Here is a 144,179-nt window from a genome sequence, read left to right as displayed (position 1 = left end):
TATGAGCTATATATCTGTTTGATTTCAATACAGGAAGCATACAATTCTATTGTTTAACAAGGTTATACAAATTAGGTCTTCAACAATGATCTAAACACTTATATTTTTAGTCTGCTAGATATTCAGCAATACTATAATAACATTTCTGATGAAGGTAGGTTTGGACAGCTGTTTTAAATGTTGGAATATGTTTGATTGTTTTTATATCAGTTAGTAGTTTGTTGTACAGTTTGTTCCCTGCTTGGAGTGGTCCATTTTGTTTTAGTTTTGTATTCGAATGTTGGACATATATGTCCTGGTTTCTTCTTGTATTGTGGCAGTGAACACTCTGGTTTTTAAGTACAAGCTGATTTTTATCATCTAGCATTTTCTTAATGAAAATTATTGCTTGCAAAATGTATAAACAAGGTAGTGGAAGTATTTTTAGTTTTTTGAACAAAGTCTTGCACGAGGTTCTGGGACCTGCATTTACCATAGCTCGTACAATTCTCTTTTGGGCTATGAAACAACTTTTGCTAGCACCCCAGAGGATTGTGTCGTAGCGGAGAAGAGATTCTGCTTTGGCAAAGTAGACATTTTTTACTGTTTCCTTTGATGTGCAACCTGAGAGAATTTTTATGCAATAATAGATAGTGTTCATTTTATTTGTTATGTACTTTGTGTGTTCAACCCATTTCAGATCTTGCTGAATCCATATTCCAAGGAACTTTTATTAGCTGATGATACTAGTTTAATAGTTAGTGATATGAAGCAGTCGTTGCACAGTACTGTGGACCATGTCCTACAAGATATAAAAAAAATGGTTTAGTGCTAACAAGCTAACACTGAATGAAAAAAAAAAAACACTGATTATGTGCAATATGGAAAAATAAGTGAACAGGACGACCTAAGAGGGCGAACAACTTGAAAGAGTACAGTGTGCAAATTTCCTGGCTATGCACATTGATGAGAAGATTAATTGGAAGGACCATGTGGTGAACTTAGCACTAAAACTAAATTCAGCATGTTTTGTGCTTAGAATAATTTCAAGAGTTTGTAGTAATGACTGTACCAGATTAGTATATTTTGGCTATTTTCAGTCCATTGCATCCTATGGGATAGTATTCTGGGGAAAAACAAATTGTCGTCTAAATGAGATTTTCAAATTACAAAAACGTGCTATTCGGATAATGACCCACAGCCCACCTCAAACACATTGTAGGCCCATTTTTAAAGCATTGAAAATTTTAACAATTCCATCATTATACATACTGAAATGTCTGTTGGTGATCAAAAGAAATCAGGACAAAATGAAAACCAATACAGACTTCCATAATTACGATACACAGCAATGTAAAGATCTCCACATACAAGCTGTAACAAGGACCCAAAGCCAGAAACATGTATGTAATCAAGGCATCAAACTTTTTAATGCACTACCAAAACATATCAAAGAGTTGGAAAATGAGGATAAATTTAAAACTGTTCTAAAGAACCACCTGTTTGACAAATGCTATTACAGCATAAGTGAATATCTCTGCGCAACTGTATAAAATATATGTTTAAGTTAATGTAACAAATGAAATCACATCAGTACATAATAAATTATGTTATAAAAACACTTATTAGTTGTATATTGTATTAAACATAAGGTAGATCAATATGAATTCAGCACAGATACAAATTTTGTAAAGATATTATATAGTTGTTAAAATGTACCCTGACAAATCCTATATCACAAATGCGATGATTGGGATGATGATAAATAAATAAATAAATAATTTAAATGTTGAGTAAATCTTGTATATTGGGTTCTACAAACTCCCTTTCAGTGCAACAAGCTGAGATCAGGCAACATATTAATAGGTCCTTGCACAACAGCACATGGTACCAACAGGCTCCATAAAGCCGTGTGTAAAAAATGTGATTTTTCAGGGCGTCATATGTTGGATACAGTTGATCACAGAGATAACGAGTCCAGTGTTTTGGATAGCCCTTGGCGTAACGATAGTATGTATACCTGTTGGAAGAATGGGCGTACTGTAGTTATCCTACACTACAAGGTCAGAATCTGAACATTACACACGTCCTCCCACCCAGGGAAACAGCAAATCAGTTGGTTCTTTTGAAATAGATGTGGTCTAGAGTGGATCTTAGGTGGCTTATAAAAGCACCATTTGTTCATGGACAGTGTCTGACAAAAAAAAACGGGATTTTTGGGTATCAAAAGTACCACGTGCAATGATGGCCACTTCTGTAATTTCTATTTATGGGAAATTGTTGAAAGTTTTACCATATGTTCTTAATACGATATTCCCAAAGATCTTTGAAACTTTTTTCATTGTGCTTATCCGTTACCGAGATCCAAACATTCAAATTTATCAAATGTATGCACATAAAATATGTATGTAATACCTGGTCTGAGGCATAAACATAGATTTAACTGACATTGTGAACACATGGCAAGTGTTCTGGGGTCGTCAGAAGGGGTCTGAGATCACCAAACTATTTCACCAGTAAAACTTTGGCGCACTCTCTCTTCTTGTGTCTGTTTCATGCTTAAATGTGCTGACTTGCCATGGAAATTATTCAATGGTGGCATAAGCACCTTACAAAAAATTACTTTGTCATATACGATTCTTCGTAAAAGGGCTGCCCAGAAAGTAATATACCACATTTTTTTCTTCAATGATTCTTCATTGAACATAATGAGAATTGCACACACAAAAGAATAGTGTTTTATCTACACACCCTGTTTTTCCATGCAATCTCCAATGCAAAACAAGGGTGTGTATGCCCTGTCGGTACCAATCCCTGTCCTGGTGGCGGAGACAGTGCTTGTGTGAATCACCTGCTCATCATCCTCGGAATGTATTCCATGAATGGCACCTTTTAATCTGTTCTCACAAATCACAACATCAACTCGCTGCAACATGTCAGGTGTGACAGCCGTAGTTGGTATCCCCAGCCACTGCAAATCGTGGAGCTCCACCCACTTGCGTTATCTAGGCACGTTCTCGTGTTTCGGTAACTGTTGTTAAACATCGATTAGAATGGACAGGGACTGTGATTGCTGTGTTCGGATGAGGGCTGACTTGGCATCCCTTCGCTCACAGCTGCAATCGGCGCTGACTTCGGTCGCACAGCTTGAGGCTGTTGCCAATGGGCACCACTGTGGGGAGCCGGACTCGGGTATCACGGGGATGTCAACATCGTCCCGTCTGTCCCCAGATCGGTCTGCCGCTGTGGTTGCCCCGGTTGCTGCCCGCAGTGGGGCTGAGCCCTCGCCTGTGGTTGATTGGGAGGTCGTTCCAAGGCGTGGCAGGCAGCGAAAGGCGTCCCCGGAGGCTGATCAGAAAGCCTCCCCGGTGCGTCTGACAAACCAGTTTCAGGCACTGTCTCTGGCTGAGCCAGATGCAGCTGCTTGCCCTGTTTCAGAGGATCATTCTCACAGTCTGTACAAATTAGGAAAAAAACAGAGAGTGAACAGATTTATATGTTTATACTATAGTAAATTTGTACATGTTTTCCAATTTACATACATACTTTACATAATATGAGCTATATATCTGTTTGATTTCAATACAGGAAGCATACAATTCTATTGTTTAACAAGGTTATACAAATTAGGTCTTCAACAATGATCTAAACACTTATATTTTTAGTCTGCTAGATATTCAGCAATACTATAATAACATTTCTGATGAAGGTAGGTTTGGACAGCTGTTTTAAATGTTGGAATATGTTTGATTGTTTTTATATCAGTTAGTAGTTTGTTGTACAGTTTGTTCCCTGCTTGGAGTGGTCCATTTTGTTTTAGTTTTGTATTCGAATGTTGGACATATATGTCCTGGTTTCTTCTTGTATTGTGGCAGTGAACACTCTGGTTTTTAAGTACAAGCTGATTTTTATCATCTAGCATTTTCTTAATGAAAATTATTGCTTGCAAAATGTATAAACAAGGTAGTGGAAGTATTTTTAGTTTTTTGAACAAAGTCTTGCACGAGGTTCTGGGACCTGCATTTACCATAGCTCGTACAATTCTCTTTTGGGCTATGAAACAACTTTTGCTAGCACCCCAGAGGATTGTGTCGTAGCGGAGAAGAGATTCTGCTTTGGCAAAGTAGACATTTTTTACTGTTTCCTTTGATGTGCAACCTGAGAGAATTTTTATGCAATAATAGATAGTGTTCATTTTATTTGTTATGTACTTTGTGTGTTCAACCCATTTCAGATCTTGCTGAATCCATATTCCAAGGAACTTTTATTAGCTGATGATACTAGTTTAATAGTTAGTGATATGAAGCAGTCGTTGCACAGTACTGTGGACCATGTCCTACAAGATATAAAAAAAATGGTTTAGTGCTAACAAGCTAACACTGAATGAAAAAAAAAAAACACTGATTATGTGCAATATGGAAAAATAAGTGAACAGGACGACCTAAGAGGGCGAACAACTTGAAAGAGTACAGTGTGCAAATTTCCTGGCTATGCACATTGATGAGAAGATTAATTGGAAGGACCATGTGGTGAACTTAGCACTAAAACTAAATTCAGCATGTTTTGTGCTTAGAATAATTTCAAGAGTTTGTAGTAATGACTGTACCAGATTAGTATATTTTGGCTATTTTCAGTCCATTGCATCCTATGGGATAGTATTCTGGGGAAAAACAAATTGTCGTCTAAATGAGATTTTCAAATTACAAAAACGTGCTATTCGGATAATGACCCACAGCCCACCTCAAACACATTGTAGGCCCATTTTTAAAGCATTGAAAATTTTAACAATTCCATCATTATACATACTGAAATGTCTGTTGGTGATCAAAAGAAATCAGGACAAAATGAAAACCAATACAGACTTCCATAATTACGATACACAGCAATGTAAAGATCTCCACATACAAGCTGTAACAAGGACCCAAAGCCAGAAACATGTATGTAATCAAGGCATCAAACTTTTTAATGCACTACCAAAACATATCAAAGAGTTGGAAAATGAGGATAAATTTAAAACTGTTCTAAAGAACCACCTGTTTGACAAATGCTATTACAGCATAAGTGAATATCTCTGCGCAACTGTATAAAATATATGTTTAAGTTAATGTAACAAATGAAATCACATCAGTACATAATAAATTATGTTATAAAAACACTTATTAGTTGTATATTGTATTAAACATAAGGTAGATCAATATGAATTCAGCACAGATACAAATTTTGTAAAGATATTATATAGTTGTTAAAATGTACCCTGACAAATCCTATATCACAAATGCGATGATTGGGATGATGATAAATAAATAAATAAATAATTTAAATGTTGAGTAAATCTTGTATATTGGGTTCTACAAACTCCCTTTCAGTGCAACAAGCTGAGATCAGGCAACATATTAATAGGTCCTTGCACAACAGCACATGGTACCAACAGGCTCCATAAAGCCGTGTGTAAAAAATGTGATTTTTCAGGGCGTCATATGTTGGATACAGTTGATCACAGAGATAACGAGTCCAGTGTTTTGGATAGCCCTTGGCGTAACGATAGTATGTATACCTGTTGGAAGAATGGGCGTACTGTAGTTATCCTACACTACAAGGTCAGAATCTGAACATTACACACGTCCTCCCACCCAGGGAAACAGCAAATCAGTTGGTTCTTTTGAAATAGATGTGGTCTAGAGTGGATCTTAGGTGGCTTATAAAAGCACCATTTGTTCATGGACAGTGTCTGACAAAAAAAAACGGGATTTTTGGGTATCAAAAGTACCACGTGCAATGATGGCCACTTCTGTAATTTCTATTTATGGGAAATTGTTGAAAGTTTTACCATATGTTCTTAATACGATATTCCCAAAGATCTTTGAAACTTTTTTCATTGTGCTTATCCGTTACCGAGATCCAAACATTCAAATTTATCAAATGTATGCACATAAAATATGTATGTAATACCTGGTCTGAGGCATAAACATAGATTTAACTGACATTGTGAACACATGGCAAGTGTTCTGGGGTCGTCAGAAGGGGTCTGAGATCACCAAACTATTTCACCAGTAAAACTTTGGCGCACTCTCTCTTCTTGTGTCTGTTTCATGCTTAAATGTGCTGACTTGCCATGGAAATTATTCAATGGTGGCATAAGCACCTTACAAAAAATTACTTTGTCATATACGATTCTTCGTAAAAGGGCTGCCCAGAAAGTAATATACCACATTTTTTTCTTCAATGATTCTTCATTGAACATAATGAGAATTACACACACAAAAGAATAGTGTTTTATCTACACACCCTGTTTTTCCATGCAATCTCCAATGCAAAACAAGGGTGTGTATGCCCTGTCGGTACCAATCCCTGTCCTGGTGGCGGAGACAGTGCTTGTGTGAATCACCTGCTCATCATCCTCGGAATGTATTCCATGAATGGCACCTTTTAATCTGTTCTCACAAATCACAACATCAACTCGCTGCAACATGTCAGGTGTGACAGCCGTAGTTGGTATCCCCAGCCACTGCAAATCGTGGAGCTCCACCCACTTGCGTTATCTAGGCACGTTCTCGTGTTTCGGTAACTGTTGTTAAACATCGATTAGAATGGACAGGGACTGTGATTGCTGTGTTCGGATGAGGGCTGACTTGGCATCCCTTCGCTCACAGCTGCAATCGGCGCTGACTTCGGTCGCACAGCTTGAGGCTGTTGCCAATGGGCACCACTGTGGGGAGCCGGACTCGGGTATCACGGGGATGTCAACATCGTCCCGTCTGTCCCCAGATCGGTCTGCCGCTGTGGTTGCCCCGGTTGCTGCCCGCAGTGGGGCTGAGCCCTCGCCTGTGGTTGATTGGGAGGTCGTTCCAAGGCGTGGCAGGCAGCGAAAGGCGTCCCCGGAGGCTGATCAGAAAGCCTCCCCGGTGCGTCTGACAAACCAGTTTCAGGCACTGTCTCTGGCTGAGCCAGATGCAGCTGCTTGCCCTGTTTCAGAGGATCATTCTCAGCCTTCAAGGTCCGGGCAATCGCAGAGGGTGGGCTTACTGGTAGTTGGGAGCTCCAATGTTAGGCGCGTAATGGGGCCCCTTAGGGATACGGCGGCTAAGGAGAGGAAGAAATCCAGTGTGCACTCCGTGTGCATTCCGGGAGGAGTCATTCCTGATGTGGAAAGGGTCCTTCCGGATGCCATGAAGAGCACAGGGTGCAGCCAGCTGCAGGTGGTGGCACATGTCGGCACTAATGACGTGTGTCGCTTTGGATCTGAGGAAATTCTCTCTGGATTCCAGCAGCTATCTGTTTTGGTGAAGGCTGCCGGTCTTGCTTACGAGATGAAGGCAGAGCTCACCATCTGCAGCATCGTTGACAGAACCGACTGCGGACCTTTGGTGCAGAGCCGGGTGGAGGGTCTGAATCAGAGGCTCAGACGGTTTTGTGACCGTATTGGCTGCAGATTCCTTGACTTGCGCCATAGGGTGGTGGGGTTTCGGGTTCCGCTGAATAGGTCAGGAGTTCACTACACTCAGCTGGCGGCTACACGGGTAGTGGAGGCTTTGTGGCATGGACTGGGCGGTTTTTTAGATTAGAAGGCCTCGGGAAAGTGCGGGATGGGCTGCAATGTCAAAGGGTGCTTGGCAATTACAGGACGTGCTTGGATCAAGGAACAGTCGGAATTATAGTTGTAAATTGTTGTAGTTGCGCTGGAAAAGTCCCTGAGCTTCAAGCGCTAATAGAAAGCACAGAAGCTGATATCGTTATAGGTACAGAAAGCTGGCTAAAGCCTGAAATAAGTTCTGCAGAAATTTTTACGAAGTCTCAGACCGTGTTCAGGAAAGATAGATTAGGCAGAATTGGTGCTGGAGTGTTTGTGTCTGTCACATACCCTCGGTATGTTGGCAAAAATACTTGTTCAAAACCGGTGGTAGGCAGAAAACGTCTTCCGAGATTGTCCTAAATGCTTTCTCCGAAAATTATTTCGAGCAGTTAGTCCACGAACCCACGCGAATTGTAAATGTTTGCGAAAACACACTTGACCTCTTGGCCACAAACAATCCAGAGCTGATAGAGAGCATCATGACTGATACAGGGATTAGTGATCACAAGGTCATTGTAGCTAGGCTCAATACCATTTCTTCCAAATCCATTAGAAACAAACGCAAAATAATTTTATTTAAAAAAGCGGATAAAGTGCCACTAGAAGCCTTCCTAAAAGACAATTTCCATTCCTTCCGAACTGACTATGCGAATGTAGATGAGATGTGGCTCAAATTCAAAGATATAGTAGCAACAGCAATTGAGATATTCATACCTCATAAATTGGTAAGAGATGGAACGGATCCCCCGTGGTACACAAAAAAGGTCCGAATGCTGTTGCAGAGGCAACGGAAAAAGCATGCGAAGTTCAGAAGAACGCGAAATCACGAAGATGGGCTAAAATTTACAGAGGCGCGAAATTTGGCACGTACTTCGATGCGAGATGCCTTTAATAGGTTCCACAACGAAACATTGTCTCGAAATTTGGTAGAAAATCCGAAGAAATTCTGGTCGTATGTAAAGTACACAAGCGGCAAGACGCAGTCAATACCTTCGCTGCGCAGTGCCGATGGTACTGTTATCGACGACTGTGCCGCTAAAGCGGAGTTATTGAACGCAGTTTTCCGAAATTCCTTCACCAGGGAAGACGAATGGAATATTCCAGAATTTGAAACATGAACATCTGCTAGCATGAGTTTCTTAGAAGTAGATACCTTAGGGGTTGCGAAGCAACTCAAATCGCTTGATACGGGCAAGTCTTCAGGTCCAGATTGTATACCGATTAGGTTCCTTTCAGATTACACCGATACTATAGCTCCCTACTTAGCACTCATATACAACCGCTCGCTCACCGATAGATCTGTACCTACAGATTGGAAAATTGCGCAGGTCGCACCAGTGTTCAAAAAGGGTAGTAGGAGTAATCCATTTAACTACAGACCTATATCATTGACGTCAGTTTGCAGTAGGGTTTTGGAGCATATACTGTATTCAAACATTATGAATCACCTCGAAGGGAACGATCTATTGACACGTAATCAACATGGCTTCAGAAAACATCGCTCTTGTGCAACGCAGCTAGCTCTTTATTCGCACGAAGTAATGGCCGCTATCGACAAGGGATCTCAAGTTGATTCCGTATTTCTAGATTTCCGGAAAGCTTTTGACACCGTTCCTCACAAGCGACTTCTAATCAAGCTGCGGAGCTATGGGGTATCATCTCAGTTGTGCGACTGGATTCGTGATTTCCTGTCAGGAAGGTCGCAGTTCGTAGTAATAGACGGCAAATCATCGAGTAAAACTGAAGTGATATCAGGTGTTCCCCAGGGAAGCGTCCTGGGACCTCTACTGTTCCTGATCTATATAAATGACCTGGGTGACAATCTGAGCAGTTCTCTTAGACTGTTCGCAGATGATGATGTAATTTACCGTCTAGTAAGACCAGTATCAGACCAGTATCAGTTGCAAAGCGATTTAGAAAAGATTGCTGTATGGTGTGTCAGGTGACAGTTGACGCTAAATAACGAAAAGTGTGAGATGATCCACATGAGTTCCAAAAGAAATCCGTTGGAATTCGATTACTCGATAAATAGTACAATTCTCAAGGCTGTCAATTCAACTAAGTACCTGGGTGTTAAAATTACGAACAACTTCAGTTGGAAGGACCACATAGATAATATTGTCGGGAAGGCGAGCCAAAGGTTGCGTTTCATTGGCAGGACACTCAGAAGATGCAACAAGTCCACTAAAAAGACAGCTTACACTACACTCGTTCGTCCTCTGTTAGAATATTGCTGCGCGGTGTGGGATCCTTACCAGGTGGGATTGACGGAGGACATCGAAAGGGTGCAAAAAAGGACAGCTCGTTTTGTATTATCGCGTTATAGGGGAGAGAGTGTGGCAGATATGATACACGAGTTGGGATGGAAGTCATTACAGCATAGACGTTTTTCGTCGCGGCGAGACCTTTTTACGAAATTTCAGTCACCAACTTTCTCTTCCGAATGCGAAAATATTTTGTTGAGCCCATCCTACATAGGTAGGAATGATCATCAAAATAAAATAAGAGAAATCAGAGCTCGAACAGAAAGGTTCAGGTGTTCGTTTTTCCTGCTCGCTGTTCGGGAGTGGAATAGTAGAGAGATAGTATGATTGTGGTTCGATGAACCCTCTGCTAAGCACTTAAATGTGAATTGCAGAGTAGTCATGTAGATGTAGAACTGTCTTCTGATGACCTCACCCTCCATGCCCCATGACTAACTGTACTTCTTTCAACAGCAGATGTTCCATAGACTTTGCACAAGCATTGTGAATATCCCCCACAGTTTCTTTCTGTGCAGTGAGGAATTCAATGATGGCACATTGCTTGTAACATACATCATCCACAGACGCCATTTTGAAACTGTGCTGCAGCTACCATATCTGTTGGAAGTGGCGGAAACTGAACATCCTCACTCAGGAGACTTTAAATAATACATACATAACATTTCACATTCGTTGCATAGTTTTCGGCTGAGAAAAAAATGTGGAGCATTACTTTCCGGGCAGCCCTAGTACTTGCAAAGCGAACACCACCTCTTTGGTATACTGTAGGTGCAGCCTAAAAATGTTCTCCATTTAAATGAAAAGTAGTATAAAATGAACTTGCGTATGAGAGATGATTTTGTGTTAACCTTATATTGTGTGTGCTTATTTTTGTCAAAGTATGTAAATATACTGTCAAAACTTTACTGAGCTACAGAATTTGTTTTATATAAGCAGCACACCTTACTGTAATAGGGAAAATTGGGAACCAACTGAACAATGTTCCTATTGGAGCATAAAAAAGGCGAGTGCGCTCCTCTTTAAAAGACTGACAGAAAAGTGGGGAATCAGCTGCATGAAACTTCATTCCGCCTTCCTCACCAAAAATTTTGGCATGCATGTATATTCGTGCTTTTTTGTGCTGAAAGAGAGAGGCAGAGTGACAGTGACAGTGGAAGAGAGAGGAGACAGTGCCAGTGAGAGCAGAAGAGAGAGGAGACAATGGAAACAAAAAACAGAGATGAGTGGAGACCATACATGGGTCTGGGTTGGGGGAGGATGCATGAACCATCCGGGGGCATGAACCACCTCACCCTCACACCCTCCCAGATCTACGAACTTGAACACAAAAGAAATCTGCCCCCTTTCCCCCATACACTGTACACACGTGAAGTTTCCCAGTCCAGGGATCACAACCCTGAGCAAACCATCCCCAATAACATATGCAGAGAGGAGATGATGGCAGCGGAAGAGAAAGACAGCAAACTGAAAGAAAGAGACAATGGCAGTGGGAGAAAGAAAAAGATTGGGACAAAGACAATGGCAGTAGCACAGAGAGACAGTGAAAGTGGTGGTGGGGGGGGGGGGGGGGGAGGGGAGGATTTAAAATATTCTATATTAAATGAATGTGAATATGTTCACATGAACCAACATTTTTGGTAAGGACAGTTGAATAAGGATTGAGGCAGCTGGTTTCCCAGTGTTCTGTCATAGTCTTTTAAAGAGGAGCATATTCACCTTTTTTGTGCTCCAACAGGTGCACTTTTCAGCTGGTTTTTATTTAAATGTTAGCAATATTTTTGTGTTCTTTAAGCTGCATTGAAGCTTCTTATAAAATATCCATCTACATGTTTCAGGATTTTTGTTGCTTTCCTTAAGTTGTGTACATATGGTACTCATCTTTATCTCTGGTGCTGTAATTACATACATGCTCCTTCAGCAAAGCTGAACACAATTGTTTCCTAGATGTACAGTACAGGTACAGTCATTCTTTATAATTCTTTACATTCGTTTCTGCAGCACTACCTTGGTGACAGATTTCCGATTTTCAGTACACCTAAAGCTGTCCTTTATTGTTTCAGTAACTGCCTCATACTGGTATACATATTGAATATGCTCATAAATAAAACTATAATACTTTTTAGTATTATATCACTGTTGACAGTTTATATCATTTTATGGAGAAGAAATATATTTTTTGTCAGGTTTGAACATATTTTATTTATATAAATATCCCTGCCAAATAAATGTTCACAACGAGCACAAGAAACCTGCTACAATGAACTTTAAAAATACTGGAGTCCCCTAGTTTAATACTGAAATCATCTGCCTAGAAATAAAATGGCCGTAAGGCTTTTTTTGACCAGGAGACCACAGTTAGGGTTGTTGAAATGCCTAATGCAAGGGTTTTTTTTTTTACGCCACTTTATCAACTTGTGCATCAATGATGATAAAATGATGATGAGGACAACACAACATCCAGTCCTCAATCACCCATATGGGAATTGAACCAGAGCCTCCACCACGACAGTCAGCCTCGCTGGCAACTCAGCTATGAAGGTGCCATACTTGCTTGTATTTCCATGGCTGTTGTCTTACTTTCATTACTGTAAAAGTTGTTCTCACCAAAATATTTGTTTCCTCTTTCCATTTTCACAAACAACTTAATTTCCAAATCTGTTGCTGATTTAGTAGTTAGTACTATAGATGTGTCTTCAGGATACATGTTCAAATCCTCATTTACGGATTCTTGCATCCCGTTTATGCAAAGAATAAAAACTGATGGTCCCCATGCTAGAGCTTGGGATAACACATGGCTTTTAACCTCTTTGAGAGTTTAGTACACATTTTCTAATCGTTTGCCAGTGTTGGATTTTATCTCTATACATTGTTACCTATTATTAATAAATAATTTTATAATATTTATTACTTTCCCCTCTTATACCATAGTGTTGCAGTTTTTCTGACAGAAGTTTGTGACATATGACATCAAAAGCTCTATAGAGATCAAGGAATAAATTACAGACTTGTTGCTGATGTTCCAGTGCTTTGATTACAAATGCTGTGAAGTCTACTACTGCTGCCTTTGTGGATTGACCTTCATGAAAACCTTAGTTTGAACCATTTATGGTTATGTTGTGTTTATATATTAAACTTGCTATTCTATCCTTTATGACCATCTCTATATTTTGAGGTAGTACAGATGCAATACTAAAAGTCTGCGACTACCAGGATATCTTTTGTGAACAGCCTTGTGTATGGGAACTATGTTGCTCCTTTTTAGGCAATAGCATATTGCACTTTTTGAGGTAAAACATTAAAGTTGGAATCAGCTGTTCATCAGATACTGTGTTGTGTTCTTGCATCTGTGGCTACATTCTTGATAATCTCATGGAAACCAAAATAATGATTATATACTGTTAAGAGTTTTTCTTCTTGTAGGATGCTACCATAAAAAGCCCATTCTTAATATGATAGGTGCTCTTGGCCTCAGATCCATTTCCCAGTTGGTGTCTGTTTTTCTTAGGGTATGGTTCTTGTTGCTCCTTCGGTAGTAGTTGTTGTTGTTCCCTGGGTAACGTTTGGCGGAAAGTTTCTTGACCTGGGTGTCACGTACAGTCTCGGTGTTGATTTACGGTCATTACACTTTTAGTTCACACACTTTGTGTTTCTTATTTAATTATTTGCATGTTCCACAGGTCATAATCATGACCTCTCACTGTGAAGTAGGATCAGTCAGCTATAAATTTGTAGTACACTTTTTCAGCAAAAAATATGGTGATTATGATGGGAAGGGGGGAGAGGCGTAGTATATTCTTAGATTTCTCATTTAACACTGGTTATTGAAATTTTTGTAAGTCGGCTTATGTACGATAGTTTATGTTCAAATGGTTCGAATGGCTCTGAGCACTATGGGACTTAACTTCTGAGGTCATCAGTCCCCTAGAACTTAGAACTACTTAAACCTAACTAACCTAAGGACATCACACACTCCCATGCCCGAGACAGGATTTGAACCTGCGACCGTTGTGGATAGCTTATGTCTCTCTTCAAGTATTTGCAAGTAAAGATTTTGCAGCATTTCCATGAAACTCTCCTTGGAGTCAGACTAACCTGTGTGTTATTGCCATACTTTGTGTATGTTCAATATCCACTGTTATGGTTTCAGCATTATTCTGTAGTATAGTTGGTAAAAGAAAATCCCTGACAGTTGCAGCGCACTTTGTGTGGCTGCTTCGCACATCAACATCAACCAATCACACAACACAATCTGTATACATTTCTGTGGCAATGTTTTAGTTTTGCCACAGCTCTGTAGATGGCTTTGTTTTACCTGGAGTCTTTAGTGCTTTGCACTTGAAAGTGGGCAACAGCACTTCCTGCTTTCAGGGGTCTTCTTTCTCCAGCTCTGCTATAGGATGGCCCTCATTTGTGTTTTGTTGCAGTTTACCAGAATCCCACCTGCGTTACTTACAGCTGACCCTGTGTAATCATTCCATATTTTAGTCATAGGATACATGGTTCTATGAAATGAACAGTTTTACTTTTTTGTGCATTCGAAGCAAGCTGACAATCTCTGCAGCAATTAGAAATCTAATCTAGATCTGAAACTATATGTGCAGCTTTTTTCAGATAGTAGTTTATTTTAGGAAACTACATTTTCTGCAAAAAATCTGAGGTTATTATTAATATTGTCTGCCAGGATATATAGTCTGAAAAGCAAGGGGGCTAACACAAATCTGAGGTTATTATTAATATTGTCTGCCAGGATATATAGTCTGAAAAGCAAGGGGGCCAACACACTTCCCAGCAGTATGCTTCAAGTCATTTCTTTCTACATCTGCAGATGACTGTATATCCAATATAACATGCTGCATCTCCCTACCCAGAAATCGTTAGTCCAGTAACAAATTTCATTTGAAACCCAATATGATGACACACAAAACTTTGGTTGGAACTGAGTCACATACTTTTTAAAACTCAAGAAATACTGAGCCATTGTAGTGTTTCGAGAATTTCTGTATAAATTCTAGAACCACTTGGCCTTCTACTGTCTCGAATAGATGTTATTTTAAATGTAAGTGTGAGAGAGCCTGTCTACTGCGTGTCACCTGTCTGTGCATGCAGGTCTGAAGTGTGTAGCGAGAAGACAGTAGACACGGCAGTTGAACGGCACTGACAAGTACTTGTCAGTGATGCCAAGAAAGTTGTAATGGAAGGGCACAGCAGCCCTAAGGAACTTCTGTGTTATTCAGTGCTGTTTTATAGCTTTGAGTTTTGTAGTGACAGAGAAAAAAACCAGTTGAGTTGAAAGAAGATTTTTAGTAACTTTTAACTCAGATGTGTTAGAGGCAAGACTTGTTCAGGGTTTCCATGGTTGTAGAATCAACTATGTGTCTAATGTGAGAAGACATGGATGACTTGCAAGAAGTCTAGTGTTTTATGTGAGAAATGATAATCTTGTTCTTCATGGAAGTTGAAATACACCAACAGTGAACTAAACGTATTCTTCAAGTATCTACTTATTTCGTTGTCGTCTTCAGTCCTGAGACTGGTTTGATGCAGCTCTCCATGCTACTCTATCCTGTGCAAGCTTCTTCATCTCCCAGTACCTACTGCAAACTACATCCTTCTGAATCTGCTTAGTGTATTCATCTCTTGGTCTCCCTCTACGATTTTTACCCTCCACGCTGCCCTCCAATACTAAATTGGTGATCCCTTGATGCCTCAGAACATGTCCTACCAACCGATCCCTTCTTCTGGTCAAGTTGTGCCACAAACTTCTCTTCTCCCCAATCCTATTCCATACTTCCACATTAGTTACGTGATCTACCCATCTAATCTCCAGCATTCTTCTGTAGCACCACATTTCGAAAGCTTCTATTCTCCTCTTGTCCAAACTATTTATCGTCCATGTTTCACTTCCATACATGGCTACACTCCAAACAAATACTTTCAGAAACGACTTCCTGATACATAAATCTATATTCGATGTTAACAAATTTCTCTTCTTCAGAAACGCTTTTCTTGCCATTGCCAATCTACATTTTATATCCTCTCTACTTCGACCATCATCAGTTATTTTACTTCCTAAATAGCAAAAATCCTTTACTACTTTAAGTGTCTCATTTCCTAATCTAATTCCCTCAGCATCACCCGATTTAATTAGACTACATTCCATTATCCTTATTTTGCTTTTGTTGATGTTCATCTTATATCCTCCTTTCAAGACATTGTCCATTCCGTTCAACTGCTCTTCCAAGTCCTTTGCCGTCTCTGACAGAATTACAATGTCATCGACGAACCTCCTCAAAGTTTTTACTTCTTCTCCATGAATTTTAATACCTACTCTGAATTTTTCTTTTGTTTCCTTTACTGCTTGCTCAATATACAGATTGAATAACATCGGGGAGAGGCTACAACCCTGTCTCACTCCTTCCCCAACCACTGCTTCCCTTTCATGCCCCTCGACTATTATGACTGCCATCTGGTTTCTGTACAAATTGTAAATAGCCTTTTGCTGCCTGTACTTTATCCCTGCCACCTTCAGAATTTGAAAGAGAGTATTCCAGTCAACATTGTCAAACGCTTTCTCCAAGTCTACAAATGCTAGAAACGTAGGTTTGCCTTTTCTTAATCTTTCATCTAAAATAAGTCGTAAGGGCAGTATTGCATCACGTGTTCCAACATTTCTACAGAATCCAAACTGATCCTCCCAGAGGTCCACATCTTCCAGTTTTTCCATTCGTCTGTAAAGAATTCGCTTTAATATTTTGCAGCTGTGACTTATTAAACTGATAGTTCGGTAATTTTCACATCTGTCAGCACCTGCTTTCTTTGGGATTGGAATTATTATATTCTTCTTGAAGTCTGAGGGTATTTCGCCTGTCATACATCTTGCTCACCAGCTGGTAGAGTTTTGTCATGACTGGCTCTCCCAAGGCCGTCAGTAGTTCTAATGGAAAGTTGTCTACTCCGGGGGCCTTGTTTCGACTCAGGTCTTTCAATACTCTGTCAAACTCTTCACGCAGTATCGTATTTCCCATTTCATCTTCATCTACATCCTCTTCCATTTCCATAATATTGTCCTCAAGTACATCGCCCTTGTATAGACCCTCTATATACTCCTTCCACTTTTCTGCTTTCCCTTCTTTGCTTAGAACTGGGTTTCCATCTGAGCTCTTGATGTCCATACAAGTGGTTGTCTTATCTCCAAAGGTCTCTTTAATTTTCCTGTAGGCAGTATCCATCTTACCCCTAGTGAGATAAGCCTCTACATCCTTACATTTGTCCTCTAGCCATCCCTGCTTAGCCATTTTGCACTTCCTGTCGATCTCATTTTGACGGTTGTATTCCTTTTTGCCTGCTTCATTTACTGCATTTTTATATTTTCTCCTTTCATCAATTAAATTCAATATTTCCTCTGTTACCCAGGATTTCTACTAGCCTTTATCTTTTTACCTACATAATCCTCTACTGCCTTCACTACTTCATCCCTCAAAGCTACCCATTCTTCTTCTACTGTATTTCTTTCCCCCATTTCTGTCAATTGCTCCCTTATGCTCTCCCTGAAACTCTGCTGTGTCTGTGTATGTGCGGATGGATATGTGTGTGTTTGCGAGTGTACACCTGTCCTTTATTCCCCCTAAGGGAAGTCTTCCCGCTCCCGGGATTGGAATGACTCCTTACCCTCTCCCTTAAAACCTACATCCTTTTGTCTTTCCCTCTCCTTCCCTCTTTCCGGAAAAAGCAACCGTCGGTTGCGAAAGCTAGAAATTCTGTGTGTGTGTTTTATTTATTGTGCCTATCTACCGGCGCTTTCCCGCTTGGTAAGTCTTGGAATCTTTGTTTTTAATATTAAAAACAAGGATTCCAAGACTTACCATGCAGGAAAGCGCCGGCAGACAGGCACATGAACAAAACACACAAACACACACACAGAATTACTAGCTTTCGCAACCGATGGTTGCTTCTTCAGGAAGGAGAGGGAAAGACGAAAGGATGTGGGTTTTAAGGGAGAGGGTAAGGAGTCATTCCAATCCCGGGAGCGGAAAGACTTCCCTAAGGGGAAAAAAAAGGACAGGTGTACACTCGCGCGCACACACACACACACACACACACACACACACACACACATATTCATCCGCACATACACAGACACAAGCAGACATATTTAAAGGCAAAGAGTATATATATATAAAACAGAAAGAAACTTCCACATGGGAAAAATATATTAAAAAGAAAGATTCCAAGACTTACCAAGCGGGAAAGCGCCGGCAGACAGGCACATGAACAAAACACACAAACACACACACAGAATTACGAGCTTTCGCAACTGGCAGTTGCTTCGTCAGGAAGGAAGGAAGGAGAGGGAAAAATGAAAGGGTGTGGGTTTTAAGGGAGAGGGTAAGGAGTCATTCCAATCCCGGGAGCGGAAAGACTTACCTTAGGGGGGAAGAAAGGATAGGTATATACTCGCGCGCGCACACACACACACACACACACACACACACACACACACACACACACACACACACACATATCCATCCATACAAACCACCAGGCCTCAATCTCCGCTAATTTCAAGTTGCCGCCACTCATACCTCACCTGCCTTTCAACAACATCTTTGCCTCCACACTTCCGCCTCGACTTACATCAATGCCCTTACTCTTTGCCTTTAAATATGTCTGCTTGTGTCTGTGTATGTATGGATGGATGTGTGTGTGTGTGTGTGTGTGTGTGTGTGTGTGTGTGTGTGTGTGTGTGTGTGTGTGTGTGTGTGTGTGTGTGTGTGTGCGCGCGCGCGAGTATATACCTATCCTTTTTTCCCCCTAAGGTAAGTCTTTCTGCTCCCGGGATTGGAATGACTCCTTACCCTCTCCCTTAAAACCCACATCCTTTCATCTTTCCTTTTCCTTCCCTCTTTCCTGACGAAGCAGCTGCCGGTTGCGAAAGCTCAAATTCTGTGTGTGTGTTTGTGTTTGTGCGTTTTATTCATTGTGCCTATCTACAGGCACTTTCCCACTTGGTAAGTCTTGCCAGGGAAGAAGATCGTCTGTGCCTATCAAGTAAGTCTACACATGCAAAAGAAGTAAGAAGGGTGCAATCCAACTTCACACATTCTTGTCGTCAAAAACATTAGAATGTGGTGACCGGTGTGAAAGTACCGAAGGAAAAAAGGAATTTCGAGACAAAAACGAGAGAAAAACTGTCAAGTGTTGCCATAGCAACTGAGCATAACAAGACAAAAGAACCATTTCATGGAATTGGATTCTGCCTAAATAACCGATGGAGAAAATTTGTAAATATTAAGTGAAAAAGCGACAACAAGAAAAACCAGGGAGAATATCTCAACATATTAGACTAAGAAGAGATACGCCTAGAACGATATGACTAAGATGATGTGATGTGAGGAGTATACAGTTCTCACACATCGTGGGTACGCTGACGCGCAAACCGGCATCTGTCACCGCCGGCCCCAGTTTCTATTCATTGGTGTTGATTACACATATGCTCAATGATGGAGCCCAAATTCTACGCTGGGTGAGTGTAAAACAAAACTTTATTGTATTAATACAATGTGGTATAAGCCATTGAATGAACATTATTAGTGTAGTTATTATACTTAATTTTTAGATGCTCGCAAGGGCTAAAGCTTGTTAAATTATAGATCAGGCACAGCAATTTGGAGAAACTTCAGAACCAGGCATGGCTATGAAAATTAGTAAAGAAGGGCCAGACTGGTCTGAGTTAGTAAATCCAATCAAAGCTCAAAATGCTACTTTAAGAAAGGAAGTAAGTGTGACTTTAAGTGAAGAATAGACACCCAGAGTCTTATGTTAGACTTAGTAAATGCCCAATTAAATGATAAGATAGTGAAACCTCGAATAGTCAAGCCACCAATCTAGGTTTACTAAGTGCCAAGGTTGGTGCACAGATTAGAGGATTTAGTAATCTATGTGAAGGCATAGATGCTTTAAAGACTGAATTTGACACTCTAAAAGGTGAAGCTGAAAATTTGAAATTAGATTTAAAGAAGGAACTAACTAATTCTTTAAGCATTCATGTAAATCAAATGTTTGCTGAATTAAACCAAAAACAGACTAATAATTTTCAGAATTTGACAAAAAAGTTAGATTTGAATATTGAGGAGAAGTATAATAGTGTAGAATTAGAGATTAATGAAAAGTTAGGATCATTGGAGGATGTATGTAATGCTCAGGTTAATGCTGTAAAGCAAGGATGGCATATTTTGAAAGAGAGTGTTGATAAGCATGACAAATTAATGCCTGTCATTAAGTTGCAAATTACAGATGTAAGTACATGAGTAGACAGTGTAAAAAGAAGCTTCAAAGAGAAGATAGCAAGCTCTGAGATATCATACATGTAAGTAGTCTGGATGCGCAGGTAGAGGAAATTATAGATCGGAAAGTCACTGAGAGAATAACATTCAGGAATGCATCACCTATTGCTTCTTCCAAACTTACTGATAGCAGGAATGGCATAGAGAAACTCTGGAGAGAAGCCAAACTTCTCCAGGAACAAGTAGAAAAATGAGGAACTTCACCTAACCTGGTAATGACTAGTGAAGTGGTGATTGTTTTACAATGGGAAAAAGTCAAAAGAAATGTAAAGAGAAGTATTGGTCTGCACTTGCTCAAGTGAAGTTAATATCTGATCCATTGGATGCGGGTGGAGTTATATCCCCCAGGAACATTAACATTCTCAGTTAACGGGCGGAGTGACAGCTGTCGGGTCCCAAGTTGTTCTCAGTGTTTTTCCTATAATAGTTTTTATGCACTGAATTCCTTCAAAATCTTAAGCTACTCTACCATCCCACACTCAAAGATACTGGGCAGTGGAGGGGGGGGGGGGGGGGGGGGGGAGAACATTGTACTAAATACCATTTGTGATTACATCATCGTCAATGATACCTGGCTGTGGGATTCCTTGTTCCATTCAGTCAGACTACTAACAATCTCTGACTCCCTATAAAATCTCATACTTCTGCATATGTGTTTCTGGTACTACTATTATGTACCCTGCAAGAGCACACATGAGGTAGGGATTTGCACAGTCCCCAATTCGGACTTGTCCTGACTTTGCTCGGCTGCACCATGAGGCGGAAACTTGTACACATGTTGTCTCCGATCTCCGTCATTTGGCACAGCCTTGGGACAAGATATATTAAGTGCGCCTAGTCAGCTCTTATCTCCCTCGGTTTTGACCGGTGTTAATTAGGCAATATTTTTGCTTGGAACTCGGTTTCGACCAGTGTGGTATCCTTGTATAATTAAGTCATATTTTTGCATGGAATGATCTTTGTACATAATCTCTTCACCAGTTTCTTTGCAAACCTGTGTGTAGAGGTCTTGGTACAATCAACGTCATCAATTTTGTATGTATTATTGATATAAGGTGTCATTACAATGACTCCAACACTGGTTTTCTGGAAAGATCCTTTCATTGTGATGTTTAAAGCTTTCCCGGCGTAGTGATTGTTCCATAAAAACACGGTAGAACTCCCGTATATCAATAACATCCTGTCACGATATTTCGGCGCAGAGTCTTCTGGCCATCTTCTGGTGAGTGCCACTGTAGTAGTACTGTCGAGTACGGGCTGAGCTCACCTATTTAAAGCCTTATTGAGGTGACATTGCGCATGCGCTGCTCAGCGTGTGCTCGCGCCCTCCACTGTGAAAGCCTGGTGTATCGGTATCAGGTCGATTTCCATCTTTATGCAGATAACTACGTCGACTACGAAGTTTCTGTATAACAGGATTCCAGGCATAGTTTAGCCGATAACCGCTATCTCGATTGATGAGAGTCTTGTTGTCAGACAATCTTATTTCCACAGATTCATTGATAATGGAGCTCCAAAAGTTTGATGTATGGGCCAAAATTTTTGTGTCGTGGTAATTCATGGAATGGTCTGTGGAAATACAATGTTCGGCGATTGTGGACTTGGTGGGTTGGAGAAGGTGAGTATGCCGTTGGTGTTCCACAATGCGTTCCTGCACAGTTCACGTTGTTTGCCCTATATATGATTTGCTGCATTCACACGGAATTTTGTAAACACCTAGTTTACACAGGCCCAGGTCGTCTTTAACGGATCCCACCAGTGATGAAATTTTGGAAGGAGGGCGAAAGATGACTCTCACTTGATACTTTCTCAAGTGTGCCTGATTCTTCATCACGTGCCTTTTCCATAGGGTTGCTAAGATTTCCTTCGGGGACATCAAGGGTGAAGGTGGGGATGTCCATTCTGTAGGAGACAATTTAACAACAAATCTCCTCCGGTATCTCTCTCAAGTATCTATGAGATAGGGATCCTCTGGGGAAGGGGGTTGGGAAAGGTTTCCTGTCTTTGGGGCTATTTTCTTTCTCTTCTTCGTTCTTAGCATCATTTCTATTTATTTCCTTTCTTACTTCTCATTTGAGGACCTATCTATTTATTTCCCTCTTTCCATATTCATCTACTTCTATCGCAGAAGTCCTTCTTGGTTTCCAATAATCTACATCTTATCTTCAGATAAGAAGGCTGAAGAATCAGACTACACGAACACACATCCGCATACACACAGAATTATATTTATACACAAACATAAAATTACAGACTAGAAGCCTGTCGCGTTGTGAGAACCACCAGGTATTGTCCGGGAAAGATATGTGTACACAGGGAAACATGTACACATATGTATATGTATATAATAAATATGGAAGTTCTATAGTTCTACATTGCCTATATGAACTATTGCATGTATATATGTACAAAAATTGAGACGATTTCACATTGAGCGAGTATACATAGGAAGGAGGCATGAGTAATTAAAGAGCACGCAAGCAAGATTGGAGTTAATCGTGATGCTTATTTAAGAAAAGTCAGTGTAGCAAATACTCTGATACATTGATGAATAGTAGGATAGTGAGAGTTGAACTGTAGGTAGACATAGTATATACTAAGGGTATGAGAGTTGAGAAGTAGAGGGCGATTCCAGGGAGTAATTGACGTATTGCAAAAGTGAATGTGAAGTGTAAAATAGATTTGTAGCTTTACCAGGAAATACTTAATTATAGTATACATGGAAATGTATACTAGGGTAATGAATCATAGGACCTACTCAGAAAGGATAAGGAGGGATCTACCCGGCATTTGCTAAGTATAAAGGGCAGGCGTGTTGTTGTTGTAGTCTTCAGTCCTGAGACTGGTTTGATGCAGCTCTCCATGCTACTCTATCTTGTGCAAGCTTCTTCATCTCCCAGTACCTACTGCAACCTACATCCTTCTGAATCTGCTTAGTGTAGTCATCTCTTGGTCTCCCTCTACGATTTTTACCCTCCACACTGCCCTCTAATACTAAATTGGTGATCCCTTGATGCCTCAGAACATGTCCTACCAACCGATCCCTTCTTCTGGTCAAGTCGTGCCTCAAACTTCTCTTCTCTCCAATCCTATTCAATACTTCCTCATTAGTTATGTGATCTACCCATCTAATCTTTAGCATTCTTCTGTAGCACCACATTTCGAATGCTTCTATTCTCTTCTTGCTCAAAATAGTTATTGTCCATGTTTCACTTCCATACATGGCTACACTTCATACAAATACTTTCAGAAATGACTTCCTGACACTTAAATCTATACTCGATGTTAACAAATTTCTCTTCTTCAGAAACGCTTTTCTTGCCATTGCCAGTCTACATTTTATATCCTCTCTACTTCGACCATCATCAGTTATTTTGCTCCCCAAATAGCAAAACTCCTTTACTACTTTAAGTGTCTCATTTCCTAATCTAATTCCCTCAGCATCACCCAACTTTATTCGACTACATTCCATTATCCTCGTTTTGCATTTGTTGATGTTCATCTTATATCCTCCTTTCAAGACACTATCCATTCCATTCAACTGCTCTTCCAAGTCCTTTGCCGTCTCTGACAGAATTACGATGTCATCGGCGAACCTCAACATTTTAATTTCTTCTCCATGGATTTTAATACCTACTCTGAATTTTTCTTTTGTATCCTTCACTGCTTGCTCAATATACAGATTGAATAACATTGGGGAGAGACTACAACCCTGTCTCACTCCCTTCCCAACCACTGCTTCCCTTTCATGTCCCTCGACTCTTATAACTGCCATCTGGTTTCTGTACAAATTGTAAATACCCTTTCGCTCCCTGTATTTTACCCCTGCTACCTTCAGAATTTGAAAGAGAGTATTCCAATCAACATTGTCAAAACCTTTCCCTAAGTCTACAAATGCTAGAAACGTAGGTTTGCCCTTCCTTAATCTAGCTTCTAAGATAAGTCGTAGGGACAGTATTGCCTCACGTGTTCCAACATTTCTACGGAATCCAAACTGATCTTCCCCGAGGTCGGCTTCTACTAGTTTTTCCATTCGTCTGTAAAGAATTTGCGTTAGTATTTTGCAGCTGTGACTTATTAAACTGGTGGTTCGGTAATTATCACATCTGTCAACACCTACTTTCTTTGGGATTGGAATTATTATATTCTTCTTGAAGTCTGAGGGTATTTCGCCTGTCTCATACATCTTGCTCACCAGATGGTAGAGTTTTGTCAGGACTGGCTCTCCCAAGGCCGTCAGTAGTTCCAATGGAATGTTGTCTACTTCAGGGGCCTTGTTTCGACTCAGGTCTTTCAATGCTCTGTCAAACTCTTCACGCAGCACCGTATCTCCCATTTCATCTTCTTCTACATCCTCTTCCATTTCCATAATATTGTCCTCAAGTACATTGCCCTTGTATAGACCCTCTATATACTCCTTCCACTATTCTGCTTTCCCTTCTTTGCTTAGAACTGGGTTTCCATCTGAGCTCTTGATGTTCATACAAGTGGTTGTCTTATCTCCAAAGGTCTCTTTAATTTTCCTGTAGGCAGTATCTATCTTACCCCTAGTGAGATAAGCCTCTACATCCTTACATTTGTCCTCTAGCCATCCCTGCTTAGCCATTTTGCACTTCCTGTCGATCTCATTTTTGAGACGTTTGTATTCCTTTTTGCCTGCTTCATTTACTGCATTTTTATATTTTCTCCTTTCATCAATTAAATTCAATATTTCTTCTGTTACCCAGGATTTCTACTAGCCTTTATCTTTTTACCTACTTAATCCTCTGCTGCCTTCACTACTTCATCCCTCAAAGCTACCCATTCTTCTTCTACTGTATTTCTTTCCCCCATTCCTGTCAATTGCTCCCTTATGCTCTCCCTGAAACTCTGTACAATCTCTGGTTCTTTCAGTTTATCCAGGTCCCATCTCCTTAAATTCCCACCTTTTTGCAGTTTCTTTAGTTTTAATCTACAACTCATAACCAATAGATTGTGGTCAGAGTCCACATCTGCCCCTGGAAATGTCTTACAATTTGAAACCTGGTTCCTAAATCTCTGTCTTACAATTATATAATCTATCTGAAACCTGTCAGTATCTCCAGGCTTCTTCCATGAATACAGCCTTCTTTTATGATTCTTGAACCAAGTGTTAGCTATGATTAAGTTATGCTCTGTGCAAAATTCTGCCAGGCGGCTTCCTCTTTCATTTCTTTGCCCCAGTCTATATTCACCTACTACGTTTCCTTCTCTCCCTTTTCCTACTACCGAATTCCAGTCACCCATGACTATTAAATTTTTGTCACCCTTCACTATCTGAATAATTTCTTTAATTTCATCATACATTTCTTCAATTTCTTCGTCATCTGCAGAGCTAGTTGGCATATAAACTTGTACTACTGTAGTAGGTGTGGGCTTCGTATCTATCTTGGCCACAATAATGCGTTCACTATGCTGTTTGTAGTAGCTTACCTGCATTCCTATTTTCCTATTCATTATTAAACCTACTCCTGCATTACCCCTATTTGATTTTGTGTTTATAACCCTGTAGTCACCTGACCAAAAGTCTTGTTCCTCCTGCCACCACACTTCACTAATTCCCACTATATCTAACTTTAACCTATCCATTTCCCTTTTAAAATTTTCTAACCTACCTGCCCGATTAAGGGATCTGACATTCCACGCTCTGATCCGTAGAATGCCAATTTTCTTTCTCCTGATAACGACATCCTCTTGAGTAGTCCCCGCCCGGAGATCCGAATGGGGGACTATTTTACCTCCGGAATACTTTACCCAAGAGGACGCCATCATCATTTAATCATACAGTAAAGTTGCATGCCCTCAGGAAAGGGCAGGCGTATCTACATGGAAATAGGACAAACTGTGGCTTGAGAAATAGGGATGCTGTATAAAGGGGCTACCAGAACAGAAAGAGGAAGTGCTCTCAAAGGTCAACCCATATGCAAGGTATAGGTACTGATCCTAGGAGAAGGGGACAGTATCGTGACAGAAGTAACATATTTTATAGAGATTATTCTGGTAAGTTTGAATTCTATGCACAACGAACATTATTATGTTTTATGTAGGTTTACGAGTGTCAAAAGGAACACTTTCATGTTCCCCAGAGTTCCTCCAAACTACAATAGAACAGAAAATAAATTAATCGTGTGTCATGAATACCTGGAGTTTACGATTAGGAGGGGGAAAAAAAGATGTGAAAAAGGTATATATTTGAGGTGCAACAATAAAGTAATGAGAGTTATTGCGGGGGGGGGGGGGGGGGGGGGGGGGGGGGAATGTTGCCTACCGTTTTAGTCAAGTTTAATGTTGTCTCCTTCAAAGTAGTTCCCTTATGATTGCAAACACTTTTTCCAGCATGTCTGCCATTGATGGTAACATTTCTGGAATTCATCTTCTGTAATATCCTCCAAGACCATCGTCACAGCTTTTTGGACGTCTTGTGTTGTTTGAAAATGGTGTCCCTTGACTGCCGTTTTGTTCCTTGGAAATAGAAAATGTCGCACGGAGCGATATCTGGTGAATAAGGTGGCTGTGGTAGTACTGAAATTTGTTTTGAGGTTAAAAATTGCTGTACTGACAGAGCAGTATGGGATGGCGCATTATTGTGATGCAGAATCCAATTATTATTAGACAAACCCTTTCTCGATTGATGTTCAGTTCTTCTGCAACCATTTTCATGGATAATCTTCGATCAGATTGTACGAGTTCATGTACCCTGGCCAAGTTGATGTCCGTCGGTGAGGTGGTCGTCCACTGTGGTTCTCATCTTCAACATTCATTCTGCCTTCACTAAACATTTTATGCCAACAAAAAACTTGTGCTCTTGACATACCCTCATCTCCAAAATCCTTCTGAAGCCAACCATAAATTGTCTTCACAGTTTCGCCCAACTTAACGCAAAAAGAAGTGGCATATCGTTGTGCAATATTATGCGGTTCCATTTCCATGACGAGAGACACAAACACATGTTAACTTATTACAGCACAACTCACAACTGAGCAGTTGCATCGATGTGCCGCTTGGACTAGAAGCAGTTTATAGACCAAGGTCAAAGATATTGTGCCTGCACAAACCGGCAGGATTGCCACATCTTGCAAAGAAAATCAGTCTCATTACTTTATTGTTGAACCTCGTAAACCTGTTGTGATAAACCTTTTGCATTTCCTTTATGTTTTCATCTTCTTTAAAGGCAAAGAGAGAAGATGAAGCTGTAGGCCATCATAGAGCCTATGCCTACCGTCATGTATTTTTTGACTTTCAGTTGTTAAAAAACAGAGGATTTTTTTTCTGGTACCAGTAGGAGGAAGGAAGGATTCACACTCAGCTAGTGAACGAGTGAGAAGCACACCATTTTTAGCGAGTAATTGTAGACCGCATTTTGGGGTTGCTATGAATAAATGAGGAGTATGTATTTCATATGTGCACCATTTAGAAAAATACAGTATTGTTTTGTTAACAGAAAGGTCGTGTGAGTTATTATTTCAAATAGTACAATAATTACAAGAACTGAAGTGCACCTGTGTACTTTGGAAAATTACAAAGATCCGATAAGCTTAATGGGAACACGGTCAAGACTTCAAAGGTGAACACGGCGACCAAACGTAGCATTATAAAGAATGGTAAGCACAAATCTACAGCGGAGAAAGAAACTACTTCGCCCTGCAAAATAATATGAACTAATACAAACTTATTTCCAGGCATAGCTCAGCTTATTGTGCTTTTCATTCATGCCGAAAAATTAATCTCATTAATTCAATACATTTTAAAAAGCCACGCATTTCAACATTTTATTGTCATATATTCAATTATTTTATTATATTATACTATGCAATAAATGTATACTTTTAAAATGTGAATTGATATTATGTGTGATATTAATGTACGAGGTGCATTCAAGTTCTAAGGCCTCTGATTTTTTTTCTTCGGACTGGAAAGAGATAGAAACATACGCATTGTTTTAAAATGAGGCCGCATTCATTGTCAATACGTCCCAGAGATGGCAGCACCGTATGGCAGATGGAATGTTACCGCCATCGGCGAGAATGAGAACTGTTTTGAATACTTAAAATGGCGATGTTTTCCTTACTTGAAGAGCGTGCAATCATTCGTTTTCTGAATTTGCGTGGTGTGAAACCAATTGAAATTCATCGACAGTTGAAGGAGACATGTGGTGATGGAGTTATGGATGTGTCGAAAGTGCGTTCATGGGTGCGACAGTTTAATGAAGGCAGAACATCGTGTGACAACAAACCGAAACAACATCAGGCTCGCACAAGCCGGTCTGACGACATGATCGAGAAAGCGGAGAGAATTGTTTTGGGGGATCGCTGAATGACTGTTGAACAGATCGCCTCCAGAGTTGGCATTTCTGTGGGTTCTGTGCACACAATCCTGCACGACGACCTGAAAATGCGAAAAGTGTCATCCAGGTGGGTGCCACTAATGCTGACGGACGACCACATGGCTGCCCGTGTGGCATGTTGCCAAGCAATGTTGACGCGCAACGACAGCATGAATGGGACTTTCTTTTCGTCGGTTGTGAAAATGGATGAGACATGGATGGCATTTTTCAATCCAGAAACAAAGCGCCAGTCAGCTCAATGGAAGCACACAGATTCACCGCCACCAAAAAAATTTTGGGTAACTGCCAGTGCTGAAAAAATGATGGTGTCCATGTTCTGGGACAGCGAGGGCGTAATCCTTACCCATTGCATTCCAAAGACCACTACGGTAAAAGGTGCATCCTACGAAAATGTTTTGAAGAACAAATTCCTTCTTGCACTGCAACAAAAACGTCCGGGAAGGGCTGCGTGTGTGCTGTTTCACCAAGACATTGCACCTGCACATCGAGCTAACGTTACGCAACAGTTTCTTCGTGATAACAATTTTGAAGTGATTCCTCATGCTCCCTACTCACCTGACCTGGCTCCTAGTGACTTTTGGCTTTTTCCAACAATGAAAGACACTCTCCGTTGCTGCACATTCACCAGCCGTGCTGCTATTGCCTCAGAGATTTTCCAGTGGTCAAAACAGACTCCTAAAGAAGCCTTCGCCACTGCCATGGAATCATGGCATCAGCGTTGTGAAAAATGTGTACGTCTGCAGGGCGATTACGTCGAGAAGTAACGCCAGTTTCATCGACTTCGGGTGAGTAGTTAATTAGAAAAAAAATCAGAGGCCTTAGAACTTGAATTCACCTCTTACATAATGATTATGTATGAAGTATCATATGTTCGAACTGAGGAGCGGGATATGTAGTGTTTCGAGAATTTTCGCATAGATACTAGAACCACTCAGCCTTTTACCGTCTCGAACACGTGATATTTTAAATATAAGTTTGAGAGAGCCTATCTACTGCACGTCACCTGTCGGTGTGTGCTGGTCTGAAATGTGTTGTGAGAAGACTGTAGACACGGCGGTCGAACGGCACCAACAAGTACTTGTCAGTCGCGACAAGGAAGTTGTAATGAAAGAACATGGCAGCCCCAAAGAACTTCTGTGTTATTCGGTGCTGTTTTATAACTTTTACTTTTGTAGTGACGAAAAAACAGTTGAGTTGAAAAAAAGATTTTTAGTAACTTTTAATACAGACGTGCTAGAGGCAAGACTTGTTCACAATTTCCATGCTTGTAGAATCAACTATGTGGTAAATATATCTTAATTTGTGTCTAATGTGAGAAGACATCGGTGACTTACAAGAAGTCTAGTGTTCATGTGAGAAATGATCATTTTGTTCTTTATGGAAGTTGAAATACACCGACAGTGAACTAAAAGTATTCTTCGAGTACCTACTTATTTCACAAGTAGAGAGAGAGAGAAAAAGAGAGAGAGAGAGAGAGAGAGAGAGAGAGTCATATATATTCCTTTAACTAGCATCATTCTTTGGAAAAGAAGTTTTGGAGACTGATGCAGCCGGCTATCCAGAGAAGAAGATCAGCTGTGCATATTAAGTAAGTCTACGTAAAAGAAGTTAGAAGGTTGCAATCCAACTTCACACATTCTTGTCATCAAGAACTTTAGACCATCTGAGTTCCTTGATCTGTGGTTATTATGATGATGGTTTCTTCCAACTATGTGAAAAGATTTTTGTTTATGGATTTATGGTATATAATGGATAAAAGAGAGCTTACTCAGTTGTCCAATATAATAGGGATTGCATTATATCCTGGTAACTTGTTCAGTTTTAATGATTTGTGCTGTTTCTCAATGCCACTAATGCTAATTTCTGTTTCACTCGCCTGTGCAAAGAGCAAGAATTAAATTGGGGCCATACTCATGGACCCTCCTCTGCAGAGGAAAATGGAGTTCAGTATTTCTCCTTTTGCTCTGCTGCTTACAGTTTCAGTTTCTCTGTCATCCATTAGTATCAGAGACAATGACATTTATGTAAGACAGACATTCTTTGGGTTTTGTGCACAGGTAGGAACTCTCCATGCAATATATGTTGTGGTCTTATAACTGTCCTGGTCTCAGCCTCAGCTAGTCCCTGTCTTTCACCACTTATCCCCTTCTCTCTCCCACTCCAGCACTACACAGCACAAACTAGTCTTTTTTTCCTCCTCTACTTCTTTCCTCCCCCCCCCCTCCCCAAAAACAAATCTTGCGACTGCATCTAGGAGCCCTACCAAATCTCCACCACATCCCTGCATGCTCCCACAAGCAGCTCTACACCTTCCCCACCTCTCTTGCTGTCTCTCCGCATTCCTGCCCCAGCGTCTTCCTTACACCCATCACCCACAGATTGCTTCTCCTATCAGGCACACTTGCTGTGTGCAGTCTGGCTTCAGAGACAGTGGTCGTGGACGTGTCGGTTGTGCTTGCGTAAGTATGTGTGTTTTATGTTTTGTTCTTGCTACTCAATATCTGCTCTACATGGCAACTGGCAGTCTGTTCTTTTCATAAAATTGTCATTATTCTTGATTTTCCGTTATTATGATTTGTGCCGCCCAGAACCATTTCATTATTGATACATTTATTAATGGATCTTACTTTTGCATACTTCCAGTCTTTTAGGGAATATGTCTTCACTCATCCGCTGGTTACAAAGAAAAATGGAAGGTACTGTCCAGTCAGCAAACAATTTCAATACCTTCAAATAACTTATGGGAATGCAGCCAGGTGACAGTCTTGACAACCCCTGATATTTTGGTAGCAGTTATGGGGTGTTCACTTGCCAAAATTTCAATGGTTTTTGAAGACATTAACCACATGCATTCCCATATGTTATATGAACATTTGATACATTGGGAAAAACTCAAGTTTTTCAGTACTTTGTTTGAAATACACTCATAGCCAGGGGAGTTACTATTTTTCAGTGACAATTTTTGTGATCTATTGGATAGTTGAGATGAAACAATGGATGCCTGCTAACAGAATATGCAATGCCTATGAGAAAAACGTGTTACTGTTCTGGTTCTGATGGTCCATATTTGTTCTTGTGTTTAAAGCTGCTACGAGGAAGAATTCACTTAGCTCAGTGTCCAATGATGTGAACCCAACATCATGTGTGTCACAGCTACTGTTGTAATCTTAGAGTTGTGTATTATTTAGTTATTTATTCAATTCATTATATCTTTTTTAATGCATCAAACTGTTTTACATTGTCCTTGGAATTTTTCTTTTTAATGTGTGGTGCATGGTTTTTGCTTTTTAGATGACACTCTGAGTGATGTTGCAGAGTTACTTTGTACGGAGCATAGCAAGATTATTTGACCTCAAATGTTAGCTGTACTGTTTGTAATGTATCTATCTATAACCTATTACTGTGTGTGTTTTGTTGACTGGAATGTGAATGTAGGGTTTTATTATTTTATTTTATTTAATATATATTTTGTTTTTATTTTTAATTTGATTTTGATTTCACTGCAAAGATATGCAAAGGCACGTATCATTCTTAGATTTTACTGACACAAAAGTCTAGCATGGAATCCTATACAATTATTGAAATTACTTAGACGAATTCATGCTCAAAAACAGTTAATCATTATAGGCCATATACATACATAAAAAAGTACTTCATCATTTTCAATACATAAGGACCTACGTATTATTTAATTATGTTTTAGTGACATAAATCATCCGAATAAATCATTAAGTACGTTGAAAATGCCTGTTTCCTACAGATCACAAATGAAAGAAATAACATCGCCGAGCTCCAGCGTCAGCTGTGGAAAGAACAGGATAATAGTTATGATAATTTGAAATTGCTGCTTAATGGTGGCCAATTGTTGCCGTCCAGCAATGTTCAGCTTGCTGCCGGCGCAGCGTCTGAAATTCTATTGAAAACGATGGGACAAGCAAACGGGATAGGTGGTGCAGGTTACAGTTAAAATTAACAACAGAAATACATTAGACATATATTGGAGCTCACTGCTCAAATAATAAAATATGTACACACCTTATGTAGATTGTCCACAATGGTGCCCTATCCGAACAAAGCAAAGCAAGATAGTGTCCAGTGCATTTTGTTTCACCCTGATACCCTAAAAGAACAAAGATGATAATAATAATACTTATGTTACTCGCATTATTTCTTGACTTTCAGTAGAGTTTCTTTTACATATGACAAATATAGTTGCTAAATATTGTGGAAAAATATTTAATCATTGGTAGTTCACCCAATCTGGGGCATGGGACGTCATATGTTACATGCCATTTAGACAAATGACAGTTCCCACTCACTATTTATGATAAGGAAAGATGATCGTGATAAAATAGTAAAGTAGCATTAGGTAGGAAATAAGTCGTAATATGCATGGTGTTTTGTTTCATGTTTGTGCAGAATTAAACAGAGAGGCATGCGGTTCGTGTAACTGGCAAGGCATGACGGCGAGCAAATGTTTTCATCTGTTGTGGGTGAGGCCTTTTATGTTTTTCTATCATGGCTGAGTGGTGTCTTGACTGTCAAGGAGTGGACACCCTCTCCAAGAATGTAAACAGCAACGAACAAAGGCAACTCTAAAATGAAATGTGACTTACGTACGAACTGCTGCATGTCGACTCTTTGAGGAAGGTGTTATATTTGAATTAAATTGTATCTGCTCCAAGTTACAAAGTAATTGTGATCTGTACACCAACTGAAAAAAAAGAAGATAGTCAATGATGAAATGTTGATGCCATTTCATAATTAGAGTAGATATTGTTTTTCCTTCCTTTTCCTGCAAAGAGGAAGATTTCAAGCCTTTACAGAGCTTATGCACAGTTCTACAAGATGCTGCTTTGCAGGACCTCTATGTAAAGAAGATTATTAACAGTGACTGAGTTACATTGAAAGTAAATTAATATATGATACATCAAGTGACAGATCAAAATGAGTGTTCACACTCAGCTCCAAACATACAGGAAGACAGTCAAAAACACTTCATTTTGGCTCCCAGTGATCAGGACTCAGAGCATTGGTGAAAAGGAAGAAGATAAAGAATGGGTAAATTTCCAAGATTTTGAAGCTTAATAAGTGACACATAACGGTGTTGCCAAGAGCAACAAGAAACAAACAGACTAAACGCATATACATGGATGTCCAAAGCTATTTACAGAATAATATGAAGGAAGTGAACTGATATATTCTGGACAAGTAATAAAATTTGAAGACTTTTTCGGTGGGTTCGGAGATGATATTGAATCATGTCAACTGTAGTGATACAGTTGTAGCTGAGTAATGCTTTGCGGGTGTTGCGGTACGCCACATTGCAGTTTTTGAATCACTGCTTTCGTGACATATGCTGCACGAGGTGGTACAACACATCACAATGTGTCACATCGTACACACTGTTGCATCTGCTAATCAACCGGATGGTGTAGATTGACGGAAAGGGCGTGCTGTTGAAATTCTAATCTGTAAAACATCTTATGGAGACAGTCTGACAGTGTTTTTATGTTATTAGGTTAGTGGAAACTGTGCGAGGCGACAATTTACATAACTGAGTAGAAAGTAAACAAAAGAAAAGGGTGTATTTGCATTATATGCCAGTGCTCACACAAGAGCATAGCGGCAGTGGCTGTGGACTGGCTACAAGCCATGATGCAGCAAATTAAAGATGTAAGCACTGAGTTAGAGCCCACTAGGGAAACTTAAGTTAACAAATTTAGAAAATACTTTGACAAAGTTACGGAAGTAGTTGAAATAGATAACCAAAGCAATTTAGCTACAGAGGAAGTCAAAGAGCAGTTTCAAGAATTTTATGGCAAGATTAATGATGCCGATCAGTTTTGCTGTTAAAGAATTCGAACAGGTTAAGTATCAAATCTCAAAGACAAATGTATTACAGTGTTAGAAAAATGCAAAGAATTCGGGGAAATAATTAGAACAACCAGGCTTTACTGTATCTAATTTGAAGGGATGGTTACAGGAATTTGTAAGTCATATAGTGCAAGAGAAAGTAGAATTAACAAACATAAGCACTCATTCTAAGGAAGACATTGCAGAACAACAAAAGGAATTAGGACAGATGTGCAGGACTTACTGTTCTACTAAACATACTACATAGGCAAAACTAGTTCCATAATTTCAGATAAAACTAAATGAACTACTGCATATATCAATGGGATTGTGGTAGAGATTATGAATAAGACATTTATTAGGAGAACCATTGTTGAAAATGTTTACCTGGTCATTATCACCAGAGACTGTCAGAAAAACTTCAAGAGAGGATGCAGGAGAATCTGCATACACCGACACAGAAAAGAATCAAGACTCTTAATGATGAAGATATTTCATCTAGCTTTCAAATATACAATCTGGAATTAGTGCATAATTTTTGTCATTGCTCAAACTTAAAGGAGAAGACAAATAATTCTTTTCCTCATTACAGGGGACTCGGACAATTGATATTTTTAAAAACATCTGGAATCCAATATATCAATATTTGAAAACATATCAATATTGGCTCTTGATATGACAAAAAAAAAGTGTCGCTATATTGACAGAAAAAAATATATAGATAAAGATATCGGCAGCACATTGTAAATATACCGCTGGTTTTAGAGCTGTTTATTTAAGTACTAGCAGCCTGCTTATCCCCTTTAGTGCAAGAATTGAAAGGAAAATGATGCACATTCACACTTTTTGATAACCACTTTGCTAATAGTGGTAACTGCATGTAAGTGGCACAATAAGAAGTATCCAGTGGGTCCATCTTTCAGTTTTGTCACATATCGGATTTGTCCAGAACACTTCTACATCTACATCTACATGACTACCCTGCAATTCACATTTAAGTGCTTGGCAGAGGGTTCATCGAACCACAATCATACTATCTCTCTACTATTCCACTCCCGAACAGCGAGCGGGAAAAACGAACACCCATACCTTTCTGTTCGAGCTCTGATTTCTCTTATTTTATTTTGATGATCATTCCTACCTATGTAGGTTGGGCTCAACAAAATATTTTCGCATTCGGAAGAGAAAGTTGGTGACTGAAATTTCGTAAAAAGGTCTCGCCGCGATGAAAAACGTCTATGCTGTAATGACTTCCATCCCAACTCGTGTATCATATCTGCCACACTCTCTCCCCTATAACGTGATAATACAGAACGAGCTGCCCTTTTTTGCACCCATTCGATGTCCTCCGTCAATCCCACCTGGTAAGGATCCCACACCGCGCAGCAATATTCTAACAGAGGATGAACGAGTGTAGTGTAAGCTGTCTCTTTAGTGGCCTTGTTGCATCTTCTAAGTGTCCTGCCAATGAAACGCAACCTTTGGCTCGCCTTCCCGACAATATTATCTATGTGGTCCTTCCAACTGAAGTTGTTTGTAATTTTAACACCCAGGTACTTAGTTGAATTGACAGCCTTGAGAATTGTACTATTTATCAAGTAAAGGATTGGAAAAGGGCACAGGTCATCCCCGTTCTCAAGAAGGGACGTCGAACAGATGTGCAGAACTATAGACCTATATCTCTAACGTCGATCAGTTGTAGAATTTTGGAACACGTATTATGTTCGAGTATAATGTCTTTTCTGGAGACTAGAAATCTACTCTGTAGGAATCAGCATGGGTTTCGAAAAAGACGATCGTGTGAAACCCAGCTCGCGCTATTCGTCCACGAGACTCAGAGGGCCTTAGACACGGGTTCACAGGTAGATGCCGTGTTTCTTGACTTCCGCAAGGCGTTTGACACAGTTCCCCATAGTCGTTTAATGAACAAAGTAAGAGCATATGGACTATCAGATCAATTGTGTGATTGGATTGAGGAGTTCCTAGATAACAGAACGCAGCACGTCATTCTCAATGGAGAGAAGTCTTCCGAAGTAAGAGTGATTTCAGGTGTGCCGCAGGGGAGTGTCATAGGACCGTTGCTATTCACAATATACATAAATGACCTGGTGGATGACATCGGAAGTTCACTGAGGCTTTTTGCAGATGATGCTGTGGTGTATCGAGAGGTTGCAACAATGGAAAATTGTACTGAAATGCAGGAGGATCTGCAGCGAATTGACGCATGGTGCACGGAATGGCAATTGAATCTCAATGTAGCGAAGTGTAATGTGATGCGAATACATAGAAAGATAGGTCCCTTATCATTTAGCTACAAAATAGCAAGTCAGCAACTGGAAGCAGTTAATTCCATAAATTATCTGGGAGTACGCATTAGGAGTGATTTAAAATGGAATGATCATATAAAGTTGATCGTCGGTAAAGCAGATGCCAGACTGAGATTCATTGGAAGAATCCTAAGGAAATGCAATCCGACAACAAAGGAAGTAGGTTACAGTACGCTTGTTCGCCCAATGCTTGAATACTGCTCAGCAGTGTGGGATCCGCACCAGGTAGGGTTGATAGAAGAGATAGAGAAGATCCAACGGAGAGCAGCGCGCTTCGTTACAGGATCATTTAGTAATTGCGAAAGCGTTACGGAGATGATAGATAAACTCCAGTGGAAGACTCTGCTCCGCCACACACCGTCAGGTGGCTTGCGGAGTACGGATGTAGATGTAGATGTAGATGTAAACGAATTCCAACGGATTTCTTTTGGAACTCATGTGGATCATCTCACACTTTTCGTTATTTAGCGTCAACTGCCACCTGACACACCATACATCAATCTTTTCTAAATCGCTTTGCAACTGATACTGGTCTTCGGATGACCTTACTAGACGGTAAATTACAGCATCATCTGCGAACAGTCTAAGAGAACTGCTCAGATTGTCACCCAGGTCATTTATATAGATCAGGAACAGTAGAGGTCCCAGGACGCTTCCCTGGGGAACACCTGATATCACTTCAGTTTTACTCGATGATTTGCCGTCTATTACTACGAACTGCGACCTTCCTGACAGGAAATCACGAATCCAGTCGCACAACTGAGACGATACCCCATAGCTCTGCAGCTTGATTAGAAGTCGCTTGTGAGGAACGGTGTCAAAAGCTTTCCGGAAATCTAGAAATACGGAATCAACTTGAGATCCCCTGTCGATAGCGGCCATTACTTCGTGGGAATAAAGAGCTAGCTGCGTTGCACAAGAGCGATGTTTTCTGAAGCCATGTTGATTACGTGTCAATAGATCGTTCCCTTCGAGGTGATTCATAATGTTTGAATACAGTATATGCTCCAAAACCCTACTGCAAACCGACGTCAATGATATAGGTCTGTAGTTAAATGGATTACTCCTACTATCCTTCTTGAACACTGGTGCGACCTGCGCAATTTTCCAATCTGTAGGTACAGATCTATCGGTGAGTGAGCGGTTGTATATGAGTGCTAAGTAGGGAGCTATAGTATCAGTGTAATCTGAAAGGAACCTAATCGGTATACAATCTGGACCTGAAGACTTGCCCGTATCAAGCGATTTGAGTTGCTTCGCAACCCCTAAGGTATCTACTTCTAAGAAACTCATGCTAGCAGATGTTCGTGTTTCAAATTCTGGAATATTCCATTCGTCTTCCCTGGTGAAGGAATTTCGCAAAGCTGCGTTCAATAACTCCGCTTTAGCGGCACAGTCGTCAATAACAGTACCATCGGCACTGCGCAGCGAAGGTATTGACTGCGTCTTGCCGCTTGTGCACTTTACATACGACCAGAATTTTTTCGGATTTTCTACCAAATTTCGAGACAATGTTTCATTGTGGAACCTATTAAAGGCATCTCGCATCGAAGTACGTGCCAAATTTCGCGCCTCTGTAAATTTTAGCCCATCTTCGTGATTTCGCGTTCTTCTGAACTTCGCATGCTTTTTCCGTTGCCTCTGCAACAGCGTTCGGACCTGTTTTGTGTACCACGGGGGATCCGTTCCATCTCTTACCAATTTATGAGGTATGAATATCTCAATTGCTGTTGCTACTATATCTTTGAATTTGAGCCACATCTCGTCTACATTCGCATAGTCAGTTCGGAAGGAATGGAAGTTGTCTTTTAGGAAGGCTTCTAGTGGCACTTTATCCGCTTTTTTAAATAAAATTATTTTGCATTTGTTTCTGATGGATTTGGAAGAAATGTTATTGAGCCTAGCTACAATGACCTTGTGATCACTAATCCCTGTATCAGTCATGATGCTCTCTATCAGCTCTGGATTGTTTGTGGCTAAGAGGTCAAGTGTGTTTTCGCAACCATTTACAATTCGCGTGGGTTCGTGGACTAACTGCTCGAAATAATTTTCGGAGAAAGCATTTAGGACAATCTCGGAAGACGTTTTCTGCCTACCACCGGTTTTGAACAAGTATTTTTGCCAACATACCGAGGGTAGGTTGAAGTCCCCACCAACTATAACCGTATGAGTTGGGTATTTATTTGTTACGAGAGTCAAACTTTCTCTGAACTGTTCCGCAACTGTATCATCGGAGTCTGGGGGTCGGTAGAAGGAGCCAATTATTAACTTAATTCGGCTGTTAAGTATAACCTCCACCCACACCAATTCGCACGGAGTATCTACTTCGACTTCACTACAAGTTAAACCACTACTGACAGACACAAACACTCCACCACCAATTCTGCCTAATCTATCTTTCCTGAACACCGTCTGAGACTTCGTAAAAATTTCTGCAGAACTTATTTCAGGCTTTAGCCAGCTTTCTGTACCTATAACGATATCAGCTTCTGTGCTTTCTATTAGCGCTTGAAGCTCAGGGACTTTTCCAGCGCAACTACAACAATTTACAACTATAATTCCGACTGTTCCTTGATCCAAGCACGTCCTGTAATTGCCAAGCACCCTTTGACATTGCAGCCCATCCCGCACTTTCCCGAGGCCTTCTAACCTAAAAAAACCGCCCAGTCCACGCCACACAGCCTCCGCTACCCGTGTAGCCGCCAGCTGAGTGTAGTGAACTCCTGACCTATTCAGCGGAACCCGAAACCCCACCACCCTATGGCGCAAGTCAAGGAATCTGCAGCCAATACGGTCGCAAAACCATCTGAGCCTCTGATTCAGACCCTCCTCCGGGCTCCGCACCAAAGGTCCGCAGTCGGTTCTGTCAACGATGCTGCAGATGGTGAGCTCTGCCTTCATCTCGTAAGCAAGACCGGCAGCCTTCACCAAATCACATAGCCGCTGGAATCCAGAGAGAATTTCCTCAGATCCAAAGCGACACACATCATTAGTGCCGACATGTGCCACCACCTGCAGCTGGCTGCACCCTGTGCTCTTCATGGCATCCGGAAGGACCCTTTCCACATCAGGAATGACTCCTCCCGGAATGCACACAGAGTGCACACTGGATTTCTTCCCCTCCTTAGCCGCCGTATCCCTAAGGGGCCCCATTACGTGCCTAACATTGGAGCTCCCAACTACCAGTAAGCCCACCCTCTGCGATTTCCCAGACCTTGAAGGCTGAGAATGATCCTCTGAAACAGGGCAGGCAGCTGCATCTGGCTCAGCCAGAGACAGTGCCTGAAACCGGTTTGTCACACGCACCGGGGAGGCTTTCTGATCAGCCTCCGGGGACGCCTTTTGCTGCCTGCCACGCCTTGGAACGACCTCCCAATCAACCACAGGCGAGGGCTCAGCCCCACTGCGGGCAGCAACCGGGGCAACCACAGCGGCAGACCGATCTGGGGACAGACGGGACGAGGTTGACATCCCCGTGATACCCAAGTCCGGCTCCCCACAATGGTGCCCACTGGCAACAGCCTAAAGCTGCGCGACCGAAGTCAGCGCCGATTGCAGCTGTGGGCGAAGGGATGCCAAGTCAGCCCTCATCCGAACACAGCAATCGCAGTCCCTGTCCATTCTAATCGATGTTGAACAACAGTTACTGAAACACGAGTCCGTGCCTAGATAACGCAAGCGAAACACGCAAAGAATGTATCAACTAACCTGTAAAAATGCCTAACGACTGCACTACAATCTGCTGAATTTACGATTACAGTAACTAAAACTCGAAATTGCACCTACTATACGAAACTCACACGCAATTTAAATAAGAATCTACGAAGTAAACACTAAAGCGCGATGCTACAACTGTCAAATACTATAATACACCTGAAATATATGAATTAAACAATGCAAGTACCCAAAAACACGCAAAGAAATTAATTAAGCTATCTAACAAACAAGTAAGCTAGGGTTATACGACTTGCTGCTGCAGCTGCTTATCCAACGGCGGCAGGGAGCACACTGACTGACCAACCGACACTGGCCGTTCACAACAAAAACAGAAGACAGACGACTACGCGAATTTACACTATTCAGGTACTAAGGCGCGATGCTACAACCCTCAAATACTATAATACTTCATGTTGACTTCCCCTCTTTTCATTTTTGCCACCTCCAGTGACCTAGCAGTTCTGGTATCAACATAGCATTTTGAAGCTAAACATTCAGTTTTATCAATACCACTGAGTTTCCTCTCACACATCTCTGCCCACCACAAAGACCTGTCTTGTCATTCAGATTTATGTTCATTATTTTCAGCAACTGTTTTTGAAGAATGCCAGTGTGAAGAAATAGCACACTAGTTGCATTGAAAATTGTTTTTTAACTCAACAGGTGTGCTATTTCTTCACATTGGAAATCTTGTTATTCCATTCGCACTGTCACCCTCTATTACAATCAGACTTCTTTTGTGCCACCTATGCTTGCTTCACACATTCAAAGAGGAAGATTTGATGTGATGAAAGCTCAAGAAGTACTAAGAATCCTTCACACAGTTAAAGTAAAATTATGTTCTACTAGTGTTTCAAAAGAACAGCTTCAGATGTTTACTGAAAGTTGTGAAAAAATATAATATAAAATAAAAATATCAGCACACAGTGTTGCCATTTTGATGTTGATATACCAGGAGAAAAGAATATCGATATATTGATATTTTATGAACAGCCCTACAAGGGACCATTCAGAGTGCAAAACATACCACATCTGAAACCAGTATATTTGGTAGACACTGACACAGGACAAAATAAAGGATTGTACCATATATATATATATATATATGCTTAAAAGAGTCAAGGCCCCAAGAGAGTTCATGCACGTTGTGAATTTGCTGGATTGATAACCATTGGTTGCCCCAGTTAAATTGTTTTGTATTTCTCCTTTTAGTTTTCCCTGAGACAGTTTCTTTATTCTTCAACTATGCTGTTATCTTTTCATAAAGTAATACCCTCTACTATCATTTCTTCTGTAAAAAATACCTGTACGAAAACAAAAGGAAACTGAGCTTGAAATGAAAATTGTCACGTAGACCCCTACATCTACAATAGCCAGATGCATAGTGCCTAGTGCTTGTTTTGTGATTATGGAACCACAATGTTAAGATAACAGGAAATCAATTAGTCCATAAATTTAACTTTACTATTAACTAAATTTATCATGAATATATGACAGTTAAAATTTCCACATCATTTATTTAATTGCATGTTACCACATACATGTAGTACACGAAAAACTAAGAATAAGAACGAATTTAGTTAGTTCTATTCTCTTGTGATAGTATTAGGAGTTGGAGGAATATATAGCACTATGAAACATATAGAAAACTGAAATAGCAATGACAATGTGCTTTTCAATAAACTTTGAATGTTGCAAATGACTATTTCAGAATTATGAGGAAAATGTAATCAGTTTTATACATTTTTTAAAGCTGAATAAAGAATATAGTAGTATGGTTGGGTTTATATGTATGAGGTATCACCTTGTTAAAGTATTGACAGACAGACAGATAGACCAACTTAACAATTATAGTGTCAATTTGACGACTTATGTGAAAATACTTCCCTTTCTCTTGCATTTCCTAGGGGTTTATTAGGTTCAATTTTAGGGTTTCTGTGCTGGGGAAACTGTGACAAAGCCACTCTCTAGGAAATGCTGAACACCTTCCTCCTCCAGCACCTCAGTGAGGTACCTTGGCAGATAGGGTACTTGGGGGTGAGGGGTGGTAAAGGAACTATCTATGAGGTACTGCTTCCTTTTCTTCTTCGATCCTAACATGCCTGTCTCCTTTCCTTGTCAGTTCCCTTTTATTCCTTTTCTCTCAGGAGTACGATAACCATCCTAGTGCACGGTCTCTTCTCTTTACAGTCCACATAATTGAAGTTACAATCCAGAACAGTAGGATTTGAACTGGAGAATATTTCACATATGGCGATGACAACAGTGGAATATTGATTAGGTGATACACATTTGTCCAGGGTTGCCACAAGCTCTGGAAATCAGGGAATTCAAAATGTGTCAGGAAAAAAACACTGGAAAAATTTTTCTGTTGTAGATGCAACCATTTTTCTTACTGAGAAGTCATGCATCATTGCTGGCTAGGTGCAGCTGATTACTACTCCCTCATTCTTACTGCTTCTCTCCTTCATACGACTCCCCTCAGCTTGCAGTCAGTGCTGCCACCTCTTCTTGCTTTTAACCTGGCAGTTGCTAACGAGAATCAGGGAGCATGAGGGGTGGTTTGTCTGTATCTGATTCTCAGAGATATTGATGCACGGCCAGAGACGGCAGTCATGAGTGCATGAGATGTGTCTGAGCGATTGTGCAAATGTGTGTGTGTTCTCATTTTCTGACAAAGGCTCTGGCAGAAAATTTAGTTGTGAGAGTGTGGTTGTCTTTTCTGCGTGTCTGTCTGTGGCTCAGCAATCACCTTTACAGTGATTTGTTACCTATTCACATTAGTACTGACCGTCCGCGGCTCGTGGTCTTGCGGTAGCATTCTCGCTTCCCGCGCATCGGGTCCCGGGTTCGATTCCCGTCGGGGTCAGGAACTTTCTCTGCCTCGAGATGACTGGGTGTTGTGCGTCTTTCATCCTCATTCACTCGCAAGTCACCATAGTTACATTAAAGAACTTGTGAAGTGGCGGCCGAACTGCCCCGCGAGGGGTCTCCTGGCCACCAATGCCATAAGCTCATTATTATTAGTATTGACCCTTTGAATATTTGCGCAAGCTATCTGTTGCATGGATTGATCACCACGGTCTCGTTTCATCAATATGGTGTCTGTGACATGTGAATAGCTAGCCACACATACCAGTCTCAGGACTGAAGACCACAACAACGACAACAACATGTGGCCAAAACCGCAGGCCATTTCTGCAGGTATCTCTAATGGATCAGGCCTGCCGATATGAAGCCCATCGTTTCCCACTAATGTGCAGGTCCTGCCCATCAGATCTAGCCTCACCAATCTGCCTGCAGGCCAGGACTCTGTGTGTGGTACAATGCGGTGGATTTTCATGGTTTGTCCTTGGACTGAGGACAGAGGTGCTCCTCAGCAAGCCAGGGGCCACAGGTGATAGATTCCTAACCGCAATTATATTGTACAGTGTGCCGTTTTATAGACATTTTATTTATTGTATTACATTTTGGCACTTTGAAAGTAGTTTCTACCGGGTGATCTGAAAGTCAGTATAAATTTGAAAACTGAATAAATCATGGAATAATGTAGATAGAGAGGTACAAACTGACACACATGCTTGGAATGACATGGTGTTTCATTATAAACAAAAAAATACAAAAGTTCACAACATGTCCGGCAGATGGCGCTTCATCTGATCAGAATAGCAATAATTAGCATAACAAAGTAAGAAAAGCAAAGATGATGTTCTTTACAGAAATGCTCAATATGTCCACCATCATTCCTCAACAATAGCTGTAGTCGGGGAATAATGTTGTGAACAGCACTGTGAAGCATGTCCGGAGGACTGTGAAGCATGTCCGGAGGTATGGTGAGGCATTGGCGTCGGATGTTGTCTTTCAGCATCCCTAGAGATGTCAGTCGATCACGATACACTTGCGACTTTAGGTAATCCCAAAGCCAATAATCGCACGGGCTGAGGTCTGGGGACTTGGGAGGCCAAGCATGACAAAAGTGGTCGGCTGAGCACATGTACTCATATATTTCTCGAAAGAAAAATCACACAGTATCTGTAAAATAATAGACGTAACACAGTGGGTAATAACTGACAATGATGAACATAGTAGAACCAACATTTTATTGGCAGTCACCTATAGTTTCAGTTTACACAACTCTTCGCTGCCTTATACACTTCTTTCAAGAGGCCTACTTTTTTCTGAGGTATTTCTGAAATCAGTGAAGGTATTTTAAATCTCTTGCAACTCGAAGGAAATGCTTATTTTTGTCATCAAATGTGTTTCATTTAATTGAAATTAAACAACAGTGGTCTTAATGAAACACACATACCATTTGGCTTGCTTTCTCCATCTAAAAACAGTTCATTACAAAAGATGTTTATAATAGTACTTAAGATTTTTGCTCACAAGTGGGAGAAATACAGAAGTCCTTACTTTTTTTTGTCAGCTAATGTCATTACATACCCTTTAGATCTCAGAATTTGTCAGGGAAAAATGCTAAACCTTGACTGGAAATTAGGGAAATATTAGGGAATTTCACTTGGGAAAACTCGTGGCAACCCTGTAGTCACACCACGTGTTGCAAGGGAGGACAGTCCATGGAGGAAGTAGAAGGCTAGGAAATATTGATGGTGCGCTAACATACGTAACAGAACAAGACATAGCATGAAGAGTTAATAAGCTAACAAGATTGTATGTTAACTTACCTTCAACAAGAAGTATGTTATGCAGGGTAGGAGTTAGAAGGTTCACGATGAAGGATTTCATAGAACAGAAGATGAGGTGCTAATGTTCTCCTAGTATACTGGAAATAAGTAAACTGAAAATACTCAAATAGTCAAGTGTTGTTTAAATCTAGTAGCTATAAGAGAGCCAAAGATGGAAATTGCAAAATAGGTGTAGGAGAGGAAAAGGGATAGATGGATCCGTAGGAGGATGGCCTATGCCTTGGTCAGGTGAATCCACGAGAGGAATGATCTGTACTAATTCATATATGTAGCAGAGATATGAGGATAGGCAAGCCCATGAAATGGATGGTCTATACCTGGGTCAGATGAATCCATCGGGGGAATGACTTGTACCATATTTTTTTTGTGTGTGAAGGAAAAAAAGAGGGCATCCAAATCTACAATTGCATAGAGGTTTGACACAGTGTCTGCTCTTAGAACGAGTGTAAGTACAGTTAATACAGAAGTACGAAGATGCATATTGACTGAAGGTCACGATACAGAAATTTCCTTCAAATTAGTTATAAAATTGAATAGACTTATGTGATAGCTGAGATGATGGATGGTTAAGCGTATAATTTTAAATAATATTGTGTTTATCCTGGTTGCTGGCGAGAAGGAAAGTTAGTTATTAGTATTTTATTAATGATCTCATTCATAAGCAGGCATATCACCATCATCACAGTTGCTCAAGAAAGTTATAATTAAGCTTTACTTGTTTAATAAGAATCGGATGATGACTCTCTTTGTCCATAGTCTCGATGATTCGAAGCGATCTGCAATCCTGTGTAAATAAAATGTCTTGGTTTTCTTGCATTGCGTAGTCAGTTGAGGAACCTCAGATCAAGCGGAAAGTTCGCTTTGATAGAGTTTAATTATCTGAGGAAATAATGGCGCACTTGGATCTAATAATTGCAGGTTTGTTTCCAATTCATCGGAAGTTCCCTTCTGATTACCAACGAAACGACACCTCTGTGCAAATTTCCAAGTAGAGAGTACATATATAATGAATTTCCTTACACACCTTTGATGTAAATGCTCTGTATATATTTTCTTGAGTAGCATACAATATATTTTCAATCTCTTTCTTCCAGTAATCTTGATAGCAAAATTACAATTATTCAATGCAGCTATTCGGCACGGAGAACATCCTAGAAGTCATCTCAACACACCAGAAAGAATATTACAAAGAGTAATTAGGCGCTCATGGAATAGTAATAGTACTGTACTACTTTGCGCATCGATTCTCCGAGTATATAGATGATCAAGTAGGAAACGTAATTCACTCATAGAATTGTGCAGGGATAATTAGTAGAATATAAAGAGATATTACAAGAGCAGAGGTGTTCCATACAAGTTGACAAGAGCATGTACTGAGATTTTCCTCTAGAGATTGTATAGTAGACTTATACCTGACAGATAACTCCTCAGGTAACAACAATGTAAGAAAGTGTTGGAAAATTGGTTCAAACTCACATATGCATATATGTATACATACTTGTTTCGAATAAAATAAGGATGTAATTCTCAAATAATAGATAAATGAAAAGAAATCTAAATGGTGTACTTGTACAAGATTAAAGATAATGAAGTAGCTAATAGCATGAAGAAAAATTTTTAACAATTTTTTAAATTTAAATATTGTCAAGAAGATCAATATACATATTAAAATAATATATCTTTCTTGGCAGAAAGACTGGTCATTACATAACAGTTTACTGCATAGCAGAATCTGCCTGAGACTAAATAAAAGAATTATCAATGTCTAAAGATTTTTCCAACATGTCCAGATAAATCATTTATTGTGCAACACACACATGCTTCATGCTAGGTTTAGAAATAAATTATTGGTTGCCCTTGCACGGTGTCTTCCTCATCTTGCTAAGGATATGGCTGTAGGGAACAAATCTTGGCTGGACATTAGTAACTCTATGTCCCTTTGTTCTGTAGCTGACATTAAATAAACATAGATATCATCATGTATAATGGCTTCCCACTTATTTTTAATAAGTCTTAATTGTACTCACTCTAATTACCTGGTGGATATTAAATATGTCCAGGGTGTTTCACAGTTCCTATTACAAGCTTCTAGGTATTGTCCAGCAGATAAAGTTGTGACAAGGAACCCGCGTACAGATATGTACCATTTGGATGTAAAATAAGTTTGAAGACTTGGATCACTTTCAGATTCCTCACTGAGAACAGGCTGCCATCATCACTCCCCTGACATAATGTGCTCTTTGTTTACAATCACTGCTGCAGCAGATACACCATGTGTAATGAATACAGTGTGTGCAATGAAGAGCAGGGTTACCACATGGAGCATTTGTAGATCACATAGAGTGAGAGATTCGAAAGTGATCTAATCTTCAAACTTATTTTACATCCAAATAGTACATTTCTGGACATGGGCTCCTCATCAAAAATTTATCTACTAACTCTCCTCTACAATCCCTAAAGCCTGTATTAGGAATTGTGAAACACCCTGTTTATGAGGTTTGTCCTTATAATGGAGTGAAGCTGGTACAGTGCTAATGATCTACTCTTTCTTGACATTTCCCTTGATCATTGTCTACCCTCGTCCACACTACAAGTGGATCTCTCTCATCCCGGTGTCTGACTTGTTCTTCCTTTTAACCTTCCACAACCTACCTTCTCTCCTCCCCAAGGAAGGAACTATTTGTTCTGAAGAGTAGTTCTATCTGCACTACTATGCATTTCATTTCCTGAAGACTGATCACCAATTGTGGTTCATTTATTAGTTTTCTTGACTGAAGATTCCTCTGATACAATTAATACCCATGTATTTGCAGGAAGTGATTTAGGGAAGTGACAGAGAACCTCAGCTAAAACAGCGTAATGGAGATTTGAACTCCATTCCTCTCAAACAGGAGTCCAATATTACAATCTCGGTGGCATATCCCTCTCGGTGGCATATCCCTATACATTATTTCTACAAATAAATTATTTTGAGCTTCGTATCTGATATACTGGATGACTTCCAGACTGTACTAGTGTGTTTTCCTTCAGTGTGATTAGCATGAAACCAGCCTATTTTGTCCTCCGCCAGTCTGTCCACAGAAATCTCCAAACCTCCACATTCTGTCTGTCTGCCTCACTCTCTCATGCAGCTCTATGTAAATGATAGTTGACAAGAAACAATAGTCTGACTACAAGTTTACATAAACAAAAATGAAATAACATTAGTTACATATTAGAGGTGCAACTGGAAGCAAATTACTAAGGCAGTATGATTAAAGAGCTGTGTAAATGTGACCAAATACGTTTCTTACAGAGTCATACTTTTTCAAAACATGGGATGAAGTTAGGACAATGTCAATGTTAAAAAAAAAAAAAATGATTTTTTTGCAAGGATCGTCATGATAACAGGAGGCAATTTTAACAGCATTTGCAATTGTTTTGGACAACAAGACATTCTTTTGTTGACTGGAATATCTGTAGACAGCTCTCGCCTTGTATGCACTTCACTTTCATCTCAAGATTGAAATCATATCCAGAATTTTCCTTCTTCTCTGTAGTTTGGTTAGGCAGCCACTCCATTGACTGCAGTCTTAGAGGTGACATTTGCTTCACACACTTCAGGTCCAAAGTAATTGAAAAAGATGGATCACCAGTTTGTCTGTGGCCATGCCTTTTGAGTATTTTCTGTACAATGGCACTATTGCCACCACATTCAGCTCCATTTCTGAGTGTTACAGCTTTACGTTTGTTCTTAGTTTGATTAGCACCTTTATCAAGACAATCAAGAAGATTATTCCAGCGCACAGTATTCCGAAGGTACCTGTAGAATGAAAATTTTGTGTGAGAAATGGTTTCATATTATAAAAGTCAGTAATCAAAATGTCCATATGTTGGTCTCTGCAAGCTACTCTTTGTTATATTTTCTAACTTACGAAAAAAGGCTATAACACAATCAAAATTACATTTGTTGTGTTTCATGTAGAAAAATTAGTTAGTTTTCATTTAGAAGTAGACATTCAGATTTCATTCTTTCCTCTATTAGCAACAGATGATACCACTTTTATTAATTGTAAGTATGCAGCAACTGTATCTCTCTCTGAAACTTCCTGGCAGATTAAACTGTGTGCAGGACTGAGACTCGAACTCGGAACATTTGCCTTTATCTCTCTCTACCTATTCCCGACACTATGTTTTTCCTTTTGTCTCATCATAGTGTGTTCACAGATGACAAATGACATTATGTCTTGCTCAGAGTAATTTAGGGGAGAGCAATGTTTCAGAAGCAGAATTTCATTGTCTCATTGCATACAAGTTTAAACCATCGGTCTAATGTTATCAGACTCACCAAGTAATAAAAATTTCTGCAACCCGGAGGTTGGTTTGAATGCTACTATATATTGCTAGGCATGCTCCTAAGGGAGGTGATATGCCCTCACATTCTTCCAAACAATGCTTCTGCCATGACAATTATCAGCGTTGTTCACAGATCCAGTTATGCATGCGTTCATGCACACACTTTGTTCCATAAGCACCATCATGCTTGACAGCCTTCCCCACTATGAATTTAATCTCATTCCAGTTACACCATATGCTAATATGAACCTCTATTTTTTGTTATTAAGATAAGGCTACATCCATGCAATAGGAATGCCTTTAATGCCACCTTGATTTGGCAATATTGCAGGAAACATTAACAGCATAATTCTTCTTGTTTAGTTCTCTCAGAACAAGTTCATGAATTTAAATATTGCTTTCTCCACATAGAATCAATGAATGAATTAGTAAGTCATTCATTAATAATTTTCCATAGCTCCCATCAAGAAAAAGAACCTACAGCGATGCTGAATGAGTCAAGGTATACATTCAAAAAAAGACATGGAAATGATAGAAACTCCATCTTTAAATTGCATTAAGAATAAATTATCACTACACTGCTTAATGTTATTCATGATTAAGCAATCTAAATTTAACATGTTGAGTAAGTTTTTCAGAAAGCTGCAGCACTAAAAAATGTTGTTTCCTCCTTAGTTTTATTATGAAGTTCTGTTAATCTGCTATTAGTAGCTTCATGTTTACTTGATTACAAAGGTATTTTTCAAAGAAAATATTTTCTTGTGCTGAGTCCTATTAACAGCATATAATTACTTGTCATGTAGCTGTGCAACAAACACTGCCACTTCCCTGTGCAACAAACACTGCCACTTCCCTTGTAATTAACAGAACTTTTCAATCTCTTAATCTAGATATGAAGATAATGTGTAGAAAGAGTGGCTAAAGAGGCAAAGTTTTTAATTTTCCTTTGAATTAATAAAGATTTCCAATTACTTTGTTTATAATAAGCAGGAGCTTCTTGAACATCTCCCCACCAGTGCACAAAACTCCATTTTGAACCATAGAAAAGGAGAAATGCTTACTTGAAAATTATTTTTACATCTTGCATTATGGCTGTGTAAATCACAGTTCAACCGAAACTAATTTTTATCATCAGCAACATAAATCATTGAGGAGTAAATGTATTGGGAAGTCAGTGTAAGACTTCAAAAGCTATACAGTTACCCACTTTACAAAATAGTCTTACAACCCACTTCCGCTGAAAAAAAAAAAAAAAAAGACTTTATTACTTTAGGGGATAGTTCCATCAGACAACATGCACGTCAATACTCTTTGTCTTTAGGTCAACACAGTTAAGAGATGCTTTTAAGGGCATAACACGCTGAATGCTTCTTCTTGATTATCTATGTCTCCATTTTGTATTTGCATCTCAAGTAATTTTACATAGTATATTTATTTATTCAGCCATTTGATGCATTTAAATTGATACAGATCATATTGTGAAAGATAGGCCTTGACATTGTGATTATAGAATAAAACAATGGAAAATCCAGGATGGAATGTAACACACAGTGTATTCTATAATTTAGTGTATGTATAGAACAATTACAGAAAAGTAAGCAGATGATTTCTAGATTTACAGTTTATGATAAATTGTTTTATATTTAAATTTGCGTAGGTATAGTTTATCAAAATTGAATGACAGTTACTCCTGTTTTCTTGTTTTTGCACGCATCATACTTTTGGGTTTACTATCATTTATCAGAAAAATTCATTTAATGAATAAAATGGAGTTTTCTCCATATTTCTGTCTCTGTGCTTAATAGCATTTATGTTCCTTAGTTGGAAGATTTTTTTTAAAGACAATTGAATAGGTATGTCATCATGTATGTTACACTTTTCTCATAAGAAACTGTCCTGTTTTGAATTGTTCTTAGTTTCCAGCAGTTTCTTGTTTTCTATTAATGAACTGCCTCATTTTTCTTAAACTTAAAGGATTTCAGTACTAACAATTTTTGCTAACTTCTACAATGCATAGCAGTCTGAATTTAATATACAACTTAAGTTAGTTTATCATGAAGGTGGAGACCCAAAAATTTTGCACAAGGTACTATCTCAAGTTTCTTCTCTTTGATCTTTAGTACAATCTCAGATGTTTTTATTACATATTTTTATAGCTCATATGCTTGTTTTTTTTTTTGTAGGTTTAGCATCAATTTGTAATTTCTAAACTAGTTCTCTAATTTTCATCAGTGTGCGGCCATTAATGTTTACTTCTGGTACTAACTGTTCATACTGCTGGTTTTAAATAGTATAATATGAGTTCTTGTGAGCTTCAGACTTAAACTGTTAGCTGTGAACTACTCTTAGCTGTCTTCAGCCATCACCTACACTGTGTCTGCTAAGGTCGAGTTTGGAGGCTTGATTAGTATGCTTCTGTAACAGCGAATATGACAGTTTCTGAACTGGTCTTTAAAGTCATTGGAGTATTATGGAAGTTTAATGTATACTATGTGTACAACTGTGACTGTGGAAAAAAGGAGGCCTAAAAGCCAAAAAACAGGGGAATTATTCTTCTCGTGCCTTAAAACATGTCATACTATACTGACCTTCGTTCTTGTTATTGTTTGCCACATGTTCCACTCCTTGTTGATTTTGCGAAGAACCTCTAATTTCTTATCAGTTCTAGTTTCCAACATCCTCCTGTAACATCACATCTCAAATACTTCAGTTGGCTTCTTTTCTGGTTTTCCCATAGTTCATGGTTCGTTACAATAAACACGCCTTCTCAGAAATTTCTTCTTCAAATTAAGGCTGATGTTTGATATCAGTAGGTTCTAGTTTTGGCCAGGAATGCCGCCTTCTTTGGCTGTGTTTGTCTTATCCTCCTTGCTTTGTTTGTCATATGCTATTTTGCTTCCAAGGTAGGATTCCTTCCCCTCCCCTATTTCATGGACATCAGTTTTGATGTTTAGTTTATCGTTAATCTCATTTCTGCTGCTTCTCATTGCTTTCATCTTTCTTTGGTTTACTCTCACACAATATTCTGCACTCGTAACGTTCTTCATAGCATTCAAAAAAGTCATGTAATTTTGTTTCACTTCCAGTACAGGTAACAATGTCATCAATGAATGTTGTTATTGATATCCAATCACCTTGAATTTTAATCTCTTGTGAAACTTCCTTTTATTTATGTCATTTTCTTCAGTTTATTGACTGAACAGTAGGGGCAATAGACAGCATCCCTTTCTGACACCCAGTTATTCGGATAACCTTATTCTTGGTGTTATAATCCTATTTTTCCTTCTTGGTTCTTTAACATATTATATGCTTCACAGGCGTGGCTCATAGTTTCCCTATTCATGATGGCTGCAACATTTATGGTTATGGTGCCAGGGCTCTCTAAAATGTTTATACATTGTATTTCCTTTCCATAATTAACTACTTAATAATGCCAAAAGCAAACTCCAAAACAAAATCTATAGGTAACATATTAAGCAGCCAACGTCATGTTTTGTAACACACTATGACAACAAACAATACTAAAAATGATGAGTATTGGGAAGATCTTTAATGCAATGTACACTCATGTTCAGAAAAAAACAGAACATCTTGAACAACTAGACATGACATGTACATTAGTATGTTCTGTAGAAATGACTAGCATCTGAACCATGTCGGTCTGAAGGTTCAAGGTCAATATCAATATCACTGCACAACATCACCTACAAGTAAAATGTGCCTGTGGCTCTTGTTGTTGCTATAAATTGAATGTAATGGATCAGTGTGACTTGAGTAGACATGCAAAATGCTTTGCAGACATGTGGGGAACCGTTACATCAAATTAGTGAGTTTGAAAGAGGGCACATTATTGGCATGAGAGAAGACAACACATTCCTCCAGGAAATTGCTGCTTTTGTGGGACAGTGTTTTGACAGCGCAGCAGGTGTGAGCAGAATAGTTCACAGAAAGCTGTAGAGCATGACGAGATGGGTCAGGTTGCAACTCCCAGACCACCTCCTGAGAACATCGAGACCTCATCCGAATGACATTGCAGGACAGATCTGTGTCGTCCTTGATACTAGTACAAGAGCAGAACAGTGCACGGCCACGTGTTGCTGCATGAACACTGGCTCTCTTGGTGTCACAGGATGTCAGCCTTTTGCCCTGGCCCACTAGATTACAAGAACAGTCGCCAATCAAAAACGTGTGGGATATGGTGATATGACGGGTGCACTGCTGTGACTCAGTGCCAACAATACAGATGAATTTTGGAACCACTTGAATGCAGCATGGATGGCTATAAACAGGATTCCATTCACACCTTACATGTGTCAGTGCCATCATGCATGGAACAAATTATCAGGACACATGATGAACACTTTGCCTACTAGGCAACAGGATACATGCTGAATCAAGGTGACTGAAATGCTAATCATTTCTGCAGTACATAGTAATGTAGATCAATCCGCGGCATTTATGAATTAGTGTGATGAAATAGCGATGTACTGTGACACCACAGGTACTGTGCTGTGACTGGTTGACAGAAGCACACTGAGTAGTCCCCAAGCTGATTTATGTTTTGCGAAGCTAACATGCCGTGTTTGTTGGGTTTCGTATTTATACTTGTGTATTATGAAAATATCCACTTAAAATAATAACACACCATACTAAAGATGTCTCCAAAACATTATTTTTGTAGTTTGTTGTGCTAAAACATTGGGAAATATGATGCTGCTGGCTAACCACGTTCCTGCACAGGAACATTGTTCCATTGAAATTATGTATTTGTTCTCGCCTGGATTTGCACTCTTTGTTCTTGATTAATGTGTGGATTGGGTTTGGGTACACCAAGTTCTTTCAGTTTCACCCTAATCTCACTTTCCAAACTTTTCCCTAACAAATTACAAATTGCCATGACGAGCCAGGACACGGTGGGGGCTGGTATAATGAGGCTTAAGTGCTGGTCTGACTCCATCTCTACAAAGCACGACATGAGTGCTGGTAGACAATTCCTTGTGCACAGATGTTGGTTGTGAGTCATGACATGATGCTGGCTGGGGTTGGATTTGCAAGATGTGCTCACATGAATTCCACTGCCAGTATCTCTGTGGAGGTATTGTCCACTAGGATCACTTCTGACCTATGCGTAAATCTGTCTACGATTGTTAGAAAATAGTGCTGCATGTCTGACAGCAGCAGTGGTCCCACGATGTCAGTGTGAAAATGGGCAAATCTCTCTTTTGTCTCCAGAAAGTTCCTGATGGGCACGTGGATGTGGCGTGGAACTTTACTGCATTGTCAGCCTAGGCACACACGAACCCATTGCTGGCAATCCTTCTGTAACGCAGGCCATACGTAATGGGGGGTGAGAAGTTTAGTGGTTGCCTTAAGTCCTGAGTGACAGACATGAAAGCCCTGAAAATGCACTTTCAGAGCTCTGCTGGTACGTATGTGTGAATCCTTCCAGTGGTGGTGACACAATATAATTTTAGGTCTGTTCCTGGCATGTTTAGGAGTGAGTTGAAGGCCTGCCTTAGTATCTTTGAATAGGTCGCAGAGCTCCTGATCAGATTGTTGCACATTGGACAGGCTTATGTTTTAGGTCTGTTCCTGGCATGTTTAGGAGTGAGTTGAAGGCCTGCCTTAGTATCTTTGAATAGGTCGCAGAGCTCCTGATCAGATTGTTGCACATTGGACAGGCTTAGGAGGTCAACAGTTTCCATTAAGGCACCAACTGATGACAAGCAGTCAGCTACAACATTATTCAACCCTGAGACAAACTAGATATCCATCAAAAATTGCGCTACAAATTCAAGTTTGTTGAATTTTCTCAGCGAACACTTGTTGTTGCTGTGTCAGAAGGAGTAAGTGTGGGGTTTATGGTCTCCATATATTGCAAATACTCCTGCTTCCAGTTATGCATAGAAATATATCATCACTGTGTAAATGGCGAACAATTCTCTGTTGTACACACTCCATCTTTGTTGTGCGGGCATTAGTTAGTGTGAGAAAAAGGTGAGGGGTTGCCATATTGTGTTTACATATTGTTGGAGTGCAGACTTGATGGCTTTCTGTCTAGCATCCACTACCAATGCCAGGGGTGCATTTGCCACCACATGAGAAAGGAGTGCATCATCGGCTATGCTATTTTTGGCAACATTGAACATGTCAGTCATCACCGGTATCCAATGTATGAGTGCTTTGCCTTTTGAGTTTGGACCGTCCACTGCGCTGCGAGTGACTCCTGCAGTTCGACTGCCCATGGCAGGTGGCAGTGGTAAAAGTTAAGCATGCCGAGAAATGTGCATAGTTTCTTTGCTGTTACTGGACATGGAATATTTAACATGGCCTTGACCTTCTCTGGTAAGGGCTCTGATCCTTCCAACAAAATATGATGGCCCAAGAAAGCTATTTCTGGTTGGTCGAATACACACTTAGAAACATTCAGGACAATAACGTGTGCATCCAGGTGCCCAAAGACTTTCTTGAGATGATGCTCGTGTTCCACTGGTGGTGTCAAAGACAAGAATATCATCCAGGTACGCAAAACAATTTGTAGCACTGAGTCTATAAATTGGTGCCGTTTTTGCACAATGTTCCTCAGGCCAAAGATCATAAATAAACTTTCAAATAGGCCAAAACATGCTATAATGGCCATTTTAGGAATGTCTTCTTCAGCAACAGGAATCTGGGTGCACATTTTTTTAGCGCAATCAAGCTCTCTGAACACATCAAGTTATTTTCCGTTAGGAATGTGGGTGTACACAATGACTGTGATATGACTTTCAAATGGTAGAGCCCAGCAATCAGTCGTCCTTTTCTCAAAGCATTATTTCATGGTGTCAAGGCATGTCCTAATATGTCAGTACCCTGTTGTTTGGGCTTCTGTCACAGTTAATTCAAGTCTTGAACTAACTTTTACAGAAGCCCGAACAGGGGGGCTGACATACTAGAATATGCATTGATACCATGAAGTAGTGCTTTGATGATGGCTAGGCACTAGCTGAAATCTTAGATTTACCTCATAAAATCTGAGAGAAAAGGACAACTGATTGCTGTGCTCTATCATTTGAAAAATGCTGAACACTTGTTTTGTGCTTGAGGTGTGGTTGTAGTCTTTCAAATGCAGCACAGGGTAACAGTCAGGCATGGTCCTTGCATTTAAGGTATGGTAATCACTGCATAGTCACCATGCTCCATTCTTTTCGGTATGAAATGGAGGAGTTCGAAAGACGACTGATGCCTTCAGCCAGCATGGTATCGAATTCTGCTTTCACGGTGGCATATTTGACTGGGGTCAGTCGTCTGCGCCTACATGATACTGGGGTGCCTACCACGCTACTGATATAATGCAAAGTATCACAGCATATGCATTGCAGGGCCCAGGGAGGCCTTGTTAGCTACAAAAACTAGCTAAGTAGTTTGGTGTACTCTCCTTCTGCCACCTGGATGAACTTGTTGACACAGCCAGCCGCGTGGCATTGGACTACAGCTGTAGACAGCCTGGTGACGGTGTCCATCAAGTGGGTTTTGTCAACGTCCAGGAGCAGGCGGTAGTGAGCTAGGAGATCTGCCTGCTTTATAGGCTGTGCCACATCTGGGACGATGAAATCCCATGCTAAGGTAGGTAGCAATCCTACATCTAGCTCCACATATTGTGTGCCGTGTGTCTGGATGGTGGACTGTTAGCCACCGGCAGTCGGTGACCAGGCGGCACTTCTGCAGTTTGTCTCTCAGCAAAATACTCAAGTCCAATCCCATGTGGACCAAATATTTGAGCCCCTACTGGTGGTTGATTGTAAACAAACAGGCAGAAGAACAACCAGACACATCAACTTCTGCCAGGCACTTAAGGTTGGCATATTCGCGCAGCAAATTACCCCTTATGTGATTGGTCACCGAACTGCTGATGGTACCAAGATATTAGCTCCTTGTGAGTCATCACAATGAGGAGCGCTGGCTGCAGAATGACTCCACAATCTTTATCGATATCTACCTTTAATGTGGCAGTCAGCAAGAAGTTTGCTCAGTTGTTTGCTTAAGATATCATCTTTGTTCAACAGGCCAGCATTCAGTTGCTGTTTCTGCACCGCGACTTTTTTTGTTAACTTGTCACAATTCATCTCCGGTGGCACTGTTATAATATCCTGTACCTGTAATAGAGCTGACTAACCTCTACATTTGGTAGAATCTGTCATTATTCCAGGGCACAGAAGACCTGCCTCCATGTGCACAAACAAGAGCATAGGGTTTACTGTCAAAATGGTGGAAGTTGTACTGCCAGTCTTGAAGTAATGGCTACATCATTATCCAGAATGTTTCTGTTGTGCAACACCGTTTGTTACCAGTAACTTACAGTTGGACAGGGATATTAATCCCATTCCTTCCAAATATAAGTCTGGCAGCTTGAGAATTATATTGGATGAAATTTGTAATAATATATGCTGTGCATGTGGCACCTTCTCTTGTGATCTGTATTCCTGGCCATGAACACATTCGGGTCACCAGTGTTGCTAACCTCATATGGATACAAAGCTGCGGCCTAGTTCGACATGCTCTTCAGCATGTGGACTAAGGACAGCAGTTATTGAATTCAACAATTTGCTGCTCTGAGTTACATACGTGTAATAAACTCAAATAGGAGAGAGAATATGAATGTTTATTTCCTTCAACAGTAGTGGAAGAACTAGTTACTAGTCAGTGACAACAGAATAATTAATTGCTAAATCACAGAAATCACTGAACGTCCACGTGTTGCAAGGAATAAGCACGAGGTAGCACTCCAAGCACCAGGTACGTGAACTCTTTGACATTTAGTGGTGATCAGCTGATCGTACAGGCCAAGTGTGCGATCTCACATATCACGTAGTTAATTAGCAATTAAAGCCACATACAGGTTAACAAACTATTATGTTTTTGCTTAAATTCTGGAGCTCATACTGTTTAACAGTCAGATCATTAGAGACAGGGAATTAACACAGACAAAGAAGGGAAAACAAGTGGATTATGTAGGCTGTAACGGTTTTAAGGAACTACTTCACCATTTGTTACCAGTAATTTGCAGTTGGACAGGGATATGAATCCCATTCCTTCCAAATACAGGGTGTACATAAATTTCGAGAACACTTTCAATTATTTATTGCACAAGAACTAAACCTTGTACAGATGTCGTAGATATCACATTTTGAAGAGAAGCTCTGAAAGTATTTTTTAACAAACATTCGATATGTGAACCACGAGTGAGCCAGCAGACATCAATATGGTTAATGAATTCTTGCCATACCCATCCCAGCATGGCATCGTCGACTGCGGCAGTCACTTCCCGTATTCTCTCCCGGAGCCCTGCTACATCATGTGGCAGAGGCGGTACATATACCAGATCTTTAATGTGTCCACATGGAAAAAAAGTCACATGGACTGAAATCTGGTGATTGGGTAGGCCATTTCATGAAACAGCTGTCCCATTCTGTAGCATAGCCAACCCATCGATGCGGCATGGTCGACTCATCAATGCGGCAGCTCTGTGTTCAGGTACCCACAAACTTCACAATGAAAATGGGGTGGGGCCCCATCCTGAAAGATGAACGGAGAGTCCGGTTGCATTTGAGGCGTCAGCCATTGCTGCAATATGTCCAAGTAGGAATGTCTAGTGACAGTGCTCTGGGTGAAGAAGAATGGCCCGTACAGTTTTCAACGTGACAAGGCACAAAAATCATTTACCTTTGGGGAATTTGTTGTGCTAGTGGTAAATAGCCTTCCTTGTTGGTGGCTTCTTATCGTACTAGGTTCTAAACATCTGTTGAACAGCTGTAGCACACTTGTTTTTGTCGAACTCCAACACACAGAAAGCTCGCTCCACATGTGAACTCGCCATGTTTACGACTAGCGCTAACTATTGGCAAATTACCAAACTACGCTGTGGCAGAATACATGAAAAAAAAAAATCAGGGTTTCTCTTCAAAATGACATATGTATGATATCTGTACAATGTTTGGTTCTTGTGCAATAAATAATTGAGTGTTCCCCAACTTTAAGTACACTCTGGTTTGGCAGCTTGAGAATTTAGTAGATATCAAATGTTCCTCACAGTAATAATATGGAATGTTGTAACAGCGTAAAATAATAACCGTCTGCTATTTGATCCTTGGGACTGTGTCTGTAACATGACAACACTTTCCACTTGCAATACACAAAAATCACCTTCATACTTGAATGTGTACTGCTCTTGTGCCAGTCAGCTTGTAGACTCGAAATGTTGTCGATTAAAAACATACGGTCAGAAAGAAATTGAAACAGCCTTTTTTATGCTTTTTCAGAGTATAACACCACATTGTCATGTCTCTTTAGAATGATGTTTCAGCCACTGTTGCAAATATACATCAAGAGGCTGGAGTATGCCAAAGTCACATTCAGATCTAACATATTGTTATTGCGTCCTGCTCCTACTGCCAGTTTGTCTAGAATGTATCTGAACAGTGTATGTGTTGGAAGCCAGGAGTGGGGATGTGGGGGGAATGGCATCCTTTGTTTTTAGTAGGTATTATTTTAATTTCTTGTGGTTGTATCTGAGAAAAAAGAGTAAACCCAGTACAATGGCATAATAATTTTTCTGGTGGCAGCGTTAAGTGTTATCAGCCACTACTTATGGACACATCTGATGTGGAAATTACCCAAGTGCTGCAAGTTTGTACAAATACTACTGCTGGCAGCAAAGACAATGAAAGTCTGTTTCCATTACTGTGATTCATTTTTTGTGGCAGGCTGTTTCAGCTGCCACAAGGCCGGCAGTGGCCACTGCAGTCTTGTGCCTGACACTGTGTGCCCCACTGGCAGCCACAGCAAGGCCTCACAACTGATTCAGTGGCCTGGCCTGATGGTGAAACATCACTGTGTGTGCTGCAGTCAACATGTTAATCTTGTAAATTAGTAAGAAAGCCGCTGCTTTGGAACAAAAAGAGTGCCTTCACAGTTTTGCTATGTGGTTGGTGGTCATACATGTTTATTTGATTACAACGGTATTTTTCAAAGAAAATATTTTTACATCTGTAAACAGTGAGTCCTATTTACAATAACACACTGTTACTTCTCATAAAACTTTATAACAAATACTGCTTCTTGCCATGTACCTAACAGAAATTTTCAATCGCTTAGTCTAGATAGTCAGGCAATTTGTAGAAATATTGGCCAGTGATGTATGTTTTTAATTTTCATTTGAGTTAGCATGGGTTCTAGTTTTCCTACTTAATGTTCTGAACCATAGACAAAGAGGCTAAGTCTACATGGTGGTGGTGGTGGTTAGTGTTTAACGTCCCGCCAACAACGAGGTCATTAGAGACGGAGCGCAAGGTCAGGTTAGGGAAGGAAATCGGCCGTGCCCTTTCAAAGGAATCACCCCGGCATTTGCCTGAAACGATTTAGGGAAATCACAGAAAACCTAAATCAGGATGGCCGTAGACGGGATTGAACCGTCTTCCTCCCGAATGCGAGTCCAGTGTGCTAACCACTGCGCCACCTCGCTCGGTTAAGTCTACATGAAAATTAGTTTTGTGTCTTGTATTGTGATTGTATAAATTGAATGTCAGCTTATTCTGACTTTTATTATCAGCAGCAGAAACCATTATAAATATATTGGGAGTGAGGGTTAAGAATTTCAGGTTCCTTAAAAAAAGATTTTTCAAGATGTATGATTATCTGCTTTACACAATATCTTTACTGCTTGCTTCTGCTGAACAAACACTTTCTTTTCTTTAGGTGCACTGCTCCAGAAGATAATTTCATAAGACAAGAGGGAGTGAAAATATGTAAAATGAGCCAAACACTCTTATTAGGTCCTCACAATGGCCAATGCTTCTAAAGGCACATTACACTGAACTGATCGTCTTAATTAGTTTACCACTTCCTATCCACCTGGACCCAAAGATATATTACGCACCGTGCTCCATTCAGCATATGTCCACTAGTGTCTCCTTGTGGTGCTAAACGGCCATTGTTGATTGTTTCAAATTGCACAATTTTTGTGAGAGTGAGACTTTAACTCTTAGTTGTGAACCACTGATAGGCCTGTTCAGTTATCAACTGAGCTGTGTCTGCTACAGTTGAACTTGTACCCTTGATGAGCATGCCTGTGTCAGTAGCAAACATTACAGTTCTTGAATTGCCCTTTAGTCATTGGTAGAACATTTATGTAGATTAGAAACAAAAATGGGCCCAATACAGATTCCTGTGGCATTACACATGTGACCTTTGTCAGTTTCCCAAGGATGGTACCCTTCTCTTGTTTATCGTCGGGCATTTGCTGCTCTCTGCGCACAAATGAAGGATGCCACATTTATTTACACTGATGGTTCAAAAACATCGTTTTGTGTTGGGAGTGCCTATATTATTGGCGACACCCCAAATCGATTTCGGCTTCCCGACTGGTGTTCGGTTTATACTGCGGAGCTTTACGCTGTTCTCCAGGCTGTCCAATACATCCGTCGCCATCAGCGGATACAGTATGTTATCTGCTCAGACTCTCTCCTCAGTCTCCAAGCTCTCTACCCTGTCCACCCTCTGGTCCACTGGATTCAGGACTGCCTCCACTTGGGGGGTGTCTCTGTGGCGTTCCTCTGGATCCCAGGACATGTTGGTATCCATGGAAACAAGGCGTCTGATATAGCGGGCCAAGGCTGCAGTATCTCTTCCTCAGCCAGCTATTCGCATGATTCCCTTCGCCAATCTACAGAGTGTTTTATGTCGTCGTGTTGCTCTTTTACGGCACACACATTGGTCGACACTTCCCAATAATAAATTGCGCGACGTGAAAGCTCTTCCCTGTGCTTGGACCTCTTCCTCCCACGAACTCGTCGTCGGGAGGAGGTGATTTTAACTAGACTCCGGATAGGGCACTGTCTTTTTAGCCATCGACATCTTTTAAGCAGCGATCCTACCCCACTCTGTCCCCACTGCTCTTAAATGTGGACGGTGAGACACCTTTTACTTGAGTGCCCCTATTTTACTCTGTTACGTGCCCATCTAAAGCTATCGCCTGATATACTTCCATTTTAGCCGATGACAAGCGATCAGCTGATCGCGTTCTCGAGTACATTAGTGCCAGTGAGATGACGTCAGTAATTTGAAGCTGTTTTTGGGGACAAACAACCCACCTTCTATAGTGGTTTTTAAGCTTTCCTTCTGTTTTTGATTTCCCCACTTTTTGAGTTTTGCTCTCAATGCTGCTGGTTTCCTAAGTCACAGACCGGGCGCTAATGACCGTAGCAGTTCTGCGCCCTAAAACCACACCAAAAAACAAAACAAAAAGAAAGAAAGAATAAATGTTGTATTCCCCTATCCTGTTTTTTTTTTTTTTTTTATGTCCTAAATACAGTCTGTAATGAGACCCTCTGCTTTCTGTTACTGAGGCAGCATTCCGTCCATGCAAAAGGGATGCCATTAATACCCTAACATTTTAGCTTGCTAAGTAGAATTGTGAGATCCACCAAGCAAAGTCTCTGGAAAGAAGATACCAACAGAATACTTGTTTAACTCTGCTAGTGCTTCATTTGTCAGGTCTTGCATTCCTTTCTGAGCGCAGAATCCTTTACGAAAGTGAAACTGTGAATTTGTTAACATTTTTCGCACATTTAAATGAGTCAGTACTCTGTCATAGGCCACTTTCTCCAACACTTCCAAGACTGGAAGGACTGATATAGCTCTGAAGTTAGAAGTGGTTTATCTTCAGTTCTGTAGATGGATGTTACTACAGAATATTGAAGTCTGTCAGGAAATATGCTCCCAGTCATGGATTGATTACAAAGATAACTTAATGGTAATTCTATAAAGCAAGCACAAAATTTTAATATTCTGGTAAAAACACCACCATAGTCAACAGAACCACTAATTTTAGTGATTTTATGAATTATGTAATCTAGTTAGTGGTTGAATTTTTAAAGCTACCATCTGTTGGTGATGTATGCAGTGTCTGTACAAGTAAATTTAACACATTTGCATTTGACTGTTTATTACTGTGTGCAATGTTTAGAGTTATGTAAGAAAGTAATCACTGAATTTTATGGCTGATGGTCTGAATAAGTTGTCATATCTGTCAGTGCTATTTTCTGGGGACTCAGTCTTGCAGCGTCTCTCTTTTTTAATGACAGACCGAAGGATTCAACAATACTGGAGGTAATTGAGTTTCAATTTGTTACCCAAGATACTTTGATCGCTGAAGTAATATGCCCTTCATCTTTGATTCTGTTTAAATTTGCCCCGTATTTGTTCTATGTGAAAGGAAAAATTAGACTGTTTTAGGAATATGTTGAAGGAAGATTAAAATTTTCTAACACTGATGCTACATAAATTTTTCCCCTGTTATTCCTCCGATTTTTTCTCTAAACACTGATTGATTCATTATTGATGATTCTGTAATACAATACTTTTCTTTTATGATCTGTACCTAATTGGTCATTATATTTTATTGTGAACATTTGAACAACATGTTTGGGTAAACCATTAATTATTGGTTTTACAGCTTCGTCCCTGCAGGTTGTTGAGTCTAAAAACAAATTGTCAATAGCTGTTGCACTACGTCCTTCAATCCTAGTAGAGAATTTTACTGTTGAGACTCAATCAGAATTTGATTGTCTCATAACATATGTGTTACATCATTGATCTAGTCTACAGGAGAAGGAGTGGTTCACACAAATACTGTGGATAAGTCACAGAAAATTCCTGCAGCATTTTGTGATTTGTTTAAAGTCAGAACTAACTTTACTCATGAATTTATTGATTGCATAAACTGTAGTGTTGCCTTTTTGGAAGCAAAATTTATTTCTAGAGTTTACATTAAACGTACGATAGAAATTCTGAACTCAAATTGCAATGATCATTTAAAATAGTTTAGAAAGCACAAAGTCTGGCAAGCAATATTCTTCAAGCGATGATTAACTATTTTAGACAGTAGATGTACTATCATATTTTAAGCCATGTTAATGACATTGGTATGTATTTCACCTCATTCCAAAGAATTCTCTCTTCTTAAGTTTAATATAGTTTTCTCTGCGTTTTTACTGTTACTGCGTAAATTTAATTGACTCATTCTTGCTCTGACTTGAGCCAAATAAATGTGCATTATCTTTACGCGTGTCTATATCAACATCAGATTTTTCTATAACTATATAGAATTCATTACAATTTTCTGATATCTGAGCAGCATTTACAATTATTTTTCATGTACCTTTATTTTAAAAATTTCCTGGTTGCTAGGTTTGATTCCAAGTTCAGATTTGACCAATTGTCCACACTGCCTTGCATTTATTGCTGCCCCCCCCCCTTTTTTTTAATTAGTGTTTGCCATTTCCTTTGCTGCTTTTACAACCTTACTAAACAATTTCTTTTTTAATATGATTTAACATTGTTAATAAAATCAGGACTCTTACTTGGTTTCAGTTCTTCGCGTAACTGTCTTTTTCTATTACTAGATGTTTTTATGCCAGTGGTAATCCACTTTAGTTTGTTTCTTGCCTTTCTTCAGTTGACTATGAGTGGAAATTTTCAATGAAAACATATAAAAGCTGTTGAAAAACATGTTAAATTTTTTGAACATGACCTGTCATGTTGGAATGACAACTCTACCACATTTAATCTACACCAGAACAAATATATGTTTCCTTCACTGAACTGTATTTTCATGACATCTCCCATTTATTTATTTTTAGCAATTCAATAAGCAGAGCAGAGTGCTCTGACATACCTAGGTCTAAAGAGAATGTGGAAATGTCATCAAATGTAGAATTTATTAAAACATTTTCTTACACATTGCTGGTCACTCATTTACTAAGGTGAAATTTAGTCTAAAGTCAAATTCTTAAATTAAGTCAGCAAGCTTTGTAGAAGTGTTTGTTTACTTGCTATATCTATGTTACAGCAATTTTTTTTTTTCCGTTTCTTTTGTGGGTTTATGTAGCAGACACTGGAATTTCTCTAAAAATAATATTGTTACATCACTACCCAGAAACCTATTTATTGAGATGTTAATATTACGTTACTCTAACTACACAGCAACTTTCAAATATAAGCTCCCAAAGTTCTGTTTCCCTTAAGAAGATGGGTAAACACCATAAAGTTTTCTAATTTATTTAAAACTGTGATAGAATCTTTTGTGAGCTGACATTTGTTTAGGCAACTGACTCTCTTTGATGTTTCTTCCTTCTGAAAGAATAATTTGCAGCTCATTTATCTTCATGTGTAGATACATTGCCCTTAGGCTGTTTACATTCCAGTACATTACGAATGAAGACTTGGTCTGGCTTACTAGGAGTTAGTGTGTTTCCTGATCCACTACTGTGGCCAGCATTCAGAAAGCTGTTAAACATAATATTCATTATCCTGAAGGACTTGAGACTTGTTTCCATTTGTTGCATACCTAGATTTTCTTTTTAATTGGTTCTGCAGTAGTACAATATCCTGTATCCATCAAGATGAATCTGTTTAAATTAACTAATTGCCATGTGATGTTCTGGGATACGAACAAGCCTGCTGACATCCCATCTACCATTTCGTTTCAAATCCTGGATGTTGTACAAGCTGCAGTATTTTGTTGTTGTAGTCACAGTAACTGTACTATATTTAATCTGCAGCTTTGTCTTTCGGATGAATTTACTCTTTAAAAGCCCATGTGAACAGATTGGGAATATTCTTACCCATGATCCACAATTTCACTTCACAAACATTGTGCAAGCCATTGTTCAAGTACACCTCGATTCTGACTCTGCCATCCATGTAGATGTATTCTTTTATGGCATTTGTGGTTAACAATATCCCTTTCAGACCCAATTGAAAACTATTTGTAGAAACTGAATGAATTTTGAATGCCTTGCTTAAGAAAAATAGGTGATTATAGCAAAAGCCAACAGAATGTCGCAGTTGTGAATGTTAGGCATAATCTGTAATAATTTATCAGATACAAGTAACTCAAATGTCAAATATAGAAAAAAATGAATGTCATAAAAAAATCACCATAATGATACAACATTAAACTGGAAATGGATTTGTAGAATCAAAATACATTTTTGAATTTCGAGTTCGAGGCATCAATTTCTTTCAAGAGGAAACTCCCACTTTTGCTACAAAACAAATTGTAAATTAATATTCACATGCTACAGAGTTCCTACTTCTGTGTTTGGCGTGTTACAAAACAGTTTGAATTTTTCAAAAGGCACAAATACATATTACATTTGGTACAACATGTTCTTGTTCACTTTGTACAATCTGCATGCCTACAACATCTTGCAGTAGACATGCCTTCACCTGTGGACCAATGTATATACTCATCAAGCCTTCTGTCTAAACAAGGCTGATCAGCAGGTCAGTACTTTTTCTCAGGAACCTGCACTGCCCCATTCTCAGGGTTTTCTGTGGAAGGCCTTTGTTTAGCAGAGAACAAAAGTGATTCTCCAAAAGCAATTCTGAAACCAAAAAGATCTAGCTAGATGAATTAAGAGTTTCAGAGTCCATTTCCTTGTTTTTATAAATGTACCCATAATTTGATTGCAAATGTAAACTCCTCGTATGCTCATATTATATTTTGTAACAATTGACGGACAAGGAACATTGACATACACTCTTTCCTTTTCTCACAGGGCCTCCAACAGTGGAATGGTTGTAAAACACATGTCAAAGAACACATAAGAATCACTCTCTAGTGTTCGAATCAGTCGAAGCACAATACTGGTCCTTGGCCATAGTTGCTTTCAGGCAGAGTTGTTGATTTTCCCTATTAAATCTCAAAATCGATGATTAATTCTTTGCTCATTGATGAAACTTTTTTTTTTTTACATATTTCTTCATGGAACAATGACCAGTAAAAGATATCATCTACTCACTGATAGAGTAATGGCCTCTGCTGGGATCAGGCAATCTTCATGAAGTCTATTGCAGGTTTTGACCTTTCCAGAGAGCTTTCTTCACGTTTTTCACTTCTGGAAAACGATTTGTATCAACAAGATGCAACGACTTTCATACAGAAAAGAAACAATCCCTTGTGATATTGTCTACTATTAATGGAACGCGAAATCCATGCTGCCAATACATTGTGAGACATGGGTATTTGATATTGTTCATTAGAATGGGTGCTCTAGAAATATATTTTTTTTCCTTCTTCCTAGGTGGTAACTCCCAAAATGTGCCCTGTTTTAGATAAATGATACTTGTTTGTGTATATGGATATGGGTGCAAGCTCAAAAAATTCATCAGTAAAGTATGTTTGAAAGTACTTTATAGGAGTCAATGGAGATTCATGGAAAATATCAGATAAAGGAGGGCCACGTTAAGAGAAAGGGCGTTTCCTCCACAAATGTTTTCTTGCTGTCACTCGATTCAGTTGTTGGGCACATTGGGGTACCTGCTCATTTTGCATTTGCTCTTATCTTTCACTTAAAGTTTCTACCTGCTGGTTTTGAACTAGGGGCTGCTCCTTGGAGTCATCAGATGAACTACTACTTTCAGCAACTTTCTTCTTAGGCGATGGCATCCAGGATTCATCAACAATGTCATCATCACTGTGAATGTCCTCCACATCTGACTGGGTGAGAAGGTATTCAATTTCTGCATCTATCAGTTACTAGAAACAGGGACACCTATTAACCTCAACAACTGAATCCAGTAAAAAAAAATGGAGTAGAAACCTAACCCGTACAATTTGAAGCATCTAATGTGGAAATAGTGCTGAACAAACAATCTTTACACACTACATTTGCTTCAGTCACCATTCAAATATACTTCAAAATTTTTACGCACTCTGAAAGCAAGGGAACACAATAAAATTTAGCAATACCTCTGTGACATTTCAAGGCCGCCACTGTCAGAGAATGTTAAATATATTGCCACACAGTGCAGCTCTGTAGATGAAACACTACCTAGAATGGACTGTAGCACACACTCTGAAACTTGCACTATTGTGTCGACCAGGTTTCAGTGGTCGCACTTTAACCATGTCACTGTAATCTGCCAAAAAACATACACAAACTATTGTGCGTATACGGTCTGAAAGGGATATGCAAAACAAACAAACAAAACACCAGATATACAAATTTGCACTTCTTTTTACCACTGTACAAAAAGGTGTGCACTTTTCTGGAGGTTTCATTGTCAGAAGGCTTCCTTCAGAACTATAAAATTTAAGTGATGAACCCAAAATTTTCAAATCGAAGTTGAAAGGGTACTACTTGACACAGTCTTTATTCTGAATAGGAGTTCCTCGCAGCAGTTTTGCACTGTAGCATATTATTCATTGTAAAACTGTGTATTTAATTACTTTCATAGTTTTTTGTTTTTGTATTTTCTAATCACCATTATGTGAATGATGTATTGACACTTTGCATGACCAAACAGTAATGGCTCACATGGTGCCACAGAAACTGCGGGATTAAAATCTACCAAAATCATTGCAATCGTGTATTTCTAAAATAGTCTGTAACTGTTACTTTGTAGATGTAGGATGTAAGTCCATACAAATTGTAAGCTATCCTTCAAGCATAGTGGTGAAACCTAAACCAGGCACAGCTGGAACAAATAAAATTATTATAAGTGCTTAAAATTTGAGGGTTATCTTTCATCAGCTATTTATTTACCTCTACAGAAATGTTCTTGTAATTTTTTTTTTACTGTGTTTTTATCTTATAGTTACAGCAGCTTATTTTTGTCTTGAAATGCATACAGTAATGTCCTGGTGCCTGTGCTTTAAAGTTTACAGTTTGTATTCAATTTAATCTTATGACAAGTGTTTCTTGATGGTCAGTAAAGTTTTCTTGGTTTTGAACAACATTCTGTTTCTATTTACAAGGTTTAGGAACATTTGGTTTATTCACATAGGTTAACTCAAATTAACAATTTTGAGTGTCATGCTCACAATATTACATTGCCTTCAATCTTGGAATTAATGCCATACCCGTAATATTTCATGTACATCATACTGAGGACTGCCATACCAATAATATTGTTGGCATGGCAGTCCTCATTAAGATGCTGTCCCAAAACATTATGGGTATGGCATTTTTTTTCAATAGTAGAGGCAAAGTAATACTACAGGCACGGCACTCAAAGTGTTACACAATGAATATGTTACATTATATTTTTATAATAGAGGGAAACATTCCACAGGGGAAAAATATATATAAGAAACAAAGATGCTGTAACTTACCAAACGAGAAAGCACTGGTAGATACACACAATTATTAAAAAAAAAACACACACACACACACAAACGTGCACACACGCACAAATTTCAAGGTTGCTTCGTCAGGAAAGAGAGGTAAAGATGAAAGGATGTGGGTTTAAGGGAGAGGGTAAAGAGTCATTCCAATCCCGTGTGTGTGTGTGGGGGGGGGGGGGGGGGGGGGGGTCGCGCTCATGCAACATGACAAACTTCAGCAGTTAAGCATCATGACCTCAGTACCATGAACTACATAGTACATAATTTCTCCTCCTGTTCTGTTACAAGATAAATTTCTATGGTGTTTCAAAAATGTCAGTGATGTTCATTAACAAAACAAATGAAATAGATAAACCTCACTACAGTCCAGATTCACAAACAATGGCAGTTTGCATATGTTGAGACATGGATGGGGATTGCATTGTCGCCGATTCCAAGATACAGCTCTGCAGTACACACATGCCCAAGTGCTCGAAGAAAGTGTATTTCCTGCAAATTATGCCTCTCACTTTATGCAAAATTTGTCACTCACCACCACCATCAGCAATGCAACTCACAGCAAATGGAATATAAATTCACTAAACAGCTAGCTCATTTGAGGGGAACAATAGCAGACATGCTTCAAGTTCTGTTTTCTACCTCATATTCACTTCCGGCAATAATACAAATATGCATAAAATGACAAAATAGCACCTTGATTCAAAGTACACATCAAACTGTAAAGTTCCCTAATTCTGGGTGGTTCAGATGACATTAGTTTTTACATCTGTTCCTCGTCTTAGGTAAACCATACTCTTATTTGAGATGGAATGTGAAAATATTTCGTCCTCGTCAGTCCCACATGCTTGCATTAAGAACCTAGAGTTGAGTTCACGAATTATAATGAAAAAGCCGCCACACTTAAAGAGAACTCTCAAGCTAGTCAATCTAAAGCTAACATATGTGCCTTTAATGATGGAACACTAGATGAATTATATTCAATCGAAGCAAAGGGAGTAAGATACTACATAGGTCCAATTCACGAGTTTGGTAAGAAGGAAGAGTAGAGTTTAACATCCATTCAATGACAAGTTCAAAGAAGGAACAAGCTCAGTTGAGGGAAGAAATATAGCTGTGTCCTTCAAGAAACAGTACTGGCATTTGCCTTAAGTGATTCAAGAAAACCTAAATCACAGTAATCAGATGAAGATTTGAACCACCATCTTCACTAGTGCAAGTACTGAGTCTTAACCACCTAACTCAAACTGAGCCAGATCAAAGGTCACGAAAAGCCAGGGCATATCTACCATCCCTAGTACGACCACACCTGTTAAGGCACTGTACCATTCAAACCTGTGTTCAGGCCAAGATGACATATATTTGGGCATTTTATTTACCCTTCAGTACAATCAGAAAATCTAGTTTGCAACTTATACTTTATTAGTGTAGAGTGACCATTATTGAAATAATGTTTTTCAGTTGCTCCACCTAACACTGCTTTGTAGGAAAGAAAATGTTTGCACTTTGACACCATTTACATTTAAATGGCTTGCAGTGACTGTGTTAGATCATTAGCCATTGTTGGTACTAGGTTAGTTTAGCAAACACAAAAGGCATCCAACATTGAAGGTGAAGGCACACAACACACCAGATCTGAAACGTACATTACATGCATGAGATTCCCACTGCATCATGTGTGGTTTCCCCTCATTTGTCTCATGTATGTCAACACAATGATATGGATTTTTAAATGCAAATTAAGAGAAAAGTTTGTCCATTTACTTTTCAAAGCATCAATCAGTATAGTTTATTTAGTAATAAGGAACTTCGGGCAGTGTTTCATTTTATATGCATGTGTAAGATTGTAATATATAATGTTTTCTTTAAACTATTTATAAATCTGTGCCACATTTTTGCTGTGGATGACTATAAAACCCTGTTAAGATTTTTCAGTGTACACAAAAAAACCGATATTCAGCTGTTAAGTAGCTATACAAGTTTTATTATTCCTATTTCCTTTGACTAACACATGCTCTTTGACTGTTCACATCAGCTTATCTGTTTAGTAAGCAATAAGGTTGATAATTTTTGTAATTTATGAATTATTTACATGTTTCTTCTCAAAACTGCCTGTATCAAATTAAATAAGAAATTCTATATCCATACTGTGTGCACACAGTAATTTCACACTTCCCATAACAGCTGTCGAGAGTGGAGCAATCTGTGAATCACTGTTAGTACTGCTCTGTTTCCAAACAATGCTAACAGTTAGCAAATAATACCATTAATGCTAACACTTTATAATGATTCTTGTAATTTATAGCACTAAGGTATCAGTTTTGATTGTGTAAACTTTTATATGATCATTATTACCAGATGTTGCTGCTTTCTCACAGCAGCATAGTTTGCTTGCCCTGTTAGAGTGGTCTCTGCAGAGAAAACTGCTGAATATGTTCACTGCTAGCATTCCTAGGAGAATTAACATGTTACTGTATGTTCACAATCTTTTCATTCAGAAGGTGGAGCACTTTTCTTGCCAGAAAATGGTATACTCTTGCTAGAGAGCTCCTAGCGCGTGCGTGCACGCATGCACGCACTCACACACACACACACACACACACACACACACACACACACACACACACACACACACACAAATCTGGAGCCTTAACCCCCCCTTGAACTGCAATATTTGTATGCTCCAAGACACGACCTACTGTGGTAATGGCAACAAAGGATCTACATAATTTTGCTACAGTACGGGAACAGCTTTAAGATCAATGACAGCTTAACTTCACAAAGAATACTCATTGTTTTCCAAGTTACCTTCAGTATCATTAATTCTGATATTCTCTGTGGGCTTTATGCACATTGCAAAGAGAAGAAGCAACACTGCAAAAGTAAGATGACAGCTAACAAAGGAGCTTCACTAATATCTCAACAATTGTAAATAACAACCATGGAAGCAAAATTAATGATACATGGTTCACATTAACTGAAATGGCTGTAAATAACTTTAGGCCTAACAGACGTCTTCAACTGTTGAGATTACAAAATGAAACTGCGAATATGTATTGAATTCCTCCGACAAATCGTGGTTGTGTAACAGACTGATCTGTAGTAGAGCTCGAGGTATGTGTTGTGCTGGAGGTGACATTTTTTTGTGAGTTATAGGAGGGCAATGAATGTGAAAGCAGAAAATGTGGGTGTGAAACTGATTGGTAGTGAAGCCTAATGTTCACGACATCCATGACACAATGGGGAGGGGGAATCCAACACGTAACTTCTACCAAACGAAACTTTACTTGTGCAATATTTGTGTTACAATTTAGGAGACACTAATGAAAGATATGATCACATTGTATAGTGACAGACCAAAAATTAAGTCACCTGAGAAAACTCCTGAGGTCTTGTTTAGCTGGCTGGCTACCTCTCGAATCACCACTGCTAGAAGCCTGGATGGCAGGTGGGTGCTCCAATACACTTAGTTTACCAGTCTGATAGACACCTGCTATTCGACACAGCCCATCAGATTTACTGACCACCAGCTCATAATCGCAAACGACGCAGCAATCAAGGATATCAACAACCTGTCAGAAGCATAACAGTTCATACTACACATTACATGATAAAGTTTACTACCTGTCATATATTCTCACACAGACAGTGGTAAATGACAGAGGTTTTGTTAAACTTCGTAAAATGCAGTAACAAGTATACATGCCAACACTTCTTCCAAAACTTTATTTTTAACTTTCAACATATAAAAAATTAATATTTACAAAACATAGTTTATGTACAACAATTTCCAATTCTGGTGAATTTAATTTCTTTTAAGCCAGTCAGTCAACTCAGGGCTGCATCCTAATAGCACCATCAAGACGGATCACTTCACCATTCATCATTGGGTTTTCTATTATAGACTGCACCATCATTGCATATTCTTCTGGCTTACCCAATCTTTGGGGAAACGGTACCATTTTCGCCAAATAAGCTCGAACCTTCTCAGGCAGTGCTGACATCAGTGGAGTATCAAACAGACCTGGAGCAATTGTACAAACACGAATCCCTTGTATTGCAAGATCTCTCGCTATTGGCAGGGTCATTCCAACAATAGCTCCCTTGCTTGCAGAATAAGCTGCTTGTCCTATTTGTCCATCATAGGCTGCCACGCTAGCAGTGTTTATAACAACTCCTCTCTGGCCATCTTCATTAGGTTGGTTTTCTCCTATCAAACCTACAGCCAAACGAGTCACATTGAATGTCCCAATGGCATTGACTGTTACAACTTTTGTGAAGTCTTCCAGCTTATGTGCTAGTTTTTTATTAAAATTATAGGTTCTAAAAGCGACGCCAATACCGGCACAGTTGACCAAGACATCCAGACGTCCAAACTTATCTTTCACAACATTGAGAGCATTTTGAACGTCGTTTTCAGATGTTACATCTACAGGTGCAAATATCGCATTTCCGCCTAACTCTTTTGCAACTGCTGTTCCTTGAGAGGTTGGCAAATCACAGATGACCACACGGGCTCCTTGCTGAACGAGGCGGGCTGCTGTTGCTTTCCCAAGACCTGAGGCACCTCCTGTCACGAGACCGACAAGATTTTTAATCATTATGAATGTGTGTGTGTATATCGTGACACGTACTGCTTAAGCACTGTGAAGTTCTACGATCAACTGCTTTCGTCCAACGCAACAACATGAGATAGCACAACCTTACCCCACTACATCACTGTGTTATCAACATAAGCAAAGATGTTCGTAGCGAAAAGGAAGCGGTTCTCCGCTGGGTTTACACTAGCAAGTCGCTTGCAGAAGTTATTGCGAACCGCTTGCAGCTTTGTTTACACAGCAGCGCAAGAATTAAGCAAGATGCTTCCGCAAGTTCTTTGGCAAGAAACTTGCGTCAACAACTTGCTGATACTGTTTACATATGTTTTCAGTACCACTACGAGTGTCACCGAAGTATAAAATGACAAGTAGGCGGGTGGGATATGCTGCAGCTCTTGTAATTGTAATGAAAATCGTGAAAAAGAAAAACAGAAGTATTTGGGTTAGAGAGTGGACAATGAGAATATCGCAGAATGGTGCCTATAATAACCTTTTGCAAGAACTTATTAAAGAGAGCATGGATACTTCTGAAATTTCTGCAGAATGTTCTCAAATCATCTGGAGTGTTTGTTGACGATAATAGCGTCCGCCATATCAAAACGAGACAAACTTCCGTACTGCTATTTCAGCAAAGAAACGTTTGCTAGTCACTACGATTTATAGCTACAGGTGAGCTGCGAATAAAATAGGCCTTTTCATTTGTTGATGTGAAACATACAACCAAAATTTTCTTTGAAGGAGACTCATACAAATCCCTAATGTACTTGATTCATATTCCTGTGAGCACGATTTCTCTGATCGTACCCGATGTATGTAGAGCCATTTTTTACGTCTTGAAAAAGGAAAATTATTTGAAGGTATGTGAAAATACAACAATGAAATTAAATTTTCATTGAAATAAACTGTATTTTACAGAATGATATGCTTATAAAAATGTTTTTTCCCCTAATGCTCATAAAATGGAAAGTGACAACCTAATAGAACATGTAATAATTACACAGCGTCTTTTTTCAGACTCCTAAAACTACAAGCGAATGGATGCAGGTGGCAAAGGGGCTGTGTCTTCAAGTTATGCTACTTTTTCTGTGTACTTCTTTCAGAGATGTGTCGAATATCGACGAGACTTTATTTAATGCGCTCATCTTCTTCACTCCATCCTTAAAGTCCCAGTTATGTACGTTCTATGTTTCGGGGTAGCTCTTCACGGCTTCAATAAAATGTTCTGTATCCTGCTTCATCCATTCCCGTTTCTCCTTCATTTCTGAAATTTGTTTGCATATAATACGTAAGATGGTTGTATAAAATTAAGTCACCACATTAAGTAAAATGTTAAACATGAGTGTTATGCAGACGACATACTTACTATCGCTTCCTACTTGCAGGAAATAGAAATAAATCGTAAAAGCTGCAAGTTACTTGCAGATACTTCTCGCGTGGTGTTCACACTGGAGGCGGAAAACGTGCAGGCAGTCACTTCCGCAATAAATTGCTACGGTCGCAAGTCGACTTGGCGATATGTTTACACTCGCAAATAGCGTGGTAAGTTACTCCGCGCAAGTAAATTGCTGCAATAACATGCTAGTGTAAACCGAGCATTAATTAGTCGCGAAAAATTTTACGGGACACGAATTATACAGTGTCATTTCCCGTGAAGAATATTGGAATCTAACTTTCTTTGATCCTGATTTAATATAACACTTGCGTTACTTCTTACTAATCCAACTGATTCCAGTTCGTAAGGAAATTGTATACTATGTGAAAAATTGCATTTTTCACCAAAGCCTTTAATATGTAACTTTGTAAGTATCTCTTATCACTTTCTTTTTCACGGAGACATTAAAAGTAGTTTCTAATGGATTGTTGGCTAACAATCAGCGTTCATTACACTCTGATACAGGTAGACCTCACTGATCTAAAGCAATTGTAAGGTGCTCATCATATTACTTTCTGTGCCTCCCTTGATTAAAATGGTTATTTTGAAATAATGCAAACGACTATGGGCCGCCGATAAAATATCGATAATTATGCTGAGGGTCGGGCAGGTAGCTTAGAAAATTTAAAAAGGGAAATGGATACGTTAAAATTACATATAGTGGGAATTAGTGAAGTTCGGTGGCAGGAGGGACAAGACTTTTGGTCAGGTGAATACAGGGTTAAAAATACAAAATCAAATAAAGGTAATGCAGCAGTAGGTTAATAATGAATAAAAAAAGTATGAGTGTGGGTAAGCTACTACAAACAGCATAGTGAATGCATTATTGTGGCGAAGATAGACATGAAGCCCATGCCTACTACAGTAGTACAAGTTTATATGCCAACTAGCTCTGCAGATGATGAAGAAATGTATGATGAGGTAAAAGAAATTATTCAGAAAGTGAAGGGAGACGAAAATTTATTAGTCATGAGTGACTGGAATTCGAGAGTAGGAAAAGGAAGAGAAGGAAACGTAGTAGGTGAATATGGATTGAGGGTAAGAAATGAAAAAGGAAGCTACCTGGTATAATTTTGTACAGAGCATAACTTGGTTCAATAATCATGAAAGAAGGTTGTATACATGGAAGAAGCCTGGAGATACTAGAAGGTATCAGATAGATTATATAATGGTAAGACGGAGAGTTAGGAACCAGGTTTTAAATTGTAAGACATTTCCAGGGCAGATGTGGACTTTGACCACAATCTATTGGTTATGAACTGCAAATCAAAACTGAAGAAACTGCAAAAAGGTGGGAATTTAAGGAGATGGGACCTGGATAAAGACTAAACCACAGTTTGTACAGAGTTTCATGGTGAGCATAAGGGAACAGTTGACAGGAATGGGGGAAAGAAATACAGTAGATGAAATGGGTAGCTTTGAGAGATGAAATAGTGAAGGCTGCAGAGGATCAAGTAGGTAAAAAGGCGAGGGCTAGTAGAAATCCTTGGATAACAGAAGATGTATTGAATTTAATTGATGAAAGGAGAAAACATAAAAATGCAGTAAATGAAGCAGGCAAAAAGGAATACAAACGTCTCAAAAACGAGATCGACAGGAAGTGCAAAATTGCTAAGCAGGGATGGTCAGAGGACAAATGTAAGGATGTAGAGGCTTATCTCACTAGGGGAAAGAGAGATACTGCCTACAGGTAAATTAAAGAGACCTTTGGAGAAAATAGAACCAATTGTACGAATATCAAGAGCTTAGATGGAAACCCAGTTCTAAGCAAAGAAGGGAAAGCAGAAAGGTGGGGAGGAGAATGCAGAGAGTCTATACAAGGGCGATGTTCTTGAGGACAATATTACAGGAATGGAAGAGAATGTAGATGAAGATGAAATAGGAGATATGATACTGGGTGAAGAGTTTGACAGAGCACTGAAACACCTAAGTCGAAACAAGGCCCCGGGAGTAGACAACATTCCATTAGAACTACTGATACCTTGGGAGAGCCAGTCCTGACAAAATTCTACCATCTGGTGAGCAAGATGTATGAGACAGGCAAAATACCCTCTGACTTCACGAAGAATATAATAATTCCAATCCCAAAGAAAGCAGATGTTGACAGATGTGAAAATTACTGAACTATCAGTTTAATAAGTCACAGCTGCAAGATACTAACACGAATTATTTCTGTATATTGAGCAAGCAGTAAAGGAAACAAGAGAAAAATTTGGAGTAGGTATTAAAATCCATGGAGGAGAAATAAAAACTTTGAGGTTTGCCGATGACATTGTAATTCTGCCAGAGACAGCAAAGGTCTTGGAAGAGCAGTTGAACGGAATGGACAATGTCTTGAAAGGAGGATATAAGATGAACATCAACAAAAGTAAAACGAGGATAATGGAATGTAGTCAAATTAAATCGGGTGATGCTGGGGGAATTAGATTAGGAAATGAGACACTTAAGGTAGTAAAGGAGTTTTGCTATTTAGGAAGTAAAATAACTGATGATGGTCGAAGTAGAGAGGATATAAAATGTAGACTGGCAATGGCAAGGAAAGCGTTTGTGAAGAAGAGAAATTTGTTAACATCGAATATAGATTTATGTATCAGGAAGTCGTTTCTGAAAGTATTTGTTTGGAGTGTAGCCATGTATGGAAGTGAAACATGGACAATAACTAGTTTGGACAAGAAAAGAATAGAAGCTTTCGAAATGTGGTGCTACAGAAGAATGCTGAAGATTAGATGGGTAGATCACGTAACTAATGAGGAGGTATTGAATAGGATTGGGGAGAAGAGAAGTTTGTGGCACAACTTGACTAGAAGAAGGGATCGGTTGGTAGGACATGTTTTAAGGCATCAAGGGATCACAAATTTAGCATTGGAGGGCAGCGTGGAGGGTAAAAATCGTAGAGGGAGACCAAGAGATGAATACACTAAGCAGATTCAGAAGGATGTTGGTTGCAGTAGGTACTGGGAGATGAAGCAGCTTGCACAGGATAGAGTAGCATGGAGAGCTGCATCAAACCAGTCTCAGGACTGAAGACAACAACACACACACACACACACACACACACACATATATATATATATATATATATATATATATATATATATATATATATATATATACCGTTTCTGAGCACCTGCTAATTGAGAATCACTGGAAAACCCGTTGTTAACTGTGTGATTCGTTCCAATAAAATAATGAGAAATATTTTCGTGGCAAAAGAATTATTGTAAATTGCGTATTATGAGAGTAAGCTATTTGGAGGCAGTGACACAATGAAGATCCACCCAAAACGCATTGTTCTTGGTACAATTTCGTATAGTTAAATTTCAATTAGTAACATAGCTACGGTTAAGGTTTTTAGGAATGGTAACATAATATGATTAGGTGCCAACAAGCTGTTACTGGTTTAGCGGCAGGCACGGTAGCTCAGCGTGTTCGGGGGAGAGGCCTGCGTCCTTTCTGTAATAAAAAAAAAACTGAGTCAAGGATTCAAAGATCAACTTGAACGGATGTCTTGTGACGTCCGCCCAGACCAAACGCAACGAACCATATCGAACCAAATGAAGATGAACATCAACAATAGCAAAACGAGGATAATGGAATGTAATCGAATTAAATCGGTTGATGCTGAGGGAATTAGATTAGGAAATGAGACACTTGAAGTAGTGAAGTAGTTTTGCTATTTGGGGAGCAAAATAACTGATGATGGTCGAAGTAGAGAGGATATAAAATGTAGACTGGCAATGGCAAGGAAAGCTTTTCTGAAGAAGAGAAATTTGTTAACATCGAGTATAGATTTAAGTGTCAGGAAGTCATTTCTGAAAGTATTTGTATGGAGTGTAGCCATGTATGGAAGTGAAACATGGACGATAACTATTTTGAGCAAGAAGAGAACAGAAGCATTCGAAATGTGGTGCTACAGAAGAATGCTAAAGATTAGATGGGTAGATCACATAACTAATGAGGAGGTATTGAATCAATTGGGGAGAAGAGGAGTTTGTGACACACCTTGACTAGAAGAAGGGATCGGTTGGTAGGGCATATTCCGAGGCATCAAGGGATCTCCAATTTAGTATTGTAGGGCAGTGTGGAGGGTAAAGTAATGAGTGCAGCTATGCATGGGGAGTAGGGGCCTCAAAAGAATGTACATGTCAAAAATGATCATACATTAGTTTACCATACATAATAAAAAAAGGCAGTATTCATTGTTACCTTGAGATGGTGTAACATTGAACACGTAGTACTTTTGTATTGCTGTTCAGAGTTAAAGTCTGTGAGAGTAACTTTGTGGAATAATATTGCTTTTAAATGAAATAAGTGATTTAATAATACTTTATTAATATTGAACATAATGAAATTTAACTGAAATTTTAAAAAATATTAGAAATTAAGTTTGTAAATCATTTTTTGACAGTCATATTCTTAATTTTACAAAATTTAACTCAGTAAAATGAAATTATTAGTTTGCCACTGTCTATAGAAGTATTTTGGTACACTAAGATCTTGCTTGCAATAAAATAAAAATCGCGTCCTATCGACATATGGAGCCCTAAGAAACTTTATAATGTCTTCTTTACTGGCAGTTCCCTCATCAAGAGAAGCTGAACCATAATGGCATTCCATCACCTTGACTGATGTTTAGAATTTTACTGGTTCTTTGGCAATAAAACAAACCAAACAAAAGTCTCCTGTTTCTGGAATATTGTTAGTACCCAAAGAGCTTTTTCCAGAATTTGGTCAGACTCTTCACTGGTTGAATAGAATATACAAATGCTACCAGATACAGACATTGGTACCAACATGTTCTATATAAGTATCCCAAACAGAAATTTACCTTCCAATATTGTTTCAATAGTATTTATAACAGTGTATATAACTTCCTGAAAAGACTGTTCAATTTTACACTGTTGTTCAAAATATCCCCATATTCTGACACTAAATAAGAAAATTGTCATCATTTTGTTTAAATACCGAGAGAGAGAGAGAGAGAGGGAGAACAATACAAGTACTTCGCTAAATCATACACAGCACTTAAGTACTCCATTGGGCGATGATAGTCATGAATCGTAATTTTATTGATAGAGTATGAACAAAGAAAACTAATGCAACGGACCTTTGCTGTAATGAAATTCAAAATCTATAAGTATAACAAATAATTGCGTGTCAAAGAACTCTGGTCTAGCAATCAGGTACATGCAGACATATAGCCTACAAGTGGTACTAGAGGTCTCAAACAACAGTCTTAACAAGAGAAAACCGAATGTTCAAACCACCAGAAAGCTTTAATTTAAGGATGTTACCAAACATTTTTCCACTGTCATAATAATGCGTCAAGGAACAAAATTATCACTACAAAAAGACAAGGAAAAAGTATTAGACACTCTCTTAAAAGCTCACACTGGCATGCATTAGATCTGGTACTAGTTATGTGAGTGAAGTGGTGTGTATGTGCCAGTCAGTTGCTTGGAATCTGTGAACTAACATTGGTGAAAGTGAAGACGTGACAAATTGACAGAAAGGCGTAATTGTGTTTACAAGTGCCCAGGATCACACTGAATGAAGATGCCCAATTTGTTGATGTATTAATCTGGACTGACCAACACATTTACAAGGAATTGTGTTCTAGTTGTAGCCATGTAACACAGCATAATAACAGTATTAGTAAAAAGATCCTCTCTGACTGGAATAAGAGGCAAGTGTCATGCCTTATCAATGACAATCATTTACAAACACAACACGAAGAAACTGTTAGATAAATTAATGCTAAACAGAAAATTATACAATTACAGCACAAGAGAAAAAGATGAGTATCACATCAACAGTACCCAACTACAGCTAGCTGATAAAGACTCTACTAAAACAGGGTGTTTATTATACAATATATTACCAAGCAATTCAAAAAATATAAAAGCACTACCAGTTTTCAAAACAAAATGAAGATGGTACTTAAAAACAGCATGTTCATACAGTGTTAAGGAATATTGTGAGACAAGTGCAAAGGAGTTAGAATAATCAGTACCAAAGCAATATCTTGTGGATTGCACTACATACAATGTGACAATGAAAAGTAAAACTGAAAATTTTTGTTGTGTCACATCCATTGCAGCATAAATTGAAATTAGTCACTTATTATGTAGTCAAATCAATATTAAAACTTTTTGTTTTCACCAATTGTTTTATATATATGTACAAGTCTAATGTAAGATGATAATACATGTGATCACATTGTAATTTATCCAGTTGCTGTAATTGTAAATGCGTATTGAAGTATCCATTACACCTCTAAACAGCAATCAAAGGATGAGTAAGTATATAAAAAGAGTTTTAAAGTGCCACCAAAGTCAAGTGTGCTATTGTATTCACATCAAAGATGAGTAGAAATGTTATCTTTCTCACGCCTACGTATTCAAATGGGCACAAGAAAGCAGTGACTGTGAAAAAAAGTACTGAAACACACTAAAAATGCACAATTTTAAAAAGATAGCCTTCTTTTTCTGAAGTACACTAAGAAGAAAATCAACTTTGAAATTTTTACCAATAGATATATTTCACAGTTTGCCAGAGAATACGACAAGGTGATGCTTTGTGCCAAATTATACCTCTGTTCCAGATTGTGATCCAAATCTGGAAACGTTTCTTTCATCAACAGAGCATTATTAGGTGAGCTATTCAAGCTTGTCAGACTGCCTAAAGTTTTCTATTACTAATAGTATATCACCATATGTTCGCAACTGAAATTGTTATTGTTAAGAAATGTACCTTTACTAATTGCTGAAATATGTGAAGAAATTTATGTAAAACATAATGGGAATCTTGTTGTGGGGCAGGATATATTGAGATGTTTATCGCATAAACACTAACACTAACCTTGCTTCCAATTAGTGAGTGCCCATCTTCCATCATATCCTCAAAATGATCCATAAAGCGTTCATTCAAGAAGTACAAACGAACTGCATCATCTTCAACAGCTTCTCCAGCAACATCTGCCTCTATAACACTGTCAGATAACACTATAGGGTATTATTAGATAAAAATTGAAAATGTTACCATTATAAAGTGATAATGCTTCAAACTCCAATTCATTTCTCTTTGGTGAACTCTTAAAATATATATTTTTTAGATCATAGATGCAACTGTATGCAACAGCAATAGTTCCTATACTTTGTGAAATTAATGATTATGATAGAGTATTTTTGTCATGCATTATATAATGGATGGTGCATGGTGACTGATAAAATATTTGTGGTAACTGCATGAAATATTACATTGTTGTTGTAAACAAGCTTCTATTCTTGTAGAATGTAGTGAACTTAAAAAACAAATATCAATGCAGTTGAAGTTGAAGTAATTAGCAAGACTAAGTACATTACTCTTATAACTGCTAAATATTGTTGGGTAAAATTTTTGGTGGGTAATGATGGTCACTTTTGGGATGAATTCTGACAGCAGTTTGAAAGAAACAAAAGTAAACAATCTTTACTTGTTCATCTTTTACTGCCAGCTCCTTTTGAAGTACATAAACTAGAAGAGTGACGTTCAGTGAAAAGATTTTTTACCTGAAGTTGTGGGACTGTATGAACTTACTAGAAAGTTTTGAAACAGAATGGTGAAGAAGTGTTAAAGTCTCATAAATATCTACAAGTTACATACAAAAATGTAGAATGTATTGATTTAGAACAGTAGAACTTTGTAAACATTTCTTAACAGTAGAAGCAATTATATAATAATAGCTGTTTCAGTTTCTGTTGTTGATATGATTGGTTTGAGGTCTTTGGTGAAGAAAACAATCTACATCACTTAATAAATTTCATTATTTTTTATGCCTGTTTGGGTGTTGCCATCATCAGACATAAAAAATTTAGAACTTACAAAACAAGGTTCAGTGACAGAGTGTTTTAATAATGACTCTGAACCTTGTTTTTTGTAGCTGACGATGACAGTAAACAAAATGGCATAATAAACTGAGACTTTTCTTTTGTCTCCTTTATTAATGATTTGAGGTCCACTGAAAGGTTATTCTATGTGTTGATTTCCTGCTGTTCCCATATAGTTTTGTACTGTGTGGTATGATATGTTTCTTGCTTCATGGGAGTGATGATTCAGATTTTCATGTAGAGACTACAAAAGCTGTATTGTGAACCAGTCAACATGACTACAGGTATATTAGGGACAGGATTTTAATCTTTTTAAAAACTAGCCTACAGTGTTCATATTTCTTTTAAAATGGTATTATTCTCACAGTTTGTGCCTGTAACTTAAAAGTGGTGTGTGATTCAGAGCTATTTACTCAGAAAATCAGACCATAGCTCATTACAGAGTCAAATAAAGAATTTTACACCACATTTAAAGTGTCAATATTTGTTGCATCTCTTACTGATCATGGTAAGAAACAGACTTTGCTTAACTTTTTTCATATCATGTCTGTTTGCAATTTGTAGTTTAATGTGTCACTGATGCGAAGTCCAAAAAATTATGTTTTCTTTACTTCGCTAATTTTATGTCTACTAACACATACTTTGGACGAAAGGAATGACACTTTGTCGTGTGCAGAAGCTCATGTAGATTTTTTTGTTTTTTTTATAAGTAAACTTTAATAAGCAAACTTACTTCTGTCACACAGATAATTCTTGAACCAGTTGAGACCAGCATTTCAAACTCCATATTGCTGTAGCTGTTAAGAAGCAACATCTGATTTACTGTGTCAAATGTGTTTGATTGATCAAATTGCTGGCTGCTTGTAATCTACTAGAGTGAGCATTTGTAAAGAAAATCATCTAGGCATCAATAATGAACTTCTTTTTAAAAAATCCTAAGTGGGAGTGGATTGAACTGTTAAGTCAGGCAGGAAAAGTGTATGCAGTATACATTGCACCTCACAGTCTGTGGAAAATTGAAAACTTTGATTCTAAAGATAACGGTAAAAACGTATCTGAGATTGTATGTGTATGTATGCAAAAATATATCCTCATAAAGCTAGATATTCCTTTGAAAATATAACTTAAGTTATCACATGTGTAGATCAAATATCACCAAGTTTCTGCTTTCATTCATAAAGGACTTGTAGTCTTCTAAAAATAGATGAATCTTTTAGAAACACTGTATTTTCTTCCAGATGATAACGTTTTCGAACAATATACCCAATGACAGGTATATAAAAATCTTGACAACTGCCGATTTTTCTCTAATGTTGTTTCTGTGTGTTTGATCACTCCCGAGAAGCTTAGTTAGCACATAATGTGTTTTGGAGTGCTGAAGTCGACAGAAACTTTTGTTCCCATTTGGTTTGAACTCAAACAGCGAATTCTAATAAAAGAAGGTTATGATTTCTAGACAACCATGGATATGCTGTGAACTCTTCGCTATGAACATCAATTCAAAGAAGAAGCACCTTGGTTCATCTATTAAGAAAAATTCAAATCTCAAGTGTATGCTGGTGAACTGAGTTTGATGGTGTTCCATAACTCTCAAGACCCAGTTTTTCTATAACTAGAAGGACAAAATACTGTGAACAGACAGAACCAATACAATGTGCTCCAATACAGAGCGAAAACTATGAGAAAAATAAAACGCCATGGTGCTCTCTCAAATGGCATGACTTCGCTCCACAGAAAGATAAGCTGGGCCAATATAACATTCCCCAGTCAGCGCTGAGCCACACCAAGCCAGGCTTGAGTGCCATGTCACAACCATAATGACAAACAGGCAGCAGACTCAATACTGCAATATTGTGGCACACAACCAAGGCCATTTCCTCACATCGCTTGAGTGAGATGTCTGCATTGCCATTTTAGCAAGATGAGCTCACTGTGGAAGGAACATGATGTCATTTTAACAACACCGCAAGGTGCCTTAACAACATGTAAATCCTACACAGAAATGCTTTTCAGCCCATTCGTACTGCAGAAAAGAGCAAAGATGAAGAGCTCAAAGCCACCATTGAGACATAAAGGTGTGGCAAAGACCACTGACTAACACAGAAAACGAGGCCACATTCGTTCATCCTCTTGCCTCCAGTAGACAACAATAAATATTCAGGTTCCCAAGCCCTTCTATCTTCCAGCTGCAGTGTGCCACCATCGAGGCAGTACCTGTGATGTGCCAACCTCTCACTGATGATGTAAAGACCTGGAGCCTTCTACTAGCAACTCGCTGGAGGGAGAACAGATAGTGCTTGATGCACTCTCACACTTTCACTGTATTTGATAGGCGCAGTAACTGATGCTTCCTCCGGCTCACATCTGGGACTGAATACTCGTTGGCATTGTATTTCTCTTGTGAGAGGCCATGTCATAACCGTGCATTACCGTTGCCATCCTTTGCTGAGATTTTGGAAGCTTATTGTGTCTCTCAATATGAAGTTTACGAGTGTGTCCTAGTCAAAAGCATCACTAAGCTGTTGGGCCTCATCACCGGATGGGCAATATCTACCAGCCAACTGGGCCGGCTGTCTGTACAGTGCTGCCGTGACCGTACCAATGGCCTCGAGAGACTGCTGAGTGTGCGTGGCAGCGTGTTCTATCGTGCTTTTTACGTCCGCAGCCCTCCTACTGCTGCCATGGAAAGGCAGCTGAATTCTAAACTAAAGCTAATAAACATATAATTCGCTTATGATGTCCCATCATAATCCTCAGTGGCTTCCAGGCTCTCACCAGTATGCTCTATACTTCGTCGTCCTGCATCCATAAGGGTCGCAGCCCACTGACCTTTATGTATTAGTGTCAGAATAGGCTGTCACCTCAGGACTTTGATGACAATGGAAACACTTCTGTAGCATTCACTGATGTCATTGCTCCGACTTCCAGTCAACACAATGAAGTGTAGTGAGTGAAAGAGACTAGTTTGGTACTTTTTATGCTTAACTTCAACAACTAAAGAGCAACAAGGCCACATTTTTTAAAAGTACTACCACATGTTTGTTACAAGTTTCGATGAATGATATTCTGGATTGAGGTGTAGTCTACAATAGAAAAATTCCAAAATGAGAAACTATATTCACTTAACTGAAACTCTGACAGTTTCAATAAGCTAAGTAATAATATCGACATTGCTATTACAGTACTGCAAAAAATATGACACTCTCAATGAAAAATTACAAGTTATAAAAAGCACTATCGAATGTCAAAACTACTATAAGGTGGTGTCGAAGAAACATGCAGGAGCAAACACATCTGTGGATAGGTTGGTAGCCTATGAACTATTTAATGTTGAACTGGAAGTGAAGGTACTGTGCTTTATGTGAAAGATAGTGCGAGATTTGATGTATCTGAAACTCTTGTATTTGCTGCAACTGTAGTGCATCATGTGATCATTCTGGAGATGACCACTGCTGCTCAGTAGCGGAACTACCTAATTTGCGTTGCTCTGGAAAATGATTTTGTCTTTTAATATTCTATATTAATCTCAGTACTCCTATATGAGAATCGGAGACATCCTTCGTGTAAAGTGTATAAAAAGATTCAATTTTTCTTAAACAAAAAGAAACTATTTATATTATTTAATAGCAAGAATGGTCACCCTGCTATAGTTGAGACTTGCCTATCCATCAGCTTCCATGGGCAACAAAAACGTGATTTTCAGTATTTCATACAGGGTGAAAAGTATTTAAACAGACAAGCTCTGGGAGCTTGTAGCGGACATCAAAACAAGTATTTTTTCCCTAATGTCATTTTTTTCCTATGAGGATTATTTAAACCTCTTCAGTTGTTAGAGCCCGTATAACGATCTTCAGTTGTTAGAGGGCATATTACAGTCTTCAGTTGTAGGCAACTGCTGTCCACCAGTGTAGTAGTACATTGTCTCTGTTTACTAATGGAGCGATACACCTGGAGTGAGTACACTGACGTGGTTGGTGCATACTATGTAGTGCAGCACAATGGACGAGCTGCACAGCGGGTTTATCAACAACAATATCCTAATCGCCGTGTCTGCATCATATGACCTTTGCCGCTGTGTACCAACATCTGTGTGAGTCCAGGCCGTTTGGCAGATTACCTGGACAAGGACGCCGTCACACGGTAAGAATGCTGCAATTTGAGGAAGCTATCTTGCAGCATGTGGAATGGGATCCTTCAATCAGCACTCGTGCATTTGCACGTGGCATTGGGACGAATCAGACAAATATAAGAACAGTCCTTCGAGAGAAATTGTTATGTCCATTTCACTTACAGCGTGTCCACAACCTGGGACCAGTTGATTATCCACTCAGAGCACAGTTTTCGCAGTGGTACCTGGAACAGTGTGAAATGCATCCTACATTTCCATCCTATGTGTTGTTTACCGATGAAGCAACGTTGGGGCTTGATGGAGTCTTCAACACGCACAATTCGCATGTATGGAGTGAGGATAACCCACAAGAGCAGGCACTATTACAATTTTCTCGCCAGATCATTGCCAGAATTGCTGGAAGACGTCCCGCTCCCTACAATACAACACATGTGGTTCCAACATGACGAGGCGCCGGCACATTTCAGTTGTCGTGTGCGTCGATTCCTAGACCGACAGTTCCCAGAAACGTAGATTGGCAGAGGTGGTCCTGTACCATGGCCTGCTCGATCCCGAGATATGTCCCCACTGGGCATTTTGTGTGGCGAGAGATGCACAATCTTGTTTATGCAACTCCTGTTGCATCAGAAGAGGATCTGGGTGCTCTGATAGTAGCAGCAGCAGCAGGAACAATTCAGGATACTCCTGGGGTTTCTGCCCATGTCAGACAGAACATGATCTGACTGTTAACCTTTGTTTACGTGTCAAAGGAGGCATTTTTGAAAATCTACCCTAATTGAAATTGGTTTCTGTTAATGTATTGTCTCTTGGTCATAACAAATGGAAAAGTGTTTGTTGGTTGAATTAATTTGACGCCAGAGAAATCTTCCTCTATCGGTTTAAATACACCTTAAAGGAAAAAATGACATTAGGGAAAAATATTTGTTTTGATGTCCCCTACAACCTCCCAGAGTTTGTCGCTTTAAATACTTTTCACCCAGTATAATTACTGACCGAGTTACAATGCTGTCGTAATATACTCATTAACAGGTAAAATCTGACCTCTAAGGTTTAACACAGTATGTCAAGTATTAAAGTTTGAAACTGTAGGTGTGCCGTGAGCAGTGTAACCCACAAAGCACAAATTTTTCATATTATGTTCGCCCGGTATTTGAGAATGAGAGCACTTAACGACTTCCAACAAACTTTATACATGATTCCAAAGCTTCTTGAACCTTTTTTTTTTTTGTTGCTTAAATCCCACACAAAATAATAATAAAATGTTTATCGCTTACTACATTTATACTTTTTATGCAATAAACAAGGTTTTGCATCTTCAACCATAAAGGTTTTATTTGCTTACGTCAAATATTTAGCAGATTACATTATTTATAAAGTAATGATACATTTGAAACTGTTTTCTACATAGGAGTTAGATTCTTAAGGAATCAGAGGGGGGGGGGGGAGGTTACTGAAGTATTGACTATTGTCTGATCCCCTCTCCTAATTCTGTAGGACTCCCAGATCAGCTTCGTGCTGCATCTTTTGCTTTTCGAGATTAAGATACATTTGAGAGTTTCAGGATCTACCAGTCGAGTAAACTTTAAAGTTTGATGTCAGTAATACATAATAGCTCCCTGTAAACAACTTCACAAATACATGCACAGCATTCTGTCAAAAGAGCTCGACATAGGAAGTATACTAAATTTATTAACTGCTCTGTTAAATTCTGTCACTGTTTTCGCACAGCAACGCAAGAGAGACAATAAACAGCATAATCCATCTTGCAGTATACAGGGACTCCCAAACATTTAGAGACAAAATTATACAGATGGTAGAGTATCCTAAACTGATAACTTTGAGATAAGAAACTAAGAGTCGGTAATGAATATTTACTGTTCACTGACAAACAACTCACTCCTCATTACCAATTACTTGCATTCACTGCAACTCTTTGAAGTGACGACTGCCATTCTACATGCATCCATTACAACATAATCCATACAACTGAATTCATTTGGCCCTGTTGCTTGTTCGCATGATTAAGAATTGGTGTGTTGCTGCTACTTTTCCAATACTGTAGTCTATGGAGTGTGTATTTCATGGGCAAGCCAACAGGTGATTATCGATTAATCTTCCCATATACGATACAAACCATCTCCAGAAATTTTACGTTGCAAACAATTCTGTGTGGAGAACTTGGGCAAGCTCTCTGTATGTCTCTGTGACTTGAAAATCCAGTTTCTCATACGTGTCTGTCCATGATGATAAATTGTGTGATTTTATAGCGGTGCCTGTTGCAGAGTTTTTCTTCTTATATTTATTTGTCTCTCTTTCCACTAGATCCTGCTGCATAAGTCACTGTTGAGATGATGCTGGACTAATAGGTAACTGACTCGGATCCTGATATCCTACTACGATGAGGAGAGGTGATGGCATACACTTCCTGAACCAAACTGTCTGCCAGCAAGTTGGTTAAATTTTAGACCTCTCTAAAGTTTCCTGTGGTGTGACCGAATAACTCATTTTGGTGGTGATCCAATGGGCAGATGGGCACATTGAATTTGGCAGACTCCTTTGTGTTGGGCGTTTGGCCACTTTGTTTCTCTCTCTTCCTTATTTTCATTTCACACTCATCCATAACAACAATACAAACGCTAACCTCCATATATGCGGGACAGGTTTGCTGTCCTGCATAGCCATGACTATGGATTTCAGTCCTACTCTCAAAAAACGAAGGAAACATAGGGTTTAACTTTGAAAGTTGCATGTTAAACGGGACTTTAAATATTGCCAAGGTTTCCTTTTTGTAACTCACCATCTGGTCTTCGCAAGTAGTTCTGCAACCAGTGTTGATTTACATTGTAGACTCTGTGAGTTGTGTCTCTCTTGAGATACTGCAAGGCAGCGTGTTTACCTTTGGTGAGCCCCTCATATTTCCATCCAATCAGACAATTTGCAGTTTTTTTGGGCCATGTTTGAAAGTAAGTCTGAAATAATTTTGTTCCAGGGAACTGAGCGATTAGTTTAGGAGATCAGAGGAGATGACAGCAGTAGTTCAGAGATTTGGCGAAATGTTTCAGTTATGTGTTGTAATTTCTAACAAGAAAGACTTTGAGTCGCTCCGTTTGTATGATATTTGTATCGGACAGTTTATTTTGTAATAATTTTGCATGTTAAACTTATGATGAATTACGAAAGTGAGTTGATATTTATGTACAACATACTACAGATGTTCAAAATTGGAAGGTGGTTACTAAATAATGGTTTAGTCATTCATTATGAAGTACTAATCGCTCAGTTACGTTTCCCTCCTGCACTTAAGGTTGTTCTATGTCTTGAATATTTACAATTGCTAGAATTTCGACTTACTGCTCACTTGTATTGTGTGAGCGGTTGTTTGATTGAAAGCAATGTATACAATTGATTTGAATTTGCTATCACTCATTTCTGCTTTCACTTAATATCTTCACGCATTAATGGCACATTCCTTGTTCGAATATTTTGTTTACTAGTCTGTAAGGTGGCTCTGTTGTATCGTATTTACATTGTCCCATGACAGAGCGTGCTATGAATCAACGACAGACCCATTCATTATTCTGCTATTCAGAGACGTACAGTACAATACGATGGAGTAGTACCGGTACAGTTTTGCAGAACTCACTGACATACGCGTTGTATGTGGGGAAGCACGTTGCAATGCTCTCACTGCTGAAAGGCTGTACAGGGAACGATTTACTAGCAAGCATCTTCCATCATGATGAGTGTTTATTTCTATCGATTGACGAATGCGGGAGACTGTTTTACTGAAAAGAAGAAACGAGGGACCTGGCAACATGTGGGCCACTCAAACGCCCGGTTTTAAAGAGGAGGTACTGGAACCTGTTGCAGTGGACTTCTCTACAAGTACTCATCGTATTGCACGTACAATGGGCGCTGCGTATACTAGCGTGTCGCGAGTATTCTACTAACAACAATTACTCACATATCATCCACAAAGAGTCCATGCAATGCTGGTGGCTGGCTTTGCACCAAGGGTCGCTTTGTATCAGTGGTTGCTCCAACAATGGATTGATCGATCAGATTTTCTCCAAATCGGGCTATTTACTGACGAGGCCTAAATGATCATGATGGTATTTCGAACAGCAGGAATAGCCATGTGTGGGATGAGGAAAACGCTGACGCTGTAGTAGAGTCACATCATCAAGTACGTTTTGCTGTGAATCTCAGCTGGCATTATAGTCGACAATCTCACTGGGCCATATCTTCCACCGGGCCATCTGAATGACGACCTACATTCGAGGTATCAACCTGAGTTAATGGAGAAAGTATCCCTGGCTGTTCGTGAGAAGATGTGGATGCAACATGACGGTGCATCGCTTCACTTCAGTGTAGATGTCCACAACCATCTCAGTGTTGTATTTCCTGGTCGCTGGATTGGAAGAAGAGGTCCTATTCCGAGGCCTGGGCGGTCACCTGACCTTATTCCCCTTGATTATTTCCTATGGGAATATCTAAAGTCACTTGCGTATGAGGCTCCAGTGGATACTTAGATGGAATCAGTTGCCAGTGATGTGAGTCGAAAGACACCAGAATCTTGTTCGCTAATGCCATGCTCGCATTTAGGTTGATGAGCGTCAGTTTCAGCAAATTTCATAAGAAACAGTACAAATGGTACGTTCATTGTGTCAATGATGCTATTTGCTGTTAAGTGTAACTAATGTAAATAAAAAAGTACAAAGTAATGTGATTTTATTCCTATTATCTACTTAAGCTGGCTTCTCCGACCCCAGGTTCCCTACCTCAAATTGTACGGTGGAGCATCCTCTATGTCCTGTTAAATTTTTGCACACTCTTGCGGAAACATCCTGTCTTTTGTATGCTAGCGTTTTACAAATGTGATTCGTGTTTATATTGCTTTCAGTTTCTTTACGTTTATGAAACAATACAACACACATAAACACGATCGTAGTCACACATAGGATCTGCATCGATTATAAGACATTTTCCCACTGAACTTGATGCTGTTATCGTGTAAATACGAGTTCATTTTGACTCCAAACATATTTTTGTAGTTCGTCAGCACCTTTAGATTACTACATATGTGATTAGAAACTTCAACATTACATAACTTTCTTCGTTCCCGAATAAGGGGTTCCGTAAGCAAGGAAAGTTCTTTTATTTATTCTTTCCCTTTTATATTCTGCAGCTAATGTTTTTTTCCAGATAGTGAGAGATTGTTGATGATAAGCAACATAATGGCGTAAAACTATTACACGACTATTGTTATTGTGTGTAGTTGTTTAAGTGATTACTTGCAAGTAATTTGGGCCTGTGCATGACTTTGTCCACAGTTAATGTTACCTTATAATAATACTTAACGTCCAAACGATGGACTGCCCTACAAATTTCTGCCATATCACTCTAATCATTTGATGAATTTTGTCTGAATTCCCAACGTTTCGTCTCCGACTGCGGGAGACATCTTTAAGGGGGCCCGTAGGTCGATGGAAGGTCAGTCAGTAGCGAGCCAGTGGGTGTGTTGGACCTTCAATCGACCTACAGACCCCCTTGAAGATGTCTCCCGCAGTCGGAGACGAAACGTTGGGAATTGAGACAAAATTCATCAACCGACCACGGCTTAACAACCCGGATAATTATAATGGACATGATATTTGCGGCCGTTAAAGTCTACATTTTAGTATTTAGTACTGTGTTTCATTTATCGCTTTTGGTCCATTATCTGCCACTGACGCAGTGGTACCGACTCTGTCGTAGAACTGTATCGACTAAACCCTTCTACTTCAAGTGGTACTTGTTCTGCAGAATGACAACTGATATCAGTAATAAACTTTCGCACATCATTCATACGTAAGTGTGTATTGTACAGCACATCGCCAGCAGGAAGAGGTGTTTGCACTTCATCAATATAGGGTGGGAGGATAATTATATGACTGTATCAGAAGCGGAGGAATTGTGCCAAATGCTGCACCACGGCAGGAAAGACGTGTTCTGAGGCATGATTTCTAATAAAAACTGTCTAACAAGCTCCTTTGTAACGAAGAAACGTCGGAGTTTGAAGTCCCACCGGCACTGAGATCATTAGAGAGACAGCCCTGGATCATCTAAGACAACGATGGTATAAGAAATCAGTAGGCATATTTTGTAGGAGTCGATCTATCGTAGAATTGCTTTAGAATAAGCACGGAAAACCTTAAGTTGGGATGGTCACATGGCCTTTCCCACACTGCTTCTATCAAGCACGAGCCCACAACTTTACTACTGCGTCAACTGCCTCTGACTCAAGTGGCATAATGAGAGTGGCTCCATATAGTAAATGGAAACAAGAAGCAAATGTGTCTGTATCAGGGAAAGGAAGGTCTTATGGAACTGTTGCTCAGCACATATCCTCCTGAATCTCCTCGTTATGTCCTTTCATAAATCTTCACACAGTTTTCATTTTAGTTACCTCCAGTCCTTTACCTTCTTCTTCTTCCCTCTCTTATTTCACCCGCCCTCTTTTTTTGCTTCTGCGCTTACTATTTTTTTTCTCTTATCACGTAACTATGCCTCGACAGAAACTGCGCCCAGGACCGCTGCCACATCCTAGTTACCCACTGATCACGCTTTTCGTGATCATATGTAGCCATTAATTGCTATCATAGCATTTGTGGCGTTCTCACCCCCCCCCCCCCCCCTCTCTCTCACTCTCTCCTCTCGCCCACCGTCCACGTTCACGCGGTTAATACTGACTGTGACGGTCACATGTTCTACCCTCCAGAGTTAATTTAAGTCTATAATCATGGCGCTCATCTCTTGCTTCATAATGTCAGTTAAAGGTACCTAACATTGGACATCGAGATATCTGTGTTGTCGCGATACGCCCGACTGTCAGCCTTCATACTGCCCTCAGTCTTAAAGACGTATCGAATGCCTTACTACCCTCTGATAGACCTTGGGTACAATATGAATTTCGATTATCTACATCTACATTCATACTCCGCAAGCCACCCAACGTTGTGTGGCGGAGGGCACTTTACGTGCCACTGTCATTACCTCCCTTTTCTGTTCCAGTCGCGTATGGTTCGCGGGAAGAACGACTGTCTGAAAGCCTCCGTGCGCGCTCGAATCTCTCTCATTTTACATTCGTGATCTCCACGGGAGGTATAAATAGGGCGAAGCAGTACATTCGATACCTCATCCAGAAACGCACCCTCTCGAAACCTGGCCAGCAAGCTACACCGCGATGCAGAGCGCCTCTCTTGCAGAGTCTGCCACATGAGTTTGCTAAACATCTCCGTAACGCTATCACGGTTACCAAATAACCCTGTGACGAAACGCGCCGCTCTTCTTTGGATCTTCTCTATCTCCTCCGCCAACCCGATCTGGTACAGATCCCACACTGATGAGCAATACTCAAGTATAGGTCGAACGAGTGTTTTGTAAGCCACCTCCTCTGTTGATGGACTACATTTTCTAAGGACTCTCCCAATGAATCTCAACCTGGTACCCGCCTTACGAACAATTAATTTTATATGATCATTCCATTTCAAATCGTTCCGCACGCATACTCCCAGATATTTAACAGAAGTAACTGCTACCAGTGTTTGTTCCGCTATCATATAAACATACAATAAAGGATCCTTATTTCTATGTATTCGCAATACATTACATTTGTCTATGTTAAGGGTCAGTTGCCACTCCCTACACCAAGTGCCTATCCGCTGCAGATCTTCCTGCATTTCGCTACAATTTTCTAATGCTGCAACTTCTCTGTATACTACAGCATCATCCGCGAAAAGCCGCATGGAACTTCCGACACTATCTACTAGGTCATTTATATATATTGTGAAAAGCAATGGTCCCATAACACTCCCCTGTGGCACGCCAGAGGTTACTTTAACGTCTGTAGACGTCTCTCCATTGATAACAACATGCTGTGTTCTGTTTTCTAAAAACTCTTCAATCCAGCCACACAGCTGGTCTGATATTCCGTAGGCTCTTACTTTGTTTATCAGGCGACAGTGCGGAACTGTATCGAACGCCTTCCGGAAGTCTAGGAAAATAGCATCTACCTGGGAGCTTGTATCTAATAATTTCTGGGTCTCATGAACAACTAAAGCGAGTTGGGTCTCACACGATCGCTGTTTTCGGAATCCATGTTGATTCCTACAGAGTAGATTCTGGGTTTCCAAAAACGACATGATACTCGAGCAAAAAACATGTTCTAAAATTCTACAACAGATCGACGTCAGAGATATAGGTCTATAGTTTTGCGTATCTGCTCGACGACCCTTCTTGAAGACTGGGACTATCTGTGCTCTTTTCCAATCATTTGGAACCTTCCGTTCCTCTACAGGCTTGCGGTACACGGCTGTTAGAAGGGGGGCAAGTTCTTTCGCGTACTCTGTCTAGAAGCGAATTGGTATCCCGTCAGGTCCAGTGGACTTTCCTCTGTTGAGTGATTTCAGTTGCTTTTCTATTCCTTGAACACTTATTTCGATGTCAGCCATTTTTTCATTTGTGCGAGGATTTAGTGAAGGAACTGCAGTGCGGTCTTCCTCTGTGAAACAGCTTTGGAAAAAGGTGTTTAGTATTTCAGCTTTACGCGTGTCATCCTCTGTTTCAAAGCCATCGTCATCACCCCGGAGTGTCTGGATGTGCTGTTTCGAGCCACTTACTGATTTAACGTAAGACCAGAACTTCCTAGGATTTTCTGTCAAGTCGGTACATAGAATTTTACTTTCGAATTCACTGAACGCTTCACGCATAGCCCTCCTTACTCTAACTTTGACATCGTTTAGGTTCTGTTTGTCTGAGAGGTTTTGGCTGCGTTTAAACTTGGAGTGAAGCTCTCTTTGCTTCCGCAGTAGTTTCCTAACTTTGTTGTTGAACCACGGTGGGTTTTTCCCGTCCCTCACAGTTTTACTCGGCACGTACCTGTCTAAAACGCATTTTACAATTGCCTTAAACTTTTTCCATAAACACTCAACATTGTCAGTGTCGGAACAGAAATTTTCGTTTTGATCTGTTAGGTAGTCTGAAATCTGCCTTCTATTACTCTTGCTAAACAGATAAACCTTCGTCCCTTTTTTATATTCCTATTAACTTCCATATTCAGGGATGCTGCAACGGCCTTATCACTGATTCCCTGTTCTGCACTTACAGAGTCGAAAAGTTCGGGTCTGTTTGTTATGAGTAGGTCCAAGATGTTGTCTCCACGAGTCGGTTCTCTGTTTAATTGCTCGAGGTAATTTTCGGATAGTACACTCAGTATAATGTCACTCGATGCTCTGTCCCTACCACCTGTCCTAAACATCTGAGTATCCCAGTCTATATCTGGTAAATTGAAATCTCCACCTAAGTCTATAACATGCTGAGAAAATTTATGTGAAATGTATTCCAAATTTTCTCTCAGTTGTTCTGCCACTAATGCTGCTGAGTCGGGAGGTTGGTAAAAGGAGCCAACTATTAACCTAGCTCGCTTGTTGAATGTGACCTCCACCCATCATAATTCACATGAACTATCCACTTCTACTTCATTACAGGATAATCTACTACTAACAGCGACAAACACGCCACCACCGGTTGCATGCAATCTATCCTTTCTAAACACCGTCTGTGCCTTTGTAAGAATTTCGGCTGAATTTATCTCTGGCTTCAGTCAGCGTTCTGTACCTAGAACGATTTCAGCTTCGGTGCTTTCTATCAGCGCTTGAAGTTCCAGTACTTTACCAATGCAGCTTCGACAGTTTACAATTACAATACCGATTGCTGCTTGGTCCCCGCATGTCCTGACTTTGCCCTGCACCCTTTGAAGCTGTTGCCCTTTCTGTACTTGCCCGAGGCCACCTAACCTAAAAAAAATTATGTGTCACAAGGAACTCCACGTTGCACTGGTTTTGAGGAATACTTCTCCGTTGCTTCGTGTATGCCATACATGGTGCTGCTTGAAGTGCTGTCATTTCGACGAATGGGAATAGGAAGTTTGAATTCAGTTAATGAAAGTCTAGGCACCAACCACATCGCTAGAGGGAAGCATGCCAATTTTCATCTTCTCGTGGTAGATTATCTGTTGTATTGGCGTCACGCATGTCATCAGGGCAAACTAGTGTCCATTTGATTCTGTTTCAGGAAACCTCTGGTAATCTCGTCTATGTCTTATATATTAAAAACGTCTGCTTTAACAGTGTGTTGGGTGATGGTCCGCCTCTGGAACCAGTACAGCAGTGATTCTTGGTGACGTGGATTCGACAACTTCGTAGTAGTTTTACAGAGATATGTGGCATCAGATGTCTATTCACAGGCCACACAATTTCTGCAAAATTACCAACCAGCCATTTCTGAGGTAGGAGCTGGCGATAGCGACCCAGATGTGTTCTATGGTAATTAGATCAGGCGACTTTGGGGGCCAAGACATGAACATGAGTTACGGCGCCCGATAGCGACCCAGATGTGTTCTATGGCAATTAGATCAGGCGACTTTGGGGGCCAAAACATGAACATGAGTTACTACAGTGCCTCTCAAACTACTGTACCATGGTTTTAGCCTTATGACATAGACAGTTACCCTACTCTAAGATGTTATAACACACATAGTCCACAACTCTCACAGTGCCTTATATTACTACCACAGGTCTCTTGGAAGCCAGGTGAAGGTTCAAAATGGTTCAAATGGCTCTGAGCACTATGCAACTTAACTTCTGAGGTCATCGGTCGCCTAGAACTTAGAAATAATTAAATCTAACTAACTTAAGGACATCACACACATCCATTCCCGAGGCAGGATTCGAACCTGTGACCGTAGTGGTCGCTCGGCTCCAGACTGTAGCGCCTAGATCCGAATGGCCACTCCGGCCGGCCCCAGGTGAAGGCCCCCACAGCATAATACTGAACCCACAGGCCTGAGTACATAGCGCGTTGTATGTTTCGAGCAACTGTTCCCATTGATGATGGAGGGTCTGAACACTACTATGACCTGGATGTAACAGAAAACGTGTTTCGTCCTGCCAGGTGACACATACCTATTGATCTATAGTCCAGTCTCGATGATCCCATTTCGACGACAATCGTAATTGATGTCGTTCGGTCAACATGTGAACACATAAAGTTCCTCTGCTGCTGTGTCTCACGTTCCACAATGTGCACTGTCGGTGTGCTCTAAAACATTTGCGCCTGCACCAGCGCTGTACACTGTCTCTGCTGCAGATCGCTGCCTAACTTGCTTCTCAGAGTTTTGTAATGTTGCCTGGATGTCTAACATCTAGTCACCTACTCGTCGCTTCACCGTCCTCCAGTCGCTTCCACAGAAGCTCATGTCAGTACTAATTGAACAGTCGAACAGCTTCAGTGTTTCCAAGATGCTCTTTCCTAGTCGCAGGGCCATAACAATCTCTCCTTCGTCAAAGTCGCTGATGTTCGTGGCTTTCCAGTTCCTGGCCCATATCATCACTGGAATAATGCGGGAGTAATATACAGACAGAGCAAAATAAAACTGATCCAGAATGTGGGACTGACCCCTGTTAATGAATATCACAAAAGATGCTGGAAATCGATGCAATCCTGTGCTCTATTTATCGATCTGTGAGACATGTGTAGCAGCCCTGCCTCATGGACAGCAGGAATAGCGTTTTCACTGTTTTACGTAGCTCTTTCAGTGTGCTGTGATTGTTTGAGTACATCTAACCCTTCAATTTGCCCCACAGGTAAATATCAAAGGTAGAGAGACCAAACGATCGAAGTCGCCTCGACATTGCGCTACCTCTGCTGAGTGTCTTCTCCTCGCCAGACACCTCATGCACTTGTGGCAAGGTTGTCAGGACAGTGTGTGCTGTTTCCCCATCTTGTAGAATACATCCATACAGTCGTTCATCTCCTGTGAGTTGGTAGGCATAAGGATTAAATAGTTTCTAGATGTATTGGTTAGCATTAGCAATTTGTTGAAAGAATCGTGTTACAATGCAGACACCAGTCGTTACGCACCAAACACCAGTCTTGAGGTTCTGCTACAGCCCTTCAAAGTATTGAGTAGGATTTTGTGATGGAAAGTGGTGCATGCTGTGTGAGTTCATATGCTCTGATAGGCTGAACCAGACCTCATTTGCAAAAACGTAAAACTGAGGATCAAGAATTCCTGATTTCAGTTAGAAACCATGGCAGAACTCAACATATGAAAAGTCATTGAATGCTTCAACTGTCGCACAACTGTAACTTGCAAGGATGCATATACGGGTTCTTTTTTATATTGATTTGATACGATTATCTCTTAATTGCTATTTGCACTGATAAATGGCATTGGAATTATGTCTGACTTTGTTCCAAGTTTTCCTTCACTTGTGGTATTTTTTCTGGTATTCGAACTCTTTTTTGGTCTTTATTTATGACAGAGACAGTCTCGCTCAATTTGGCTTAGTTTTGCTTTGCAGAGCTCGCTGAAGGTTTTATCAAAACACTTCCAGTCTTCAACTTCTACACAAACAGTTCTGCACACGTTTTACACGAAATGTGCTACACATACCACTCGATAATGAACATGCTGTATTTTATAATGAGCACCTTTTTGTGTTGCATTCCACTGGCCGCTAAACATGTCTGCTCCTCACACTAACTCAGACCGCGACCCACGAGAAATACAGGCCCCACAACGAGCTTTTGACGTCACACTAGTTGCCTGGTCCGCCATATATCGCAAACGCTCGACTCTGTGCATTGCTCAGAGGAAATCAATATGTCAATGAAAAGGTACCAACTAAAGGTCGTGAGCTATCGAAAACTTACAGTTAAGAATTGTCAAACTCATCTGAAGCAGTTATTCGCTCCTTGTCAGAGATCACTGCTGCACTCATAACACCTGCAGTGTTGTGGGCTGTGGCGTACACACCAAAGCCTGACTTTCTTGAGTTCCTTGACTCATAGGTAATGATGCAACGAAGTACTCAGAACAGAACATGTGAGTGATGCACATGTGCAAACATGTGATAGCAAACGATCTGTGCACCTAAATCACGGTTTTCAGCACTTTCTGTGGTGACCGTGAAAGAAAACACTGGAAACTGTGATCTGGATGCACAGATCGGTTGCTGTCACATGTCTGCACATCCACTGTTTATTAAAAAAGGCCAGTTTCGCATCAGTCCTATAAATATTTTCCGACCTATTTTTTCCTGCAACCCTGTACTTTCCGTACCAAGTCAAATGCCAGCAACGCCACCAGACAGCATTCAGTCTTACACTGGTTAGTGGCTGTAGTGATGGGAATGAAAACACCATTCCTATCAATACAAATTTTTATTCATAGGTCAGGCACTTGATCACACACTACCGACGATGACATGAAGCATTCTGTGTTAGTTACATAATATATTTCGGTAATCACACCATATAAATACGTTATCGAGGTATTAGTTTGATGTGTGAGTTCATAGTTGTTGTTTCGCATGTTGGTATTCCGGTTACTGTGGGCTTATTTATCGATTGTTATTTTTATTTCTAGTACACTGTTACTATTTGAATTTACATACTGTCATTCCATCATTTGGAGATAGCGAGTGGAGCTATGGACGCTACAAAATGGAGTGCCAAGTGGAGAAGTGGGAACGTTTCCGAGACATTCTTCTGTGTGAGTTCAGTAGAGGGATGACAGCAGTGGAGGCAACCAGAAACATTTGTACCATCTATGGGGATAATGTCAGTCAGAGCATGACATGAAATGGTTTCCTCGTTTTGAGGAGTATTGTTTTGATATTAGTGACTTTCCACATTCAGGAAGCAGTTCGGGTTTCGATGAAGATCATTTGAAAGCATGAATCCACAATGATCCATGCCAGTTTACTTGCGAACTGACATATATGATGAACTGTGATCATGCCGCCATCGTGTGACATTTGCATTCAATGGGGAAGGTTCAAAAATCGGGTGTATGTGTACCACACGCTCTAAACCAAAATCACAAAACTCAGCAGATGGCCATATGTGCATCTCTGCTTGCTCGTCATCATTTGGCTAAATAACAACACCAACCATTCCTATCCTGCATCGTTACTGGTGACGAGAAAGATTTATTTATGCTAACATAAGGAAAAGAAAGGAATGTTGAGCCCAGACATAGCAGCAACTCCATGTAGAAAGACCTGTTTACATCCACAAAAGATAATGCTACGCATCTAGTGGGACAGTGATGGTGTGGTGTACTACGAATTGTTTCCCCAAGGTATAGTCATCACTGCCGACATTTATTGTCAACAACTGAGACGTCTTTCAGACGAAGTCCAAGAACAATGGCCAGGAAGACTGCGTGAAGTTATGCTACTCCACGATATTTCCCACCCACATTGTGCTACACTGTCAAAAAAACGGTATGCAGGAATTGGGTTGCAAAGTTCTTTCACATCCATCTCATTCAACTTATCTTGCAGCGTCAGATCAACTTTTCCACTCTGCATTGCACAACCTTCAAGGAACTTTTTTTCCAGATGAAACTGACACCAAATATGGTTCGTAGAGTTCTTTGCCTCAAAAGCACATGATTTCTACAATCGTGGAACTGAATTACCCTAGCACTGCCAGACTGTTGTAAATAGTGAAGGGGAATATATTATTGATGACTATAGCTTCTGTTATGTGTATCTGCTGTATTTATTAAACTTAAAAAAGAAAAAAAGGTACAGACGTGTTCACCAACCTGATAATTCGCCATAAAATGCTTTGTGAAAATGTAATTATTTGATGCATGCAATGTTTGACGTTATTTTTGATGGGCAAACTTTTTTCATTCTGTTGATGCTGTATATAAGATATCTGTTTCTTACCATGGAAAACGATATTTTAGCAGAAGTAGAACACTGCACTGAAACCTGCAAAATGTTCATAATTCAGCTGTAGATAAACAGCTGCTTTATCTCATAAAAATCCAAAGGGTCATGTCCTTTGTTCTTCATATTATCTTTTAGCTCCTCAAAGTGGTTTTTACTCACTTGGCAAATACATTTTTATTTACTTCTGTTGCTATACACCGTAAATGAAACCTTTTGGGTCAGATTGAAACATGTGATCTTGGGTACACAGCAAATTACGCTGAGATGAGGAACCAATGGTCAGAGATGCATATTTGTTGTGTTATGGGTATACACAGCATACAGCATATAACAACAACATACTAATAGTAATTGTTTAAAGTGAAAACGCCAGTGTCAGTGCATTCATGGCAACCATGCTTGAAGTTCTGTGATACGCTGTGAGCCCTGGTGACTCTTTTGCTATGAGACAGGCAGCTTGGTTTCTGGCAAACAGTCCTTCATCCTTTTCTACAGGCTTTCATAAAGCAACATCTTGATGTTATCCCAGAGGAAAAAGGACAGAGGTGTGAGATCTGGTGATCGCACTGGCCATGCAACAGGACCTTCCCTTCCAGTCCAGTGATGAGGGTGCATGTTGTTCAGGTGCTCATGGACTTTAAATCAAAGTGGGCTGGTCCATCATCACGTTGAAACCACATCTTGTTATATGGATCACTAAACAGGGAGGCAGAAAATACCCATGCATACGTTGACAGAGAATCGTTGCAGGTGGCTAATGATGTGGATGGTGTGGAGATTGTTCTCACTCCAGACACGGCTGTTGCAGCTGCTGGAAACACCATCATGAGCGAATGAGGCCTCATCTGTGAACAATAGAAACTGTACAAAGTTCAGCACTATGGCACTTGTGGATAATCCATTGACAGAGGTGAATGTGGAAATCCGTTGGTTCCAGTGCTAACACACATTCTTTATGATGGGGGTGTAATACCTGTTCACCAGTACTCTCCACAATGTATACCTTAAAGTATGCATTTCAAGGGCAAGTTGACAGGTACTTATTGCTGGGTGATCGGACATACAATCCAATACCAACTCCTCGAAATCGTGTGTTCAGACAAGTCTTTGGTGGGAATCACAGGCAGATTTCTGTGGTGTAAATGACCCCAATCTCTCGTAAGTTGGTATCCACAGAGATAACTGTTTTCCAGAATGACACCTGTTGGAAAAGCATTCTCTATACACTTGTGCTGTTTTATGGACGCTATATCCTGCTTCAGTATTCATTAAATGCATATCTGCCAACTCTCATCACGAGTAACGTTCCATCTTTGTATGTCATGCAGTGTACATTGTGACACACCTCATCATGGACACGTCAGAATCGTCTGATGCAGTAGACAACTGACACCAGGGATAGTGATGTCCATCTGGTCCAGATTAATATACTGGTGCAATTCATACAGTAATCACATGACACAGATGATATGAGCTAAGTTGTGTACGGTATGTCTGTTTGGTGGTCAGGAGTATATACTATTAATCATCTGCTTCCACTTCTGCTGTAAAAAAACATCTAGGATTTTTGTAAAAGTGCAGCAGAATTGCATGCACTGTTGTTATATATACATTGAGGCTGGCGTGAACAATTACTATGAGCTACATTGTTGTTATGCACTGTGTACACCCATAACACAATAAATGTGCATTTCCAATCATTTCCTCCCTATCTCAGTATAAGCGGTTGTGGACCTGTTATCACATGATTCAGTTTGACCCAAAAGGTTTGAGACGTGCAGTAGCAGAATCAGCGAAAGGAGACCACTGGCAGCTGGAAGCGCTGTTGCCAGCTTTTAACTATGAAGTGCAGATGGCTGTAGATAGAACAGTAGTATTATATAGAGCTGCAACAACACTGAGGCGTTGCCATAGAGATGTAGGTCTGTACAAAATAGCGGTAAGTCATTGGTGGATGTAAGCGTGCAACACACCAAACCTGCTGCACCTCTCATGGATCTTCTTCCAACGACTATTATATGAGGTGTGATTAAAAGTAACAGGATTTTTTTTGTTTTTCTTATAGAATATTTATTCATCAACATAAACTCTGTCACCTTCAAAGTAATCCCCCCCCCCCCCCACAGTCAGATATAATACGCTTGTGCTAGCGGTTTTTCCCATCTTGGATACGCTATCCCATTGTAACTGAACAAAACAGTGAGAAGAATCTTCACATGTGATCGACCTTGTGGAATGTTTTTCGGTCTTGGCTCTTCAGGCAGTTTCCATTGAGTGAATGGACCTTGATTTCGACACCATATCTGAATACCCATGTTTCCTCACCTGTTATAACCTTCTTTAGAAGTTCTGGATCGTTGTCGACTTCATACAGCAATTCCTGATAGATGTCTATGCGACGTCGTTTTTGGTCGAAGTTTAACAATTTCAGAACAAACCTTGCTGCTTCAGGTTTCACGCCCAAAATATCCAAAAAAATTGCTTGATACGAGCCAAAGGATATGCTGATATCATCAACAACCTCTCTGATGGTGATTCGGCGATTTTACAAAGCCATTTTCTTTAATTATTCCACATTGTCTTCAGTAAGTGATGCAGTAGGGCGTCCACGGCAGTCGTCGTCTTCAACGGCTTTTTGACTCACTCTGAAATGTTCATACCTCATGTTTATACAACTGATGGTCGATTCGCCAGAGCTACACTCAACATTCCGAAAGCAATATTTAATACAAATTCTTTGATCCATCTTTTTCGAAAGTAAAAATGCGCAGAGCACTCGAAAACGTGTAATCTTTTTACTGTCAACAATAAATTAAATATTCAAAACAATTGAAAATGAAAACTTACATGCGAAACATATTTACCAACAAGATAAAAAAATTTGAAAACTGCATGTATAAAGCCACGAAATTAAAAATTCCTGTTACTTTTTGATCAAGCCCCACAACACTTCTGAAAGCTTATTACAGTATATCAAAGTGATTTTACCACATTCCAGAATCATGTTAACTTGTTTCCATTTCAGCTACACATGTAATTTAGGGATATCGATAATACTGTTTTTTTTAAGTAACTTGAAAGCTACAGTGTGGTATCATAAAGAAATTAATAATTAATAAAGAAATAAACTAATAAAGAAATTTAAAAAAATTAAAAAATAAATTAATATTCTGGTGACAATTCTGGACCGCCAGTATTAGTATACTTCTTAACTCACCCTTATTGAAACACAGAAATTTTTAAAATATTTTTGAAAAGATCATATGACAGAATTCTAGCCTATCAACAGACCCAGCCAAGTTTAATCCAGCTTCTGTATACAGTGCTGTTCACTGAAAGAGCCACAGAAAATACAAAGAGGGATGAATAGAATGGTTTCTAAACATATTCCACTCTCATTTTTGTGTCAAATTGGACAAACTGAACATATGCATGTAGACTTTTGTTTAACCTTTTTATGGACGTTTGAATACACAATGCATGCTGTCATTTTGAAAGACAGAACTGATTGAGTTTGTTTTAGAATGTGATGTAATTTATTTCTCCAGAATAACGGCTAAGCGTTTGAAAGAAATTCAAGGGAACTCTTCTTTGTTTCACTGAAAATCTGTCATAGTGAATGAAACTGTTACGACACTCCATTGCTGTCTTCTAATATAAATTGGAGTGTACCTACCTTGGAGTCTCTGCATAAAATACAATAAAATTGCTGACCTAATAGCATATGAGTTTCTTTGATACTATTTCATTGTCTTGAAAAGCACTGTTACGAAATGTAGAAAAAGTATTAACCTGTGTACACTGTCAATGATAGCATCAGCAGTGAAGCAGGCACGGCCATTCTGCAACAGTTGTGGAGGGCAGATGGCGGCGAGCATGCGCAGTTCACAGCGTACCAGCCTGCGTACAGCACTCGACAGTTCTTTCTCCGCATCCTTCTCTCGCCTCATCAGTTCCAGTATCTCTCTGGACATTGTAAGGAGAACACAAATTTCAGTTTACCTGTTATAAGCCATTGGAAATCAGTTTTTCTCTCCAGGCATATATCATTCCTGGCTTGGTTTATCCATCGAGACAGCTTTTAGAAACTAGACCAAATTGTACAACAAGACAAAAATGATTTTGAGTGTTTGCAAGGCTCTAATCTACCCTTGAATATCTTACATTTTCAAATACAATCAAGAAATGGGAGCAAATTTTCTAAACCATATTGGAAGCCATATTAAATAAGGTGAATTTAATCATGAAACTTCGATCAAAGTAAGTAGAATGACTGTGCCAGTTGTGGCACATTGCACGTTTTTGTCAGGTTTATGCACCACCTCCTCCTCACCCTACAACATCATTGATTCATCATGCACTGGTGCCGGATTCCCCCCCCCCCCCCCCCGCCACTGATGCATATTAATTGCCCTGTGCATAAAATAGCAGTATATTCAAAAATTGATAAAAAATTAAAATAAGGGTGGTAATTGAAAATAATTTAATTGTGCTACAGGTTTTCCTCACTCCTGTTGCCTTAAGTATAAATTGGTGGGAAATTCAAACATCTAAGATGGTGCTTTGTCCTACTGGTGTGAAATCAAAGATAGCAACAAATGCATACTGGCACAGACGTTTGGGGATACTAGAACAACCTGTCTGATGTCAGAATCTAAGATGACAGCCTTTGCATTGTAGTGTCACTACCCAGTCTTTTAGCAAAAGTAATAAGTAGCAGTCAGACAGCCACTGTGAAGACAACATTAGTAGCTCCAGGCTAGTGGCTCCAGTTTGGTGACAGGTGGGTCAGAATAAAATACACATAAGGGGATTGTGAGACAAGACTAGCCACGATCAATGTGAATCTGCATCATGCAGTGGTAACAACTGTAACTGGTCAGTCAACGTCACCATATTAGCACAAGTCTCTTATTATGGGCGATATGACTAGGTGCCAGATTTTAATGGAAACAGTTGTACCTCATATCATTAAAAACATGTTTGAATTTTGAAGCAGAGGCACTTCCTTTCATTAGAATTCAACAACGCTATCTTGATACCAATATCATACTGTCAGCAAGACAACAGCAGTCATGAGTTCGAGACTGGGCTGCACCTATTGCCACCTGCAATGAGCTTCTCACAAGGCTGAGTGCCATAGGACCGCTACCTACCATCCACATCAGTACTGACTTCCCCACAGAACTTAGTGTCTCAGTGCTAACTGCCATCTGACCCATGCCAAAGGACAGTGGGTTGAATCCCATACACAGCAAGCTCCACTGCAGTGAACATCTGCAGGGTTCAGGGCCCCTCTGGGGGCCATTGGTGATGGAGAATTATTGCGCTGCTGATATCACAGCCATGGTCTACAGAGGCCACTGGCCATCAATGCGACTGGTGTCAACAACACGGAGTGCCTACACAGCATCCTCTCACAATGGTGAAGTCTATTGGCCATGTGTCAGTACTGGTCAGAGCCAAGAAAGTGAGATGTGTACTGTGTGGCTGAATCCCAACAAAACACGTACTGAAGTTAAATAAAGCAGTCTTTACTGTCAGCAGTGTTTCCACTGGGCCCTCCAGTCCATCATTACCACTATTCACCCCACTGATGGCAACTGCATTCTTCAGAATGGTGTTGGGGGAGCTGATGTCACCAGCCAGTCAACAATGGATGGTATGCCACCACTCCCCCCCCCCCCCCCCCCCACACATAGAAAGACGACTTAGCCACAGCCTATACAATGTCATTGTTTGAGGTGGATGAGACTATGTTTGTTCTTTTGTGGTGTAGTGATGACATTCATGGGGTTGAGGTTTAGTGGCTATGATAACAGTAGGTTACTTTTATAGAACTGGACGAGCCAGTAAGACTTATCACAGTCTAAGAGTAATTCTAGACATGAGTGGTTATAATCTGTGCATTGTACACAATGTAATATCTTTGGGCATTCTGCTGCTTGTGCTGAATCTGTAGCAGTGGGTGAGCCGACCATTCACGATAAACAGCAAATCCAGGTTCAAGTTCTGGTCTAGCATAAATTTTTATTGTCACCATTATGTTATATTGCTGATGATTGTCCATATTCAAACTGCAAATACATTTCACCTACTTATGATTTAACACAGAGTAAAAAGGCAAACAAAGTGTTCTTACAGGAAGCTGAGCAACCTGTGTTTGATGCTTTGCTAAGAGGTTTAGCAACAGTGATGTTGAGAAGAGGTTCCTAGTGCTTGCCGTGCAGCAGTTAGATTAGCATTGGATTGTGAGGAAATTGATGTGTTAGCAGCGACTAGGGATCAGATGAATATGTTCACATCAAAGCATATCGTTTTAATTAGGGATGCACAGGGTATGTGCAGATGCAATGTTACCAGACAATTAGGGATAGCGTGATCTCCCAATGATTTAACAGAGGGGTAATGGTAGGGGTAGTTTGGTGGTTAAGAAGTACTCATTGAACTTTAAAAGGAACCAGAGAGGCACCAGAAGGAGTTCCCAGTAAGGATAAATACAGTAAAAACGAATGCTGGGGCGAAATGTATGGTAGTGAATATGATAGGTGGTAACAAATATGAAGTTTTATCGGACACTGGGACATGTGTGATTGGCCCCAAAAGAGTTAGTAGAAGACATTGGAACCCACCACATTATTAGTTGCATGGAGTACTGGATAAAGATATATTACCGTTGGGGTCAGTAATGTTGAATTTTTCATTTGAGACAAGCAAGCTTAGGCAATGTGTGGATAGTAGTGTCTTGTGTAAGTGAGGCCTACAGCATGATCTTATGGTTAGTATTTCTGCTGCATCAGCACCATATGATAAATGATCTTCAATGATGTACAGTGGAGTTTAATAGAAAGATATTCCAGCTAGGGGAAGCTGTTGTCAGTATTGATCTGTCATGAGGAGTGTCTGGTGTGCAGGACAAGCCAGTTACACTGCAGACAATGATATTAAGGCTTAATTCACATGATTGTTTGTTGTGTGGCACTGGAAAGTAGCTATGGTGAATTCAGAACTGCTGAAGGATAGCGAAATATTTTATGCTGCATGTTGTTTGGTGAGAGACAGTATTGTATGCAGACAGGAGAGGGATGGAATCATTGTGGATAATGTCGGCGCTGAGTAGATTAAGTTCTAAAGGGAACAATGTTGGCTACATTGGAGATTCCAGATGAGGAAGATTGCTGCACGGGAGGTGTTGGCTGTAAGAGGGCACAGGATGCTGTTAGGACATTTCATGACAAAGTGTTTGAATGGAACAGAAAGGACACAGATGGAGGACCTGTAGCTAGAATTTCAAGGCCTACCATTACCTGCTACATCTGTAACACAACACAGGATTCTGACAGGGAATGGAGCACCAGTACATCAAAAACTGTACAGAATACTGCAATTTCTGCAACCAATTTTGGAGGAATTTTTAATCAGTAATTGGCTGACTGTATTCACAGAGAGTAGTAGTAGTTCCTTCCTGTTGGCCAGAAATTACAATTATGCTGAAGAATACTATGGATAGCTTTAAATATCAGTTGTGCTACGATTACCACCATTTAAATAGTAATACTGAAGTAGATGCCTACCCAGGCTCGAACATCAAAGAAATAATTCATAATCTTTTCCAATGGTCGTACTTCTCGATAATGGAAATCTCAGGAATGGAGGGTGGCTCCGGAGCACAGAGCGAGAACTGCATTTGCAGCAACTTGGTGACACTGTCTGTATAGAATAATGTCTTTTGGATTAAAAAATTCACCACCAGCAACATTCCAGCGTTTATTTGACAGAGTACTAGAGGGGCTGAAACCATGTCAATGTCTGATGTATCTCAATGACATAATCGTGTTTTTGAGAGATAAGCAGGAGCATCAACAATAAATGCAAGAAATATTGAAGAGGATACAGGCAGATAATTTGGAGTTAAATAAAAGAAATGTCACTTCATGCTAGAAGAAATCAACTATTTAGGCCATGTAATTAGTAAGGATGGTGTAAGAACTGAGCAAGTTTTTCTTGTACCACTTCATGAAGGTGCCTGTGGATATTGCACTATAACTTACATAGTTGTTGAAAAAGGGGGTTAAGTTTGTGTGGTCAGAGGAATGTCAGGGAGCATTTGTCGAATTAAAGGAAGTGTTGATATCAAGTCTATTGTTGACATTTCTGGAGTTGCAGAAGAAGTTTATTTTGTCCTGTGATGCATCAAATGATGCTCTTGGGTGCTTTGTGACTTAGGAGATCGATGGTCAAGAACATCCTATAGCCTTTGGATCTGACAATTGAAGGGAGCAGAAAGAATTATTCTACAACAGAGAGAGAGAGAGAGAGAGAGAGAGAGAGAGAGAGAGAGAGATGCTTAGCTTGGTGTATGGGGTACCTTAGTTCTGGTGTTACCTGTAAGGAAGCTCAAGGTAGCGATGGACCACCCTGCTTTGAAGTGGTTACTAGGTTTGAAGGTCCCATCTATTAGACTGCGATGGGCATTAAAACTAAGTTGAGTATGAAATAATCCACAAACCAGGGAATAAGCATGGAAAGGTGGAGGACCCAATGAACCACACTCACTGGCTCCAGCTACTCTGGACTATGAGTGCCCTCTGCTGCCACAGTGTAGGATGCCTGGTGGCAGCTGCTCATATCACTTGCACTTCGAGCCTCTTCGCTATGACACCATTGTTTGTGCTTCGTACAAAGACCCTCACCCTTATTGATATTGTGACAGCTGGACTCTCTTTCTGTAATATTTTTAACGGATCTTCACATACATGGTGAAATACAAGTTAAGTAAATCTTCTATTTACCCTGTTAATTTGTTCTCTAATCATTTCAGCTCCAGTCCAGCTTTTCTATGACGACAGTTACCACACCACACTGTAGCCCACCTCTCTTACCATTGTGCATGAAATCCTACACAGTACTATGGAGTGGCATTCCACACAGACTGTGAACTTGGAGAGCGGCGTGTTGAACAACATGTGCATGCTCCAACAGCTTACTAAGGAAGTTATGGATTATACCAGAACCTCTGCAAGCACTCTTAATCGGTATTTAGAGGCAGTTCAAGTAGTGATGCAAGTATTAGATGAAAGAATAACTCTGTCAAGACTACTGAAGTCATTAGGGTAAAGTATGAGACGCAAGAATGGAGTTGAGGAACTTGCAGAAAGCTTTTCATTAGGCACTACCTAAAGTGTTAGATTTAGTCTTGCTGTCACCTGGACAGTATCTGAGAGAACTGAGAAAGGTGCAAGGAGAATTACTGCTGTAATTACAGTTTGTAGTAGAGTTGAGCAGCCAGAACTTGTCGTTCTACTACCATGGAGCAACTGTGGGTGTGACAACAATAGATAATGTGTGGTTGTATGTATCAGTGAGTATTCCAGTAGCGAACATGCATGCATTCTTTAAATGTTATGTGGTACACACCTATTCAGTGATCCTCACGCAATTGAGAGATTCTTGCAAGTAAGAGGTGAGGGGAGTATAACCAGTGGCGGAAAACGGTGATTAGCACACGGTAATGACAAGGTCTAGCTTCAGCAACGTCAGAATGGAATATTCACCATATATCTGACACAATTTCATGACCGGTGGAACCAGATGAATCACACAGTTGGTGGTGGGGTAAAGCAGAAGGACATCCATGCTGAAAGGTGGCGATAGAACCAAAGCCATATTCTCACAGAGCAGGCTTGCATGGAATGTACTCAGTAAATTGTGGGATAGTAGTGGTTGCTAGTTGCTGTAAGTGAGGAAATCTTACGGGAGCAAAATGTTTGGAATTACAAGGCAGTGAATTGTTGATCAATAGGTCTAAGTGCGATGTCACAGGGTCTGCATTTCATTTACCAGCCACAGTTATGGGAATTACTCTGCTGAATATTACATAGCTGCAGCTGTATTGGCCAGATGAATCTGCTGCTCCAAACACTTAGTTCCCCATGGTACTTAGTGTTTCAGTGCCAGCCACTGTCTGACTTCTGGCCGAGGACAATGGGATGAATCCAGTGCACAGCAGTCTCCACACATGACTGTGGTGAATCTGTGAAGGGTCGAGGGGCCGCTCCAGGTGTGGTCGCCGTCAGATAAGTAGTGCCCGTGATATCATGGTATCTTACTAAGGCGAAATCCGCCGTCCATACATCAGCGCTCAGCGCCAAGCAGGGCCAACGGAGTAAGGCATGCTCTTCCTCGCTGAGCCACAAAAGAGTATGTACCAAAATTAAATAAAGTATTCTATGCTGTCAGCAATGTTTCCACGGAGCCATCTAGCCCCTCACCGCCACGATTCACCCTGAAAAGTGCCTCTGCACTCTTCAGCAAACTTGCAGAGGCTGTATCACGTCGGAACCCAAGATGGCTGATCTGGGATACTGGCACAGCCCTTACACGACGTCAGAAACCAAGATGATGATCTGAGATGGCTAATCTGGGATACTGGCTCTGTGATGACAGAAGCCAAGATGGCTGACCTAGGATACTGGCTCACCATGCATGGTTGCCAAGTAACTTGTGTTCTATCTCGCAGGAAATTCGAAAATAGCCAATAGCTAACACATATGTCATTCATCATCATGTTATTACAAATCCAAATTCAATTCAAATCAAAACAATTGATTTCAACTCTAGTTCAATTCAGATTAGAGTAAATTCAGTTAAAAACTTTAGGAGTCCGTTTATCATAAGTTGAAATACAGGGTGAACATGAATAAAACTGACAAACTGCAGGGACAGAGTCCAGACAGGAAATGGAGGGAACAAGTTCGTATGAATATGTGTCCAGAAATGCATTACTGCCATGATAGATGGCGCTGACGAATGACAGTTCCTCTGACAATGTGCCATGTGTTCCTTGTGTGTTGCAGGCTTTGTGATTGACACAGTATACTGTAAGCAGCAGAATGGTCCGGTATTCATGTCAGCAACATACTGAGATGGTGTGTGTGTACATCCAAGAATATGAAAAGTGTCGAAGGCAGCATGGGTGTACCAAAACAAATACCCTCATAGACACCAACCACATCACACAACATTTCAAGCCCTTTTTGGATGTTTATGTAACAATGAGTGCAGGGAAGTGGGGGACAGTGTGCACACCAGATCTGGAAGACCAGTTTCTACAGGCTATTGAGACAGATGCTAGTACAAGTTCTAGGCAAGTGGTCCATCAATATGGTGTAAGTTATAGTATGATTATATGTATCCTGCATGACAACCATTACTATCTCTATCGCTTACAATCTCACAGAGGCCACACTGAACATCTGTTGTGACATGCATGCGACACAGCTTTGTACTGTGTTCTGAGGTGACTTGTTGTTGTTGCATGCACACTGTAAATTTCCAGAGCATGTTCACAGGATATTTTTTCCTCCATTGCCAGTCATGAATCAATCCCTGCAGTTTGTCGGTTTTTATTAATGTTCACCCTGTATTTTGCTAAACCAGCTGTCCAATATTTAAAAAAATGCCTCTCTGATGTTAAAGTTTAAACAGTCCTTCCCACACCCCTCTACCACCAGAGTTTAAGCAATTTCCTCACTCCAGTTTCCCCAAGTTTTAAAATGGTGGGAAGTTCAAAAATCCACTTAACCTAAATTTTAAAAGTATTGGAAAGGTCAAATATCCACTTACCGTAAGTTTAAAATTATAGAAAGCCCCCAGGTTGTCTGTACTAAAGCACAGATCCTACAACTTTTCTAAATATATAGTTCACTGGCGCAGTCTGTACTGCTGTCAAACACCTGTCACTCTCATGGGTGTGCATGCCTTATTTGTTTAAACATGCCACATCAACCTACCCACAGAACTGCGTCCACCAGTCACAGAGCCAGCCAACAGCCATACTGCAACATGCGGGAGGAGCACACTGGTAGTCACAAGTCCAGTCGGCCGACAGGCACTTGCTGTCAGGTTAAAGTGCATGTCCGACGTATTTCCGCAGCAGCGCCATATTCAGAACTGAGTACAAATAGCGTAGCAAGGTCCTGAAAACTACCTCCATCACAGTACCTGTGCATCGTTATCACTCCATCGCTCTGCTTATTCCTGCTTGTCCAAGCCCACAGAATGCTTCAATGACCATGCCACATCATTAGTTAGAAATTCAGATAGCTGTATGCCAGTTGCCTATAGTATGCTACAATCAGTGCAGGCCCCATCACAGCCAGATACATGATTTACTCTAAGTTTAGAACTAACAGTGTACCATTGTGGTGTGCAAGATTGTGGCCATTATGAACCACACACCGTTGACCTTAGTAGGCGCACCAGACCGACACCACCATAGTCACTGCACTTCTACGAGATGCTGTAACCCTGCCCCCCCCCCCCCCCCCCCCCCCCATGAAATGACTGAAACCACTTTTAAGCCTGAACCTTCCTCGCCATTAAGAACTGCGTGATATTTCTTGTAACTCTTCAGTTAAACCTCAGTCTGGTATGCAATTCTGTATTTAATTTGTGTAATGACAGTGTGGAACTGTATCAAAAACGGTATCATCACTGAAGCTGTGGGCCCTTTCATACTGGGACGCCAAGGCAGCTCTGCTTGCAGTGCTCTGGTCCACCAGTGTGTCTGCCAGCAGAGCCACCAGAGAAATTTCTTCAGTCTGCACTCAGTGTCCAAAAGGACTTAAGAGTTAGTAGTTGTGTTAGTGTGTGAAGCTGAAATAGAGGACACCGAAATAAGAAATTCTAGGTACAGTGTGCAATGATTTAAGAAATTACTCAGATTAGGTTTGTCAATTACATGGGCTGTCTGAGGTAGTGGAGATCTCCTGAGATGAACTGAATAAAAATGGCATTATTTGAGGAAATTCATCTCATCAGAAGCAAAGATTTTTTTGACATTAGGGTAATAACCTGTCTAATTAGCAGTTAATTATTTGCAGGTTACAGTGAAATTTACAAGTTGAATTATACTTGTACCATTTAAATGGATGCGATTTTTCAGTTTTTATTTGAGAAGTTCTTTATTATAAAATCGAATTAACTCTAGCAAATAAAAAGTTTATACAAAAAGTAGGAAACCAGACTCATTTATTTACATCTCGTTTCTTAAAACAGTTCAACCATATCTGACAGCTCGGATCCATTAGGATCACTTGGTACAGAAGGATATGTAGTTGTGGTATTTCAATCTGGATATAAGTATTGGGTAACGCCTCAAAATCGGTAGTAACGTGCTTTGTCTAGCAACAATCCTGTTGGGTGGAACATCCGCAACTGAGCATTATACCAAAGGTTGAAAATAGCGCTTCAGTTGTAAAGTTCTTTTATTATCACATGACTGGTTTTGGGCTCTTATAAGCCCATCTTCAGGTGTCATACTGAAAATAGCAAGAGACGGAGAGACGGGAGATAATTTTTACACGCAGCAATACACATAAAAAACAAAAAAGATTCATAAAACATTTGAAAAGTGCTGATCGGGCAAGGTGCTGTGAAACCTATGTCAATGCGAAAGTGACACCAGACAGTACTATGGACGACTCCCTGGATAGAGAAATATACAGACACTCACACTTGGTGCTGTGACCCCCAAGCGCCACAGTGGACGTCTATTACAGACGGTGTGCTACCTACGAGCGCAGAACAAGGAGTAGTGAATGCGAAGGAGGAAACAAACTGGTAAATCAGAGTGGCAAAAGTGCTGCCATCTGTGGACAGGGAGAAGAACGCGACCACTAGCCCCACCGTTCACCATTTGAGTTAGTAATTTACATTTAAAATGAAGAAAAAACAAAAAATTACATAAAAAATACACGAAATAAGTTAAAAGTGCATTATGCATATTGAAGGAGCATGTTGAACAGGTCAATACAGAACTGTAGTAAAACTGAGTGGAAGATGCGATAAAAAATTTATATATAAACCGTAAAACGCATTGAAACTTTCCCTTTACATGAGTGGCAAACAAGTTTTTTATTTAATGGGACTCTACTGGAGTACCAGTGTGATGTGGTACAGGCCATAAGCCACGGTCAGGTGGACTGGCAGGCCTGCTGGCAGAACCTCGCGACGGCCAATCTGTTGGCAGACCTGGTGCACTCAGCTAGATGCCAGCTGCGGGAAGCTCCACTGTGTCCCACGCGCTGTGTCTAGCATCTGTGCCAGCAGAACTGCCTAGCATCCCAGTGTGGTAGGTAGAGTCATTTCACTTAAGGTCGCTCCAGATGGTTACTCTTAGATATTTTATGACAATTGCTGCTTCTAGCAATTTGTCACCAACAATGTAATTGTACAGTAGTGGATTTCTTCTCCTATGTACGTGTGCATGTTAAATTTGTTTACAGCAGTTTTTAAGTTGTTAGGTTTCGTTTGCAGCTTATACCTGTATATATATACAAAGGAATTACAGACATTGGCTGTGAGTGGGCTTTAACTGTTATCAATGGGGAAAGTAGAAAATTTGTTCCAGTCTGGGATTCGAACCCAGGTCTCCTGTGGGTCTGTTCTTTTTGGCATGTCCAAAGGAACAGACATCACATTTACATTTTTAGATAGAACGTTATGTTTGTTTGCCATTTATTTGTATGTCGTTTTCCCTTGGAGTTTTCTTTGAAAATTTTGTTGCTTGCAGTACGGTGTGTGTGTGTGTGTGTGTGTGTGTGTGTGTGTGGTTTGTAGTACTCTATGTTTTGTGGCCAGCATTGATTGATTACGAGCTGTCTATCATCGGTGAGTACGTTATTATTACCTTTTTTATTCATTGCAAAACTGTAGCCCGTTTATGGAAGGGAAATGTCTCTGAAATGAGAGTTTACAAATCTGTGTTTGGTTAGTTTTATTTAGAGGGGAGGAAGGAGGGGATCGGTATCGATGTCTACGTTTGAGCTTTACACTGAGGTGACAGAGGTCATTGGATAGCGATATGCACATATTCAGATGGCGGTAGTATCGGGTACACAAGGTAAAAAGGTATAAAGGGACAGTAACATATACGGTGGTGTTATTTAGACTCGTGTTTATATTCATGTTTATATTCGTGTCAAAAGGTTTGACATGATTAAGGCCACAGGACGGGAATTAACAGACTTTTGCGGAATGGCAGTTGGACCCAAACAGAACGGGCCTTCCACTTCAGGAACCATTAGGGAATTCAGTATTCCGAGACCAACAGCTCCGAGAGTGTGTCGACAGTACCAAATTTCAGGCAACAGACAATGCCATGGCCGACGGCCTTCACTTGACGAGCGAGAGCAGCGGCGCTTGCGTAGAGTTGTCAAGAGTTAACAGACAAGTAACACTGCATGAAATGGTCACAGAAATCAAAGTGGGACGCACGACTAACGTATTCGTTAGGACAGTGCGGCGAAATTTAGTGTTAATGGGTCATGCCAGCAGACGACTGTCGCGAGTGCCTTTGCTACAGCACGACATCGCCTGCAGCGTCTCTCCTTGGCTCCTGGACATATAGGTTGCATCCTAGACGACTGTATAACTGTGGGCTGGTCAGATGAGTCCCGATTTCAATTGGTAATAGCTGAAAGTAGGATTAAAGCGTGGCGGAGACCCCACGAAGCAATGGACTCATGTGGTCAACGAGAGACTGTGCAAACTGGTGGTGGCTCCATAATGGTGTAGGCTGTGTTTACAAGGAATGGACTGTGTCATCTGGTCAAACTCAATAGATCATTGACTAGAAAAGATTACATTCGGCTTCTTGGAGACCATTTGCAGCCATTCATGGACTTCATGTTCCCGAACAACAATGGAATTTTTATGGATGACAATGTGCCACGTCACCGGACCACAATCGTTCGCGATTGGTTTGAAGAACATTCTGGACAGTTCGAGCGAATGATGTGGTTCCCTAGATCATCCGACATGAACCTCACCGAAAACATTTATGGACGGTAATCTAGAGGTCAGTTCGTACACCAAATCCTTCCGCAATTATGGACGGCTATAGGGGCAGCATGGCTCAGTATTTCTACAGGGGACTTCCAACGACTTGTTGACTCCATGCCGTCTCGAGTTGCTGCACTACACCGAGAAAAAGAAGGTCCAACACGATATTAGGAGCTATCCCATGACTTTTGTCACCTCATTGTATAAGTCTATCGAAAACTGCGATACTGCTTTTTATAGTTGAGTGTGCGGTTTTATAGCACTGTCTTCATTTAAACTATAGAGATTCGCAAGCTCCATTCTGCAAACGTTCTCCACATGTGTGCCTAATAGATATACTCTCTTATCATCTGCAGTCTGAAGGAAATTCCTCAGATACAGATACCAGTAGGCTACGTTAAAACTGCAGTACTCAAAAAATTGTAGTATGGCAGTTCTATGTCAAACTAGTATAACGTAATGGTAGGCTTCGGCCAGGATATATTAATTCGTTTGCAACTACTACACTTCGTAAAGCTTTTATACCTGTGCTACTTCAGATATTGGTGTGCATGGCTGTGAAATAATTCCTACGTTACAAAATAATGATTTCAGTTTATGAGTAGGGGATCCGTCTGACTTAAGAGTGGAACCACCACATAAAACTAGTTATAGGAAAAGCAAATGCCAGATTGGAAATCATGGGACGGAATGTAAGGAAATATAATTCACCTGTGAAAGAGGCAGAAAAGCTGTTTTTCGAGTGGCATGCTCCGCCTCGGGTTTGTTTAGTAAAGGCATGAGCGAAGATGCTCTAAACCCCACTGGTTATAATAAAACTTTCGCTACTTGAGAGGACTCCCATGGAAACTGAGTAATCGCAGGAAAATGAAACTTTGTGGAAATATTACATGCAGAAGAGAAATAACGAAGAAACTGTTTTGAAAGAAACATTTTAATTTCCAAATGAGAGGGTAACATTTGTTAATTGCATATCATGCTTACTATCCAGGTTTTAAAGAATGCTCAGCCATGCTACCATCTGCATCCACGATAGCCTGGGACCGCACTAGATATACCATTTTACATTTATTCGCAACACTTTTCAAACTGTGGACCATGAAATGTTAAGCTGTCATGACACAACTCGTGCACTGTTTGAAGATCACACATTGAGTCCAGCATTCTCAGCCATGGAAACAGCATCTTCAACATTTTGTGGCGCAATTTTCCGTCGGCCTCTCCCAAGAGCAGTTGCCAAATCGCAACACTGGAACTTCGGAATCGTGTCCTTCATTCCCTGTGAGTACTCATGATGTGCAGCAGCACTGTTGCTTTTGTTTTCATAAAACAGTTTTACGAGTAAAGCCCTGCTCACCTTATCCATGTTGACTGCATGTGTAATGCACAATGACGCTTGTGTTTCAGCCCTACGTCGCTGTACCAGTGCCAGCACGTAACGACAAATCCCGACACTAACATACTGACAACGGGAACCCTACAGTGCACAGTCTGAACGTCATTCCTATAAGTTCCGGTACCCATACGGCAAATGGTTTCCTGTCTACTCTGACTCAAGTAGTGAAAGTTTTATTATAACCACCCTGTACATCACGGAAAGCTTTGCTATTAAAATTCCAAGAACGCACCTTCTAAGATGTTGCAAGCCATATATTACTTCCTCTCTCTCGCGGAACGACCACAAGGAAAAGGTCTGAGAAACTGCAGCTCATGTAGTTGTTTCGCCAATGCAATGTGTGAGTAGTAGACGGAACGGAAAAGAGGGCAAATGACTCTGGCGCCCTAACTACCCTCTACCATACACCGTAAGGTGACTAGCGATATATGTATTTACAAAGCTCGCTGAATGTTTTTATACAGGGTGATTTTTTCCACCGTGTACAGACTCCAGTGGTTGATCAATGAGAGGATACGGAACAAAACGGTATAATGAACTTATGTCTGCAAATGCGTTGCTCCCATGCTAGAGACCATTTATTGAATCATACATTGTACCTTAGACTGCGGTCTAATTGGCGCTGTACCATCCAGCCTCAGCCACAGTATGTGTTGAAAATGGTTTCCATGTGTCTCGACGCATGTGTGTATGCACTATAGCATGTTCTGTCTCACACACATCGGCCAGGCTGCATCTGAGTCGTGTCAAAGGCTGCATGAATATACTGCTCCAGTGTCTCCACATCTAGAATGGGCTGTGATTACACGATACTTTGAGATGCCCCATAACCAGTAATCACACAGGCTGAGATCTGGTGAATGAGCAGGCCATGCAACCGGATCCCCTTGTCTGATCCATCGATCAGGGAAGACACGATTGAACTGCATCCAGGTGCTAATGGTGAAGTGGGTTGTGGGTTGGAGCACCATCTTGTAGCAGCAACATAACCCTTCGAATCATCAATGGCATTTCTTCCAGCAGGGAAGGCAAAGTGCAAAGTCACCCGCAAGAAATGCCGTTAGTTCCGGTTTGTTATGTGATGTGGGAGAAAGACTGGTCTCGATAAAGGTCGCCAGTTATCCTGGCCCACCCATTCCGGCTGCACTGATGCTGATGATTCGCTTTCACCATACTATAGGGGTTCTGCATCCCACAGATGACTGTTACGAAAGTTGAGGGTACCACTTCGCTTAAAGATGGCCTCGTCTGTGAACAGGATGGATGACACATATCCTGGCATCATTGTTGCTTCTTGAAGAAACCAGTCACAAAGCTGCTCACTATGTGGAAAGTCTCTCGCTAGTAAGCCCTGCACACACTGTAAGTGATATAGGGAGTAATAACTGTCATGGAGAATGTTCCACATGTTCGTCTAGATTACCGTATACTGGCGGACCAACTGCATGGTAATGACATGGCGATCGCCTTCGACAGTGTTTATCACATTTTCCTCCAAGTCTGGTGTCTGAACAACTCAGGTATATCCTTCATGATTTCCTGCTTCCTGAAACGACCCTTTCTCAGACAAATGGTGATGAAAACATTGAAGGTTGTGGTTGTTGTCGGCGGGGATAGGTCTCCTGATACAACCCTGCTGCCCACCGGCAGTTACCATTTGCCTTTCCGTTAAGTAAACACCTTGTCAGCAAGCTTTCGATTCAAATACAGAACCCTTGTGTACAGTGCTGTACCACATCCACTACAAGGTGAGTCAGCAATAGAAGTGAAACGGACACAACATTACCAATTATTTTGGATGTAGAGGGCGCTAGGGCATGACGTCTGAGGAACAGTACCACCTTCTAGGAGGAAACCATGTGTACTATAACAGTGACTGCATGATACAGAGCGTGTAGACCGCTGTCTCTCTAGCAAAGTATTATTGAACAAATGGTCTGTAGCATGAAAACCATTCATTTCCGAATATAAATTGATTAGACCTGTTTTGTTCTGTATCCTCTCATTGATCCATTCCTATATTTTGTACACGATGGAAAAAATAACCCTGTAGTATCATTTCGAACAGACGTAAGGCTTGTTTCTCGTGGCGGAAAAGTCGATAATATGTGATGTGTAAATTGAGATTCTTTTTTGTAAATCAATTTTTTCTACTGATTTTCATTTGTCTAATGGACATTTATTGGGTTTCCACCGAATCGTGTGATCCGCAAAGCACTGTATTACTTGTTATGTGCAGAGGCGTTGAACTCACTCATTGAGGAATTTGGTGCAGGCGTCCCGCAACTGGCGGCAAACCGTGCGCATGCGCACGACTTGTGCTCCTGGCAGGTGGCGTAGAATGCGAAACAAGGCGGCCGCAGGTAGTGAAGGCAGCCGGCAGCTGTTCGCAGGCATGGCTGGTGCTCGAGCTTAGAACCGCGTCACTCGTGGAGCGCTGTTACCTCGGATACGTCAACAATCTCGTTAACACAACAGCTCGATTCGTAATTAATAGGGAGTAAGGATTGCAGGATCACGGTATTATTCACCTCCCATCAATTAATATAATGCGATTTACCACTGCATCTATTATGAACTATGTTTTAAGCACTACGCCTGCTAATTAAAACCGAAAAAATGTGTTATTATGTGTTGACTACCAAGTCCGTACTTAGATCAGTACGCGTTTCGAAGGTTTCGCCGTCAGCATCAGGTGGAAGACATCTTTTACCTAGCTATTCTAAATAACAAGCAGCGGCATGAGAAGTGACCGACGGGGTAAGTGACGAATTGCGTTGTTAATAATAGACCCTTCATAATTGTGCGAAACAGAATCTTTCAAAAACGTTCGACCCTGTTGCGGACGTTCGGTTTCGAATTAGCTGCGTGTCAAGAGTTCTCTGTCAGGGTTTGCAATGTAAGCATGGTAACTGCAACTTAGTGGTATCATCGAAGCAGTTCCACGTTTTATAGTGTCGTGAGGCACAGATAAGCCACTTCGGGAGGTGGTAACTACAGCTGAGAAAGCCCTGTGCATTTACTCTGCTACGAGAGGGAAAGGCCGGTCCTTGTGGCCGGGCGGTTCTTGGCGCTTCAGTCCGGAACCGCGCTGGTGCTACGGTGGCAGGTTCGAATCCTGCCTCCGGCATGAATATGTGTGATGTCCTTAGGTTAGTTAGTTTAAGTAGTCCTAAGTCTAGGGGACTGATGACCTCAGATGTTAAGTCCCGTAGTGCTCAGAGCCATTTAAACCATTTTTGAGAGGGAAAGAGAACGAAACAGGCAAAATATGCTGGATGATCTGGAAGCATAGTGGGAAATGGGGTGCCTTTGATCTTCGTAAACTAAAACGATGGATCTTGATAAATACAGGGTGTTCGGAAATTCCCTTTACGGATTTCTAGGACTTGCAGAGGGGAGTGAATACATAATATTTTGTATAGGAATCCATGTCTGGAAACGTACCGTTCAATTCAATTGTTTAACCCATCCACTTCTGCTTGAGGAACTGAATTAGGTGTGACGCGGTACAATTAATAGGCACCAGTTGCAAAGGAAACGTAACGAAACATCCATTTATCACAGTTTATGCAAAATTCAATGTGCTGGCAGGAACTTTGGCCGCTGCACTAGAAATAGAAGACACCAAGTGGGATGGAGAGAGAGTACTAGAACATGCTTCGTAGGTGCAATGTCTGTAACAACATTGGTAGTCGCCACATCAAGCCACAGTTGTAATGCATCATTATTGTTCTGTACGTACCATATGATGGGTCCTTTTTTGTTTTGGAAGAATGTAAACACGTAATATTTATGTGTTAATAGTGACAAATGTGCTTAAGTGATAAATGGAGGTTTCGTAATGTTCCCCTTCGAATTGTCAACTAATAACCGTACTGAGGTATGGTAATTCAATTCCTCAAGCAGAAGTGGACGAGTTAAACATCTGAACCAAAACCGTCCTAGAGAGGAAGCGGCACGTTTCCGGACTTGGCTACCTATTCAAAATGTTATGTACTCACTCCCCTCTACAAGTCCTAGAAGTTTATAACGGGAATTTCCGAACACCCTGAAAAGAGGCGATCAAAAAGTTCCCCTGCCTACACTTAACCACATTGGAAGTGCCGTTGGTTACATACACGCTGCAGCAATGCTTCACGCGGAAATTTTTTGACTGCCCCTTATAAAATGTTTTGAAAGAAATGCATTTCGGGTCGGAAGCGAGTCGATGTGGAGATATATTTTAGGCGGTGTTAGTGTGGAGTAAAGTGAAGAATAAGATACGTACTATAATTCTAAATGAGAGTTAATCTTGAATTTGTTCGTGGTAGGCTGACATTAAAAACTTTTCCAGTGGAACTCTGCTCCAGAAAATGCTTCCTCGTTAAGAAGTGTACAGTGAACTCAGTATGAAAGGTTATTGCTAACACGTGAAAGCAAAGCAACGACTGCATAGGAGACAAAAAGAAATAAACAAAAGAACCACATAAAAATGCGTTGTATTTCGCATAGTTTTACAGTTGTCATTCTAGTTTGCTGGAGTCTCGCTGGAGTGTGAACGAAATGACCGCACGCAACTCGAAAACACGCGTGTAGTATCCATCTTATGAAATACTACACTCTCTCTAGAACAAAACACAAAAAAGAGGAAAAATTTCAAGAGATGAAAAGAGGGGCGCGGGAAGATCACGTTTCTCCGATTTCAGTTAGCTGGTTGGTTGGTTGATACGGGGGAGGGGACCAAACAGCGAAGTCATCGATTCCATGGGACTAGGGTAGGATGAGCGAGGAAGTTTGCCGTGCCCTTTCAAAGGAACCATCCTGGCATAAGTGTTAGCCTGAAGCGATTTAGGGAAATCACGGAAAATCTATATCAGGATGGCCGGTCGTGGGACTGAACCGTCGTCCTCCCGAATGTGAGTCCAGTTTGCTAACCGCTGCGCCACCCCGCTCGGTCATATTTCAGTCTGTTACGTTTTTATTAACAGAGAAATTTGCAAAAATTGTTTACTTAGAAACCATTCACGAAACTGAAATTTACCTTTGTAAGTACTTATGTGCAATGAGGCAACTTCCAACGTGGAAGACATTTGTAACTGGACCGAAGCAAATACCTAAGCTCCCTACAAAGATGGACGTCGAAGTACACTGCCTGACAAAAAAGTGAAGTGCCTAGAAGACATGGTTGGATGTCACACATACACACCGAAGACATGGTCGGATGTCACACATACACACCATCGGCAGTTACGTCCGCAGCTCGTGGTCTAGTGGCTAGCGTTGCTGCCTCTGAATGACGGGGTCCCGGGTTCGATTCCGGACCGGGTTGAGGATTTTCTCTGCCCGGGGACTGCGTGTTTGTGTTGTCATCATCATTCGTGGCAGTAGCTAGATTGGACTAAGTAAAATATTGGACTGTGTAAAAATTGGGACTTTGTACGGGCGCTGATGACCGCGCAGTTGAGCGCCCCAGAAACCAAACATCATCATCGGCAGGCATTTAAATGATTAGGGCTGCAATTTTCTGTCAGAAATAGAACAACCATCTGAGTGCATTAGTGACGCGCCTATTTAGTGTTGGTACCAAGCTTGGTAAGGATACAAGGTGCGTGAACTGCGTCAGATTCGAATAATAACTGTGAAGGAAACGGAAACGCCACGTACCCGTGTGAGATAGCGTTATCAGCACATAACACTGTCTGAAAGGGGCTCATAGTGGATCTCCATTTGGCCGGCAGGTCGAAATGTGAAATATTCAGGGTTGTGCGGCATTTGAATGTAACAATCGCTCGATGGGAACGTGAGGGCAAGCATACTCGTCGTCAAGGTTTCAGTGGACCTCGTCTGATCACTATGGGGGAGGATCGCCGTATTGTGCACCAATTACGTGGTAATCCCTTCACGTCGGCCTTCTCACCCGAGAACAAGCAATGTACTCGCTGAAAAATCATGTGTCCCTCTGCACCATTGGTTGGAGACTAGCAGCAGCCATACTAGGGAATTACTGCCCCATACAAAGGCTACCGTTGACACTACGGTACAAACGACTGCGTTTGGTGTGACGCTGAAACAGGTAAGCATGGACTGTTGATGAATGGCACTCCATTGTATTCCATGATGAATCGCGATTCTGCGCTAACCTGGATGACCATCGTCGGCGAGTATGGTGGCAGCCTGGGGAGAGGTCTCATTCTTCCATTGTTTCGGAGGACACAGCGGTATTACTCCTGGTACGCGTCGGGAACTGTTGGGCATGTCTTCAGGTCACGACTGCCAGTGATTGAGGGAACACTGACGAAAGAACCGTACATCGCGGACATCCTACACTCTTGTATCTGACCTCTGACCTGACAGTATGACGGCGCCATTTTTCAACAGGACAATGCTCGCCCACACATAACATGCGTGTCTGTTAACTGCCTGCGTGATGTTGAGGTAGTCCTAAGGCTACCCAAAACCCAGATCTTTCCCCAATGGAAAGTGTGTGTCACCAGCTCAGACGTCAATTTCATCCCAGTGCCAGTATTCAAGATGTCAAGGACCAGCTGCAACAAAAGTTGGTCAGCTTGCCTCAGGAGAGGATACAACGAATTCATCACGCTTTCCCAACCAAATCAGTGCATGCATACGAGCCAAAGGGCGTGGAAGATCATTCCGATAAGTGGTCTCGTACTGAAAAGTTCTTTTTAAATCTGACTCGATTTTTTACCCACTGAAATAACATCTCATACCCTCTCAATCCTTGAAGTTTCATTTCATTTCCTCTTCCCCTTCTGCCGAATCGGTTATGTTAGATTATGTGTCTTCATTGCGAATCTTATTTTTCCGATAAAAGTTCTTGAGGCATGTATCACCAGAATTATATGAAAAGGTTCCATTTCCAGTAAATATGTGGCTACAACATGACGCAGCGCACGTAAATTGCGCAGTGCTAATGCGATATTGACTTCACCGAGTTTGTAATGGCCAGTGGCCAATTCTCTGGCCACAATAGTTGCTGCATACGATTTTTATTTTTAGTTGGGGGGGGGGGGAGGGGGGATTGTGGGTGGGAACTACATCCATGGACTCTGAAGTGGGCCTCGTTATTGTTGGAAATACTCAAAACACAGATACACACTGGTGTTATCGGAAGTGTTCGTTCAACGATTTGCGTTAGAGCAAAAAATAGTTACGATTAGAAAATACAAGTTCTTTTACGATTGAACTAATTATTACGTTCGCGTACAACTCTAGAGGTTGTCTCAATGCTTCTTCGAAACTACCTTAAGTAGGCGACTATGTAAGATTAATGTGCTGGGCACCGTATACTTATCCTGTCAGCAAGCCACCTAATGGTGTGTGGCGGAGGGTACTTTCGGTACTACTATCTGATCCCTCCAACTCTGTTTCACTCGCGATCAGTGCGTGGGAAGAATGATTGTCGGCAAGTGTCTGTGATGGCTCTACTTTCTCGATTTTTGTCCTCGTGTTCAATACGCGAGAAAAGTGCTGTCCCGAAATTACAGGAATAAATCTCTCCGTGATGCACAACTACTGTCTTGTAACATCTCCCAGTGGAGTTTGTTTAGCATCTCCGTAATGCTCTCTCGCCAGCGAAACGATCCCGTGACGAAACGCGCCGCTCTACGTTGGATCTTGTCTATTCCTCTATCAGTCCTACCTGATAGGGATTCCAGATAGATGAACAATACTCAAGAATCGGGCGAACAAGTGCCTTATAAACCATTTCTTTCGTGGATGAGTTACATTTCCTTAAGATTCTTCCGATGAATCTGAGTCTTGTGTGTGCTTTTCCCACTATCTGTTTTGTATGGTCATTCCACTTAAGGTCTCTCTGGATATAGATAGTTACTTCCAGATATTTTACGGCAGACGCTGTCTCCAGCTGATTGTCATCAATAGTGTAGCTGTGCAGTAGTGGATTTCTTTTCCTATGAATGCGCAATATGTTACATTTATTTACGGTCAGGGTCAACTGACAGCGTCTGCTCCATTTATAAATTCTCCGCAGGTCGTTCTGCTAATTCTTACTATCCTCTGAGCTTACTACTTTGGTATAAACAACTGCATCATCTGCGAATAGCCTTAAAAAGCATCCGATGCTTATTGATGAACATTCTTCATATTCATCTTTTGCGGAACGTCATGGTATTGTTATCTGGACAACAGCTGAGAAGAACTCGATTCTTACGATACATGTGACTGTAAGGAGAAAGTGCATTCCAGTAGTAAGCTGCGTTCTACAGTAGTTGCCATCTTCCCTGTCAGGTTTACATTACGCCCGACGTGTTGCAGTCCTCTTTATTGCCATCTGTTTTCACTTGACATTAAATTCTGGACTTAAACTTGCAGAGTGTACTCGTACGTTTCTGCGAAGCTGCTTGTCTGCCACGGCTCTATCAGCAATATGAAGAACAAGGAAGTTCCGAATTTTACAACTTACAGGAGTGGAAAGGAATATCCCAGTGGGAAGTTATTTATCCCTTCTGACTGGAAGGACTTCGCGTATTTAATTATTAATTCTTCATCTGTGTTAAAAACATTAAAACCTCAATGGCTTCTACATGTCGTTTCGTGACATTTTAGAACAATTTTGCTGAACTATAGGTCTCACGCAGAGGAGCAATTGCTGGGTTTATGCGAATGATTAACAACTGTAATGTTATACACAAATTACGTATTATTGAAGGCATACTCGAATACATTTAAATTAGTCCCCCTGTACTATCGCAGACTTCTATCATTCGTACAGTTACCCACAAAAACGCAAACGTGGCAACAGCACCCATCACACTTTTCCACAGACCGAGCTGTCACTGTGGTTGAGATAACTGATTGACCTTCGGGAGGAGTGGGGCGCAAATCCAAATCCATGCATCCAGATTTAGGTTCAAAAATCAATCTCTCGCTCTGCACCGGACTTTCCAAACCTCCTGGTAGAGTCAAAACTCGTCCTGGACAAGGACATGAAATCAGAGCCTTGCCTTTCGCCGGCAATGCTCGTATTTTCTGGCCATGACTCACGACCCGCCCTCACAGTCTCACTTTCGCCAAACCTCTCTAAACAGTTTACCTCAGCCAGGAAGTTTCAAAACAGTCGGATACTTGCATGTGCAGATGATATTACAGTTGTGGCAAGAGATGTAATCACCTTTCAAGAAATGTACGAAATAATGGAAGCAGAAGGAGCAAAAATTGAACTTACTATAAACGAAAAGAAGACAAAATACATAGAAATATCGAATATGAGGCTACAAAACACCACATGACCTGAAGGCATCTAATAAACGCTTTAAAGCAGTCATCTGCTTCCATTATCTACGTGTCCTGTAAATCAACGATAATACACGATCCAGTCACATTAATATGAACACCGCCTATGTTCGACGTCAATGTACGATAGCCACTGACGGGCGACAAGACGATAGGTGGCATCACTAGCAGTGGCGAGTGTTATCGGGGGGGCGGGATGGCGGGGGGGGCGGGGGGGGGGCGGTTGTGGGTAAACATTGCAGTCGTTGTCGTAACGCGGCAACCGACCGATTATCTGACGTCCAAAAGGGCATGGTCGTTGGCTTTCGAATCAAAGATGGAAACATTTCCGAAATGTTCCGTCGTTCAAGTATACCGTGAATGGCAAAACGGCGCCACCCAAAACTGGTGGCGAAGCAACGGTGATGCACCATGAGCCATAGATGACAGGGGTGATCGTCGGCTGCGGAGATGTGTGCAAGCGAATAGACGTGCAAGTGTTGAGCAACTGATCGCCCAGATAAACCAGCAGTGTTTCCTCAAAGACAGTTTGGCGATTGTTAGGCCGGTTGCACACACGGCGGAATATTCCGCAGCGGTCAATTGACCGTCGCCGCCGTTCCCACAGAGGTGCACAGGAGTAAGTCAGAGCTTGCACATTAAGCGGAAGAAAAAACGAGCGGTAAATCTGACGTCGGCGGTAGCTGTGTGACCGCCGGCTGCCACTGGCGCCGACGGCAATTCTGCCGGCAAGGCCAAAGTAGGGACGCACTTGACCAGATGCACGCTTACACACGTAGCGGTTTTTCTACCGTCGACAGTTGTTTTGTTCAGTGTGAGTAGAGTCGAGACGTGGTGTTCACAGTTGTTAACTGGTTTCTTCTTTCAGACATGAGTAATCTAGACATAGATAATGAATTCATCCACCACAATGGATATCAATTTCTAATACTATACTGTGTACTAATGTGTGTTTATTTAAACTTTTGGTAATGTAGATATTTTGTATCTTTCTTCGGAATTTTATCATTAAATACCGTTACTTTAAAACTAGTTTGAAAATGATTATCCTAAACTTACTTCAGTGTTATTGCCAGCATTTCTAGAGGCTGAATACAATTCCTCATTTGGGTATTTTTCCGCCGAATAGTATCTTTCAACCGCCCATGGAGCCCGTCAAAGGTAGACACCGACATTCTGAAATAATTGAAAAATTGTGTGCCATCCTGCCTCAACTCTTCAAACAACGTGGAGTAAGCTCCAGCCTCCCTTCTTCTTTCATTAATTTGATGCACCCAAATTAATCGATTATTTCTTCTCCTTTTCAGTCAACTTATAATTCGCACTCTGTTCATTTCTGACGACACCGTGTGCTGAAAAGCAACAAATACTTCAAATGAAGTAGTAAACTTGTGTGAACTGGTTTGATCATGAAGATCACTGCCAGTAAAAAACTGCCTGACTCATTTAGATGCCCAAGCGCACCTCAAAGCGAATAGCCTGCAACACGTAAACTGCTGACGACGGAGATTTTACCGCCGTGTGTGTAAACGCTAGAGTTCTGCAAGTGGCGACGGTCAACTGATTAAAAAATCCGCCGTGTGTGCAACTGTGCTTGAGCTACCGCAGCAGGCGTCTGGCTCATGCATCCGTGATGAGTGCTGCTCACTGGCGACAGAGGCTAGAATTTGCACGCCGGTACCGCAACTGGACGTCGAGTGAGTGGCGCTACATAGCCTTTTCAGTTGAATCGCGATTTATGTTCCATCGCACAGATAGCCGTTGGCTTGTACGGCGTGAAACGTCTGAAAGGAAACACCGTGCAACCAGAAGGGAGCGTGGTCTAGGTAATGTTTTCATGGCAATCCCTGGATGATATCGTCATTCTGGTAGACGCAACAGATCAACACAAATATGCATCCATCCTTGGAACCACGTCCATCCGTATATGTAATTCTCCTCGGCACGAAGGCATCTACCAGCAGGACAATGCAAGGTGTCACACAGTTCGCGCTGTGCGTGGCTAGTTCGAAGAACACCAGGTTGAGTTTGCCGGCCACTAAACTCCCCTGATTGAAATCCACTCGTGAATCTGTGGGGGCACCTCGGTAGCGCTATTCGCGCCATGGCTTCTCAACTGACAAATCTGCTGGCCACGACAATGGAATCGGCATGGCTCTACGTCCCTGTCGGTACCTTTCAGAGCCTCTCTGACCCTTCTCCTGCACAACGCTGCAAAATGTAGTTATTCGGGCTTTTTACAAGTAGCCATATTGTGAGGGGACTGTGTAATAAGAGATGGCATATTAGAGAAAGGTTACAAACTGGAAATAGAGCCTATTATGCCTACCGGCTCTGAGCACTATGGGACTCAACATCTGTGGTCATCAGTCCCCTAGAACTTAGAACTACTTAAACCTAACTAACCTAAGGACGTCACACACATCCATGCCCGAGGCCACCAAGGCCGGCGTTCGAGTCCTCCCACGGGCGTGGGTGTGTGTGTTTGTCCTTAGGATAATTTAGGTTAAGTAGTGTGTAAGCCTAGGGACTGATGACCTTAGCAGTTAAGTCCCATAATATTTCACAAACATTTGAACATTTATTATGCCTACTTACAGGTAGTTAAGAATTCTGTAATTACAAGAACAGCCAAGTTAAGAGTATACTGTACTATTCCCTTCTGTACTATTCCTTTCTACGACCAATAGTTACTTAACGGTCGGAAAAGTGGATGATTGCGCAAGAGGAAATGAACAACCTAAGGGAGTTTGAGAGAAAAATTCTGCGAAATGTTTATGTTTCTGTGAGAGGGGCAGAGGATTGGAGAGTAAGGTAAACCCAAGAAATACGAGAACTTATACAAGGGAAAGGTACAGTAAAATTTATTGAAGCTCAAAGAAAGGAAGTTAGCGTTCAACCTTCCGTCGACATCGTGGTCATTAGCGAAGGAGCACAACTTCGGAACATTTCATGGGTGGGAAAGAAAGTTGGTCGTGCCCTTTCAAAGGAACCATCCCTGCATTTGCCTTGAGAGATTTAGAAAAATAACGGAAAACCAAAATCTTGATGCCCGGACGTATTTTTGAAAAGTCGTCCGCCCAATGCGAGTCCATTGTGCTAACCAGTGGGCCATCTCGCTTGCAAATCTCAAAGAATCTGCATGTTAGGACATATGGAAAAGGACAGCAAATGACAGGATTCCCAAACGTATAATAAAAGACAGATTATTTTCCAGGGGCGATCACGAGCTATATAGCTGGATAAACGGAGACAGAGGATGGAAGAGAAAAGCAGAGAATAAAGATGTTTGGAGGCAGATTTTTGGGGAGACCAAGGCCCATAGGACTGTAGTGTCAAAGAAGAAGGCGAAGAAGAGGAAGGAAGTTTCAAAATAGCGCACACTCCAACATAGAGGAATAGATTCATTCTGGAAACAGATCCCTAGGCTGCGGCTAACCAAATTCTCCTCAATATCTTTTCGTCCATGACTGTTAGTACAGCAAGGTTTGCAAGAAAGCATTTGTGAAGGGTGGAAGGTAGGAAATGAGGCGGAAGTATAGCTGTGAGTACAGATCGTATGTTGTGCCCGGATTACCCAGTCAGTAAGAGCATTGGCTGCGAAAGGGAAGGACCCGAGTTCGTGCCTCGGTCCAGCATACAGCTTTAATCTGGCAGGAAGTTCCAGATTAAGGTCTTTCACAATTTTCCTGAAGTAATGAAGACAAATGCCGGGAAGATTTTTTCCTTCTGGTGACATGACGTCGTCCTTGTCCATTGCCTCTCCATAAGGCTCTCGACGACGACTACAAAAAGTACTCAGGTAGTGCTGCAATTCTCTTTCCTTTGTACGTGCGAAGTTTCGTAACCCCTAGCAAAATGGTTTCTCCCTTCTCGTCGGCTTCATGACAGCATATGCCAAATTGTCCCAGTGATCCAGTTATCGCGACGTCTCAATATAGTTCAAATGGCTCTGAGCACTATGGGACTTAACTTCTGAGGTCATCAGTCCCCTAGAACTTAGAACTACTTAAACCTAACTAACCTAAGGACGTCACACACATCCATGCCCGAGGCAGGATTTGAACCTGCGACCGTAGCGGTCACGCGGTTCCAGACTGTAGCGCCTAGAACCGCTCGGCCACAACGGCCGGCCGCGACGTCTCAGAAAATGCTTATGTGGAGTTACATCAGGGAAACGTGGCACCTCGAGACACTCGAAAATACTAACAGTTCATTTGTTTACCATTTAAGTTACCCTGTACGAGGCTAGCCAAGTGGGGTGCATGCCATCCTGTTAACATCTGCTGTTTTTGTAAGAGGCGGTGTTGACATTATCGTGTTCCAAAAACACACGATCCTAAATGTAGACAGTGAACATGCTTTCAGTATACGGTATGCCTGTGGTAATACAGAACCTGACAATCATTCTTGGTGTAATGCGTGGACACTTTACGACAGTACACGGCTACTTCATTTGTCCATGTCAAACTAATATTTTTTGCACGTGGTCGCAAATATGAAATCTAGTTTGGCCACTGAGCAAGTTTTTTTTACCGACCTGATATTTTTGTAGGGCTCCATAAAGTTAAAATAAAGTGCAATTCAGTTTTCGAATTAGCTTATGATGGTCTTATAAACATCAAGCGCGTTAACAGAGGTATTAACAATTTAGGGTTGACACGGCGGTGTTGACAGATGTGAAAATTTAGTATTGGAGAGCAGCGTGGAGGGCAAAAATCGTAGATGGAGACCAAGAGATGAATACACTAAGCAGATTCAGAAGGATGTAGGTTTGCAGTAGGTACTGGGAGATGAAGAAGCTTGTACAGGATGGGGTAGCATGAGAGCTGCATCAAACCAGTCTCAGGACTGAAGACCACAACAACAACAACGGCGGCTGACGCGTTCTCAGCTAACATGGATGGCCTGCCGTGATATTTTGTTTTAGTGGTCATTCTGCGTTCGGTCAGATTGATTCCAAAAAGCCAAATGTTCGCAAATGTCACTAAGATATCGTAGGTAACTGCCACCGTGTTGTAATGACGTCATCGCCGTCTGAGGCGGCTGGGCGAGCAGGCCTACATCATCCAATCGGGTCGTGACGCTAAATAAGAATCCACTTGAATAAACAACTTCGACACGCAAGCGGCAGACGTTGCGACACACTCCAGGGCTTACGGCACGCGAAGAGCTTGAAGGCTCTCCAAGCGAACCCAAGAGCAATTACTTATTCTCCAAAACCAGCATACTGACAATATCTTAACCACGTGTGGAAAGGGCATAGAATATAAACTATTTGTCACAAGTAAATTGAGACTTCAAAAGTACATGATGTTACTGTTCAGCGCCATCTGGCGGTCACCCCATTAAAAGCATAACTACTTTCATCTGACTGATTTCACGGATTTCGTCAAACATTAGTAATTAAGCTATTATAGTAAAAATATTTTGTTTGTTCATTTATGTAGTCTTGATGTCCATAGTTTCTGTATAAGTGCTTAAAATATTTGCAGCTGTTGAAAGAGGAGTATTTATTTTACATTTCGCGCTTAGTATTTATTAATTTACAGTTGTGGGTTATTTCTAGATTTAAAAACAGTTCGCTTTTGGCCTAATTTCACTTTGGCTTGCAGTATTACATATTTCTTGATGTAAGGCACGATGAAATATTGCATCACTGAATTTTATTTAAGACAGGCATCTGCCTTTCCTACGATTAGTTTCGTGTGCTCCTTACACTTCAAATCGTCTTGTACGCATACTCCCACATATTTAATGAATGTGACTGTTTCACGTTTCGCCAAACAGTAACGGGTCTTTGATCTATTTATCCGGAATACGTTACGTTAGTTTATGTTGAGGGTCAGCCGCTAATCCCTGTACCAAGCTCCTCTGCGGCCTTCCTGCATTTCGCTACCTTTCTTATCGTTGCAACTTCTCTATTTACAACAGCATCGTCCCCGAACAGTCTCATGGAGCTTCTGACACTGGCACTATGTCATTTAAATATTTTGTGAACATTAATGTTCCTATAACAGTCCCTAGGGGAACGTCCGAAGCTACTTTAAGTACATTCCACAGTGTATTCTATCTGTGCCCCACGCAAATAGATTAAATATTTAGATGCGTTAATTTTTTATTATGCACTACAGTATGATGCTTCTTGGTTCAGCGTATGCATTCCACTGGCCGGTCCTGGAAGTTAGCTTTCCTTTCTTAAAGTGAAGAAAGCGATGTCGGTTTCTTCTTTCGCACGTGCTCCGGATCTTTGCATCTTTTCCTGGATTTATGCCACGACGAATTTCTCAACCAGTGATTAGTCAACATCAATCGTCGTGCATGAAATGTATGCTTTTGAGTGTCCGAATAATAGGTGCCCCTCTAGAACAATAGTTTTGAAGTATATACGTACGGAACTGTTAGTAGGCAGCAGGTGTTGCAGACAGAACTATAATATTAGTCGAAATAGAAGGAGTAATGGCAATGCCATTTTCGGGAAACGTTCGAACTTGAATAGATTTTATATTCATAAAACGAAAAGTCTCGCAGCTGCCTGATATTCGAAAACAAACAGAGATGTAATATAACGCTAACAACACTTATTTTCTTTCTACTTTATTTTTCGGAATTCTGCCAGAGAGATGGGCAACGTAGTCCGAGGCCTGGTTAGGTTGAAAGGTGACATTACCAAAATTGTATTTCTTTTTATGGTGCGTATTTTACGAACTTTGCGATTACGACTCTGCTTTAGTTTCGTATTATACAGATACAGTCATGAGGACGTATATGCAATTTGTCATTGGTTTCACTATTTTGCATATTCACACCTGTTGTCAACTGCAATCCCTTATTTAGCACATGTTTGTAAAAAAAAAAGTGTTTCTAGCGTACAGTATGACTAATATTTTCATTAAAGCATAAACTTTTCGTGTAAGGTTTAGTAACAAACTAGTAAATCCCCGATTATTTTAAGGAATCCAATGTATAAAACATCAAATTTCCCGAACTACGTTTCGTACAATGATATAATTTCGCAAGTACATTCAGTGATATATGTGAATACTGTCTGCAAAATGTACTGCGAATAGAGTTAGTAGCAAGTAAGTACTAAATTAAAACTTCGTGACTAATACCACATTTTTCCTGCATGGCCAGCCGAGGTGGCCGAGCGGTTCCAGTCGCTACAGTCTGGAACCGCGCGACCGCTATGGTCGCAGGTTCGAATCCTGCCTAGGGCATGGATGTGTGTGATGTCCTTAGGTTAGTTAGGTTCAAGTAGTTATAAGTTCTAGGGGACTGATGACCTCAGAAGTTAAGTCCCATAGTGCTCAGAGCCATTTTTTTTCCTACATGAACAGCGAAAATGTTTCTTTCATTATTTGATGGACGATGTCAGCGATAAAAATTTTTGGAAACGTTTGGTATTATATGATAAGTTTATTGGAAAACAACACGTTCTGTCACTTTCAAACATTGGATGAATGAAGTCTGAGTAACTTGCAGATCACGTGTTACTCCTACGCTGCCTCCAGGCATATATACGTTTCCTAACATTAGTGCTTGGCCTTCTGTTAATCCTTCGACATGAGATCATATTTCGTAATGAATAGATTATGATATATTTTTAGTTTTTTTAATTTGGTCAATACTATATGAAATACCGAAAATCAAATTTTTGTTGCCCCTGTAATCCATTAGATTGACTGCCTGTAACTTGGGTAATGCAACGTGCACGAGGTTAGCCCTTTAGTAATAAACACTGATGACAGAAGTCAGGGGATAGCGATGTGCAAATACAGAACCGCCGGTAGCATCGCTTACACAAGGCATGAAAGGGCAGTGACTTGACAGAGCTGTCATTTGTACTCAGGTGATCCTGTGAAACGATTTCCGACGTGGTTAAGCCACATGACTTTGAACGCGGAATGGAAATTCGAGCTAGACGCACGGGACATTCCATTGCGGAATTACCATTTAGGTAATTCAATAATCCGAGATCCACAATGTCAAGAATGTGCACAGAATATCTAATTTCAGGTATTACCTCTCACCACAGACAACGCAGTGGCCGACGGCCTTCAAGTAATGACCAAGAGCAGCAGCTTTTGCGTAGGCTTGTCAGTGCTAACAGTCGAGCAACACAGCGTGAAATAACGGCAGAAATCAATGTGAGACGTACGATGAACTTATTCGTCAGCACAGTGAGGCGAAATTTGGCTTTAATGGGCTATGGCAGCAGACGCCCGACGCGAGTGCGTTTGCTAACAGCATGTTATCCCCTGCAATGCCTCTGCTGGGCTCGTGACGATATCGACTGGAGCCTAGACGGCTGGAAAACCGTGTCTTGGTCAGATAAGTCCAGATTTCAGTCAGTAAGAGCTGATGCTGGGGTTCGAGTGTGCCACAGACCCCACGAAGGCATGGACCCAAGTTGTCAACAAGGGACTGTGCAAGCTGGTGGTGGCTCCATAACGGTGTGGGTCGTGTTTACGTGGAATGGACTTGATCCTCTGGTCCAATTGAACCGTTCATTAACTGTAAATGATTACTTTCAGCTACTTGGAGACCATTTGCAGCCATTCGTGGACTTCATGTTCTCAAACAACGATGGAAGGTTTTGGAAAGTAATGCAGCATGTCACTGAGACACAATTGTTGATGACTAGCTTGGCCAGCCATATCGGCCGACATGAATCCCATCAGCATTTATGGAACATAATAGAGAGGTCAGTTCGTGCTAAAAATCCTGCGCGCCGGCAACACGTTCGCAATTATATGCGGCTATAGAAGCAGCGTGGCTCAATATTTCTGTAGGGGCGTCCAGCGACTTGTTGAGTCCATGGCACGTCTATTTGCTGCACTATGCCAAGTAAAATGAGACCCCACACGACCTTAGTAGGTATCTCAGTGTATAAGTAATAGTAACAGTAACGGTAGTACAAGTGTAGAGGTTTGAAATAAGTGTCATGTTCTTATAGGAGATAGTAAAAGTAAGAGAAGTCTTGCAAACATATCTCCAAAAACAAGTACATGTAGAGATATTGGCCACTCTTCTGGTGTCGAGAATGATCAGTCTTGAATGATTTAGGCTGTCTCCCTATTGACGTTCATTGCTCATTAAGAGTGTTTCAAAAATGACTTTACAACTTTAAAAATCATATAAATTTACTGAAAGAAAGTATAGAGCTGGGTTTAGTGTTATTTTGTAGGGAGACACATCAAGTTTTTTTTTACCTTAAACTAAAGACGTATGTGGCTTCCGTTGGTTATCCTGCACACATCCAATTGGAAGTCAATTTCTTTCCAAACTCGCTGTAGCATTGCGGTTGTAACATGCTCAGCGGCAGCATAAATTCTTGCTCTAAGTTCAAGTAGAGAAGCCAGCACACGAGGTACAAACACAATAGCCTTGATGAATCCCCATTAAAAATATCGAGTGGTGTCAGTTCTGGGGAAAGTGGATGCCATGCAATTGGCGCATCACGGCCAAGCCATTGACCTGGAAAGCGGTCATTGAGAAAATCCCAGATGTCAGCCAGGTGCACCATTTTGCATGAAGTAGACATTTCGTTCTTGGTCATCCTCATCGATCTGTGGTATCGAAAATTGTTGTAACATATCCAAGTACACTATCCCATTGATGTTTCTCTCACGATAAAAAAAAGGGGCTGTACACTTTGTTCTTAGTCAATGCACAAAAACGTTCAGTTTAGGGCTATCACGAAATTTGTTGCAGTGTTTTTGTGGATCTTCACCGGCTCAAATCCTACATTTATGTGTGTTAACCTTGACACTTACGTGAAAAGTCGACTAGTCAGAAAAGATGATTTTGTCCAAGAAATGTTCATCCTCATGTAATCGATTTAATATTTCCACTCAGAAGTTCTTGCGAGCAACTTTATCAATGTCTTTTATTGCTTGTACGATCGTCAGTCTGTACGGTTTCAAATGGAAACCGTTTCTCTACACACGCCAAACAGTCGTATGTGGGATTTGCAGCTCGAGAGATGCACGCCGGGTCGGTTTCGTAGAGCTGTTGACAAAACGTTGTCTCACTCGCCCAAAGGCATCGTCAGATGTGCTTGGACGACCTGATGAATTCCCATGTCTTACCGAGCACATTGTTTCTACAAAACATTTATGCCACTCATAAACCGCAGACCTACTAGGAGGATCTTAGCGTACTTGGTACGGAAATTACGCTGAACTGTTGTCGCCGACTTCGATTCTTCAAACCAAAACACACAGCTACCACGCTGTAGTCCAGTGAAGGCAGCCATCTTTAATGTAACTGCCGATAGCGCCCATTACGGTGCGATTCGGCACTAGCGAACTACGCGAGCAAAACTTTATGAGTTCCCTACAAATTGACACTACAATCAACTGTGTAGGTAATATGAATTAATTTACATGAATTTTCAAAGTAGTAAAATCTTTTCTGAAGCTCCCCGTACTTATTGGTTGTGTGTGTTGCTGTACTTGGTCCCTTGACTGTGATCAATTATTTGGACAGTCATATCGTGGTATTCTATGGGCCCCATGGTTATTCTGCAAGGTCGCAATACTGCCAAGGGTTATGTAATCAATCTGGCTGATTAAGTCCATCCCATGGCACAATGTTAATCCGCAGTGGTGACGTGTTCCAAGACGACGGGGCCATCCATAACTGATATCTGAATTTGCTACTATTTTGCAGCAAGAATTATGTAAGGTTCCCTTGGAAAACATAAAGACCTGTATTTGTCTGTTCGGAGAAGACCGGAAGCAGTTTTGAATGCTACCGGTTTTCCTACACCGTATTAGGCATGGTAATGTGTTGTGTTTGCGGTGTTTCCATATTTTTGTCTACTCCCTATTTATTAATCTTTATGTACGTATCTTTTGTGAAGTTGAATTGACATCAGCACAAGATTAGTGATTTCTAGGTGTGTGAACTAAAGTAAACTTTGAAGTGGAGTTCCATTATACCGCGTTAGAAACGGCTATGGTGTAGCCGACGGCGTTTATAGATAGGCAAGTCTTGTGTACGCCGAACGATAACCTCAACGTCACATTCCATCTGAAAAAAAGTGTTCAGGAGTTGTTCCAGCGACTTGAAGACAAGAGGTTATTTTCAATAAGGATAAGGGACCGTAGTAGACTTACTACTCCGTATATGGGAAACGAGTGTTGCCATGAATAGATGATCCCGAACAAAATGTGTGAAGAATTAGAGCTACTGAAGGCATAAACCAAACCCCCGCGTAGTCAGTTCTGCACGAGCAATTACTTTATCATATTATTTACATTATGTTCAAGCCCTCAGACTACAAAGCCCCTATGCCAGATTACAGCTCTGCCAATAAATACTAAAACGGAGCGCTGAAGATTCGTGGTTCGCAACCTGCATTTTATTTATGCAGAATGGGGTTATAAATCGCCATAAAATCACACATGGATAGATGTGGATCCTGGAACAAGCGTGGAAGCAAGGCTTCAGGTTCGTTTTGATATCAATGTGACAGCAGGAACTTATCGGATAGATTACCACCAATTAAGAAGCAACGAAATCCGAGAACAGACAGGTGTGTTCTCATGGGTTTGCGATTCCTTAGAAAGAAGAGTTGAAGGATGTCTAACAATGAGTAGCAATCACATGGAGCACCTCCTGTAATGTCAACAGACAGATGGTTATTATAGAACAGAATTTTTAAAAGAATAATAATTTAGTGAAAGTCACAGTTGTCTTTTCAGATTATGCCAACACATAGCCCTCCTGTGCAACAACTGGATCTGAAGATGTGCGTTTGACATGGTCGAAACCGGTAATCTGGAAAGATAATTCTGATTGGAAAATCGAAAGCATTCAAACCATTTTTAGTGAACAGGTGATGTATAACCAATACGAGTAATACCGTATTTTGCAAATTGGAGACAAACTTTTTTCTGGACTTGCTGCTTCCAAACTTGTACTTTAGCTGTAGCAGTGTTACAATATTTGTAACAAGACGTCTTATTTTTGAGACACTCATTAAAGGTACGATATTTCACAAGCACCTGATAACGATTAGTTTGTAGTCCAAATTCGGTGTTACAACTCATTATCGCTCAACTAGGGCTGCCGTTTAATAACTGTAGCCGCAACATTATACTCCCTTTTGCTGGCCAGATGTCCATAGCCGAGACAGTGAAATGTATAGCGTGGATTTCGTGAACTGTTTCTGTCAGCCTTACGTCATGCGACGCTACACACACTAAGAGTTGGAAGAAATTGAAGACATGCGCGGAAAAACGGGCTAACCTTCAAATGTAAAAGCTTAGAGACATCTGTTGCTGGATGCGAGAACTATCAAAATCGACATTCGTCTTACCCTTAAGTGCATGTCTTCAATCAAAACTTCAGACTGCGGACGAAACGCGGCTTTATAGCACTAATCTCGTAACTATTGAACAGATCTCAGATCCTTCGGAAATATCTCAGTTCATGTCATAAACAGGTATGTTTCAGCGGTTGAAAGGCTAGAGTCATATTCTGCAGGAGCGGGCTTCACATTCTTGTTCGAATGTCCTCACCAAGCTCAATGTCAGATTGATCTTTCGCCCTCCACGAAAGACAGCAACACTTTTGCGTTACGTCATGAATGACTTGATAGTCCGCAAGGCAGTGATTTACAAGTTCCGCTGCGAGTACGAGCTTTCCTACGTCAGGCTTACAATCCATGAGAGATGCTCGGAACACCGAAGGTACACCCAGCACTCAAAGCCCAGAACACTCACAGCATCGACACTGACCACCCTACGCTGTGTGACATTGTAGAATTTATAGTGTCGACCTCATCATTCTGGGCCTCGGTGGTGAAAGGACATGTCAAACTCGTTTGGTGAGGGTTTTAATTAAGAGTGAAAGAAGTTTCTGCCTGAACAAAGCATGGAATACAGCGCTTTCTTTAATCAACTAGCAAAGACGTCGCCACATTTCAGCTACCCCAGTAGCGATCTAGGGTCAAACCACAGATTCAGTTCACACCCTTTGCTGCCGGACAACAGATCTGGCCATTATGCAACTGTGGTCGCAAGGGCGTTGGCGCTGCCCTGGGGTTTAAGAAGACGGGACGTTATTCCTGTAGCTCCATTTATCCGCTCACATTTTTAATCATCAATAGCACAGTCAAAAAGTGGTGGACTCTTTGCTCTGTGGAGCTTGTGCTGTTAAGATGACCATTACGTTTGTACGTTTCCCAAAACAATTGTTCGCGGATTGGTGACTGATAAATAGCACACGAGGAGAGTGTGTGCTAAGCTGATTCCCAAGCTTCTGATAGTTGATTATAAGACTCACTGGCGACTAATGCTATTGAACTCCCCGAAACTGAACCTGTTTTCTTGGACAATGTCATTACTGGAGATGAGACATGGTGTTTCGAGTACGACCCAGAAACAAAACTTCAAAACTGAAAGTGGCACACCTCGGGATCCCCAAAACCGAAAAAAGCAAGAATAAGCAAGTCGAAATTGAATACGATGTTGACTGTCTTTTTCGACACCAAAGGTGTGGGTCCACAGAGAGTTCGCTCGTCAAGGCCATACCTTGAACACTGCGTACTACGTCGACGAGCTGGAAAAAATGCGAAAAAATGTCGTCCGAATGAGATAGGAGATCGCCACTACCTGGGAGCTCCACTTTGACAACGTTCCAAGACACGCCACTGCGTGCTTCCGTGAATACCTGGCGAAGCAGAACTTGGCAAAGCTGTCGAAATCCCCCTACAGTTCGGACTCAGCTCCACCCAACTTCTTTCTCTTCCTGAGGATCAAGCCCGCACTTAAAGGAATACATTTTGGGTCACTTGAAGTTGTCCAAGGTGCCGTGATGAGGGCTCTTGCCGAGAACCCCATTGAAGCCTCCAGAAAGTGTACTGTGCGTGGCAGAGCTACTGGAAAAAGCATGTACTTGACCAATGTGACTACTTCGAAGAATATTGAAGGTTTGTAACGATATCAACAACAAATATGTTGGTTAAAATAATTGCATTCCTTTCCAGACACACCTTGTACCTTCCATGTGTTCGATCTAAAGAAGATGACTGAAAGCTATATAACTCGGCAGTACAGCGTGATGTCTGCCTACCGCTTTGACGACATCAACATCGAATAAATGTGACTGGAATCAAAGTCGTGTTGTGACTCAGCAGTATAATGTACTGTCTGCCTACCGCTCTATCGACATCAACAATAAATGAAACTCTCGAATCAAAGTTTTGCTGGAGCTCGGGAGTGTACTGTGCTGTCTGCTCACCGCTCTGACGGCATTAACATCGAATAAAATGCTGTATGAGTGAATGCAATGCCCATCACATAATAATTAAACAATTCATTTACAGTCTTCTAAAGGTGGGCACCTGTACTGCATCAGCAACTGCATTACAGTGAGTCTCCAATATGTGTCTGAACTGACTATATTAAATACTTGAGTGTCGCCTAGCCTGAGTCTGCTGCAGGACCAAGAAATTGAAAAAAAAAAAAAAAAAAAAAACAACAGAACAAATGCCCATTTAATAAGGGCAGTTTTATTCTATCAATGTTTTGCATGAATCCATCAAAATAAAAATGACTGTTATTCAGCTAGCTATCGCCATACGAATCTTAGATTTACCAGTTTTAGGAAACGATTTCACAATAGGAAATTGTTAATATTTGACACGACTATCCAGACCTTGGGTGATTATTTCAATCTGGCTGGAAGACTGTTTAGGGTACATGGTAGATTTCCTGTTCTGTACAACCCACACTCAAGCAAGGTGAAATGGATGCCAGACCCCTCAGCTATAATTCCATCTCCTAGGGCAACACCAGTTGCTCACGAAGATGCAACGATGTAACTGATATTAACTCTTACAAAATACAGTCTAGTTTACGAAGGTAACACAAGTTGCGTAATTTTATCGCCTAAACTGTGAGCTGCGCAGAGTGCGGGTAGCGCTATACGCGAAGTACGACACTCTCTCAAAGAACACAGCATAGCGCGCCAGGGCGAAGACGCAGCAGACAATTCCGCCTCTCCGTGGCAGGGCAGCACGGCCGTCACCGACTTCTGGTCCCCCATTCCACTCTTACACCTCCACAGTTGGCTCTAAGTACTATTGGACTTAACATCTGAGGTCATCAGTCCCCTAGACTGAGAACTACTTAAACCTAACTAACCTAAGGACATCACACACATCCATGCCCGAGGCAGGATTCGAACCTGCGACCGTTGCAACAGCGCAGTTCCGGA

At 40.6% G+C, this 144,179-nt stretch overlaps 2 protein-coding genes across 2 annotated transcripts; both read right to left on the bottom strand.

Annotated features, from left to right (window-relative positions):
• Positions 1 to 46,924: 46,924 nt before the first annotated feature.
• Positions 46,925 to 130,079, bottom strand: LOC126339003 (uncharacterized). Its single transcript, XM_050001595.1, has 5 exons — positions 130,005 to 130,079; positions 106,238 to 106,411; positions 82,518 to 82,647; positions 72,999 to 73,198; positions 46,925 to 48,926 (listed from the first exon to the last, which is right to left on the bottom strand). The coding sequence occupies exons 1-5, from the start codon at positions 130,049 to 130,051 to the stop codon at positions 48,524 to 48,526; spliced, it is 954 nt and encodes a 317-aa protein (XP_049857552.1). The 5' UTR covers positions 130,052 to 130,079; the 3' UTR covers positions 46,925 to 48,523.
• On the bottom strand, positions 73,326 to 75,695 carry LOC126339020 (3-hydroxyacyl-CoA dehydrogenase type-2-like). The gene is made up of 2 exons (XM_050001596.1): positions 75,588 to 75,695; positions 73,326 to 75,485 (listed from the first exon to the last, which is right to left on the bottom strand). Exon 2 carries the CDS (start codon positions 74,225 to 74,227, stop codon positions 73,460 to 73,462), a length of 768 nt encoding a protein of 255 aa, XP_049857553.1. The 5' UTR covers positions 74,228 to 75,485; positions 75,588 to 75,695; the 3' UTR covers positions 73,326 to 73,459.
• Positions 130,080 to 144,179: the final 14,100 nt, after the last annotated feature.

The sequence above is a fragment of the Schistocerca gregaria genome, chromosome 1 (assembly GCF_023897955.1).
Source record: "Schistocerca gregaria isolate iqSchGreg1 chromosome 1, iqSchGreg1.2, whole genome shotgun sequence".
Taxonomy (NCBI): Eukaryota; Metazoa; Arthropoda; class Insecta; order Orthoptera; family Acrididae; genus Schistocerca; species Schistocerca gregaria.
This window is presented reverse-complemented; position numbering and strand designations above follow the sequence as displayed.

Coding starts and splice junctions, on each gene's coding strand:
- LOC126339020 (XM_050001596.1), bottom strand. CDS start 74,227: ATGATTAAAAATCTTGTCGGTCTCGTGACAGGAGGTGCCTCAGGTCTT.
- LOC126339003 (XM_050001595.1), bottom strand. CDS start 130,051: ATGAGGAATTGTATTCAGCCTCTAGAAATGCTGGCAATAACACTGAA. Junction 73,199..82,517: donor ACTCACTAATTGGAAGCAAG/GTTAGTGTTAGT, acceptor TGCTTCTGACAG/GTTGTTGATATCCTTGATTG. Junction 48,927..72,998: donor GACCTCAGGAGTTTTCTCAG/GTGACTTAATTT, acceptor TTCATTCTACAG/GTACCTTCGGAATACTGTGC.